Here is a 103,734-nt window from a genome sequence, read left to right as displayed (position 1 = left end):
TTTCTGCGTAATGGTACGGAACGCTTCGTGCGCGAGTCCAACTCGCACTTGGCCGGTTTTTTTTTCATAACGTTACAAAGATTATTCAGCGTCTATCGTTGCGCAGTCTGGTGGCTAAGAGGTTAAATACTGACTCAGCTTATTTCCTGGACAACAAATAACATAAGTATACCTAATTAAAAGAAAATATTACATAATCAAATTTCAGTAGCTTCCTATACCATGGCCCCATTCAAGCACACGGCAGACGTGCACAAGTGTGTAGCATCTTAATCTCATTAAATTATGCAATTCGCTTTTTTAAATGCAAGGCGCATGTTACATAACTTTACACCTGCTCACTCAAAGCCAGCCATGTTATGTTTATCTGCCGTTAAATTTATTGCGAACCTAATTGACTTGAGAATAAAGTCCAAACCGGAATACAATTTGAAATGGGACTTATGACGTTTATAAGTAAGAACAACAACATGATTAAACAAACTTTGTTCAGCCGTCGGCAAAATATTAGCCTCGTAGTGATTGAAGAGTGCTATTACATTTCGGGGTTGAGCGAGTTTAGGTATTTTACGCGCTGCGGCAGGCCGTGCGAGCTCAGTATTCCGATCCCTTCTACCACACTCGCACTACAATGATGGATTAAACATTCTTGATCCTTCGCGAAGCATATTGAAATCAACCATAACAACACTAACTGGACTTAACTTATAAAGTCCTAAAACTGTTATTTGGTAAGTACGAAAATACTAAATGCAGTGCAAATGTACATAGGGGCTGTTCATAAATTACGTCATCTATTTTTGACCCCCCATCCCTCAAATCATCCAACAATCATGCTTCGGATGACTCTGTTTCCTCCTACGTCATGCTACCATCATCCGATGTCCAGACCCCCTCCCCCCCTCCTCCCATTTGAAACGACGTAATTTATGAATAGCCCCATACTCGTACTTATGAACGTATATAACTCGAAAGAAATTGTAGGTACTCGCTTATTTACAAGAAACAAGTTACAAGAAACTGAAGATACACAAGGGCTGATGATGGAGCTGGAAGGTGGCCACAAGTACCAGTCTATCATGTAACTAAACCACTTCGTGTTTGGGCTCGTTTGATTCATCTCAACAAGATCTTTAACATTGAAGATACACAGGGTCTGATGATGGAGCTGGAAGGTGGCCACGGGTACCAGTCTCTCATGTAACTAAACAATTTCGTGTTTGGGCTCGTTTGATTCGTCTCAACAAGATCTTTGACACAAGACAGTACTCAGAGTCTGATGATGGAGCTGGAAGTTGGCTACCGGTACCAATCAACCATGCAACTAAACCACTTCATGTTTAGGCTCGTTTGACTAGTCTCAACAAGATCTTTGACACTAGGTGATACTCAGAGTCTGATGATGGAGCTGGAAGGTGGTCACCGGTACCAATCAACCATGCAACTAAACCACTTCATGTTTAGGCTCGTTTGACTAGTCTCAACAAGATCTTTGACACTAGGTGATACTCAGAGTCTGATGATGGAGCCGGAAGGTGGTCACCGGTACCAATCAACCATGCAACTAAACCACTTCATGTTTAGGCTCGTTTGATTAGTCTCAACAAGATCTTTGACACTAGGTGATACTCAGAGTCTGATGATGGAGCTGGAAGGTGGTCACCGGTACCAATCAACCATGCAAATAAACGACTTCGTGTTTAGGCTCGTTTGATTCGTCTCAACAAGATCTTTGACACTAGGTGATAAACCAAACACGAAGCCCAAACACGAAGTGGTTCAGTTATGTGATAGACTGGTACCCGTCGCCACCTTCGAGCTCCATCATCAGACCCTGAGTAGTATCTTGTGTCAAAGATCTTGTTGCGACGAATCAAACGAGCCCAAACACGAAGTGGTTCAGTTACATAGTAGACTGGGACCCGTGGCCACAGTCCAGCTCCATCATCAGACCCTAAGTACTAACTTGTGTCCAAGGTCTTGTTGAGACGAATCAAACGAGCCCAAACATGAAGTGGTTCAGTTACATGATAGCAGTGTTGGCAAAAAATCAATTCGAATTGACGATTGACGATTGAGAATTGACCGATCAATTCGAATTGACGATTGACGAAACTAATTCTAAATCTACTGATTGAAGATTGACGATTAATAATCGTTAATTCGAATTGATCGGTCAATCCTCAATCGTCTTCTGTCCTCATGATACTGTTACATGATAGACTGGTACCCGTGGCCACCTTTCAGCTCCATAATCAAACCTTGTGTATCTTCAGTGTCAAAGATCTTGTTGAGACTAATCAAACGAGCCCAAACACGAAGTGGTTTAGTTGCATGGTTGATTGGTACCGGTGACCACCTTCCGGCTCCATCATCAGACCCTGAGTACTATCTTGTGTCAAAGATCTTGTTGAGACGAATCAAACGAGCCCAAACACGAAGTGGTTTAGTTGCATGGTTGATTAGTACCGGTGACCACCTTCCGGCTCCATCATCAGACCCTGAGTACTATCTTGAGTCAAATAAATACATATAGAATGTCAGGTCGTTTCAAATATTTTTAATCTTGTCCGGTAGTTTATTAAACTGTACCATTATAAATTATAATACTATAAAAACAGTGCTAGGATCAAAGTCTCTCGTTGCGGTTTACACGCACACAGTATAGCGTTTTACACGGCGCCCGCCGCACACAATGATAAAAAACCTCGTCGTCGCTGTTGAAAATGTGCGGAGCCGACCGACACACGTCCTGCCTGTACAAGCTCTGCCGCGGCACTGAGCTGGCGAGCGCGCGTCATCGGTAATATAGAGTAGTTTTCAAAAAATTGCCAAAAAATTATAGTAGAATTTCATAAACACTAATGTAACCAACAGTATAAGCAAACGTTGCAGATTGCTTGAGTATGAAAATGACTTCGATATTAAGTAGATTTTCGTAGAAATTGACACTTGTTTCGGAGAGAAAATTGAGTTCGTTTTACTTTGATTTTCTCTTTCTCAAAGGTATGTAGAAAAAATATCGTTTGATATGCCGAAAGTACAGGGTATTAGTAATACAAAATAGCCAGGTTTAGCAGAGTAAACTTCTCAACATTTCTAAATAAGAGCTTGCCGTTCAGTGCTTCACGGGGTTTTTCGGAAACGACCATCAGAAAAAAATTCATTACTAATTTAATAAGTCCTTTTTCTAATATTTACAACGATATTTAAAAAGATAAGAAGACGCTTTTACTGGAACAAGTACTCATTGTTTCTAATAATGAGCACAAAGTCCTGAATTTCGTCGACTAGTATCATCAATTTTGCATTATTTCGACTTTTCTTGTAAGAGCGCTCTAAGTTACATGTTTTTTTAACGGCATGGATAAATTGGTTCAAATGCACGCTTAATTTTTTAATGGCTATCTGAACAGTCCATAAGTTAAAGTTTTACTTCTGTCTGGCCTAGTGGACAGTCAGACCAAGAATAGTCTGCAGCGGATTTGATAGTCCACGCAGTGCAAGTGATATTTTAAACGTCAAACTTCTATGAAATTATGACGTATAAATAACTCTTGCACTGCGTGGGCTAATAAATCCGTTGGTGGCTTTTTTTGGACCGACGCTTAGTGACCCTGCCTATGAAATGAAGCCGATGGTCCTGGCTATAGGTAAGGGCATTTATTTGTCTGATGAGCAGTTCAGTTGAGCACGGATATTTGTTCCAGAGTCATGGGTGTTTTCTATATATTATCAGTATAAATCGGTATTATACTGGATGATTTTGGGGTCGTTCATTTAAATCGGTTAAGTAGAAGTGATCGAAAAATCGATTGCAAGATTTGAATCACATATATACAAAGAAGATACGGGTCGTCAAGCTAATAAAACCGTTTAAAAACGAACTATAGGTTCTAGGTGTTACTGTGACGCCTAGAACTTTTTTATTAGCCTCACCTTATTTGTATTCGCTAACAACATTGCACCTAACGCGGTTTCACCTGCCGTGTACGAAACGGAATACAGAATACAAGATACACTGAATAATTATACAATGTATGTATTATTTGGTAGAGCGTTGCCCTCAATTGAAAATCGAAAAAAGTTTTTGGAAATTCATTCGCTAAGTGCCACTTGCACTATTCACTAACCCGGTTTATCCGGTTAAACCTGGAGTTACCATGGTTACCATGCAGTACAATTTGACACTGGGTTAACGGTTTAACCGGTTAACCCCGGGTTAGTGAACGTGCAAGTGAGTTAAGGGGTTAAATAAAAAAGGGTTAATATTTGTATCGGCAACGGACATTTGAATTGAAACTTCGTTAATACAAAATAGTAGAAAAGTTATTGTAGTTTTTTTTTAATGCATCCCACAAGGGGGTTAAAGTATGTATCGGTAAATTATTTATTGAGGTAGCAAAAATAAAAGAATTAACAAAATAATTAAACTAAAAATTAAAATTAAAACTAAAACTAAACTCTAACAACTATATACACATATTTACAGATAAAAAATGGGAGCTAGCTCGGCGCCGGATGGTAGGGTGCCCAGAAGGCTGGTGGCATTGCCGCGCTGAATGGCAATGCCAATTCGTTGGGCAAGGAAGTACCCAGCCCTCTGGTCACCCGTAGCATCATTAAGACGCTTCGCCAGCTCCCTAAATATTTGGTGTGCCCCGGGTCCCCAAGGCCCGAGGGTTTCCACCCCAAACGGCTCAAACATGCAACCAGAATCAATGGCTGCATATTTGCGCCGTTTGAGGTGCTCGGCCGTTGCGGCGGCCGTCCCAGCCTTGGTCGAGGTTCCCGGGAGGTGGGACTGCGCCATTGTGTCGACGCACGTGGCGTCCCACACTAGGGGCCGGCCCAGCCTCCAGGGAACCAAAGTCATCCCGTCGGGCCTTTTGCCGTCGTCCCTGGTCAGGCCTGTGGGTTCCAGGACGGCTGGTGCTCCGGCACTGGTAAAGGCCCGGCGCAGAATGTCATTGATGCTGGCGTGGCGTGTGATGCGGCCCGCGCTCCTGCTGCAAGACAGACCGTGCAGGCCCCTACCAGTGACGGTGGAACCACAGTGGCATGTATCGGTTATATACAAAAACTGCTTAAAGGTATAAGATATATCGGGGATCTCGGAAACGGGCCTAACGATTTCGATGAAATTTGCTATATGGGGATTTTCGGGGGCGATAAGTCGATCTAGCTAGGTTTTATCTCTGTGGAAACGCGCAAATTTGAGTTTTTATTATAGGTACTTATTTTAGAGTAGGTACCTACTGTATGATTCCAAGTATTATAGCTTTGGTAGGGTTAGCTTGGTAGGTATGTAATTTTTGAATAGGTAGGTATAAAATCGGTAAAAAGGACTTGAGTAAAATTAGTAAGTACGTGAATGAAACTCATGAAAATATGAAGGCACCTAGCTATGAAGACTTAAGTATATTTTACATCACATTACCTAATTACCTATAAATGAATACGTCAAACTTGATTTTAAACAATAAATTGCTCTAATTTGATTGACAAACTATGCCAGTCATTTTGCGCTCCCAAATCCTAAAGTCCAATAGCAAAATGGACATTATTACACTAGTAATAGGGTCTATATATTATTTATCCAATTGTAAAATGTGTTTGGTGTGAGTGGGCGTATTTGGAGCCGTTGTATGATCCCAAATTACCGTAATTTTGTCTCGCTCGACTTACGGCCCGATTCGAATAAAGCTTATAAGATGTAACACCGATACGATTCCGACCTGTCAGTGGCAAGATAGACATTACTTCAACCATATAAGTACGTCACATTCGACAATGACAACGGTATCGTATCGGTGTGACATCTTATAAGTATTGTCCGAATTGGGCCGTTACTAGTTTATCAACTTGTATGCCGTAATATGCCAAGTATGCCATTAAAACGACATCAAGCCTAACGTAACTTGTTGTGACTTATGCCCTTATTTGAGATATTAGTATAATATGTAATGTAATATGTTTTGTGTATTAAGCATTTTGAAATTATATCGAGTTTACAGAATCCGCGGACCGTACTGAGATTAAATTTCACTTTAATGTTGAAATGAAGACTTATGAATGAATGAAACGTGGATCGTGTATCGTTATCTTAGATTTAGATCGTTAAGTAAGTACCTTCGCATTTTCGGTTGTAGATTTCATATTGAATAGGGTATTTGACATTTTTTTATGAATGGCGTCATCAGTCGATGGTTTGTTTTGAGGATCAAATGACTGTATACAGGATGATTCATGAGACGTGAGCAGGACTAATCCTGCACACTCAGTAACTGATAATTGATCGATCACCGTCGTATTTAGGTGAAACAACCACACTTTTTCCTATTTTTTTATTTTTTGGGGAGGGCAAATTTAATTATCTACATACGTCTACAATCATAGTCACCCTACAAGACCTAATTAATGAACATAAAACCTCTTTAACCGTAATGACAGCATTTTGATTCTTATGAAGAAAATAAACTGTCAAATTTGAGTGAGATACGACTTTTCAAAAGTAACCAAACCGTAATGACATTTAATTTGACACAGAATATCGGTAGTTTAGTATTCTAATTTTAGGGTGACCATGCATGTCGTAAATAAATTAATAACATTTTTATTCAACGTGACTAGAAAATTCACGATAACCTTACTAATACTGAAACGAAGCAGTTGCTTATAATTTACGAAATGCGCAGTGTTAATCCTGTTCATGTCTCCTGAATCACCCTGTATTGAAGTGGGTTCAATAGTCGAATAAAAGCTAGAAATAAAAAACATCTCTTCATAATATCAGAAATTTGCACTGCGAAAGATCGAACTTACAACAACTTTGTTTTCCAATCTTAAGTTTCCAAAAAGTTGCTTATAAAATGAGTGAATCAGAGTTTGAAATTGATTTAACACCGCCAGAAATTTGTGAGAAGGCTGCAGTTGCAAATGAAAGTGATTTGTCTGAAAAATCGAAAAATAAGTAAGTTTAGAATTCCTTACTTGTTTTTCTATTATTTTACTTTACTTGTTATTTTTTCGCAACGGAAATGTCATTCTTCATTCGTCCCGAGCCTCGGTACCCGTGAAGTAATGACATACTTTCCGCACTAGCATCGAAATGTACTTACATTTGTACATACATTTAATTTTATACCAAACAATAATATGGAATATGGATACAACGTATGTTGAACAATGCAACCAATTTCGTAAAATTCCGGCCGCTGTTACCAGTGGGTATTTCAATACTGTTGTAGATATGAGTATTGCAAACAATTTTGAAATCTACCTACGTAAAACAATACATCTACAGTCTGACAAAAAAACAATAGAAGAAATTAAAAAGTGGCAATACAGTAGTGTCATCCCGTTTTCTTAATATATCAATTATATCATCATTCTCTTGGAACCTTGTTCCATTCACTTGGGGTCGGCGCAGCATGTCTTTCTCTTCCACACCTCTCTGTCGCCCGTCATTTCATCATTCACTTCCGTTTTCTTAATATATATTGATTTGAAAAGAACGACACTATAGTATTGCCACTTTTTAATTTCTACCCTTTTTTGTCACATCACTATCCTATAGTTGTTTATCCTGGCGACCTTTGCACAAAAATTCAGCCTCCCTGTGCAGAGGGGGAACGCGGCCAGCGTCCTGGGAACAATGCCTCAGGCTAATTTAGGGCTAGATTTATGATTTATTTATTTTGTTATTTAATATCTGTTCTAATAAATCAAAAGTTGTTTATAGCTATTTTGTCCTATAGTTAGGTATATGCAGTTAAGTAATAATAATAAGATAGGCTACGTCAGCCACTTGCGAGCATACCAGAGACAGCAACGGAGTTGATAGAGCCAGACCAAGAACAGTCTGCAGCGGATTTGATAGCCCACGCAGTGAAAGTGTTAATTTAAACGTCAAACTTCTATGAAATTATGACGTATAAATGACACTGGGCACTGAAATTATGACAATGACACACACGTGGGCTATCAAATCTACTGCAGACTTTTTTTGGTCCGACTCTAGCAGTCGCGCGTACGCTGCGTACGATTAAAGGCCTGTGCACTCCGGCTGCGCGTGCGTGACGTGCACGTGCGCGTGCGGCGTTGTAGTATACAGATCCTTATGAGAGACGGCACACCGCTGCATGACGTGTGCGTGTGCGGCTCCAACATTTTAGCGCACGCACACGCGCACGTCAGGCACACGCAAGCCGGTGTGGCTCGGCCTTAAGTGTGGGGTCTCTCAATCAAACGCATCGAAACAACTCCACCATAACATTAGCGCGCGCAGTCGGTGAAGTTGCATAATGTGTTGCAAGCCCGGTTAACAAAATGATAGTAAATCTCTCAATATACAATAATTAACCTACTTTGGGAAAGGCCACTTGCTTTCAAATCATCTGGATACTTAGATATTAGCTATTAATAGTACCACAGAATAAATAATAGTACTTATACTAGGTACAGAAGACTCACTCTTTAACAAAACGCGTCTGTTACGATCTGGACAGACATGGCCGCTAGGTAGCGACGGCGCCACGCGCGGCTTATATACGGCTAGCCACCAAAGTTGGTGTGGAACGGATGTATTTTTAGCTACCTGTAGCAAAGCGACGAAATCGCGGAGTGAGCCACGCCTTATGATATTACGAAGATATTTCACATTATTGTCCGAGCGTTAGTGCTCCGTTTCAGTGGGTCTACTGAGAACCACGTTCGACGTGTTGCCTCTCTGTCGCACTTGTAAATTTGTACGTAAGTGTGACAGGGAGGCAACACGTCGTAACGTGGTTCGCGGTAGGCCTTCAGCTTTCAAACGAATGCTCACGGAAAGCAGCCCTACAGAAGGAATGGCCACGTGTCGTTAAGAGGAAAAGAGACGGCCGCTTCTCCATACAGACGTAGTTCCCATTTTCCTCTCGGATATTGACATTATTGATTTCTTTAACATAATTTGATGTAAGTATACTAATCATAGGCAGTAATTTTTAATTGTTATATGAATTAGAAGCATCTAAAAATTTATATGAAATATGTTTTCGGTACTAATTTCTACAAACAGCAACACTCTGACTTTACTGTTCAGTCGCCATCAGATATATCGGAGCGGCCAAGGTGTTCACAATATCTGAACATGCACTCTAACGCCTTGACAATAGAGGCGTGCTCAGATATTGTGAGCACCTTGGCCGCTCCTATATATATGACGGCGACTGTACAAGTGTACATCGGTGGACCTTATTACAAAAAGCATAAGGTCCACGGATATACAGTAAACACTTATCAGTGTGGGCGATGGTACCATCGATTTCGGAACCCGTTTATTTTAAAACATAAATTTACTCGAGCAAAAGCTAACAAAAACTTACGAGACTCATTATGAACCAGTTACCTTTCCCCGTTTCGGATAAACCACTTCTGATGCGCTTTGCAAACTGGGTCGCTTCCTGTCACACTTCACTTATTGCGTCGCCTCTAGGGTTGTCGCAGCCCCAGAATAAATAATAGTACTAGGTACAGAAGATTCACTCTCTAAAGTGGCCAGTATGGAAAGCTCTCAACAGACTTAGGACTAGGGTTGCCAACTTTTCTTTGGTGGAATATAGTATTTTCCAGAATAAGGCATCAAAAATATAGTACAGTTCACAAAAATATGGTACTTTTAGATAAAATACTAAACATGAGTGTAATATACGTTTCTCCAATGGAGAGAGTTGGAAGAGGCCTATGCCGACAGGCACATCACATTAAGAGACATTCTATAATATAAACAATGTACATCCGCAAACTAAAAATCCAATCTGTATTTACAAGTGTCTCTCATATATTGATTAAAGGCTTATTTAATTTAATTTAATAAACGTTTAATCGGAAATTTAGTATTTTTGCGTACTATATATTTTTCCAAAAGTATATAGTACAGAGAGCCAAAATATAGTACAATACTATATAATATAGTACGGTTGGCAACCCTACTTAGGACGGGAGTTGGTCGGTCAAAAGATAATCTTCTGAGATGGGGAATTGGGCGACAAGGTGATACATCCTGCGAGTGTGGAGTCCCTCAAACAACATTACACATGAGACAGTGCTCTCTGTGCTCAACGACGTGCACTGAGGAAGATCTCCTGAGGGCTACACCCCGAGGGCTCGAAGTGGCAAAGCATTGGCAGACAAAAATTTTGTTTCAAGAAGTTTGATCCCTTTACACGAAAAAGAAGAAGAAGTCTTCTCTTTCCGCACAGACTCTAGTCTTTTTTGCAGGGGTTTTACATTTTTTTATTTTTATACTTACGTGTCGGAGGTTAAAAAAAAGCAACTATCCTCAGACTTACACATTGACACAGAATAAATAATAGTACTAGGTACAGAAGACTCACTCTCTAACAAAACGCGTTTGTCAGGATCAGCGCAGATATGGCCGCTAGATGGCGACAGCGCCACGCGCGGCTTATGGAAAACCCCAAAATTGGGGTCGAACGGATGGACTTTTAGCTACCTGTAGCAAAGCGACGAAATCGCGGAGTGAGACACGCCTGACATTGACTAAAGAAGGATAACTTGAGGAGTGTCTTCAAAACAGCGAAATGATATACATGGAAGTATTCTGTCCGCTCAATTATGACCCAACGCAAACTACCCCGCGATAGGCGGTACTTACAAACTGCTCGATTGGCAATCTCAGTACGCGACCGAGATGACAGTCAGTGACAAATGGCTAAATTGATTTATAAAAACAACGTTTTTGTAATAAAAATATATTCATGTGTCGTGAAGTGGTGCAGAAGTTATTTTAGTTCATACCAAGGACAATGGAATCACTTTTCACTTGTAGTAAACAGATAACTTCAGTAAAATTTGGAAAAAACATGACGATTTGTTTTCAATACTACCGTGCTAAGCTAAAACGTAACAACTGCATACGACTTTCATAACAACATACGACTTTTTAAATTGCGAGGATAATAGGGATGGTGTTATGCCAAATGAAGTAGACTATTTTATTAACTTGTGTTTGGTTTAGGTATTTTCTATATAATTATAAATAAATTCCTTCTTACAGATTTGTATTTTCCTTTTTTATTTCATGAGATGGAGCTATAAAAAAACTACCTAGTTATTTCAAATTAATAATCAAATTTGGTATTGCCATTTTACATTACTTTCCATTCAGATTCCCACAAGATGCTATTCGCAGAGAACTATGGAAAAAAGCGTCCAATTAGAGAGACATGAAATTGAGTGGATGCCTGGCAAGATATCTAGAATGGTGTACTTTCGTTTGGGCCAAATACATTTCGCCAAATTTCACTTCCCAACAAACTTATCGCAATAGTTTCATTTCCCAAAGAAACCTTTAGCAAAGTTACACTTCGCATATAATTTATTTGGTCAAATTATCATTTGGCATGATTTTACTTTGTCAAATGTTATTAGGACAAAAACTTATTTAGCAAACGTTTTTTATTGTCTAATATTATATTCCAAAAAGACATGCTGCGCCGACCCCAAGTGAATGGAACAAGGGCAAGAGAATGATGATTATATTACAATGAAGTATTTGAACAAATTAAATTATAATTATAATTATTTATTATTTTTCAGTTGATGATTATATTCCAAAAAGATGTTTGGTCAAAATTGTCACTTCGCAAATTTGACAAATAAGCATATCTATTTAAAGTAATTTTTGTTATGTTAATATAGGTACGTTAAATTCTACGTAATTTGGGTAGGTTGGGTTAGGTTTGAACTGCGATCCTCACAAAACGGAACCACTATCAGAAAAGTGGGTTAAGTTAGGTTAGAACTGTGACCCTCACAGAATCGAAATGCTATTAGAAAGTGGGTTAGGTTAGAACTGCCGTCCATACAGAAACGAAATACTGTGTACTAGAAAAAGGTCATCGAAGTGGATTAATTAATTTAATAGAATAACGAGATGTAAAAAAAATTGCATGTCATTTTAGACTAAAATGTTGTTTAAAAATTGGTAGTTATTTACAATTTTTGGGTTACAATTATTACTTTGGTGTTATTTGCTTTAATAGAATAGCAAGATGTAACAAATTTGGTTATCATTTTATATTAAAATGGAGTTTTAATTTTAGTGATCATTTACTACATATTTTTGAGGAATGTTTTTTTTTTGACGTTACATTTTACTATGTACATATATACTTGGTCAAGCAGATCTTGTCAGTAAAAAAAGGCGGCAAATTTGAAAAATGTAGGCGTGAAGGGATAGCGTCTCATAGAAAATTTGAATTTCGCGCCTTTTTCTACTGACAAGATTTGCTTGACCGTCTATATGTAATGATCAGCTAAGTACCAGACAAATAAATTCCGCAGCCTCCTCTCTATTGGTACCTACGTAAATTGTATGCCATGCAATATTGTGGGACATGTAAGTTATGCTTAATGATACATTTGACTAAATAATATTTGGTAAAATGAAACTTGTCCAAGTAGTTATTTGCTAAACAATAACTTGCCAAAAAAGACTATTGCTAACTGAAAATATGCGATAAGTTGTTTTGCCGAACATTTTTTTGGGAAATGATAATTTGGGAAACATAGTTTGGGATGTGATACTTTGGGAAACGTTTTTGGGCCATTCGTTAGTAAACCATCTAGAATATGTTCTATTCATGAGATATAACCCGTGAGATAATCATACCCGGTCTCCTATATGTAGATACATTTTTCCTATCATGCTTTCACTGAATTCATTTAACAAATGCACACAGAAAAGAGCGGCAAATTTAGAAAATGTAAGCGCGCGAACGGCTGTGGTCCCATACAAAATTTTCATTTTGCACCTTTTTCTACTGACAAACTTGCTTGACCGGCTATATACATATAAAATATTCTGAACTGAAAGTGGGGATTTATTGTGACTCCGCCTGTTCAAATATTTTTGACCCGATTCTTGTACCCATGTAAATTTTGCAGACTGTATAGCCAGTCCGATTTCTAAGATCAAGTTCGCCATACATTTACTGTGGCGTACTTGATCTTAGAAAAACGGACAGACTATACCTGAACGTGACTTCGCACTGCCATACAGATAGATAATAAAATATACAAAATACTTATTATAGCGGAATACATTTATACAACAATGATATATATTTACTTATGTTGAGTTAGTCTGTCATGTCATAACAACATTTTAACTAGTTATCTTTTAATCTGCATTAAATTATTATACGTGAATTATTTGACTGGTTCTTCACTGTATGGCATAAACCTATCCCTGTCCAAGTCATATTCTAATCAAATATGAACCGCGAACTCTCAGCGGCCAGTACGTACAGCAAGAAGGTTATTAGCGGATTAATGTCGCTGATTGGTAGTTATTGACATTATATGCATTTCATCTACACTTAGCTATGTACCATTAGAGTAATAAAGATGACTCTTATTTTGTTTACCAGCTTTGATTACAGGCTCTGTAAACGCGTCGTCCTATTTGAATGTAGGCGTAATTGTGTGTGTGTGCTAATTTGGCCCGAGAATTTGAACGGTAATGTTCCTAAAGGCGGTTTCCATACTAAGTATATGCGTTCACTGCTTCAAAAGGGCTTATTTCTCTATGAGAAACATACAAACGTAAGCCCTTTTGAAAATACTCTTCAATTCTCTGACAACTTACCTCTTCTCTGGACTAACAGCCTCTCAGTACCGACCACTCGCCCGACCGGTCGTCAAACTAGTCCAGCGAACTTTGTATTCCAGTCCAGTGGCCCCCGCATTACGAGAGCGTCCTTCATTTCTCTAAATTACGTGTAAGTAAAATGGCCGTTACGTCATCGGCACACGCAGCTTGACCCAGTCGTCGAGATTGTTCCAGATCAGTGGGAAAATGCGAGCATCTTTCTGTGTCAAGGCAGGCGTGGCTCACGGCGATTTTGACGCTTTGCTACAGGTAGCTAAAAGTACCATTCCACCTTCCACCCCAATTTTGGGGAAAGCCATAAGCCGCGCGTGGCGCTGCTGTCGCCACCTAGCGGCCATATCTGTGCTGATAACAACAGACGCGTTTTGTTAGAGTGAGTCTGCTGTACCTAGTGCTATTATTTATTCTGTGGTCAAGGTACTGAAATTATTCCTTGACCGTACTAGTGTTTCATAGTGCAGTCTTTCGAATATCACGTGAAGCGCCCTAATAAAGAGGCAGATAGCACAAAATATCGCCTTCCTTGATGCATAAATGTATATTATTGTCACTAATAATAAATACCATTTGCCTCCAAATTCAACGATAACCTGGCACCAGATGGACCTGCTCATGACTATAGTTCGTTTTTTTTAGCATTAGAAAGAACTTGCGAGAAGGTAAGTGATCTTGACATGTCTTTTAATTGAAAAACCCTTTTTAAAAATCAAAAACTATTACTTATGAAAGCAGAAGAATATAAATGATCGTATTGGATTCATAATTGTTACATATTTGCCGTAATTTATTTTTAAAACGTATTTTTCAATTAAAAGACATATCAAGATTGTTTACCTTATTTCTAATGCTAAAAAAACGAAGTATAGGTACTCGAGGAAAAAAAGAAATATACAAATATCTTAATTTAGAATAATTAGAATATTATGGAATTACAGAAAAAAAAATGAAAATTGTCACCCCTAGTGGTATTTTTAACGACCATGTCTACAATTTTTCAATTTTTTTTTATTATTATTTTTCCTCGAGTAGTCATGAGGGGTCATCCATTAATTACGTCACACGTTTAGGGGGAGGGAGGGGGTCAAGAAAAAGTGACATATTGTGACATGGGTGAGGGGGGAGACACAAACTTTGTGACGTCACTTTAACTTCATCAGTAACTGAAAATTTATTTAAATTATTTAGTTCGCTGTACATTTAAATAACAAGTTTTTAAAACGAAAATAGTTTTTAATCGTTTAATTTTCTTTCCTAAGCAGTTTTGGGTTATAAAATTACTAATATTTATATCGTCAAAAATATTTTGATAAAATATTAATAATACTTAGGTACTTACTTAATTCGATTTGGCGATTTCGTAGAAAAAATGTGACGTCACACTAGGGGGGGAGGGGTTTGCCAAATGTGACCAAGTGTGACAAGGGGGGGGAGGGGTCAAAAAACCTAGAAATTGGTGTGACGTAATTAATGGATGACCCCTAAGCAACCATCTTCGTGCGAGCTTATCGTTGAATTATGGGACACGTTGTATAAGATTGTGCTGCATACGTTGGAGCTTTACTGGCTATACTAGTATCTTACACTACCTATAATGTAAAAAATATCTAAAAGCTAGACAACGCGGGAATAAAATATCGTCTGACAAGTGACAGGTGATTGGCTTAAATCACGCGCATCCAGGCCATAATTGTTTAAAAAAAACCGGGCAAGTGCGAGTCGGACTCGCGCACGATGGGTTCCGTACCATAATGCAAAAAAAAAACAAAAAAAAGCAAAACAAAAACGGTCACCCATCCAAGTACTGACCACTCCCGACGTTGCTTAACTTTGGTCAAAAATCACGTTTGTTGTATGGGAGCCCCATTTAAATCTTTATTTTATTCTGTTTTTAGTGTTTGTTGTTATAGCGGCAACAGAAATACATCTGTGAAAATTTCAACTGTCTAGCTATCACGGTTCGTGAGATACAGCCTGGTGACAGACAGACGGACGGACGGACGGACGGACAGCGAAGTCTTAGTAATAGGGTCCCGTTTTACCCTTTGGGTACGGAACCCTAAAAATGGTAGTCTGTGAAGTCGGTTTACGGACGATAATTTTGCGTGATAACGTCATAAACATTACCATTAGAGTCGCACCAAGAAAAGTCTGCAGCGGATTTGATAGCCCACTTAGCATAGTCGCGCTACCCCCTCTGCCACGCATACGGTAATTCTACTCCATGTTCGAGTCGAAAGTGTCTTTGTGTGACGTCCGTGTCTTTGAACGGACCAATCACGGCAAGGGATTTCGCTCACCTCGTCCCGCGCACCCCTGCATTTTTGGCATCATCGGTTGCATGAAATAATTGCTCTAAACTCGTTCTAGAGGATTCCTAGTCTATGCTTAGGTCAAACCATCATTATAGTAAATTACACGAAAAAGTCAAGCAGGAACCAATGACTGACAACATAATGGTAATAATTCGCTTTGCGGTACCAACGCCCACTCTTATTGTCCATCGGAGGACCTTATGCCTTTAGTAATAAGGTCCACCGATGGGCAGTTAAGTGTTGCTGTTTTTACGCAATGATTTCATACATTTCATATGATTGTTGAACTGTCACTTGACAAGTACTTATGATTTAGAGATAATTTCACTTTACGTCAAGTAAGGTAAAGTTTGGTATGTACGATTGTCCTCTTTATTTAGTATATTGGCTAGACAAAAAGAAAATATCTATCTAATACCTTTAAACGAGCTTTTAACTAGTCTCTGATAAGTGATAATTAGGGTGGTTCAATAAACATTTTTTTTCCGACGTGGCACCCCCTTATTTTGTTACACTTATTATGCTGATAAAATACACCAAGTTTCGTAATTTTATCTCAACTACAAGGGGGTGCTCAACCACTTTGAAAATTTTGTATGTTCTATGTAAACCAAAAAAAACAAGTAAGTATTTACTATTCAGAATTTTATTAAAGTATCTGTTTTCACATTATTTGCACATGTGATTTATACGTTTTTAAGTAGAAAAACATTTTTATTTCTATTTTTTATAATTTTTCTAAAGTAAGATTTTTAGAAAATCACCTAAAAAAATCATTAAAAATAGAAATAAAAATGTTTTTTCACCAAATAACTTTTAAATCATACTTTCAAATAATGTGTATCCTACTACATACATAAAACTCAAAAAAATATAAACTTGATTTTTTTGAATTTCATACAACTTTGAAAAATTTCAAAGTGTTTGAGCACCCCCTTGTAGTTGAGATAAGATTACAAAACTTGGCATATTTAGTCAACAGAACAAGTGTAACAAAATGAGAGGGTGCCGCTTCTTCTAGCTAGAGTTTGAATTTTTCCCATACAAACGTGAACCACCCTAGTGATAATATTAGTCATGTCACAGAATAAATAATAGTACTAGGTAGAGAAGACTCTCTAACAAAACGCGTCTGTTACGATTAGCACAGATATGGCGACATGGCGACAGCGCCACGCGCGGCTTATGGCTTTCTCCAAAATTGGTGTGGAACGGATGTACTTATAGCTACCTGTAGCAAAGGGACGAAATCGCGGAGTGAGCCACGCCTGGTCATGTGGAAATATGTGGTATATCCTATAAAGGCTATAAATACCTATTAAGGTCTATATTGCATCGAACTCTGACCTCACATCGTTGCCAACGCTTTAATCTTAGGTACCAGATCATTTAACTAATAGATGACGTGTACAGTCGAAATTTTAATTTAATTAATTTTAATTTATGACTCATTTTGTACCTTGTCACCACTTGTCACTACTTAGCACAGAATAAATAATATAACTAGGTACAGAAGACTCCCTCTCTAACAAAACGCGTCTGTTACGATGGACAGATATGGCCGCTAAATAGGTGGCGACAGCGCCACGCGCGGCTTATGGTTAGCCACCAAAATTGGGGTGGAACTAGGGTTACCAGATGACAGGAATTTTCCTGACATGTCAGGAATGGGGATGAAACACGAAAATGTCAGAAATTTTTCGTCATTTTTTTATTTACTTAAATTAATACAAATAATAAATTTAAAAAACTTAAATCGCGACTATCTTCTCAATCGGGGTGGCCATAGTTAACGGGTAGACCCCCCCCCCCCCTACTGTCGTCGTCGTCGTCAAAAATTGAAATTTACACTATGGGTTCTGTACCTACACCCATTGACGCATAGGTATAGACTAGGACCAAAATAACTATGCATGGTATTTTTTGCAATGACAAAGTGTGGCCATGTCATCGTTAATGTCAAATTTCAATGAAATTGTCATGTTTTTAATGGTTAGATTGCCACTGGAATTTGAACCTATAGTGTAGGAAAAGAGTTGATTTTCCGTTGTTTAGAAATTGAACGAGTCAAAGCAAAGGCGACTCTGTTCCAATTGAATATGATTTAAATTTCATCGAACTGAAGAAGTACTATAGGTAGGACCGTGGGCCTTAGGAGGCTAGGGGTTCATAGCCACGTTAGCTAAAGATCGCATTATTGCATATAGTCCGATCAAAGTTCAATTGCATACAAGTTGCATTGGCTTGATTGCAAAATATGATGCTTCGCTGCGGCTCTCTGTAACAATTTATAATATGCTTTCGCTAAGGGGGCGACCAATAATTACGTGAGGACTTTGGGGGGAGGGGAGGGGGGGTGGGGGTAAATCACACGTACGGCGATTTTTTCAAAGAATTTGTCAAAAGCACTGCCAATGATTAATACAGTAAGTATGAAGTATGAAGTATTATTTGACATTGTTCATAATTTAGTTAATTAATCGATTGCTTATAATGGTTTTTAAATTGTGTATTGCTTGACATTTGTATAATTATAATCAATTGTTATTTTCCTACTTGACGATCATAATATGAATTCTTATAGATTAGTGTAAAATAATTTATATTGTAATTTCATATTATGAAATAAATAAATCTAAATATAAATCTATGTTTATTTTTGCTGTCGATTATTGTAAATAACTTTTGTTTGATAATTATTTTTTTTCTCTTATCATTTCTGAGTAGTAACCCTACGTGGGATTTCAGGGTTTGCCCAATGGCTAAGGTCACCCTATATTAAAATCCATGAAATGGATGTAAAATTACTTAGTATTGATTATATGTATTAAACATTCGGTCCCCGTCGTCTTTACTACTCTTAATAAAAATAATAAAACAAATTTGTGCATTATTTAATAAATCAAACGCATTAGTAAACAAAATACAAAATTTTAAAGATCTTACGTGAGATTAGAGGGCCAGGGAGGGGACCGTGACAAATCTCACGACATCTCATCAGGGGCCCGTTTCTCAAAAGCTTGTAACTTGTAATACAAGTTGAAGTCCTTTTTAATGGCTCCTCTACATGATGGGCCAACGCCGACCACTCCAAGGGACGCAGCCATGCGGTAGAATGAGATAGCAATATGACTTGCTCCCTCTAACGCATAAATGCGTCCCTTGGATTGGCCGGCGTTGGTCCATCGTGTAGAGGAGCCATAACAAAAGCTCAAGTCAAGTCAGAAAGTGTCATCCGCTTGTATTACAAGTTACAAGCTTTTGAGAAACGGGCCCCAGGGGGGGGGGGTCAAAAAACCTCAACAAAAACCCCTCACGTAATCAGTGGACGCCCCCTAACCTACAAACGTTGACTCTAGATACTGCTAAAATTGACTTGAAATTTAACCTTTTGTATGTTGAAACTTAATTGCCAGCCAAATTAATTCGTGGCGATCGTCGTCTAAGCTAAGTTTGCAGCGTCTAAGCTAACTTTGCACCGTCCAAGATAACTTTTGCACCGAGTTGGATAGAACTAAGTGTGGGAGTGTCATTATGACGCCATATTTTCATAAAATATCTGAGAGACGCAGCTTTGCTCGGATAACATGTATAATAACTCAAAATTGCGCGTTTTCACAGATATAAGAACTTAGATCGATTTTCGATCGAAAACCGCCGTAAATCATAAATCGTTGCAAAAAGTAATGATGTTGACTGAAATAGCATGACAAATACGAAGAAAATCACAAAAATCCGAGAAAATACCATGGAGTTGAAAAAAAAATGCACTACATATCAAACGGCTGTCTCATTTCAATCATAGAGAGAATCATACTATCTTTGTCTTAGACTAGTACCTACTAGCACCCAAAAGAAAAGGATGATGAGTACGTATAGTTTTCCTGGTTCTTACTGACTGACAAATGAGTTCGACCAACTATATATGTAAGTCTGTAGTTGGGTTCAGTTTGGTTGATATACCTAGTTTTTTTTTTTTCATAGTTCACACACACACACACACACAGAAAAATGAAAGTTGTCTCTTAACCATATCCTAATGTGAATATGTATTGTCATATTAGCTAGGCTAATTTATGCTTGCTATTATACCGGGTGTGGCCTGTAACACGAGCAAATAATTAAAACATAGATTGTACTCCTCAAATGGTGACCCTTTTGTTCTACAACTTTTAAAAATTATGAATTATTTAGACTCCCTATTTTTTATACAAAATAAATATAATCTTCAATGGACGCCATCGCCACGCCATATCATCATACGTTGCTTGTCACGCCTTAAACATAACAAAATCGCTATACATTGCGTCTTAGAATAAACTTTAAAGTGTATTAAAAATCAAACCACAAGTTATTTTTAAAAGTTGCTGAACAAATGTTGGTCAGTATGAGGAGTACAGCCTACAGTTTAATTTTTTGCTCATGTTACAGGCCACACCCGGTATACATCGGCAAACTTAGGCAAAAATATCCGTATCACTTTTATTCGTAAAAATGTTTAATTTCTTTACTTTCGTAAACAGGAAATACCTCAATCTGTATAACTATGTTATAATAATAAGCGACTAGGATCACTACATACTAGTATTATAAAACAAAGTCCCCCGCTGCGTCTGTCTGTCTGTATGTTCGCGATATACTCAAAAACTACTGACCGGATTTATATGTGGTTTTCGCTTATCAGTGGAGTGATTCTTGAGGAAGGTTCATATTTTGTTAAGATTTTGTGTAGCCCGTGCGACATTGGGGCGGGTCACTAGTATCGGTAAAAAAATCCTAAACCTTTAAACTATTTACAAGACAAAAAAGAGATTTAATTAATTATATCGAATTTAAGGTTATAAGTCTTATAAGTAGGTAAACTTAAACACAAAAAACTGGAACTTAGAACTTTGTGCATGCCCCTTAGAGCATTTTCACACTGTCCGATATCGGATGTCGTATCTCTGGAGACTTTTTTATTAAATGCTCTCTTTTAAATGCTCTCTTTTAAACAACAAACAATGAATGTATGTACCTATGTACAACGCTATTTAAATCCTGAAAACTACGCTTACTAAAAATATAGCGTGTTTTTTTTTATTTCCGTTAATTGCAAGAGGGTGCATTTCTGAGCTTTAATCAAGTAACTTTCTCAAAGACACCGATATTCTAATTACTCGTAATTCCATTTCAAAGATAATCAATTTTTTTTTCCTATAAGGCCTCTACAAGCGTGTACACGTGCTTTAGGGCCGGTTTACATATTGATTAGTGTTTAGAATGAGTTCATACATTTGCTACTAAACTTAAGGAGCATTCCATGAAATTATCTACCGATGTTCCGTACAAACGCGAGTTTTCTGGAGATTTGCAGCTATTAGGAGTTTCTTTTCTGTAACAAATGGTCAGAAATATGGCCAGATATATATAATCGTTGGCTTAAACCGCCGAAAAAGAGTTGTAATATACGAAAAAAAAATGCGTTTAAGTACGGAACAGCCCGTGGAATGTTCCTTAAGTACAATCTCGGTCGATCGATTTGTCAATTGTCACAGATTTCAATTGTTTGGTTGAGTTAAATGTAATGCACGTGTTATACCAACGCTATATGCTACATTTAATTACTTTGTGAACTAATTTTTATTAAAAAAAATTCTCTTAAACGTACTTAACCATACCCCGAAGTTAACGGAATTTAATAAAAACACAGTGTATATGTGAATCTTATGGAAGACCAAAAACACCCGTATATGCCGCGTTCGCCACCAGAACGCAAAGAAACGACCACTCTCCCCGCTCGCAAAGAAGGGATGTCTTACGTAAACTAATGTATATATTCTCTGCCCGTCTGTCTGTGAGGCATACCTACTTCTAAGTTTTCAGTGAACACACACAATCATTCCAGCAACTAGTAAGATGTACGCGAAACTCGCTGTAAGTGTTTTTTGCTTTTTGTGTGTTATTAAGACGCGCGGAAAGTGATCCAAGGATATACAGTTTTTTTTTTAATTTTAACAGATGTGTTTTTGTAATCTCTGTGGCAAAAGTTTAAGGACTATTAATTAGTGATCAATAATATTATTGCTGCGCAAAAAAGAAACTAAGTGATTTTAATAATAATTTAATAAGTGAAGTGTTTTGATATTAAGTCCAGGTTATACTAAATAAAAGTAAATATACGCAGTGTTTAAGTGGTATAAAAGACGGTATTTTATAGCATTGTCATAAATTTCAAGTTAATATGACCATAAAAAAATCTAAAATAAAACTTTTACTTTGTTACTTACGCTTGTACAGTCGCCATCAGATATATCGGAGCGGCCAAGGTGTTCACAATATCTGAACACGCACTCTAACGCCTTGACAATAGAGGCGTGCTCAGATATTTGTGAGCACCTTGGCCGCTCCGATATATCTGATGGCGACTGTAACTTAAAGGCTTAAAAAAGGCAATGGCATTTAAATAGTTATGTATGTATGTATATTTTATTGTCCTTTGCGATTGTTTATAATCATTTATATCAGTATATTATTTATAAGATATGTATGTATAATTTATATTTATGTTATAAATCGACTTATTTGCACTAGCTGTTCTGAGGGCATACCTTTTATAACGAAAATCTAAAGCCGACCATTGACTAACAGGCCGCCGGGCGATATCGGCCTGTCAGTTAGAACAAAAATTTGACAGTTCCGAACAACTGACCGGCCGATATCGTCCGGCGGACTGTTAGTCAGGGGTCGGCTTAATTTTCGTTATTTGCCTATCGCTCTTGCATATTCGAGCGATGGGTTAAGGCAAGAGGTTAAATACCTGAAATACTTTTGATCCGTCGCATTGAGCCTTATTGAGCTTGCTGTGGGACTAGCAGGCGCAGCACGGTTCCATTTTTATCGACTATCACTATGCGCGTCCCTTTCGCACTAACATACTTGTTAGAACGTGACAGGAATGGTGATAAGGGATAAAAACGCGACCGTGCTACGCCGCTAGGTCGATCTGTGTAAAATTGCCCTATAATATTTATTTATGTCCTAATTGTTTAGAGTCGGACCAAGATAACTTTGCATGCCATTTGCAATAACAAACTGATGAATCATTAATATCAAAATCGATAAAAATATGACTTTTCTAATGAATTAATGACACGCACTGCCGTATTCGAACTTCAAGATATTCATAAGAGACGACACGTACTAGATCCATTCTAGATACGTTATAGTTTAGATATCAACTAGTTCTCTTTTGCAGCGCAATTCGGGGAACCAATGTCACTTTTACGTTAAATAAAGTAAGATATGTATTAGATGTGAATTGGATCTCTATGTCATATCTTGTGGAAATCGCAAATGTCAAATTTGACAGGTTAGATCTTAAACATATCCATATCGTATCTTGGTTTGGTGATGTCTAAAAGATATCTAATAGATGTCTATTTCAAAATCCGAATCGGGCCCTCACTTTGTTCAAAGTTATCTTCTTAGGGCGTAGAAGTGTCCTACGTAAGCGATCTCGTTGCGAACGCGGTGCGGCGCGATTTGCACGCGAATGTCAGGCGGCGCGGCGCGGCGCGGCGCGGCGGCGGCCGCTTTCGCCGCGCCGCGCCGCGCCGCGTTCGCGCGTTGTTCGCCTACGTAAGACGTAGCGTTAGTGGGATGGTGCAAGTGGCGCTTAGAGTTCTTAAGGGGCCCACTGATTAACAGTCTGCCGGACGGTATCGGCCTGTCAGTTACAACAAAATTTTGACAGTTCCGAACAACTGAAAGGCCGATACCGTCCGGCGGACTGTTAATCAGCCCCTTTAGACGGACAGTAAACACACCTTTTTGTTTCAGCTCGTATCCCTTGTCCTCGCCGCCGTGGTGGCGACCCCTGTGCCCGGTGGTCATGGTCACCAGTGAGTACCTTATTAACATATAATGGCTCTGCTAGACGATGGGCCAACGCAGGCCACTCCAAGGGACGCATTTATGCGTTAGAGGGCGCAAGTGATATTGCTATCTCATTCTACCGCCTGGCGTCTCTTGGAGTGGCCGGCGATGGCCCATCGTGTGGAGGAGCCATAAACAATGCGTGTTTTCTATAATTGTATATGCAGATGTCAATCACAATTAAAACAATAAACGATGATCAACTCCGGATTGCCGGTTGGATTACCAATTCCGATGTTGATCTCAACAAAAAATTACTAACCTACATTTTTCACGGGGCAAGTTGTGATTTCGTATTTATGCCAAAATAAAGCTAAATAAAGCTCTTCAAAGCCAAATATTATAAATCTAACAAAAAATACTTATTACAAATGGAAAACCGGCCCATATACACTAAATAGGCATTCAGTGCATGCAACCACATGTACATGTACTTACTTTACCTAATGCCCGCTCATTATATCGTGAACGCGGTTGCAAAAGTCTTGGACACTATATAACCACATAGTTGCAGTAAGTGGCAAGTTATCTATATCGTCATTTAAATCGGCAAATATGTGGTTGAATAGATATAGGTATCGGCAGATTTGAGGTTAATGATTACACACACAGCTAGATAGAGTTAGACCAAGAAAAGTCTGCAGCGATTTAGATAGCCCACGCAGTGCTAGTGTTATTTAACCTGTCGGATCCCAAGACTCAAATCTGAGCCACAAAGGTTAGTGACCTTTCATACAAACAACATTTTTTTTGTATGAAAAGTCACTAACCTTTTGTGGCTCAGATTTCAGCCGTGGGATCCGACAGGTTAAGCGTCATAATTTCATAGAAGTTTGACGTTAAAAATAACACTTGCACTGCACGCAGTGCAGCCCACCAGTCCAGTTTGATAGCCCACGGGCTATCAAAATCGATGCAGACTTTTGGTCTAACTCTAGAATACCGTAAAATGTGCATACCTACTTTTGCTCCAAAATTCTAAATTTTACTTAAATGTAAGTATGTGCAGATTTAGGGCCGATACAGACGGACTGCAACTCGACTGCAATTTTTATGGGAACCGCACGTCGACTGCAACGTCGAAAACTATATTGCCCCCGTACAGTCAGCAGCAAAAGTTGCTAAGCGGGCGAGGTGTTCAAAAATGACCTTGACGCGCTCTTATACTCTTATCAATAAAGTCGCGTCAAGATCATTTTGGACACCTCGCCCGCTTAGCAACTATTGCTGCTGACTGTACCTACTCGGACATTACGAAAAACAGTCAAGGCCAACGAAAACCGACATAATCATGTCGTGTGTTTCAAAATGATGTGTATATTAATAACACATTTCATATTAATAACCGTGTTGAATTTCATTAGTGCAACTATAGCGGAAGTAGCTAATAATACCAGGGAGACTAATTCGAATGTATATTTTACATAAAAATTATAGTAATTTTAAGTCAGTTATCGAAGCGCTGGTGGCTTAGCGGTAAGAGCGTGCGACTTTCAATCCGGAGGTCGCGGGTTCAAACCCCGGCTCGTACCAATGAGTTTTTCGGAACTTATGTATACGAAATATCAGTTGATATTTACCAGTTGCATTTCGGTGAAGGAAAACTTCGTGAGGAAACCCGACTAATCCCAACAAGGCCTAGTTTCCCCTCTGGGTTGAAAGGTCAGATGGCAGTCGCTTTCGTAAAAACTAGTGCCTACGTCAAATCATGGGATTAGTTGTCGAGCGGACCCCAGGCTCCCATGAGCCGTGGCAAAATTCCGGGATAACGCGAGGAAGAAGAAGAAAGTCGTTTAGTTATCATTCGCGCGTGCATTTATCTCGTACTTTTTCGTACATGTATAGGCGCGAGCGAGATGCACAGGCGATTGATAACAAAAAGACATAATTTTGATGTAAAAATGTAAGTTTGACTGTACTTTAGTATTAGTAGTGGGTTATCTAAGAGCCCCTTGACCCCCAAAGACGTCAACTGACGTCCACTCCGACAGTGGGGAGACACTCCTGACTTCGGTCGAACTCGGCTCCGTTCGGCTCAGCATTGCTCCGAGCTATTATTAGGGTTGGCACCACTTGACTTCCTTGCTTGCACGACCACAGATAAGATTTTCACTTGAATTTTGACAACCCTAAATTGCCGAGAGGGATAGTGCCATATTCACATATAGCATGATTCGACCCTGAACCGCTGTCAAACCTCGAGTTTGTAGGAAGTGTCCTTTCTGTACGGTATTGCTATTACTTCGTCTGTGACTCCGACAAGGTTCATGATGCCACAGAAAACCGCCTAGGGGTTCCGTTGGTCTGTGCCCGCCGCACACCGATATGCGTGGCGTGCCTTGGCACGCTGTCTAAAGACTGTAGAGGGAGCAAGTGATATTAGTATCTCATTCTATTCTACCGCATGGCTGCGTCCCTTGGAGTGGCCGGCGCTGGCCCATCGTGTAGAGGAGCCATTATTCCCGCACCCATCGGCAATCAAGTTGGCACCTGTTCCACCATACCACTATTTGCACGTGAAAACGGCAAATAGTCTAATGGGTTTTCTACTGTCACTTACCGTTGTTATGCGTGAGCAAGTTACGCAAGCTGTTATACACCGTATCAATCCGGCTAATGAGAGCGAATTGAGTAATTACAAATTACTAATTACTTGTTTACTGTTCGCGATATCTGTGCAATTGAGACTCGTAAGAAAGACATAACTGGTCTTTGCGGAATCAGCTTTTATCTTCAGTCGAATGATGGTTTCTATGATAGATAGATAAATAATCTGTTTATTTTTGCCACAATCATCATTCTAGCCTTCAGTCGCCCACTGCTGAGCATAGGCCTCTCTTCGTACATAAAAGTACATTTAAATAAGCATACAAATAAACAGTCCTTTTTAATGGATTACCTGTTATGTAAAATATTTGTAGAATTTGTAGACATTTTTTGGAAGTTTAGCACATTAATTTACATATTTAGAAAATGTATGTCAGACGGTTCGCAAATTGATGATTTAAAACCTCCGTGTCTCTCCGTATTATTAGGTCCGTCTAAAACTCTTCTTTCATCCTTAGCTTCGTTCTAGACACTTACATCCAAAAATTGCAACCAAATTACATTGTCATGCATGGGACGGGCGTAGACATTTAACTACATTCAAATATAATCGGAATCACATAAAATGAAAGGTTTCACCTGATTACGGAGAAAGTATCGTTCAATATTAACTGATAGTGAATCTTAATGCAACGATTTAAGCTCCCTCTCTCGTCAGTTGTTGCTCGCCAAATCGACGACGCATAAAAGACAAAGCACTAAGTTCCTTGCAGAAGTTAAAAGGACGTAAGTGCATACTAGTTTGATAGGTACATACTACCTTTGTTTCTTGTAGTTTTATAGGGCATTACTTGTTGGTTGTGCGTGTGTCCGTTTCTAAGTGAGTCAGTGTACTTAATGATTTTGAGACGTAATCACTAATGACTCATTGCGATGACGTAAAAGTTCCTGTAATTTACTTAATACTTAAGTAAATTACTTTCCAATCTTTCCATATTAGAATTCTTGATTAAAAGGATCTGAAGTCTAGCAAGCTTTTGCGTTCTATAAGAACTTAACCAAGCCAAACAGGATTTTGTTAATTAAAAATACTCGTGGCTGCCATATTACTAGGGCAAAGGGAACATGGACAGTTTTCAATTGACTAAATTTAACCATGCTATTTTGAACTATACCTCAAACACATAACGCTCAAATTACAATGACGTGCCTACTTGAGTTTCCAAATAAGAGGAAAGTGAATTATTATAAAGATCACGTTTTCCTTGAGACCGGTTAAGTTTCGAAACAGCGTATGTGTGTATGGCTTTCGTAAGAAGTTACTGCTTTTAAGATGTTACGTTACGATATGCGGTAGAGCGCTGAGAGTGGACTATATGTTTCGTTACGACACGCTTTGACATACTGTCATATAAGTGAACTGGAAACATACATTGTACTTAAAACTTACTCGTATATATGGCATAATCAGACATGCAAAATTAAATGACAGGGAATTTTAAGTCCTATTCTACTTTCGTCACTCATTCTACATTGAAAGCCACCGACGATTGTGACGAATGTAGAATGGGTGACGAAAACAGAATAGGACTAATTTAAGAACTTGACGAAAAACGAATAGGACGACCCAAGACGATACCTTTTGTGTAACCCGTGCGAATCCGGGGCGGGTCGCTACAGTATATGGTGTATCCACTAATAATATACATTTTGTCCCCAGCAAACACGTGACCATCCACGTCCCCTACAAGGTCCACACCATCCACCACCACCACGTCTCCAAAGTCCACGTGCCCGTCGTCAAAGAGGTCCCCGTGATCAAGGAGGTCCCCGTCTACAACTACAAGGAGGTGCACGTGCCAGTTATCAAGCACGTGCCTTATCCGGTGGAGAAGAAGGTGGTGGTGGAGAAGATTGTGCACGTGCCAGTGCACCATCATGAGGAGCACAAGTGGGAGGCGCCCAAGGGGTGGGAGAGCGAGGCGCTGTCGCACGGCTGGAACTGATTGAGTTGCCAGTGTATTAGTAGAAATAGGTGAGTTTGAGTTTCGTAGGCCACCTGAGTCAGGCGTGGCTCACTCCGCGATTTAGCCGCTTTGCTACAGGTAGCTAAAAGTACGTCCGTTTCACCCCGATTTTGGGGAAAGCCATAAGCCGTGCGTGGCGCTGTCGCCACCTAGCGGCCATATCTGTGCTGCTCGTTACAGACGCGTTTTGTTAGAGAGTGAGTCTTCTGTACCTAGTACTATTATTTATTCTGTGCCTGAGTTATTGAAAGCCACCGACGGTTGTGACAAATGTAGAATGGGTGACGAAAGCAGAATAGGACTAATTTAAGAACTTGACGAATAACGAACGGGACGACCCAAGACGATACCCTTTAGAGTCCTTCCTCAAGCCCCGTTTAAGCTGGACTTCCGAGAAGAGCGGCTCTGTCGCGACGACTCGGGTGCAGCGACAGTGTCGCAGCGGTAACTGTCGCAGATTCGCTTCCGAGCGGCGTGACTCCGGCGACAGTCGCAGTTGTTATGCGACTTAAATGCAATAAGTATTCGATACGTTGTAAACTGGTTTTCGTTGCTAATAATATACAAAGAAAACAGAGCCAGTAGAAGATTTGTATGTAGTATGTATGTATGTAAAACTTATATTACTCTCGAACCGTTTACTCGTAGCCAGACTTAGTTTTCATTCCTAGGAAATTTCAAGCACCCGATTAAATAGAACGCCTGTTATATTTTCCGAGCAAATTCAACGTATATCACATTATTGCAACGAGAAATTAAATTGCGTTTTTATTGTTCACAGGGATAAATAAGAATGCGAAAAGAGACTGCAAACTTGGTGAAATAAATATCAACATACAGAAAATTCTGTGGTGCAAGTAAATACAGGGTGATTCAGGAGACGTGAGCAGGACTAACACTGCGCATTTCGTAAATTATAAGCAACTGTTTCCTATCAATATTAGTGAGGTTAACGTTAATTTTCTAGTCGTGTTGAAAAAAAAGTTATTAATTTATTTACGACATGGATGGTCACCCTAACATTAGAATACTAAACTATCGATATTCTGCGTCAAATTGAACGTCATCACTGTCACCACGGTCTGGTTACTTTTGAAAACTCGTAATTCACTCAGGTTTGACATTTTATTTTCTTCGTAAAAGAGGTTTTATGTTTATTAATTAGGTCTTGTAGGGTGACAATGATTGTAGAGAATTAAAATTGTCCTCACCAAAAAGTTAAAAAATAGGAAAAAGTGTGGTTGTTTCACCTAAATACGACGGTGATCGATCAATTATCAGTTACTGAGTGTGCAGGATCAGTCATGCTCACGTCTCATGAATCATCCTGTATAAACCTGGAAAGAGTGAAAGTACGGTACAGATGTAATGCATAATTGTTTTTCCACCGTATTTTCTCTGAAACGTTCGTATTTGTCATGCTACTTCAGTCATCCTTAGTATTTTTGTACCGAGACTGACTGAAATAGCAAGACACGCTAGTACTTTTCCGTGAAAACCGATGGAAAATAATTATGCACTTCTGTAAGGAAATTAATTTCAGTACCATTTTCATATCGGTTGCCAGTGTGATGGCTCCTCTACACGATGGGCCAACGCCGGCCACTCCAAGGGACGCATTTATGCGTTAGAGGGAGCAAGTGATATTGCTATCTCATTCTACCGGATGGCTGTTGGCGTTGGCCCATCGTGTAGAGGAGCCATGACAAGATACGAAATGGTACGGAAATGGTACTGTACTTATACTGCGTTCACTCTGCGTTTTTGGCGTTATGATCACAACTCAAGAATCTTACGCCTTTAATGGTTTTTTGTATGCAAAAGGTTCATTTGAATATGTATTGCATAATTTGGACCTACATTACGACATACCTGCAGTTCAACTGCAACTTGTCTGCAAACTGTGCCGGTTGCAGTTCAAATGCAGTTCGTCTCTAAAATTTTTCAGTAGTGCCGTACATTGTACGGTCAGCCTCCATAACACCGTTTAGAACTATGTCAAGTTTGTTAGCGGCAACGCTGTTCACTGCTGAAGTAGATGGCGCTATTCAGTGGCATATTTTGTGGTAACTGTCAAACGTGAGCGCTTGTCAACCTAGTTACGGCATATGTGTGGGGCCGTACGGCGACATCTACTGGGGCATTCCACGAGACTGTCGCTTACATAACGCAATTCTTCTAATACTTCTGGAAATGCTGAGTAAGCGATATTGGCTCAGGTAATATTTCATGACTTGGCTAACAAATTGGCAGTATATTCTCGAGATTCACGTATTTTATTGAGGTAGCTGCCATACAAGGCAAAAGCGTTATGTAAGCGACAGTCTCCTGCAGCCGCTTTCAAATAGGTGTCGCAATATCTTTGGTTATTTGTAATACCATATTGTGTGTCTAATATTCTTTGTCTAAATTTAGCAGTTAATGGATAACTTAGTTTAACATTATTTACACACTTTTTACCTCAAACCATATGGATTACCTAGGTGTAAATGTGTACACATGTTTATGAATGAGAGTGACATATATAAAACCGAAAAATGGAGGCTTTTTTCAGATTATTCAAATATGGTATCGTTTTGAGATTAGTCTGCATATTTCTCACATAAAATGCGAGCGAGATGCATTGAGAATATCAAACTAATATCATATTTATTAATCTTATTGCGCCTCCTACTAACTGATAGAAAATTGATATTTTTTTATTACGCCAAGTATGTATGTAACAGTTACCATTACTAAGTACCTACAGTTATGTAATATTGTTATAATTTGTTTAGTTTTAAGAGCCAAAGAAATAAAAGGAGTTTTTATACAAGACAATTGTATTTTATTTCACAAGAACTTACACATAAGTATGTTCAGGTTTATTGTCATAATTATTATAGATTCGCATATTTCCAATTTTTAGATCAAGCTCAACTTAGACTTCAACGAAAAACCATTATATAAAATAATTTACTGCCATCTATCGGCACATGATTAAAACTTTTAGAACGCCATTTGACCACGATCCTTGTTCTTTTCAAATTGTGTAGTTAAATATCTTTAAGTAGGCGTCGCCATCTACTCGAGTATACGCCAAAGGCATCACGCCATCTTTTTGGGCACGTTAAGCCATAGTGTGTACATAGTGAAAAACATAGTGTGTACGTACGCAAACCTGCGAACCACGTACACACTATGTTTTTTGGTTACAGTACATGCAACGGTTACGGTTACTGCTCGCTAATGAGTATCCGGCTTTAAAAGTCTTATGATTAGCGTAGGGGGCGTTTGAAATTTCAATTTAATATACCTACTTACTGACAATATAAGTTACTCGTACCAACTGCTTAAAAATGACACATTTCTTGACATAATATCGAAATTGCTATTTTTATTGTATATCTGAGGGCAAGGAGGTGTCGCTGCCGTCCTTTTTTTCAACTTTTGGCTTAGCTTCACGGCGGGCCTGAAAAATCAAACATTTTTTACCTTTTGACCATTTGTCGTATCCAATTGGGTACTTTCCTACTAGTCAAATAAGCTTATTTTTATTAGAGCTGTCAATATGGTTTTGCTACTATGGAATTCATAAGAAACACTAGCATGTGACGTCACGATCAAATTACCTACTCATTATAGTTTTATACGGGTTTTAAAATTGAAATTGTGTCTAAAACACTAAAAATAACGGCTGTCTACATGTCTCTATAATCTTCTGGAGCTTTATATAAAATAATTTATTTTAAATACCGTCCAATATTAGGTATCATGGGACTTGACCAGTGTAATGGCTCCTCTACACGATGGGCCACCGCCGGCCAATCCAAGGGACGCAGCCATGCGGTAGAATGAGATAGCAATATCACTTGCTCCCTCTAACGCATAAATGCGGCCTTTGGAGTGGCCGGCGCTGGCCCATCATGTAGAGGAGCCATAAGAATTATTTAGATACAGCTTTTGCCAGCTAGCCACAATTTTCGGTCGGGTAAAGGAAAGATAAGGTTATGCTGTTAGCTACAACCTACAGCATGGTAGGGAATTAAGGGAATATAACAGTAGCATTATACCATCAATCCAATGGGTCAGTATGTAGAAGTCAGAAACTATGAGAGATACGAAATCTGTTCTTAGTTTCTTAGGAACCATGGCGGTAATAATGACATTTAAACTTTATTTTTAACTCTCATACTTAAACGGGAATCGAACCTGGTCAATATTCTTTATGTAATCGCTTGTAGCATTTGTTTGTATAATTGATCCTGAAAGTAAAAGGACCAAGTTTTGCTATGAAATATTGGTGTAATGTATTAGAGTAAAATTTAAACATTTAGCAAAATGTTGTCATTAATATGAATCGGTCATCAATGAATCATTTATCTGGATAGACCACGTATGCATATATTATTTGCTTCGATATTATACATTACAAATTGCGTTTATAAGAACGCATTATAGCGGGCGGGCCAATTTATTTAAAATTTGAAAATGGAACACTTAATAACCTAAACGTTGCAATTTATACCTAACATTGTTTACAAAGACTACGACCAGGTTCGATTCCCGGTTATGTATGAGAGTTTAAAAAAGTTTGAATTTCAAACAGATTTCGCTATCTCTCCATACTAACCCATTTAGATTGAACACCCTGTATAGTGGCTTACGAAAGGTTTTGGAATGAGCGGTTTTTAGGGTTCCGTACCTCAAAACATTACGCTGAGTGGGGGTCCTATTTAACGTCTATGTCTCTATATTAAATTTGTAATTTAAGTTGTTGGTTTGACGTAAATAAATGTATTTTCTTTCTTTCTTTCTTCCTTTCAAAAGGAAAAAACGGAACCCTTATAGGATCATTTTGTTGTACATCCGTCCGTCCGCCCATCTATCTGTCAAGACCTTTTATCTCGTTTATGCCGCAAAAAACGTATATTTCGATACTTTCAAGGGAATCAAAATTATAGAGTACTTCCGGTTGATATAACTAGAACTATGAAATTTGTCAAGTAATATCGTCTTACACTACAAATAAAGGGAATAAAACTGAAAACTATAAATTGGTAAAATATTAAATATACTTAATAAAAAAATGTACGGAACTCTCCTATATTATGGCTCCTCTACACGATGGTCCAGCGCCGGCCACTCCATCAAGGGACGCATCTATGCGTTAGAGGGAGCAAGTGATATTGCTATCTCATTCTACCGCATGGCCGTGTTTTTTTGAGTGGCCGGCGCTGGGCCATCGTGTAGAGGAGCCATTATGTGTTGGACTATACTATACCCTTAAAGGTAGAGGGTCCATCGTGTCGCAGTACAGCTCCCAAAATAGAGTGAGCACCGGTTTTGGGACCTGGCGCAGCCGTTCCAGATTCGTGGTGAGACGAAACAGTCCCCGCTCGTCCACGCAAACCAAACCTGGAACATAGCCGAGAAATACTGCTAGGTACAGTCGCCATCAGACATATCGGAGCGGCCACGGTGTTCACAATATCTGAACACGCACTCTAACGCCCTGACAATAGAGGCGTGTTCAGATATTTGTGAGCACCTTGGCCGCTCCGATATATCTGATGGCGACTGTACAGGATTCACATGGTATAGTCGCGGACGGTCTAGAACGCAAAATGACTAGTGTAATATTTTGCCTATAGGGGCACTTCACGAGACTGTCGCTTACATAACGCAATTCTTCTAATACTTCTGGAAATGCTGAGTAAGCGATATTTGGTCAGGTAATATTTCATGACTTGGCTAACAAATTGGCAGTATATTCTCGAGATTTTATTGAGGTAGCTGCCATACAAGGAAAAAGCGTTATGTAAGCGACAGTCTCGTGGAATGCCCCTATATCGCTTTTAGTCTACATCGCGAACAGTCTAGAACGCAAAATGACTAGTGTAATATTTTGCCTATATCGCTTTTAGTCTACATCGCGAACGGGGGGTATCATCTTGGGTCGTACCATTCGTTTTTCGTCAAGTTCTTAAATTAGTCCTTTTCTGCTTTCGACACTCATTCTACATTGAAAGCCACCGAGGATTGTAACGAATGTAGAATGGATGACGAAAGCCGAATAGGACAACTTTAAGAATTTGACGAAAAACAAATGGGACGACCCAAGACGATACCGGATATAGAATAACAACATTTACACGGTGTAACATGAGGAAACCGAATAATTTTAACAGCGTATTCCTGATCATATTTAGAGACAAAAATGTCCTACAGACTTTTTTGAAATTCGCCTAGTTTCAGAGGTAATATTAATTTAAAAATAAACAAGTTTTTGTTGTTACATAGTGTAAAAGGCCTTTTTGATGGTATGATGGTAGTGTTGCTGCTATGGGACGTAGTCTAAATATCCTTATATTCCTTATTGATAGATATCAAAAAGTGACAACTAACACTTTGCAAAAAGAAGGTGATACGAAAAAAAATGTAAAAATCAATTTTAAGTAATAAGACAACATTCAAAAAATTGTAAAAACTAAACAAAAAAAAATTTTTTTGGCATAATTGACCTAAACTCATATTACATTTTTTCCTTCTTTTGACCTCAGAAATGCATGGTTAAAATTATTCGGTTTCCTCATGTTACACTGTGTATTACCTGCTTTGTGCGCTATGACCAGTTTTTGATACAGTTCACGCTTTAACTCCGACATGTTCGGAGTAACCGGGTAATTGTCCTGGAACATAATAACTACTTAAATAAATTAATGTGCTTAACTTTAAAATAATGTCTACAAATATTCCTATCAATATCAGGACAGATATGGCCGCTAGGCGGCGACAGCGCTTGCGCCACCTTGGCACCACCTAGCGGTCTTATCTGTTCTAATCGTAACAGACGTGTTTTGTTAAGCCGGACACTCATTAGCGAGCCGTAACCGTAACCGTTGTTACAGTACATGCAACGGTTACGGTTACGGCTCGCTAATGAGTATCCGGCTTTACAGAGTATATCTTCTGTACCTAGTAGGTACTATTATGTATTCTGTCCTTGCGTGACGTGCGCGTGCCCGGTTCCAACATTTTAGCGCACGCGCACGCACCCGGTGTGCTCTAGCCTTTAATGTATATATACATATATGTGAATATTCCTTTCTTAGGTACCTACCTTTATATAATCCAAGATCTCCTTGAAGGAAACTGCCTCCCGCCATTCTGTAAGCCTTTGGAGACTTTCGTATAATATTTCTGGTGTCACCTGTAATTATGAGATCTGATCGTGATCTTGATCGACACTGAGGGTGGTTTCAGACTAGAGTTAGACCAAGAAAAGTCTGCAGAGATTATTATAGCCGGTTACCGGATAGTAACCGATACTCAAATAAAAGAAAAACAGCATTTTCTTAATATTCGGCGGCCATCTTTAATTTCTTAAATGTCATATTTTTTATTCGATTACAGGCGTCAATACAAATTGATTGATATATTAATCACTAAAATCGGTGCAGCCATTTTGTGTGTATGATTTCATTAAATATTGCAGCCGCCATTTTGGAAAAGGTCCGCCATCTTGAATTCTAGTGGATAACATTTGTGTTTCTTCGGATGAAATCATTCAGATTGGTCCCTAGTATCACTGCGCAAAGCGGCTTGTTTTCTGCCGAAAATGCAGTTTTTTTCGCTAAGCTCTATCACTATTATTGGTAATATTAGTGATAGAGCTTAAGCTCTATAGAATATCATAGATATTTAGTTTTTTGTTATAAAAAGTAGGTCTAGATATTAGGAAAAATTTACGATACCTTTTTGTAGCGTTGAGAGTTTTTCTGTTGCGAGTTGCCTGCACTCTCGCACAAAGGTGTCAAAGTACCCACTACAAACATATTATAATTTAAAAAACACACTAGATGGCATTTAAATAAAAAAATAACTGATTTGCAAGACCGAAGTGATCCCATAAGTGTTCCGTAAACAAAGTTTTGTACGGAACACTAAAAATGTAAAAATCAATTTTAAGTGACAAGTTTACCGATAACATATATTTTTTATGTACAAATACATTCAAAAAATTTTAAAAACAAAACAAAAAATTGTAATTATAGCACCGCTCACAATCTCTCTGCTTAGCCTTAACCCTTATCTTGGCAAGGCTCAAAATATCTTAAATATAAACATTTTTTTAGTTTTTTGTCACCTATTGAGTATACTAGACTATTAAAAAATAAGAAAAAAAAACCAGGATTTTCCAGTTTCGGAAAATCATATGTATCATATTTGATACAGTGCCAATAACTCGACAAAATAGTTACCTACTTTTTAGAAGAAAAATGAAGATTTTAATAAAAATAAAACATGTAATGCAACAGAAATAAGCATTTACTGCTAATTAAACGCAATCTAAAGCATCAGATGAGTATTAAACCTGTAAAAATAAATTATATCTACAAAAACCTGATTACATGGGCGGAAAATTAGATCCCGTAAAGTTTCAAAAAAATCGTCAGCAAAAAGTTGAGTAAAATATGAAAAGTAAACAAATAATTAAAAGTAAAAAAAAATATTTTTTTTTTACTTTGGGGCCATTTTTTGCCCTACACATATTTTTCCGTGCTACGGGCTACGGCGTAGCAATAATGCTACAGCGTACAAATATATAGTTAAATAACATCTAGTACTTAAAAAAAATCAAAGTTTAATAACTAAATAATACGACAACTAATATTAAATAATTGGAGCATGTTTTGTAACCCCACAAAAATAAAAAAATTAAAAAATCATGTAAAAATATTTTGATGCTAACTTGGCAATGTATTAAATGTAATACAATTCTTTCGATATGTACATTTCTGAGTTCTTGGCAGTGTATCAAATATAATACATAACAGTTTCATGTAAGGTTCTGTGTATTAAATGTTTTTAAATTCGAAGGCATTGTAAATATGTATGCACTAAGAGACAGTAAAGATATCAAAATATAGATTATGGAAAAAGATATACTAACATAAGAAATAAATGCAAAACTTCCAGTACGAACCGAAATCTATTGTTTCCGCGGCGCCATGTTGATTATTACTAATTAATTTACAATGACCCTCGTGTCAATTATTTTTTTCTATAAGTAAGGAGGGTAGCTCGACATATTGATGGCAGAATTATTGTGTTAGGTAATAAAGTGAACCTGCTAGATTTTTAGGGTTCCGTACCTCAAAAGGAAAAAACGGAACCCTTATAGGATCACTAGTGCGTCTGTCTGTCCGTCTGTCCGTCTGTCACAGCCAATTTGCTCCGAAACTACCGGACCAATTAAGTTGAAATTTGGTACACATATGGAAGTCTGTGACCCAAAGACGGATATGTAACGTAAACAAATGAATTTTAAACATAGGGGCTACTTTTGGGGGGTAAACGATAAAATTAAAAAACAAAGTTTTGAAAACAATATCGTGTTACATATCAAACGAAAGAGCTCATTGTGAGAATCTCAAATATATTTTTCTTATAAATTTACAATAAAAAGTTTAGAAGTTATTCAAGAAAATAGACAAAAAATGACCATTCCCCCCCCTCTATCTCCGAAACTACTGGGTCTAAAATTCTGAACAAAATACACAAAATAGTCCTTTACCTAAAGATGACAGGAAAACCTATTAGAAGTCTAGAGTCAAGCGTGAGTCGGATTTAAGAACAAAAAAGCAGTTACGTTTTTTTAGGGACACAGCCGCAATGGTTTAAGTGAAACGTGATGTAGACAGCTATTGCGAAGGCCCTAGGCCGATATCTGCATAAGGCCGAAGGCCCGTAGCGTCCCGAAGAGGCGTGCCTTTAGCTTCATACGTGAGTCGGACTGAAGATAAAAAATGCGACTAGGCTGTATCTGGCACACAGCCGCAATGGTACTTGTTAGAGATGCAACGGATAGTAGTTAGGTTAGGTAGGATAGTAGCGGAACTATACCTACATTTCGGTTTTACAGGTGCGCATTCTGCAGGTTTGACCTGTATCCTAGTGAACGTTTCTAGGTGCGAAATGAATGCGCGTGCAAGTCAGTGGAATGTTTAAACTGTTTTAAAATAATAAACAAGTACGATTATGACCAAGACTGTTTCTTAAATCCAATTAGTTTACTCTGAAATCAAGCGATGTTACTATCCGGTATCCGGCCGGATATTAAAATCATGGCCGGATAGGCCGTATACCGGATAGTAACCGAATATCCGGTGCATCTCTAGCTACTTGTAGTACTGATTGATTAGGTTACTATTGCTACGTGTTTTAAAAAGCACTATACAGGATGGCCAAAAAAAAAGTGTATTCCCGTTGCCAACGTGCAACCCCGAAATCTCGAAGAAAAATTTGGCTGTTTCATACATTTTTGCTCGTCCGTTTTCTATGGGAGCATACATTTTTTTTCGCGATTTCGGGGTTGGTCTCATACTAAAAGTTGCTTAAGTATAATCTCAAAACCACCTTGGCTACGGGAATGCACTTATTTTTTGGCCAACCTGTAGGTATTATCTCTATTCGACCTTCGCTTTTATAACACTTTCGGAAGTTGTAGGAAGCAGGAGAGCACGACCCGACGGACGCTCCGAGTTTTCAGCTCTATGCAGAGCTCGGTCTTCGCATTTGGACACTTGCAGCGCAATTCGGAAAATGAATTAGAGATGCACTAGATATGAAATAGTAAAGATATGTGACGTTCCACGGCAAAAGGTACCTTATGGCAGCAGGCGCTTACGCTATTATTAACGCCGCTCCAATATTCAGCCGGGGGAACCTTTTACTGTGGAACGTCACATATCTTTACTATTTCATATCTAGTGGATCTCTAATTCATTTCCCGAATCGCGCCGTTGTACTATTGTTCGGCATTTAGTCTTCAGAGTTGTAGAGATATAAGCCACCACGCCAGAAAACATCATGTTACATTTGGTTTTTGATTGACCCATTTTCAAGACGTTTCACTCACGTCACGTTTCACGTACAAAAAAATTGTTGAAAATTGTGTGATGTACGGAACCCTTGAAACGCGAGTCCGACTCGCACTTGACCAGTTTTTCATTTATAGACTGTGACTGCATGCTGTGCAAAATTACTATAAAATTATCAAAATCATCTAATAAAAATTCACTTACACTATAATATTATATTATTATGCTTTGTCACCTAAAAATGTAAATAACCGACCCCGATGTATATTCGCAAAAAAAATTGGCGATACACTTTTATTCCTGACTGTAGCCACGTAGGTACTGTCATGTCCGTACGTCTCATATGCATTCTCGAGACCTTTATAATGAGCCTGATGGGTTTGTGTTCTTCGAGGATTCCTTTGGCTATCTTCCGACTGCATCATCAGATCAGCTCCATGTTAGCACATTATTGCAATTGGAGTGGTAGATAGGTACCCCAAAATTCTACTGGTCACCAATAGATAGATAGGATAGGTTCGTTAGGTTTCTTAGGGCAACTTGCACCACCCCACTAACCCGGAGTTAAGCGGTTATACCGTTAACCCAGTGTCAAATTGTACTGGTAACCATGGTAACTCCAACTTTAACCGGTTAGCCCGGGGATAGTGAAATGGTGCAAGTGGCACTTAATGCTTATTCAGGTGTGGGTCATATTTAGCTACCAAGAATTGACCCACGCTAACAAAATAACTTACCTACATAGGGGCTGTCCATAAATTACGTCATCGATATTATGTTTGACGATTTTTGCCCCCTCCCCCTAAAATCATCCAAACATTACCTACTTATGCTTCAAATGACCCCGTTTCCTCCTACGTCATGCTACCATCATCCGATGTCCAAACCCCTTAGTGACTAACAGGGCAATAAAGGCTTGTAAAAAATCGCGTTATTTGACCATGTTAGACACGAGTTTATAAGTGGAAGTGACGGACATAAAGCCTTAAGGCATTTTCTCTCAGTGAACCAATAAGCTAAGCATTTAACACAAACAGTTGGGTGTTTACAGGTTTTTCAACAGATGGCGCTGTTTCAGTCTTATCGGCTGATGAAACTAGATGGCGCTGTCTACTACAGAACAGATTTATTTTTGGTCAAACGTAAACCTTGGATGATGTCATAGTAAATTAGTTTTAGAGCGATCGATTAAGAAAGTAGTATGAGCGATTATGATAAAAATTTACCTTAGGAGGAAAAGCTAAAATTATAGATCGCCTAAAGGGGCCCACTGATTAACAGTCCGCCGGACGGTATCGGCCTGTCAGTTGTTAGGAACTGTCAAAATTTTGTTCTAACCATAGACCTGTTATTTCAGTGGTTCTAACTGACAGGCCAATACCGTCCGGTGGACTGTTCATCAGTGGGCCCCTTAAAAACACAATCAGTATCCACCTTCTGAAAATAAAGGCACACTGGAATGGTCCGACTTCAATGATTTAGACTTGATTTAGAGGAAGAAATCCTGATATCACAAGGGAATTATCATTCATCATCATTTTAACCCTACCCTAGGGTTAATTTTAGCCATACATAGGTATAGGTACTTAAAATGATCCCTTTACAAGACTTTCAGAAAACATAACATAACTAATAAACTACATGCACATATGAGGGCTCCTCTACACGATGGGCCAACGCCGATCACTCCAAGGGACACAGCCATGCGGTAGAATGAGATAGCAATATCACTTGCTACCTCTAACGCATAAATGCGTCCCTTGGAGAGGCCGGCGTTGGCCCATCGTGTAGAGTAGCCATGAGAAATGAGCATGCAGTTGCTTAGATAATTAAATGGACTAGGTATATTCATAAACATATATATCTTCAGTTAGGTTTTTCCCTTAAGGGGTTCATTTTACACACATCTCCCCTATAGCCGGCCAAACAACTTACAATAAGTCAGTAGAGAAAGGCGCAAAATTCAAATTTTCTATGGGACGATAAGGTGCATTTTTAAAATTTGCCGCTCTTTAGGGTTCCGTACCCAAAGGGTAAAACGGGACCCTATTACTAAGACTCCGCTGTCCGTCCGTCCGTCTGTCACCAGGCTGTATCTCAGGAACCGTGATAGCTAATAGACAGTTGAAATTTTCACAGATGATGTATTTCTGTTGCCGCTATAACAAATACTAAAAGGTACGGCACCCTCGGTGGGCGAGTCCGACTCGCACTTGACCGGTTTTTTTTAAGTTCCATGTATCACGGGTGTTACGATGCCAAGATAAGGGTTAAGGTTGACTGGTAGAGAATGCCTTATGGCATTAAGTCCGCCTTTTGTACTATAAGATTTTTCTTTTGTGCAATAAAGATTAAATAAATAAATAAATAAAAAAAAAATTTTTTTGGCGAAATTGACCTAAACTCATATTACATTATTTACTTCTTTTGACCTCAGAAATGCGTGGTTAAAATTATTCGCGCGGTTTCCTCATGTTACACCATGTATACCTAAGTACATCAATTCATAGGGAAATGAGTTTAGTTTATTTATTTAATTTGATTTTTAGGGCTCCGTACCCCAAAGGGTAAAAACGGGACCGTATTACTAAAACTCCGCTGTCCGTCTGTCTGTCTCTCATGAACCGTGGTAGTTGAAATTTTCACAGATGACGTATTTCTAATGCCGCTAAAAACAAAATATAACAAATATTTATAAGTGGGGCTCAAATACAACAAACGTGATTTTTTTGCCGTTTTTTGCGTAATGGTACATAGAAGCCTTCGTGAGCGAGTCCGACTCGCACTTGGCCGGTTTTTGATTTATTCTCGAATACATACCTCCCGTTTCTTCGATCCTTAGTTTGTGCAGTAAACGCCGATTGGGTACCCTTTTCCTCTTTTGCACTTTCCGTCTACACGATACACGTCCTCGTTTGTATTTGATGAATCTGTTGTTATGTAATAAAAAAAAACATGCTTCTAAAATTAAAAATATCAATGGCCAGATTTTGTATGGTCGTTTTTTTTTATTTTGGTCAGATTTTAATTCAATTTTGTGTATACACATAAAATGTAGATAGATTTCCTTTGTACCTACCTATATTATAAGTAGAGGCCCGATTCGGATTATGAAATAGACATCTATTAGACATCTTTTAGACATATGTTTAAGATCTAACCTGTCAAATTTGACATTTGCGTGATTCTGGAGTTACTCTTGAACGATTTCCACAGGATATGACTTAGAGATCTAATTCACATCTAAGTCATCTAATAGATATCTTACTCTATCTAACGTAAAAGTGACATTAGTTGCCCGAATTGCGTTGCAAAAGAGAACTAGTTGATATCTAAACTATAACGTATCTGGAATGGATCTAGAACGTGTCGTCTCTTGTGAATATCTTGAAGTTCGAATACGGCAGTAGATTGTTAACCAAGCGATGAAGATGAAAGGCACTCATAGGGTTTGCAATCCGGATCCGAAATGTATGAAATTATCCGGATCCGGATCCGTATCCACGGATCTTCCCATACATTTCGGATCCGTCGTGCAAACCCTAGGCACTCATTTCTGCCGAGGTATATAGTTTGGCGATCGAACGCAGTGAGACACTAAGCTAAACACTCTACTTTTCATTTCGCATGCGAGTTTCATACCATTGCGGGTTTTGATCGATCGGTTGAATCGGACTTAGCGATCAGTCCGCAATGTAACCAAAATCGCATGCGAGTTCGCGCGCCGTCTAAATCAGCCCTAGGGCGTAAATCTGGCTATACAAAGGGGCAACGCCTCATCGACTCCATTCCAGGTACATATTTTAATTTTTATACATAAGTGTTGTTTTAAAAATTTACTTGTTGTATATATAACTTATTTACAAAAAAATTGACACAAATCTGACAAAAAAAAAAACTACAAAAATATTTAAATCGGACTAAATATAAGATTAAAAAGAACCTTTTCCTGTGGCATTGTATGATTCGTCCGCAGTACAAGCAATACCTGAAACCATCAATGGAAACGGTAATAGTTTTTATGGCTCCTCTACACGATGGGCCAACGCCGGCCACTCCAAGGGACGCAGCTATGCGGTAGAGGGAGCAAGTGATATTGCTATCTCATTCTACCGCATGGCTGCGTCCCTTGGAGTGGCCGGCGTTGGCCCATCGTGTAGAGGAGCCATCACACCGAATGTACAGTCGCCAACAGATATATCTGAGCGGCCGAGGTGCTCAAAAATAACACGCACAAAATAGTAAGATGGCGAATGTACAAAGTACGTATAACTCGTTGCCATGGTTACGGTCTCCTGGGTCACTCTTTAAATCCTGGATTAACCAAATTTGCCTCACTTGAGTTAGACCAAGACAAGTCTGCAACGATTTTGATAGCACACGCAGTGCAAGTGTTACCTATTTTAAACGTCAAACTTCTATGAAAATATAAGTCCCTCGGTCCTTATCACTATACTATAAAGCTAAGTAAAAGCTAGTATACATTATAATATTTATATAAATATTATACCCCTTATTCATAACCGCGTTACACGCCTCTATTAGCTAACAATCGTTTGTCTTTATCTGCCATTTTGACTTATCTATTTGTAAGAAAGGGATAAAACATAATTTAACTAAATCAGGCCTGTAAAGTTTTATGAATAAGGGGGTTAAATTATACTACTACGCTATACCTAATTAAAAATAAATGGAAATTAGATATGTTTTCGTGAGCTTCTTCGCATTTAATCAATCACCTAGCTAGATAGTGAGGTAAGCAGTGTCACCCAATGTATGGGACGTGCAAATTTTGGTATCGGATGAATTCACTTGGCACAGATGTAGTATACGTAAAGCTAAGCCAATCCAGCCCGGTAGCCAAACTCCACCCCCTGGTGGGTAAGCAGGGGGGCATCCAAAGTACACGCTGCATATCGGCTTCTATTTACCTACCACCTCGAGTTTGGTATCATTTCCAGATAAATCGGGCATAAGGAATTCATTTTTGAGACATTTAATGTACAGTTTAATAGAAAAAAACAAAAATATTGACGAACAAATCAAAATCGGTTTGCAATTTTTTATTCAATTATTAATATTACCAGCCGAAACTACAATTGCTAGAAAGTTGAAATTTGCACACCAGGTTACATTTATAATGTGTACAAGAGATAAGAAGGGATTTTGAAAAATTTAACCCCTAGGGGGGTTAAAAAGGGGACGAAAGTTTATATGGAGTTCATGTTTTATTTAAGCTAGGAATTTCAAACTTCGTTAAAAGATATATTATTAAAATACAAGAAAACTAATTTCAGCGTTTTTGAAAATGTATCCCTAAGGTGGTGAAATAGGGGTTGAAAATTTGTATGGAGATCAACATTTTTTTCGAGTGTGGGGCTTGAAACTTTTCATATGCGCATATTATTAGAATACAAGAAAAGTAATTTCAGCGTTTTAAAAAATTCATCCTCTAAGGGGGTTAAAAAGGAGTTCAAAGCTTGAATCCATTACAAATTACTTTGACTGCCCCCCCTGCCTACCTGCCAGGGGGTGGCGGATGTCTACCGGGCTCAATTAGCTTAGCTTTATGTATATTACATCTGTGCTAAGTGAATTCATCCGATACCAAAATTTGCACCTTATGACACTACTTCCCGGGCTAAGAGGTTCTACCGGGGGAACAAAATCTCACCTATACAGATGTAGTGCATAATTGTTTTCCATCGTATTTTCTCGGAGACGTTCGTATTAGTCATGCTACTTCAGTCAACCTCATTACTTTTTATACCGAGATTGACTGAAATAGCAAGACACGTTCGTACGTTTCCGTGAAACGATGGAAAATAATTACGCACTACATCTGTAGTGATAATTCATATCTACTATAGGTACTTACTTCTGGTATTACGTTCTACTTAAATAAAATTAAATATATTCTATTTATATAATATATTCAATTTACATTCGTAGGATCACCTGGCCATTTATCAGCAAATGTTTCCTGTTTCGATGACTTATTACTTATTTAAATGGGAATGTAATTTCACTAAAATTTTGTTTTGCATATTAATTGGGTGGTAAGTATTACATCTTTTTTTGGTTTGGAAATTTGACTGCCAAAAATGACTAAAAGTCAATTTTGACAAGATTTCATCGACTATAGCTAGGTATAGATTTTTTCTTAACAATAAAAAGTTTTTCATCACACTTGCTCGAATAAGATCTTATTTCATGCAGGTGTACTGAAGGGAAAACGGCTTTGTTGCCGCGGATGTTATGGATTTGCGTATATGTGACGTTATCTATGAAAAGGGACCTTATTGTCGATGGCGCTTACGCTATTACTAACGATGCTCCGATATAAATACAATGCCGCGCGACGCTGTGCGGCGTAAGCGACATCGACAATAAGGTCCCTTTTCATAGATAATGCCCCATATTATAAATAAGGTTTTGTAAAGATATAATCGCCCACGGTTTCACCTGAATGCAGCTTTTCGCATTTTCCAGTCCACTAACCTTACCTTTTGGTTCTGTCACTGGATTATAGCCTGATCCTTGTAAGGGTTGAAACTTAAAGGGTCACAACATATTCCGAATAATTAGGAGTCTCCAACAAGCTCGGTTTTCCATACAGATGTAGTTACGCTTTCATTTTAAAACGACTAGCTAGTTTTCCCTGAAACTTTGTACAGGGAACAGTTGTTTATACTTACAAGAGGGTTAAGGTACATCTAGTCCTGTAAATAGTTAATGTAGCCACAGAATAAATAATAGTACTAGGTACAGAAGACTCACTCTCTAACAAAACGCGTCTGTCACGATCAGCACAGATATGGCCGCTAGGTGGCGACAGCGCCACGCGCGGCTTATGGCATACCCCAAAATTGGGGTCGAACGGATGTGCTTTTTAGCTACCTGTAGCAAAGCGACGAAATCGCGGAGTGAGCCACGCCTGATGTAGCTTCAGATAGCATAGTAAAAAAAAACAGCGAATTTAAATTTTTCATATAAAATTTATTTTTGCTCTATTTTGCTTGTTTAATAAACTGGAGCTATAAAATATATACCTACAGGACTAGATATAGCTCATGTTATTGTATACTTATGCAAAGTTTCATTACATTCCAACAAGTAGTTTTAAAATGAGAACGATACTCGTTTGTACAGTCAGCAGATAAGTTGCTAAGCGGGTCAGGTGTTCAAAATGATCTTGACGAAACTTTAAAGAGAATGAGAGCGTGTCAAGGTAATTTTGAACACCTCGGCCGCTTAGCAACTTTTGCTGCTGACTGTATGAGTGTATGGGAAGGAGAAGACGGGCGAGCTTGCTGCGGACTTTAAGGGCCACCCCACATTTAGCGTCTTTCGAGCGTCGGCGTCTACAACTCTATGGCCGCTGCTCGACGCAACGTCGACGCAACTGCGCAGCGACGTCATTTTCCATAGCGCTGACCAGACGCCGACGCTCGAAAGACGCTAAATGTGGGGTGGCCTTAAGTTTTGATGTTTAATTTGAAGGGGATTTTACGAAAGCCCAATCAAATTTGAACCTGAACCCTAGTGAACCTGAACACTAGTCACCCTTACAGGCTGACATTTCAAAAATGACAATTGAATGTCAGCCTTACTCATCGAAAATAGAACACATGTTTAAAGTGCCGTATGTGGGAAATATATATCCCTTAACCTGGTAAAGGGTAGATTGCCTAGGTTGAAATCCTTATTGATACGTTATATGGTCGGTAAATCGTACTGAAACGTGTTATAATGGGTTAGTGCTGGACTGCGGGTAAAAAAGGGTCACAAGTTTTGTGATGAGACCTGCCGGCGTATTATGGATGGCTTCATCCATCTTTATCCTCGTGATATATAATAACTGTCACTTTTTAACACCGTGGGATAGAAAGTGACGGACACCGTTTTATCTCGCTGTCACGTAGACAAGAACGACCATCATATCCGTACTGGTTCGCCGCACTCGCTGACAGAGGCAAAAACGACGACAAGGTGTCTCAGTACAGTGGGCCAAGGAAGTGGTTTATCAGTTTTGACAAAAATTTCTGCGAGATCTAACGATCGCTAAAAGGTTGACTTCAAACTTGACACATGGCAGGATGTAAATAAAATCGACCTTGTTGTGTCATGACGTTCAAAAGAACCTCAACCGTAGGGTGGTAGACCACATTTTTGGCCGACTGTACCGGTTTCCGCAAACTTCTCTTGTCAGACCTGTGATAGATCATGTCGGTCTCGCATCGGTCTATTCAGCCACCAAAAACGGTGTTTCTTTCTGTGTTATACCATACATCGTCTGCTATAGACGAAAAGGCCTATGATGATGATGATAGTAAAAATTCCTGACTTTGTAAAAGAGTTAGAGATAAAATTTATTTTAAATACAGCCAAATACTCTTTTTAAACAATAAAAAGCTTTAAAATAGAAAATACAAACTAAAATTAAAAACTAAACTTAGAAATAAACTATTTTGTGAGTTTGATTTATAAAATCTTAAAAACAAAATTCAAGTTGAAATAATTTATTTTACACATTCTACAAATACAGACAGGGTCATAAATATATATACAATAATGCGAGTTTTGTGAAAACTCACATACATCACAATCCCCAGTCGGAACCAAATGGGAAATAAACATTCCATTGGTTCCGCTTTTCCATACAACAAAGTACCTACAGATACAAGTACCTAGTGCAAAATTATTTTCCATCTTATTGTCTTGGAAACGTTCGTATTTGTCATGCTACTTCAGTCAACCTCAGTACTTTTTGTAACGAGACTGACTGAACGTCTCTTGTCGTACGTTTCCGTCAAAATACGAAGGAAAACAATTGTGCACTACATCTGCTGTCCACTGTCAAGGTCGCCAGCTTGGGCTAGGGTTAGGAGGAGGGGCATACATTTAGTTCGAAATTATATTCTCTAGGCACTGGTCCCACCGCGAGCTAGTAAGCTATGAGCTATCGGCTATAAACACGAACAAAAGATAAGCACTCCCGTGTAAATAAAAGAGACACGGCGATATTTATAGTTACTCGCCCAGCGGTGAGCTTTAAATATCGCCGTGTCTTTTTTATTTACACGGGAGTGCTTATATTTTGTTCGTGTTTATAGCCGATAGCTCATAGCTTACTTGCTCGCGGTGGGACCAGTGCCCTAAGGAGGGGGGGAGGGGGGCACATGTCCACTGTCCTCGTTCTGTATTAATCCCGCATCGCGTAGCAAACCATTTCGTAGGTAGTGAATATGAACACACTAGTCACCTGCGCCTTGAAAATCGTAATGCTCCAACCGGTGTACATACCCGTCAAGCCGTCCTGAAAAAAAAATGAAAAAAAAAGTGTTACGTGATCAAAAAACCGGCCAAGTGCGAGTCGGACTCGCGCACGAAGGGTTCCGTACCATTACGCAAAAAACGTACAATCACATTTGTTTTATGAGAGCCGGTTAAATATTTATTTTATTCTGTTTTCATCTTTTTAGTATTTGTTGTTATAGCGGCAACCGAAATACATCATCTGTGAAAATTTCAAGTGTCTAGAACTCGAGATATCACGCTTCATGAAATACAGCCTGGTGAAGACAGATGGACAGGCGGACAGTGGAGTCTTAGAAATAGGGTCCCGTTTTTACTCTTTGGGTACAGGACCCCAAAAACGACGCTATTAGGCCCCCCCCCCCCCATATCTAGTCCCGTCTTTCGAGCGTCGGCATCTGGTCAGCGCTATGGAAAATGACGTCGCCGCGCAGTTGCGTCGACGTTGCGTCGAGCAGCGGCCATAGAGTTGTAGACGCCGACGCTCGAAAGACGCTAGATGTGGGGGGGGGGCCTTATGTCAGGGTAGTGTTGCGTCTTGACCTCTGCCTTTTATAGCTTTTATAGCTCTTCTACACGATGGGCCAACGCCGGCCACTCCAAGGGACGCATTTATGCGTTAGAGGGAGCAATATTGCTGTCTCATTCTACCAAATGGCTACATCCCTTGGAGTGGCCGGCGCTGGCCCATCGTGTAGAGGAGCCATAAGGTGTTTTGCACGGAAACTTTATTTTATGAAAATACAACGCTCCTTTGTTGCAATAATTTTTAATCAATGAAATGGCGGCCCTGGATAGAGTCAAATGAAGAGAGCTACACCGACAAGAGTCTCTCTTAAATTTACGACGACGACGAAATGACTTCAGCTATCTCACTTTCACAGAAGCGCCAAGCCTACAAGTTTAAAAGAATTCAAAGATTGGCTTAGATATTTATTTTAAAGTCACTACAGAAAACTAAAGGTACGGCCTTGGTGTCGGCGTTCAGCGGAGCGTGGAACGAAGCGTCAAGCTGCCGAGAGTTTCGAGCAGCGTGCACCGATTCCGCTCGCCCACGTTTGCATTTGTTTAACATGGCCGTCCATGCAAGGACCCAGAGCTTCCAAACCAATAAAAATACCAATTTGAAGTTTAAAATAACTCAAGCATCGACTTTAATATTGAATTTATACACATTTTAATGAAATAAAATTTAAATTTCACGCAGAAAATTGACAATACTTCCAACGGCAAACTTCAACCAAGACGAAAGCATTTGCAATATATTTTCAGATTAAACGAGATAAAATAAATAGTAAAAACACCCGGGCCATGTTTTCTTTAACCTTCAAATTTTCTGACTTTACGCCTTGGAGTTACTATTCTAGAAACTGAGTCGATTAAAGGCGAGTGCTCCAAAAACATTACCAACCCTATTCGCTATACTGGCCGTTGTATTCGCGCATCACGTGGCACATCATTTCGTACGTAGTGAACGTGACGACGCTGATCCACTGCGCCCTGTAGACAGTGACGCTCCACCCCGTGAACATGCCACGCACGCCGTCCTGAAGCAAACATTTTGGTTGGTTTGGTTGGTGGTTGGTTTACCAGTGAGCGACTGCCGTATTCGAACTTCAGGATATTCACAAGAAACGACACGTACTAGATCCATTCTAGATACGTTATAGTTTAGATATCAACTAGTTCTCTTTTGCAGCGCAATTCGGGCAACCAATGTCACTTTGACGTTAGATAGAGTAAGATATCTATTCGATGTGAATTGGATCTCTAAGTCATATCCTGTGGAAATCGTGCAAGAGTATCTCCAGAATCGCGCAAATGTCAAATTTGACAGGTTAGATCTTAAACATATCGTTATCGTATCTTGGTGATGTCTAATAGATGTCTTCAAAATCCGAATCGGGCCCCGAGACACGTACAGCGTGCTGCCCGCACATCCCGGCGGACCCGCGAGTAATGTGGACACCGCCTTACCTGACGGCTCAGTCGGAAACTACTTGATACTTGGGAGTTCGTTAATCGACTCAGTTTTTTATGAATATGTTCCTGCATACTTGTACAGATGTAGTACAGAGTTATTTCTTTCTTTCTTTCTTTCTTTCTTTCTTTATTTCTTTCTTTCTTTCTTTCTTTCTTTCTTTCTTTCTTTCTTTCTTTCTTTCTTTCTTTCTTTCTTTCTTTCTTTCTTTCTTTCTTTCTTTCTTTCTTTCTTTCTTTCTTTCTTTCTTTCTTTCTTTCTTTCTTTCTTTCTTTCTTTCTTTCTTTTCTTTCTTTTTATCATCCGTCGTATTTTCACGGAAAGGTAGGTACGAACGTGTCTTGCTATGTCAGTGAATCTGTTTACGAAACCTACTGAGGTTGACTGAAGTATCATGACAAACACGAGCGTTTCCAAGGAAATACGAAGTAAAACAATTACTTATGCACTACATCTGTAGATCAGTTTTTATGTGAAAACCTAAGTCCTATCTTAGGATTTGAAAAAGTTGGTCTTCTTAAAATACACTCACAATACTTTAGTCTTCCTATTAAAAGTATTTTAGGCCCCAGTTCCTAAAGAATGTAATCATTAATTTTAAAGCATCATCTAAAAAAAATTTAAGTACCTAATATTTTATCCAACACATTAATAATATGTGACGACTTGCATATATTTTGGGTTTTATATTATAAATGTAATGATACACATTCTTTCTTTCGCACGCACGCCCGCACGCACGCACGCACGCACGCACGCACGCACGCACGCACGCACGCACGCACGCACGCAAGCAAGCACGCACGCACGCACGCAAGCACGCACGCACGCACGCACGCACGCACGCACGCACGCACCGCTTGATTTTCTACATAAGATTTATGTTTCAAACAAGTAATACATAGTAGTAGGTACTTAAACACTTTATTGTAGAAAATAACATCGACAGAGATATAGGTACCTACTATACAGGTACTATACAATATACATACTTACATAATACAAAACATTTATACAAAAGCGAACCCGTGCCTTTAAAAAGAAACAGAGTGTCGATATAAGGACAGTGTAAGGACGCTAACCACAAAGAATTTAGTTCATTGACCCGCCATTTCCTATCTGTATCGCACGCGTATAATTATATTTGATTATGGCTGGGCCAGCGACGGCTACTCCAAGGGTCGCAGCCATGCAGTAGAACGAGGTAGCAGTATCACTTGCTCCATCTAACGCATAAATGCGACCCTTGGAGTGGCGCTGGCCCATCGTGTAGAGGTGCCAAGAGACGGCACACCACTTGCGTGATGTGTGCGTGCACGGCTCCATTTTAGCGCACGCGCGACGTTTACACACACACACGCGACAATATGCGCGGTTAAAATTCGAACCGAGCCTCGCTTACTCGAGTCCTCCAAAGACTATAGATCACCAACACTAGATAGCGCGATTGTACTCGCGCTGCGCGTAGCACGCCATCTCGTAAGTCGTGAACGCGGCCACGGTGTGCACCTGCGCCTTGTAGTTGGACACGTCCCAACCGGCGTAAAGGCCCGAGACGCCCTCCTGAAATGTAAAGCCACTCTTGTATGTAGTATTCAAGTGTTCTGATAGACGTTACGTATTTAAAAATTTGGTAGAAAGTAGCTTCAGACGAAAGGCGACGGAGACACGTGACCGCTTCTCTATACAAAACGTGCTCCCCATTTTCCTCTTCATTTTTACGCAATTTGATTTATATTAAGAACAGCTATGTCCCTTTGTTGGATGGAAAAGTTACCTTTAAAAAATTCTATCAAACTTGTTTTTCGTTACAACTTTTATAATAAAGAAATCGAAAATAGTCAAACGAAGGGACCTATTGTCGAGGACTAATTTGAGGTTTTATATGTTATTTATACTTTTTATACATTTTGTCTATGTTTTTATGCTATTTTGTTTTTAGATCTATACTTCGTTTTTTTTAGCATTAGAAATTAGGTAAACAATCTTGATGTGTCTTTTAATTGAAAAACACTTTTTAAAAATAACTTACGGCAAATATGTAACAATTATGAATCTAATACGATCTTTTATATTCTTCTGCTTTCATAAGTAATAGTTTTTGATTTTTAAAAAGCGTTTTTCAATTAAAAGACATGTCAAGATCGCTTACCTTCTTGCAAGTTCTTTCTAATGCTAAAAAAACGAACTATAGTTGTCATTAAATGCTATGTTTGAAAGCCCAGCTTCTTCGTTTGCTCCCGAATTTTAGCTACCGAAGTGTAAATTGTCCTGGATTCCGGGACACCTATGGTTAATATACAATGTATTGTGTAAAAATATTTTCCATAATGTCAATATCAACAGAGAGGAAAATGAGGTCTACGTATGTATGAGAAAGCGATCATCCACAGTCGTCTTAAAGTTTGCCACACTAATGATTGATCCTAGGCCACTTCAAATTTTAATTGTCATGAAGGAATAGGTTATAAATAGGTGTCAATGTCAAAAAAAAATCTACACTACAATTACATGGAAGAGGGGCTTTACTTTGGTTTTGTACTTATAATACCTAGTTTCTGAGTATATGGTGACTTCAGAATAAACTAAAATATTGTGGCACATTGTTCTAATGGCTCCTCTACACGATGGGCCAGCGCTGGCCACTCCAAGGGACGCATTTATGCGTTAGAGGGAGCAAGTGATATTGCTATCTCACTCTACCGCATGGCTCTGTCCCTTGGAGTGGCAGGCGCTGGCCCATCTTGTAGAGGAGCCATTAAACGTAGTAAACGTACGCTCGGAGCGGTTGGGTCTCGGGTCTCGATCGAGCGTATAAGCGGCGCGTGCAGCGTACGGCTTCTGCGTTGAGTCGCGCGTTTTCAATTAGCGTTGCTCATGGCACTCTAAAGTTTCCCATTAAATTTTAACTCAGAATGTATTGTTTGTTCGCATTTCGTTAGTCATAATTTGATTTTTCTTAGAAATGTGTAACTTTTCAGGATTGCCATAAAACAAACCGAACCTTACGAAAATCCTGAAAAGTTAACAGTTTCAGAATTATGACTAATGATAATCTAACAATCATACAATATGACTTTCAATTTGTGTCAAACAAAAAGGATCTGGTTGCTCATACTATTTTGCGTTAACCCGCTCAGCACCCGGGTGCCCCAGCCAGCGGACTCCCTTACGGTACCTACTCAACATAGCCCTTGTGTGACGCCAAGGATCCATCTTAAACGATCGGTAGCGAAGAGCTGGCCTTCACTAGCAGCACCGTCCTGGTGGGGAGCGACCCGCCACTGCCGTCGCAGCCGAAAGGCGGGCACGGCCTCTCATACCTCTCTAAAAGAGAGGTATCGAAAGGGGTCATCCATTAATTACGTCACACGAATTTCTAGGTTTTTTGACCCCTCCCCCCCTCCTTGTCACACTTGGTCACATTTGGCAAACCCCTCCCCCCTAGTGTGACGTCACATTTTTTCTACGAAATCGCCAAATCCAATAAAGTAAGTACCTAAGTATTATTAATATTTTATCAAAATATTTTTGACGATATAAATATTAGTAATTTTATAACCCAAAACTGCTTAGGAAAGAAAATTAAACGAATAAAAACGATTATCGTATTAAAAACTTGTTATTTAAATGTACAGCGAATAAAATAATTTAAATACATTTTTGGTTACTGATGAAGTTAAAGTGACGTCACAAAGTTTGTGTCTCCCCCCTCTCCCATGTCACAATATGTCACATTTTCTTGACCCCCTCCCTCCCCCTAAGCGTGTGATGTAATTAATGGATGACCCCAAAGAAATACAGCAGCACCATCTTACCTTGCGGATCATGTCCAATAGACAGCTCATCAGCGTCTTGCACCTGACGAGGTTTTGTGTCATCGCCGGTGTCTTCACATTGGGGTCTGGTTTGTGGCTCTGTAACGGGCAACCCAATTTGATTAAATCCATCCAAATTGACCCAAAATTAAATGTGTTCAACCCTAATTGATCAGTGATGGCACATTCTGAACTTAGTTTCAGGAATTTTGAAGGCGTTCGCTAGATGGAGCGGGTGCATGGACCAGACGCGCGCGGGTGCCATTGTAGGTAATGGCTCCTCTACACGATAGGCCAACGCCGGCCACTCCAAGGGACGCATTTATGCGTTAGAGGGAGCAAGTGATATTGCTATCTCATTCTACCGCATGGCTGCGTCCCTCGGAGTGGCCGGCGTTGGCCCATCGTGTTGAGGAGCCATAAAATCCGTCGCACGCCTCCGCGTCAGTTAGCAACGCTCATACTATTTGTCGGTAACTCGCTCACCCGCTCCGCTAGCGGAAGCCCTTTACGGCCTGGCCACGACAAACATAGGTTGGAACGAGTCAAGCGATCGGACCTTTCGTTCCCACCTATGCTTGTCGCCTTAGCCGAAGCCAGTCGCGCAATGTCATGGCCAAGCCTTGAGGCCTGATTAGGCGCCAGAAAGCGCGGATGCGGGAGGGGCGAGGGGAAGGGGATGTTTTAGTTGGAGGGCTGCAAACACAGCGAAGGTCGACGCAATCAATAAACATACATAGTCTTGGTTTATCTGTTTTCCTTTTTTTAGTAAAATCTTGAAGTCTGAAATCTGCCGCTGGCTGGACACCCTATATAGAAACCCATAAAGCCCCGGAATATACAGGGTGATTTCTGGGTCGTGATCCAGAACTACTTTCTCTGACTCTGTAAATGATCCACATTATCATATGGTAGTATTCGATTAAAAGGTAATTACTTTAATTATTCTTATTTTTTAAAGTAAAATTAATGTTATACTAAGTAATTATGGTCACCCTATGACTTTTGACATACGTTGTATGGAAAGCGACAAGACGTCACATTGAGTAGGGTCACCAAATTGTATGCAAAAATGTTTTTTCCTACTTGTCATCTGGAAAATAATCATCATTATTGGTGATAAACAATAATTAACAACATCATTATGCTCATCTTTGGATTCTGTATGATGTCTGGCTCTCTTGCTCCACGACCCCGAAATCACCCTGTATAGTTAATATCCCATTATAAATACAATTACCAAGAGATACGCGGAACATAACTCCACTTTACGTAACCTGTTACGCGGCCGGAACCACGGCATGAAGTTGAGTGTGAAATTATTGTCATTTTGTCATTGGCCGAGAGAGCATGTTACCGGTACGTAATATACTAATATATAATGATGTAACCTGATTTGATACAACCATCTTTGATACATATAAAAGATCTATTGAGATATAGTCCAAGAAAATATTTCGTTTGCAAAAATTTCATTTTTAGTACAAGCTTTTATCGCTTATACAGAGAATTCTAAAAACCCCAAACTCACAGAATTCCCATGGCCACCTCCTGTCTCCATCACCAGATCAGCTCCATGTCATTATAATATTGCTCTGTCATCCGATTTACATAAAATGTACCTATGCAAAATTTCAGTTCAATGGGAAATCGGGAAGTGGGTCAAACTTCCAAGATTTGACCCACACCAGCTAACATAAATACTAACAGGACAAATTAAATAAAAGCTTGTAAAACTAAAAATACGGTAAAAACTCATTTCTTGAATATATTTTTTAAATCAAGCCCAACCAAAAGAGACTTGAAGGAACTGTCATAGGGACCATCATCGGACGCGAGAAGTATATGATGGCTCCTCTACACGATGGGCCAACGCCGGCCACTCCAAGGGACGCATTTATGCGTTAGAGGGAGCAAGTGATATTGCTATCTCATTCTACCGCAGGGCTGCTTCCCTTGGAATGGCCGGCGTTGGCCCATTGTGTAGAGGAGCCACGAGGTTGGAAAACGTTTTGGGCCACTCCACACTAGCGTCTCCTGAGCGTCGGCATCTACTCAACTCTACGGCTGCTGCTCGACGCAGTGTTGGCGCAACCAGGGGTGCGAAACTCTTGAGATCGGCCAAACTCGGCTCCGCTCGGCTCAGCATTGCTCCGAGCAATTATTAGGGTTGGCACCACTTAACTTCCTTTTGCGTGCACGACCACAGATAAGATAATCACTTGAATTTTGACAACCCTAAATAGCCGAAAGGGATAGTGCCATATATTAGAAAGGGATAGCAAGATTCGACCCTGAACCGCTGTCAAACTTCGGTTTTGTAGGAAGCTTCCTTTCTGTACGATAGTACTATTATTTATTCTGTGGCGCAACTGCGCAGCGACTTTATTTTCTGACGCTCAAAAGACTCTAGTGTGGGGTGGCGCTTAAAGTCGTACATGATAAAGATTACCTACTGCTATCTGAAGCCTTCGCTTGGCCAGATCGAACGGGTAGGTCGCCGTTTTAGACACGAAGCCGGCAGTCGAGCCGGCGATACTGGATGAGACCAGAAGCTGCCTGCGAAATTATACATTCATTATTACTAGTTTTGGTATCGTCTTGGGTCGTCCCATTCGTTTCTCGTCAAGTTCTTAAATTAGTCCTATTCTGCTTTCGTCACCCAACATTCGTCATAATCGTCGGCGGCTTTCAATGTAGAATGAGTGACGAAAGCAGAATATAGGACTAATTTAAGAACTTGACGAGAAACGAATGGGACGACCCAAGACGATACCATTATACATTCATTATTATTAGTTTTGACGGCCTCCTAGTCTAAGCCTCTAACATCAGTTGCCAGAGTATTTTTAACTTACTTTCAGTGAATAAAGGTGCTATATGTGACGTGTTACGTTTCTTTACGGTCTCATGTGCCTAAGTTCACTCCACACCAAACAATACTGTCACTTTCTAAGTATACTAAAAAACAGAGCAAAAATTATATCGGAGGATTGTACAGCGCCTCTAGGAGACATCTAAAGAATTAATATCGAAAGTACGAGTAAACGGTAAATTACCTATCAAAATCTGAACTTAAGCAATATGGAGGGTAGAGGACATAAAGGTACTAGTCGGTATATAGTGATCTTGCGTGCGAAGCAGGAGATCCTGGGTACGAATGTATTTATTAGTGCGACATAAGGCTTGCGCCGAGCGAGACATGCCTTCAACTTCCCGATCTCACAAGCTGGAGATTGGCGAGGACAGAGACAAGTCGCGTAAACTGGTGTTTGAGGGACGTAAAATTCAAGACGACGCTTCGTTTAAGATCCTTGTAAGTTGTAAGCGAGCCAAGCGTCATCAGCCCGACAGTGTTCGCCACGGGCACAATACACCTGCCAGGCCTGCGTAGTGTTTGCCGCTCCCGTATTGATCCAAAAGACTCGAGCCCTATTAGCTCTTTTTTAGGGCTCGCCTCATCTCTTGACGCCTAAACGGCTATAGATCGGCCGCTTAACTGAGTCCTCGCCTGCGCGGTACGGGGGCGAGGACTCAGTTAAGCGGTCGGTCTATAAAAGCCTATTATACTAATGAAATAGAAATGGCTTTTAGCCTTTCAGGCGTCAAGAGATGTAGCGAGCCCTAAAAAAGAGCTTTCGAGTCTTTTGGATCACTACGCTCCTGTTTTGGCTTACACAGCCACAAAAAACGTTGTCGCTCTACATGACACTGCTTGTATAGTCTGTAATAGACTCGAAGGCCAATGATTATATATTTTTAGCTTCAACCTATACTATACTATTAAAAGTTACTTTGTCTTTGTCGCCTTCTTCTCAGCATCCGTCTGCTCGGGGTTCTCCCAATAGGCCACGTAGGACATGACAAGGGGCTGCACGAAACGGAACACAGCGAACGTTATGCCCACTTGTGGGCCCATCTGGGGACAACGAAACTGGTTAGGTGGCCCACTGATTATCAGTCCGCCGGACGGTATCGGCCTGACAGTTGTTCGGAACTGTCAAATTTTTGTTCTAACTGACAGGCCGATACCGTCCAGTGGACAGTGTTAATCAGTGGGCCCTGGACTAATGCTAATCAGATTACACAGTCATGGGTGATTTTATTGTTTTGTACAAAACTTTGTCTAAGAAATACCCCGTACTAGAGTCTGTGCGGAAAGAGAAGAGTCGTGGCAGAAACGGGAACTAACATTTAAAATTTTATTTGGCAATCAAACCTTGTGACACCTGTCTTGTAAAAAGTAAACAAACTTCTGTCATTGTATATTTTTATTAAAAAAACCGCAAGTCATATGTATATAATATTTTCAAAACACGATAAAACCGTACATAAAACCACAAGAAAAATTATATTTAACATTGTTCGGTTTTGTCAGCGAGAAGAAAACGGCTATCGACTGACAAAAAGTCGCGGAACGTGTTTCCGCTATTCACGGGTATTGATGTTGTATTTAATATTAAATAATTAACTATTTGATAAACCCCCTAAGTAACTTGTCTCCGGTACATAATCGGTAAGTATATTCATTCAAAATATATTAATTTTCATAAATATGCAGGTCATTCATGATCTTTAAAATAACTGACAAATAGGCTTGATACTTGCCATTTTATGCATATTTATATGTAATTTTTTTTTTCAGGATTGTGTAAAAGTACCTATGGTATCTCGAATAAAAGACCGCTAAGTACCTAGATGCTATGCAAGAATTCGTAATCTACGTGCTGGATTCAAGCACATCCCGTTCAGATGAAGATAGTTCTATGAGTGTCTGGTTATTCTGAAGCTAGCTCAAACATAAGTGACATTGAATATTTTAATTCGGACCTCGATTACAAAGAATAAAACTTTTGCTAATAAAATATTTCTTTATTTGTAAGTTTGTTTACTAGGTTCTGAATAAAAGTTTTGCTAATAAAATATTTCTTTATTTGTAAGTTCGTTTACTAGGTTCTGTTATACAAAATTATATTTTCACCTCAGTAGCTCGAACAAGGGTACTTTGCTTCTTAAAAACAGTGAGACAAAATGTCATTCAAGTGTCATTTCAACATGCGGGGTCTTATACAAGTTCGATACTTGGGTTCTATTATCTCTGTCCCTCTAGGCATGATCTCACTGCTTAGGGTGAAAAATTTTGTGTACTACACGAGATCAAAGTTATTTACATCTCGTGCGCTTTTGAATCCCTTACTACGCTCAAGATTCTAAATTATAGAATCTTTCGCTTGCACGGGACTCAAAATAAGCACTCAAGTAAAATATCGTGAGATGAGAGAACCGGACATACTCGTATCCCAAAAAGGCCTATCTACTTATGCACTATTTTTATACATATTCATATTTTTTATTAATAATGTACACATACATTACAGGTCAAGTTTACGATGGGTGAAATATATCCCAGATAGTAAAATTCCAGTTCTATTGCCCAATTTCTACCCAATCTACCATTTTGTATTAAAATAACTGTTGGACTGCACAGATTAGGCAGTACATAAATGAGACTCTATCTTGTTTGGTATTAGGTATTGGGCAGATTCTTAACTAGTTTTAGCAGTTTTTGTCAATCGCACTGTCACGTTTTAGTATCTGAGACATAAAAACAAGAGTGTGTTTTAAAAAGAAAACTAGTGCCTGCGCTAAATCAGAGGATTGAGTTGACGAGCCGACACCACCACCAGGCTCCGTTTAGTAAGCCGTGGTAAAAAACCGGAACAAAAGGGATTCAAGTATCATGACCTTTAGTGTCGTACTATAATCACGTGACCAGTGTTGTCAGCATAGCAAAAACCATAAAATAGCACTGGCGCGCCCTCAAATCCCACGACTCTTCTCTTTCCGCACAGACTCTAATATGTATTTTCAAATTAAGAGTGTTTTCACATTTTCCGTTCCGATATAGGATGTCGGATGATCTTTAGAGAAAAACTCCGTGGCCTCAGCGTTGAGCATACCTGCATGAGCGAAGCGGTCAGACCCTCGTAGAAGGCCAGTATACCGCCCCTCCGGTACACTTCGCGCGCTCCTTGGAAAACTCCACCATATTGTGCCTGTACACGAAAGGATCGATATGATTAACAATCCAATACAAGCACAGACAACCGCCTCCATACATTTTGGCCTAAAGGTGCTGATAGACTTGAACATTCACTCGAGCATTCGCAGTTTTTAGCAGATTCGGCGAAATGTTCGACGAACGCTAGTACATTCTTATGTTCGTGAGAAAATGCTCATAACTAGTGAACGCTCAAGTCTAATGGCTCCTCTACACGATGGGCCAGCGCCGGCCACTCCAAGGGACGCAGCCATGCGGTAGAATGAGATAGCAATATCACTTGCTCCCTCTAACGCATAAATGCGTCCCTTGGAGTCGGCGTTGGCCCATCGTGTAGGACTCTACTAGAGTCTATCGAGCGTCGGCGTCTGGTCAGCGCTATGGAAAATGGCGTCGTTGCGTGGTTGCGTCAACGTAGCGTCGAGCAGCGGTCATAGAGTTGACTAGACGCCGACGCTAGAGAAACGCTGGTGTGGGGTGGCCCTATAAGTATTAGAATTAGAACCTGATAGTGAATGAAATTTTTAGGAAAAATATCATATGCTAGGAAATTCCACAAAGACAAGAAAATTAAGAGCCTTCCCGAAGATTAGTGTTGACATCAGTTAAGAAAAAAATATAAAAATATTCTCGAAACGATAGGAACCGGAAATCCTATATCTACCTATAGTCCGACCGTTTAAATGAGTCCTCGCCTGCGCGGAACGGGGGCGACGGGGTAGGACGACTTAGGGCGGCGGGGAGGTGCGGGCGACGTACGCCTGCCGCCCGCACCTTCCCCGCCACCCTTTTTCGTCCTACCCCGTCACCCCCGTACCGCGCAGGCGAGGACCCATGTAAGCGCTCGGTCTATAGAGTAGAAATTAGTACAATATCAACCATCAAAAACATGCAAGTCTCGCAACGCAATTCTTCTACTACAAAAAAAGTTTTGAGATGTAATGTGAAACCAAGTCGGTTATTTTAGTCAGTGCTATGGTGTTAAAACCGTATCAATAAGATATCTTTAATTTTTAATACGTATAATGACTTGGACACAGCCGTGCCCCCAGATAATCATAATACCTTGACAACCATCTGCCGGACGCGGATCACTTCAATAGGCGACACCAGCGTGGCGCTCGCGCACCCCGCGAATATGCCGCACATGAACAGCAGGACCTTCCTACACACACACACACACACACACACATTTGTAGCGATGTCGCAGAATAAATAATAGTACTAGGTACAGAAGATTATCTCTCTAACAAAACGCGTCTGTTACGATCTACAGATATGGCCGCTAAGTGGCGACAGCGCCACGGGCGGCTTATGGCTAGCTACCAAAATTGGTGTGAAACAGATGTACTTTTAGCTACCTGTAGCAAAGCGACGAAATCGCGGAGTAAGTCACGCCTGCGGCGATGTGCCGTTCTCGAAATTTTCCCGAGAACAGTAAAATCTATCGGAAATTTCTCGGAAATGTTCTCTGAGAGTTTGACCCTTTCGTCGCAAAAGTGATGAATATTTTTACTTAACAAAAGTAAATATGTCACTCCATTGAAAAAATTAGTTTGTTCATATCTTAGGTATTTATGCTAATATGAGAACGTTCTCGAGAAAGTTGGAAATTTTCTGGTAATTTCTTCGGAAAGGAATTCCCAGAAACGAGAACTTTCTCATCGGCACCATAGAGAAAAAATACATAGATTTGTAGTTTATGTTGTTGAGCATTAGACTCCGGTCGGTGCTGCATCTGTTATCAAGTAACAGTACTGATAATTCCGATACTAGATGCTATATGTCGATGAAAATAATAGTATTTTTTGGTGTATGGAGTGAGCACTCTTGTCTTACTATATTTCTCTATTTCGGACATCACTATTTTTTTTTAGCATTAGAAAGGACTCCACAGAAGCAAGCGTGCAGTTTTTATCAGGCTCTTTATCTGTTAATAATTATTGACTTATCTAATGTAGCATGGTCAGTACATATAATTTACTTCAAATTATTACCGCTAAAAGTGCCGGATTTGGAACCACAAGCATACTTCTGTGAAGTTCTTTCTAATGCTAAAAAACGGACTATACACATTTGTAAGTAGCCGCACTGAAAACGCCTGTCAAAACCGTCTGAGCAAAAAGTCAGTCGAGGGCTTACTTCTTACTACATGTTTTGCTACAGGGTAATAGGCACTGGTCCCACCGCGAGCTAGTAAGCTATGAGCTATCGGCTATAAACACGAACAAAAGATAAGCACTCCCGTGTAAATAAAAGAGACACGGCGATATTTATAGCTCACCGCTGGGCGAGTAACTATAAATATCGCCGTGTCTCTTTTATTTACACGGGAGTGCTTATCTTTTGTTCGTGTTTATAGCCGATAGCTCATAGGTTACTAGCTCGCGGTGGGACCATGCCTAAAAGATAAATGGCAATATCATTATAAAACTACGGATGTAGTCTAGTCTAGCTTAATGGCTCCTGTACACAATGGGCCAGCGCCGGCCACTCCAAGGGACGCATCCCTCAAGGGAGCAAGTGATATTGCTATCTCATTCTATCGCATGGCTGCGTCCCTTGGAGTGGCTGGCGCTGGCCCATTGTGTAGAAGAGCCATAAAATACTTGAACTGGGGACTGGTGTACTGGCTGGCATAGTTCTCGACGAACTTGGTACTTATTTCATAAGCGTGGAATTGCGACGCTACGGACATGATGGAGTGTAGCTGAAACAATAATAATCTTTTACAAGCAAGGTAAAACCAAAAATGTATGAAACACTTCAACCCATTTACGGTTTGAACCGGTTAAAGCAGCGGTCGGCAACCGTTTAGCAGCCAAGGGCCACATAGTAGTTAACGCAGATGACGCGGGCCGCACTTTGGTAATATTTGTGACTTTAGCAGACATTGTCGATCGTCAGTACCACATACAAAATAGCCAGGGAGGCTCGCAGGCCGCAAGCGAGAGGTTGGCGGGCCGCATGCGCGGCCCGCGGGCCGCTGGTTGCCGACCGCTGGTTTAATGTAACAAACTCGTCTTTCCATCCAGTGCTACAGAAGAAAATAATAGTACCTATTAGGTACAGAACATTCACTCTCTAACAAAATGATTAGGACAGATATGACCGCTAGGTGGCGCAAGCGCCACGCGCGGTCTATGGCTAGCCACCAAAGTTGGTATGGGAGTTGTGGGACGGATGTACTTGGATCTACTTGTAGCTACTTGTTGCGACGAGACGAAATCGTCACGCCTGCCAGGGCTAGATCCATATTAGACATTCGAAGACGAAAGTGGACGACCGCCCCGAAACCGCCTTTCTATACAAACGTAGTCCCCATTTTCCCAGGAAAATAACTGGCGCCAATCTCATCTAGCGTCCACACATACGTACACAATTTAATCACCAATTTTATGGCTCCTTTACACGATGGGCCAACGCCGGCCACTCCAAGGGACGCATTTACGCGTTAGAGGGAGCAAATGATATTGCTATCTCATTTTACCGCATGGCTGCGTCCTTTGGAGTGGCCGGCGCCTGGCCCATCGTGTAGAGGAGCCATTAGAACCTTAAACAAACTCACGTACAGATCCTAGCTTCGAAAATTGGTATTTTTGTGTCCGCACCTCCTGATTTGATCGGGCAATCAAATCAGCGAGCCAAATTGCCGTTTGCGTCCGCACCTCCTGATTCGATCGGGCAATTTAATCAGATTGGCGAAAAATTGACTAATCTGGATACGCCTACTGATATGATTCAAATATTTGATGTCAGGTGCACGTTCCAATCGGTGTGTAAAATGAGGATTGGACATGTCTGTACCTGTCCGAGACTGTGTCCGTGCCAGAAGGTGGTGATGCCCTCCTCCTTGAGGATCCGCCACGAGAGCCCTATCCATGTCGCCGACTTGTCTTTAGCTTGCAGCTGCGTACGCACCTTCACTATGTCCAGGGGTTGGGTTATGAACCTGAATCAGAACATGTTTATAATGATATCCAGTAAAAAACAAGTGCGAGTCGGACTCGCGTTCCAAGGGTTCCGTACATTACTCAATTTTTAACAATTTATTTTTATATGTGAAACGCGAGTGAATTGCCTTTAAAAAACCCGTAGGGGTCGGATCAAAAACTAAGTAATTAGTCCGACTCACGCTTAACTGCATATTTCTAATAGGTTTTCCTGTCATTTATGGGTAAAGACCTAATTTATGTATTTTTTTCAAAATTTTAGACCCAGTAGTTTCGGAGATAAAGGGGAGAATGGTCATTTTTTGCCTATTTTCTTGAATTACTTCTAAACTGTTTATTTTAAAATATTAAAAAAAAATCTTTGAGATTCTTATAATGAGTCTTATATCTGAGCACGCCTCTATTGTCAAGGCGTTAGAGTGTGTGTTCAGATATTGTGAACACCTTGGCCGCTCCGATATATCTGATGGCGACTGTACCTAGCTATAAAATCTCCTTTTAAAGACTTTCCCTGATCAAGAATAGGTATAATAAGACAAAATCGAGCATGACAGTTAATTACTTAGGCGATGGGATAACCGTAACCCACATTTTCATTTTTGGTTTAAAGGAACATCTCCGACTTTCGTAAATACATTTTTTTACAAGGCGTTCAATACGGTTGTAACAGGATATACAGTACGTACGTACACGCTTAGGGTTGCCATATGGAAGAATGAAATGTCCTGATAAAAATCCTGACGTCACCCTAAAAATCCGGACATTTCTAGTAGCAGAGATTTGGCGTAGCTTGAACGACGCCCCGGCGGCGCGCTGCTCTCTGCGGTGTACTGTAACTTGGATGTACTTTTCCCTTCCCTTCGCCCGATCCCGTAGCCCCCTCCCCGGGCGCGCATTTTATTTTTATAAGGTAATTCCTAAAAATCTGGACACAATTACTTTACTAGGTGTATAATAATGATGCTACCTGGTGGTGATTCCAGACACTACGCCTGCAATAAGCTTCTGGTTAGGTGTGAGTGTTTCCTCCTTCTTGTAACCGACAACCATGTCAACCCGTCGGCATGGTTGCTCCGTACGCGCATTTTGCTTTCTACTATTACATACTGATAATTTTGCCAATGACAGATGTTTTGTTTTTAGTAGTCAGAGAGTGACAGTAAAGAGATTGGAATGTCTAATTTTAATTGTTGTCTATTGCCGGCTACATACGTAACGATAAAATTGTGCAGTCCGACGAGAGTCCGACTGTGCAGATAAATCGAACCGTGTGTATGACAAATCGTTGTCGATTATCGTAACGATTTGTCATACACACGGTTCGATTTATCTGCACAGTCGGACTGCACAGTTTTATCGCAACGATTTATCGTTACGTATGTAGCCGGCATATGGTTGTCATGTTTTAGGGTCGCCGTACAATAGAAAAGGTCTGCAGCGATTTTGATAGTCCACGCAGTGCAATTGTTATTTTAAACGTCAAACTTCTATGTAATTATGGCCAAAGAGAATAGATAGTATAGAGGGCTATTGACAAAGTAAATTTTGTGGCCGTACAGTTCCCATACAAATTGCAGTCGGGTTGCAATCCGTATCCGGACGATACAGGCCGCGTAGCCAAGACGCCAATCGCTTACGCTCCGTAGCGATCGAAACGCAACTGTCACTGTCGCGCTAATATAGAAGAGTGATAGAGAGACATAATGCTTTTCGTTGTCGAAGCGATAGCGATTGCAACCTTGGCTAGGCCGCCTGGTCCACTGGTCCATAGGTCCATAGGTCCATATATGTATCCATAAGGAGTGTAGTGCAAAGAGTATGTAGTGTCAAAGGTGACATTTCTCAAAGAAATGTTGAATTCAGATCAAATTCATAACCTGTCGGTACAATCAGAATACGCCACCGGTAAGTGGTCAGCTATCACTGATACTATATTATATTATTGCATGCTATATTATTATTGTTATCTCCATACACCATTCAATAAAAGTAGTTTCTCCTGAATTACTATTAAGAGGTATTAGTTGTAAGCTAAGAGCGTTTTATGGCTCCTCTACACGATGGGCCAACGCCGACCACTCCAAGGGACGCAGCCATGCGGTAGAATGAGATAGCAATATCACTTGCTCCCTCTAACGCATAATTGCGTCCCTTGGATTGGCCGGCGTTGGTCCATCGTGTAGAGCCATAATTATACGAGTCCTTAGCCCTTCTTGTTGATTCATTTCGTAAATTTTTACCCCACTAAGGGCCACTCGCACCATCCCACTAACCCGGAGTAAAGCGGTTAAACCGTTAACTCAGTGTGAAATTGTACTAATTGGTAACCACGGTAACTCCAGGATTAACCACGGGTTATTGGAATGGTGCAAGTGACGCTAGAATCCTCTAGTTAGACCAAGATAAGTCTGCAACAATTTTGATAGTATACGCAGTGCAAGTATTATTTATACGTCATAAATTCATAGAAGTTTGACGTTTAAAATAACAATTGCACTGCGTGTACTATAAAAATCGTTGCAAACTTTTCTTGGGAATCGCTTAATCGCCAGAAAGCTGTAACTTACGAGTGGTGAAGTTAGAAAGATACCTATATATCTATATAATATACGTACTGATATTACCGATAGCAGAAATAATGAAATTGATGAATCATTATGCCATTTATAATTCGAACTACACTCGCATAGCTCGGAAGTCGGTAATATTTTGAGATCTTTTATAAAACCTCTTAAACTCTTAGTCACCTGCCTCTTTATCGCTCCAATATGCAAGAGCGATAGAGAGGTTAGATAACGAAATTTCGATATTCTTGTTTCGCGGTAGAGCCTCAAATTGTGATGGATAGTGGGCAGTGGTCCCGGTACGGTAATAGGGAATATTAAGGCCCCTCTACACAATGGGCCAGCGTGGGCCTGTCTGGGGGACGCATTTACATACACATCTGGCGTCTTTCGGGCGTCGGCGTCTACAATTCTATGGCCGCTGCTCGACGCGGCGTCGACGCGGCGTCGACGCAACTGCGCAGCGACGTCATTTTCCATAGCGCTGACCAGACGCCGACAGACGCCGACGCTCGAAAGACGCCAGATGTGGGGGGAGGCCAAAGGGAGCAAGTGATATTACTATCTCATTCTACCGCATGGCTGCGTCCCTTGGACTGGCCGGCGCTGGCCCATCGTGTACGGGGTCCTTAATATTCCCTATTACCTTAAAAAGATAATGACCTTACTTGAGTGATTCCATAATTAAACAAGGCGTGTTGTCAATATTTACCTACAAAGTCTTTTATAATAGTTACTTGATTAATGACGTTTATAGCTTCAATAGACTATAAAATACTATAATAATTAATAGTTAATTGATTATTAAGCAAACAACTCATTGCTGAATATAAAAGGCGATCTTCCAAGTTTTCCCTGTCCATTTGTACGCAAACAACAATAACAGAAGGTCGTTTTGTAACCCGATAGGTACCGTAAAACGGGGTGAGTAGGTCTCGCGGGGAGAGTTGGGTTATGCATGGGGAGAGAAGGTTTGAGAGGGGGGAGAGAAGGGATTTTGAGGCCACTGCTACAAAAATAATGTATTCCAGTTAAAAATGGGGCTATAGTAATACGCATAATAAAAAAAATCGATCCAACAATCTTTCAAAATCATCACCTTTATATGAAAACCCCTCTCACCCCAAATACGAGGCACTACGGGGTGAGGTGGGTTTTCCTCTTTATCGTCAAAGTTATGAAATGGAACTACCCAAAAATACAAACGTCCGAACCACTTATTATATACACCATTCAGTTTTCACATGTAAAAATACAAATTTTATCGAGGTTTGAATTTCAGTTTTGACCCTACTCACCCCATTTTACGGTAGGTATGTTGGTAGGTGGACGCTGATCTGCGCGAGCTCCGGGTTGAGAACTGGCGAGACGCGGCACAGGACCGGGATCTATAGCCACCTCCGGTGTCCATCGTCGGATCAGTGTCAACCAACACACACTTTGGGTCGCTGCGCCAGAGGAGTAAGTAAGGTATGTTTTTTACAAGCTTTTATTTAGAGTTAGACTTACCATAGTCGCGCTACCCCCTCTGCGAAAGTGTCTTTGTGTGACGTCCGTGTCTTTGAACGGACCAATCCCGGCACGGGACTTCGCTCACCTCGTCCCGCGCACCCCCGCATTTTTGGCATCATCGGGTGCATGAAATAATTGCTCTAATCTAAACTCGGTCTAGAGGATTCCTTAGTCTATGAGTTAGACCAACAAAAGTATGCGCTGCGAGTGGTATCAAAATCCTTGGAGACTTCTTGGTCTAACTCTACCTAAGGTACAGTCGGACTGCAACCCGACTGCAATTTGTATGGGAACTGCACGACGACGTTGCGGTTGGCGTGCAGTCGGCGTGCAGTTTCCATACAAATTGCAGTCCGACGGTATCGGCCCCTTAGACATTCAGTGAGTGTGGGCAAAGAGAACTTGTCCAAATTCTCTTTGGTGTTGGTCATATCTTGGAAACTAAAGACCCACTTCCCGATTTCCGATTGAGCTGATATTTTGCAAATCGGATGACAATGCAATATTATGGATCTGATGATCGGAACGTGAGGAGAGCATACCTGGACCGCCCAGCAGGAAGACATCCTATCGAACGCCCTAGGTATCGCTGGTGCGACATGGTGGAGGCGGACCTGCGCGAACTTCGTGTCAACAATTGGCGAGAGGTCACACAGAACCAAGAAAAGTGGCACTGTCTTTTGTCGGAGGTCAAGTCTCATTTTGGGACGCTGATCTAACGGAGTAAGTGAGTATAAGTAAGTAATTGATCTGATGATGGAGACAGGAGGTGGCTATGGGAACTCTGTGTTTCGGTTTGTTAGAATTGTCTAGAATCTAGATGAGCATTAGTTGCCTATGGAAAGAGAAGTACGGTCAGCGAGAAAAGCTCGTAGGTACATACCAAAACCGATTTTTTTTGCCAAATGACTCTAAGGTCGATATTTGCTTGCAGCTTTCTACTGCCATGGCTGGACTGTCCCCGTCTCCTCGCGCCCTACGTACAAAGGAAACAAGCCCTATTCCGTCCCCCCTGCTGACCCAGAGATTGACGCCACGGCTGCCACCTATAGTTACCGAACGGGTAGGTTAGTATCTCTCTACTGCTATTGCTGAACTGTCCCCTCTCCTGGCGCGCTTTGCTCAAAGGAGACATCTATTCCGTTCCCCATGCTGACTCTGAGGTTGACGCCACGGCTGCCGCCGGTTGACCGAAAGTGTAGGTTAGTATCTACTTTCAATACCGGTCATAGAGACCAATTCGAAGGTACGCTATCATCAAAATGACATCATGTGATTCTCATCCACATGACTCTTGCATATTAAAGCGATGGAGGCAGAACCCTTAAGGTGGTGTAAATTTCATTCGATAGCGTGACGAGCGTTTGCGGTTCGTTACGTCTATTTTTGTACGAGATTTCAAACAGCTCACCATCAAGCGTGTTATTTTGGAAACTCAATCCAAATGATGACAATTAACGCAAACGCGTACGTCACGTCACGAATTTGAATGAAATTTACACTACCTTAGAGGTTCTGCCTCCATCGCTCTAACTAATATGCAAGAGTCATGTGGATGAAGATCATATATTCGCGGTTACGCCTGTGTGCGTCTGCCTCCATCTCTCTAATATGCAAGAGTCATGTGGATGAAGATCATATATTCGCGATTACGCCTGTGTGCGTCTGCCTCCATCTCTCTAATATGCAAGAGTCATGTGGATGAAGATCATATATTCGCGGTTACGCCTGTGTGCGTCTGTGCGTAAGTCACTTTATCACGATTATTAAAAGTTGGCATCTTTTCAAAATCTGTGTGGAATTAGTTTTCCGCTCTTAACTCTCAAAATAAGTTATAAAAAAAATAGTCTAACAAAGGGGCATAGCTAAGGTATACAATAAACTGTGCAAATATACGTATATTTTCCATAATATCACTATCCAGCGAGGATAATAGGAACTACGTTTGTATGGAGGTACGGTCGTACACCCTCCTCTTTATTCTGGATATCAGTACCTATACCTATAGCCCTTTACTGTATTTTAGCGAAGGCCCCGTGCCCTCCGCCACCGCCGCCGGCACCCTGGTCGTGGTACCACCGCAACTGCCAGAGCCCTAGACCCCAGGAGCTCCCATGTAAGTTTCCAGCGTAGGCCCCCTTCCAGGGACCTGGTAAATTTTGATAAGCACAAGCTTTTATCGCTGTGATTTTCTTTCAACAGGCAAGTAATATGTACTCATCAAAACAATTGTAGCGAACTCAAACACAATTAGATTGCGTGGTTTTAGTTATCACTGTTATCAGTCACTAGAGTTTCTATAGCCACCTCCGGTGTCCATCGTCGGATCAGATCGATAGTACTATAATATACAATTTTTCCCTGTCTTATAGGTAGGTGTTAGGGCGCCCAGAAGGGTGGTCGCATTGCCCAGAAGGGTGGCCGCATTGCCCCGCTGGATAGCAATGCTGTTGTAAAGTCATTTTCTTAACGGCTGGATGGTGCTTTCCATAGAAAACGAAACTCCGGAAGTTCCGGCCCGATCGAGCGTGTGTCATCCTTAATAGGGAGACACAAAAGCGTTTCGTTGTCGTAGCGATAGCGATTGTCACCTTTAATAGGCCGGGGTTAGATTATGAGATGCGGAACATTATATGCAGATGCCAAACTTACTATTCCTTTCATATTTTCAGCTTCACATCGCCGCCAAGACCCGCACAAAAGTGCAAGAACACAAAATGGTAAGTATACCGATTTTTTTTGTAGAATTTTGATTTGCGTTACTCTTGGCTAAAATTTGGCTGGTTTGAAGGTTTCATTTTGGGCGGAATGAATACGAAATCAAAGCAAAGAATAAATAGGTATGTAAAAACTCGATAATTTAAAAATGTAGTGTTTTAATTTTTTTAAGGTAGGTATATAAGTTATAAATTATAAATGTCATAACAGTTTACCTACTTTAATGTTAAGAATTACCATCTAACTGTCAAAACAATTCCGCGGTATCTCGTCGCGTAGGGTCCCACTCCCCTTACACCTATCCTAGTATCCAGTAGCCCCCTCACACCCCACCCTAATGCACCCCATGCCACCCACCCGCTGCAAGCCGATGCATTTACTACCCGGCTTCAGATGCATTTGCGGCCCTGAAGGCGAAGCACGCATTCCGAACGCGAAAAACTTATATATAAATGCATCGCGCGCAACAGCGCGCCAAGCGGGATGTTTGGAAACTCAAAATGACACGGTCAAACTCGTCACGCTGTCGAATGAAAATTACACTAGGGTTTTCGTTAAAATCCGTCTAAGATTTCAAAGGTTTATTTACCAATACTAACAAAATGATAATAAAAACAACATTAAAATAAAACTAAAATTTAACATATCTTAAATTAACTATAGGTACTCGTATAAAATGCTCCCCAGGTCACCTTCGTTTGTTATGGTGCCCAGGAGGCTGGCAGCGTTTCCTTTTTGGATGGCCAGGCTTATTCCCTGGCTGAGGTAGCTGCCAGCCCTCTGGTCACCTGTGGTGTCGATGAGACGCTGGGACATTTCCTTAAATAAGGCTTTTGCGCTAGGCCCCCACGGTTCCAGAGTCTCTACGCCAAATGGCGCAAATATGTATCCCTCACCGAGGACAGCATATTTGAGCCGCTTGTTCTGTTCTGCGGTTGTAGCCGCAGCTCCCGCCCTGACCGAGGTCGCCTGTAGGTGGGACGGCGCGAGCGTATCAACGCAGGTGGCGTCCCACACAAGCGTCCTCCTCAGCCTCCACGGAATAAGTGTCATTCCATCGGGCCGCTTGCCGTCGTCACTTGCGATACCGTTAAGATTAGAAATAATGAAATATAATCTCGTTAGACCCGTTATTGCCGTTAATGACCTGTTGTAAATTAGAATGAAATCTCTGTAACTATATGTTGATTTGGTTGCAGACCACGACGAGCAGTCCATTCGAATGTACCTCGACGCGAATCCCGACTTTCTGGCTGACTACATAGCGGAGGAGGTGCCGGCACAGGACTTGGAGAACTTGCTCCACATGAAACGTCAGGTCGATGGGACCAGTCCTGCTAGCGCGCACTCATATGTCGTTACATCATGTGCTAGTAGCACTAATAAGGTAATGCTAGGACTGAGAATGGCCCTGTGTGATGGCTCCTCTACACGATGGCTCGGCGATGGACAAGCAAGATGGCTATGCGATGGCTGAGAACACTCACTACGGATGCCACGTGTAGATGCGTACGCACCATCGCTGGCCCACTTTTAATGTGCGGACGAATAACCTACACTGTGCCGCCGTGCCATAAGCCATTGTTTTTACTTGGTTTTTTTAAATTCGACTTTCTTTTATAAAATGCAACATACTATACTATATTGGCTGATTATTTAGTAACTGTAGAATATATCTCTCGTATCGAATGATTGTCCCTATGCATTGATAAAGAATAAGAACTATATTAAGTCAGTGTTCCTATGGCAATTCCTTCAAATCTAAAGAATATAATATAAATTAAATGACAATACTTGTTATATACAGGGTGGGAAGGAGACACCGGAGAGAAGACGTGCCTGTGTCGCATCTTTACGTTGCTTTATGTCAAGGCAGCTGTACTTGATAAAACCGGTAAGTGGTATAGTAAAGATATTATCTAGTGAATCTCTAATTAATTTCCCGAATAATATCACAATAAACAATAATTAATCGTACTTATAAAAAATATAATAAGGCAGTTTTTTAATTTTTACTCCTTTATAGTCGGGTCCGACATTTGATACTGAACCGGACAATGTGAATACGCTTTATGCTCTTAATCCATTTCTTTTGAACCGCTCAAATCCCAGGAATATACTGCAAAATATTCATCCAAAAATTACCTTCTAGCTTTTGTTACAGGCTAGTCTCGACGACAAGGAGAAGACTATAATATCCATTATAGAAGATTTAACATTAAAAGTCTTTCCTGATGCCGTCACAGAGTTGTATGTAGACCTCCAAAATTATGTGTACATTGCTACACAAACTGGCCTCGTAAGTTATACTTAACTTTCCAAATACCGGGTGTGGCCTGTAACATGAGCAAAAAATTAAACTGTAGGCTGTACTCCTCATACTGACCAACATTTGTTCAGCCACTTTTAAAAATAACTTGTGGTTTAATTTTTAATACACTTTAGATTTTATTCTAAGACGCAATGTACTGCAAATTGTGTTATGTTTAAGGCGTGACAAGCGACGTCAATCACAATGATATGGCGTGGCGAATGGCGTCCATTGAAGATAATATTTAAGTATTTCGTATGAAAAATAAGGAGTCTAAATACTTCATAATTTTTAAAAGTTGTTGAATTAAAGTGTCACCGTTTGAGGAGTACAATCTATGTTTAAATTATTTGCTCGGTTTACAGGCCACACCCGGTATGAATAGATCGAGCATTCAAAATAATTTTCTCAAACATGCAATGAAATATACACGAGAAACTGAAACTACCCAGACTATTATCGACCACGTTTTTACAAACCTTCTAGAAAATCAGTTTCACATGGCAATAGTAGTTTCGGCAATGTCAGACCACAAACAGGTTTACCTTGAACTTAAGAAATATGAGCCTAAAATGATGAAAAAAGCCAGCTACGATGCAATCGATTATGGCAAACTTTTTAATACCGTTCAAAATGCAGATATTGGTAATATTACTGAATATCATCAACTCGAGGAGAAATTAATATTCTGTATTAAAAACAGCAAAATCAGTAAAACAAAGATCTTAAATCCTCCAAAACAAGATTGGATCAATAAAGAACTCATTGATGGTATAATGAGGCGGAACATCCTATGGAAAGTTCACAAGAAAGACCCCTCCAACGAAAGTAAGAGAAATGATTTTGTTAAGGAACGAAATAAAGTGGCAGAAAGCATACAAAAAACTAAGAGCACTTACTACCTCAAAATGTTCTCAAACTGTAAATCAAACTCTGCAAAAATGTGGCGAACAATAAATAACCTGGCAAGAAATAAGGTGGAGGAAACCTGTGTCCCCAGCAAACTGCAGTCAGAGACAAGAACGATTACCGACCCGAATGAAATCTGCGAACATTTCAACAGTTACTTTTCAACAATAGGTTCTACGTTAGCCAGCCAAATTCCACCTGTATCAAGAAAAGATCTCATTAATAAGCAACCCTCGAAACCACAAAAACAGCTTTTAGAATTCACCCCAGCAACAGTAAAAGAGGTGACTACAATCATCAACAATCTAGATGTGAACACCAGCTCAGGCTTGGACGGCATAACGCTAAAATCTATAAAGTGTGTAAAAAATTTCATAATTGAAAAGCTGACAGAGTGCCTTAACAGATGCTTAGAATCCGGTTTTTTTCCTGATAGCTTAAAAGTAGCAAAAGTAAGCCCCATATACAAATCTTCAAAAAAGTCAGATCCTGGAAATTACCGACCCATTTCAGTCCTTCCTGCTCTTTCAAAAGTACTCGAAAGCTTACTGCGAAATCGTCTTGAAAGCCACCTTAACTCGATGAACTTCCTGTATGATAAACAGTATGGGTTTAGACCCTTGTCAAATACTCTGACCGCTACAGTAGACCTTGTAACCAAAATAAAAGTCAGTATAGATCAGAAACAAGTGGTTCTTGGCGTGTTCATCGACTTGAGAAAAGCTTTTGACACTATTAGTCATCATATACTTTTGGAAAAGCTGGAGAACATAGTCGGTATGGGCGAAACTGCACTAAAAATGTTCAAATCCTACCTCGCGAACCGCAGGCAAATAGTGAAAATAGGTCAATTTACAAGTAGCCAACAAGACGTCTCGTGTGGCGTGCCTCAAGGATCTATCCTTGGGCCACTTCTCTTCTTGATTTACATTAACGACATAAGTCAAATTGGCCTGAGAGGCAACGTAACACTATATGCCGACGACACAAGCCTTTTTTACTACGGTCATTCCCTACATGAAATTTTAGTCGACGCTCAACGTGACTTGGACCTTCTCAACAGCTGGTTCCAAAGCAATTTGTTAACCATAAACATAACTAAAACTAACTACATCATATTCGCTCCCAAAAACAAAAAACTGCCAAATGTCGAACCTCTAACACTCAATAACCAACCCATTAAAAGAGTCGATCAGGAAAAGTATCTCGGCCTCATACTTGACAAAAAATTAACTTGGCGTCCGCATATAGATAAAATAAAAAATAAAATAACTTCCCTTACCGGATCTCTGCGTAGTATTGTGCGATGTCTTCCTAAAAAAGTGCGTTACACAATTTATAACAGTCTTGTCAAGCCGCATCTCGAATACCTTATTGAAATATGGGGCACAACTACCGCAAGTAATTTGAAAATGTTACAAACAGCCCAAAATAAGCTAGTCAAAGTTCTATTTGGGTATGATTTCCGTACGCCAACAATTACATTATACAGAGACACAAATATTCTTAATATTAAACAAACTTACCACTATCAGACTTGTATACTTATACGAAAAATACTACAAAAAGACTTGCATACTCAACTGTCCTTCAGGAAAAAGAGAGCTATACAAAAAATGAAATTAAGAAACGCCGATAATCTCATACTTCGCGCTCCCCGAACAAATTATGGTAAAAAATGCATATATTATGATGGTGCAAACCTGTACAATAAACTTCCAGACGATATTAAAAATGCAAAATCAAATTCAACATTTAAAAGATTACTTAAAAAACACATAGTCTAACTTAAATTCATCACAGTCATAAAATTCGAACACTAATATTTATGGTACTATTTATACTATAAAAAAAAAACAACGTTAAATATCAGTCTAACACATATACATAAAAATAAAATCATTTAAATAAACAAATAAAAAGTAAAAAAGTAAAAAAAAAAACAAACAAATTGAAGTCCCTACCCTAACGGTCGGACTACGCATCTGTTCTGCAAGTCGCTTCCGAACGATTTATATCTGTGTTCCTGTTATCTATTGCGCACAGTGCGCTCGCCTGGGCCTGCATGACGCGCCCGCAAGGCAAAAACATTGTAAACGAGTTGCTATGCTATGTTTCCATTCCTACCTGCTCACGTGCAATTTTATTAATGCTAGTTAACTTTAAATTAAATTTGTCACTGCGCTCACTAGTATAAGTGTATACTTAAGTTTATATTTATAAGTGCATGTTTCTCATCTAAGTGAATGACTGTTATTCTTTTTGAGAAATAAATATCTTTAAACCGAAATATTGATGTTATGTTCCTTATAATAGGCTGCGAAGTATGACGTTTCAGGTGCGGCTAGGACAAAAGGTATTTAATGGAATTTCATACAAAACTTGCAGGCCTAGGCCGGCAAAGTCCTCTTTTTTAATTTTCATTTCACAGATATTTATGACACAGCATCGTGGCATTTATCCATAAAAAAAACTAGAGGCAGTATTGGCTTTATGGTTCGTAATGACACTGCCACTACGCCTATAAAAAAAAAAACAAAAAACAATGTTTGCTATAATTTGCAGTTTTATTTGTATAAAATCAACATGAACTTAATAAATAATACATTATTAACCAAATTTTATAATTTTAAATTATATATTTAACTACACAAATAAAAACGTTTAAAATATTTCATCTAAACGTTAGCGGTAAAAAGGTCTACTCAAACACGCGTAGTTATTTTTTTTTAAATTGTTATGGAGGTAAAGTTGAAAAATTTTCATTCTGTTTTATTGGATTTATGGTGCGTTGTTGATTTTTTTACTTTAATATGAGTTCCGACGAAATAATGAAATTAATTGTAATCGTAGGTGTTGGAATTGGCAGCGTAAGCAGAATTGATTTTAAATAACTTGCTGCCTGTGCCGCCAAGTCAAAGACGAAGTATGTATATGGTTGCTTATGGCAATTTTATTATTTGATAAACTAAGAAAAATGGCTTACAGTTTATTAGAAACAGTTTTGTGGCATATTTTAAATGAATGTAACTACAAATTCGTCAACACTGTGGAAATTATACTTATTTACTCCATGCATAAAGCAACGATGTATGTGAAACATGATATCAATATGAAAGACTATGTAAACTTATGTGACGAAAACGACAGTCAGACGGATACAAGCAAAAAAATCAAAGATACATGAAAATATACGGGTAGTAAATATACACGACTCGTCTAAAACATACGCGTGATAATGATATAGGTACGTGTTGGTTATATTTTGGGTGTAGTTTACTTTTAGTTTTTTCTATAAATAAAACTTGGGTTTCGTGGATTTTTTATTTTATTTATTTCATTGCATGTTTGAGAAAAGCACTATACATACCTCGGCGGGAAATGGGGTTGCCCGCGCTCGGCCGTCTATATGTCTTCGGCCGGCAACCCCCTTTGTCCCGGCCTCTGTAGTAATGTACTATTAATTCGACAGTGTGACGAGCGTTTGCGTTATACCTATTTTTATATGGGATTTTGTACAGCGCGCCAAGCGGGACGTTTTGGAAACTCAAATACAAAATGACACTTAACGTAAACGCGGACGTCACGTCACGTCATCAAATGAAATTTACACTAGGGCTACTGTACGGCTACCAACAGTTTTGACATTGACAGATACGCTCGCGTCTACGTAAATAACTTTCTATACATCTCGCACTTTCTATACATGCGAGTACGAGCGAGATGCATAGAAAGTAAGTTGCTTAGACGCGAGCGTATCTGTCAATGTCAAAACTGGTGGTTCTGATATGTCACCGGATTATTCATTAAGAGACCATAAACATCTCTAAGTAATTGTAATACGTTAGTTTGAATTGTACCTATTTGCAGTTTGTTATATTTTATAAAATTGTTCATGTATTGTTATTATTTTTGCTTGTAATGTTTTAATGTTGACGTGTAATTTTATTGTGCTGCGCCTATTTGCTGAATAAAGGCCTGTGCACACAGGCTTGCGTGTGCGCGACGTGCACGTGTGCGTGCGCTAAAATGTTGGAGCCGCACACGCACACGTCACGCAAACGGTGTGCCGGGCCTCATAAGAATCTATGTACTACAACACCGCACGTGCACGTACACGTCACGCACACGCATCCGGTGTGCACAGGCCTTAAATGTTGACGTTTTTTCCAGGAGCGCACATCAGAGCAGCACGTACAAATTGTAAGACGTGTGATATTCGAGGGAGTACCACGGTTTTTTAGTAGATATGACGCGCCGCGACTCTCTAGTTTACCTAAGCATGTTATTCATCACCTTTATGTAAGTGGACGTGTAGGTACAGTGAGTTAAGGATGACTTACGTTAGGCCGGGCCGTGTCCGGGCCGGAGCTTCCGGGGCTTACTTTTCTAGGATGGCTGGAAAACGATACTCCGGAACCTCCGGCCCGGACACGGCCCGGTCTAACGTGACTTGAGCCGGGTTCGAGGATATTGTATTGTTACTGAATTGTCATTTATGGAACAAACATTACGCCTTTTCGGAAGCAAATTTCATGCTTTAGTTGCAAAAATAGTTACTAATTTTATATGCGGTTTATATAATCGCCTTTTTTTTTCTATCGAGCGTCATTTGTTTAATCATGTTGTAAATCGAAGAAGTTAGGTACTCTAGTAACTGCGTTGTACATAGATAGTATGTTCCTAGAACGGTCTCAAACTTGCTACTTATATTTTTTGGGAACCGTAATGATTTAAAAAAGCGCTACGATATAGCAAAAACTGCTGGCTGAATCCACTGCACCTTAAATGATGTGGCATTGAGTGATAGGTTTTATATCATTATAATTAATCGCTAAAGCAATACATACATACATTTTATCAAGTTAACTTTTTGTTTTTATTGAACGGCTGCCATCAGTTTGGCATTGACATAAACGCTATCGTGAACGTAATTTACTTTCTATGCATCTCGCTCGTATTGACATAGTGCCAAAGAGAGATATATTATAGTAGTCGTACTAATTAAGAACAATCGAACTCGTTTTTGTTACAGAGAAACCGCCATGTCGCCTTTGTGCCGTTCAAATACGAATTCGGTGGAATAGTGCTAGAAATTTGGAACGCATCAGCGTACACTGTCCACGAGAAAGTCTTGATTCAGAGTCTGCCTAAACTCGTCAGTTTGACCCTGCCGTATCACAGCCGGTATCATTCTCTATTGCAGGAGTCAAAAATGTCGGAGTTTCTGTTACAGGTGGCACAGTAAGTAGAACCACAGAATAAATAGTACTAGGTATAGAAGACTCACTCTCTAACAAAGCGCGTCTGTTACGATCAGGAGAGATATGGCCACTAGGTGGCAACAGCAACAGCGGCACGCGCGGCTTATTAGCCACCAAAATTGGTGTGGAACGGATGTACTTTTAGCTACCTGTAGCAAAGCGACGAAATCGCGGAGTGAGCCACGCCTGGTAGAACTGAGTCCTGATGAAAATTATACAGATGCAAAGAATTGCTAATATTGTAAGATATTTAGATATGGGCTTACATAGTAACGTACAACTATCTTTCTTTTTTAGGGTTCCGTACCCAAAGGGTAAAACGGGACCCTATTACTAAGACTTCGCTGTCCGTCCGTCCGTCCGTCCGTCCGTCCGTCTGTCACCAGGCTGTATCTCACGAACCGTGATAGCTAGACAGTTGAAATTTTCACAGATGATGTATTTCTGTTGCCGCTATAACAACAAATACTAAAAACAGAATAAAATTAAGATTTAAATGGGGCTCCCATACAACAAACGTGATTTTTGACCAAAGTTAAGCAACGTCGGAAGGGGTCAGTACCTGGATAGGTGACCGTTTTTTTTTGCTTTATGGTACGGAACCCTTCGTGCGCGAGTCAGACTCGCACTTGCCCGGTTTTTTTTATTGGCTTATAAGAGTGTCCCACTTCTGGGCACAGGCCTCCCGTCTTTCCTACCATTGGGTTCTATCCGATGCATGCTGCCGTGCATTCGGCAGCCGCGCCCTGTCCCACTTTAGCTACAACTAGTGAGAAAATATAATCATCACACAATTAAAAGCTTTATTTGCCTGGCTTGTTTATTTTGGATTAACGAAAAACGTAAAGTAAACGTAAGTACTTTTTTAGACTTATTGGCAATTTTATGTAACTTTCTTATACATCACAATCAACTGCATTCACTGCGATTTGTTTGTAGTCGTGCGATTTCTCAGTGAAGTTTGGTGTTAGTCATGTATATACCGGGTGTGGCCTGTAATATGAGCAAAACATTAAACTGTAGGCTGTACTCCTCATACTGACCAACATTTGTTCAGCGACTTTTAGAAAATAATTTGTGGTTTCATTTTTAATACACTTTAAAGTTTATTCTAAGACGCAATGTATTGCGAATTTTGTTATGTTATGTTTATGGCGTGATAAGCAACGTCAATCACAATGATATGGCGTGGCAATGGCGTCCATTGAAGATAATATTTATTTTGTATGAAAAATAGCGACTCTAAATACTTCATAATTTTTAAAAGTTGTTGAACAAAAGTGTCACCGTTTGAGGCGTACAATCTATGTTTTAATTATTTGCTCATATTACAGGCCACACCCGGTATATAATTTTAAGATAGTTTTTATCGATTCCGAATAAAGTTCTAATAATATAAAATAAAATCCTGAACTATTTTATTATGTTTGAAAGCAACCCTTTATATAAATTGATGAGACAGCCGTATACAAGCCTCTTTTTAACCGCGTTACTGAAGCAGTGCATAATTATTTTCCATCGTATTTTCACGGAAACGTACGAACGTGTCTTGCTATTTCAGTCAGTCTCGGTACAAAAAGTACTCGTACTGTGGTCTAATAGCATGACAAAAATATGAACGTTTCCGAGAAAATACGATTGAAAACAATTATGCACTACATCTGTACCTATATTATAATTTATAACTTTTAAAATTTTTAAGTAAGTACTAACATCGAAAATTAGCCCAAGGCCCGATTTACACATTGATTAGTGAGTCTGAATAAATGAGTTTAGTAGCAAATGTATGAACTTTAACTAAACACTAAGCCTTATTAGAACAAACGGGACAAAAAAATAAAACCGGGCAAGTGCGAGTCGGACTCGCGCACGAAGGGTTCCGTACCATAATGCAAAAAATAAAGCAAAAAAAAAGCAAAAAGAAAACGGTCACCCATCCAAGTACTGACCCCTCCCGACGTTGCTTAACTTTGGTCAAAAATCACGTTTGTTGTATGGGAGCCCCATTTAAATCTTTATTTTATTCTGTTTTTAGTATTTGTTGTTATAGCGGCAACAGAAATACATCATCTGTGAAAATTTCAACTGTCTAGCTATCATGGTTCGTGAGATACAGCCTGGTGACAGACGGACGGACGGACGGACGGACAGCGAAGTCTTAGTAATAGGGTCCCGTTTTACCCTTTGGGTACGGAACCCTAAAAAGTAAGCGGAAAGGATCAGAAGTACCTAATTTCCTATGCCTGATATTTCACTCGTATACACAGCACACGTAAAACTTTTTTTCTACTCGGGTACTTTTATCTGTCATTTACATAGTCACGAACGAACATATAAGGGCATACATTATTAATACTCCTTAAAAGTCTATAGTCTATTGCCCAAAAAAGCACTTGTATCGTTTTAGAGACATTACGATACGGTAAGCTAGTGCAGATAGCAGGTGCCACCTCGGAGTAATTAACAATGGAGCCGCCATTAACAGGCGTTCCCCTCTGTCGAAAATAGGCGGCCAATGGTCAACCTCATGTCAACCATATGTATGGACTGACGTTTATCTGACATGACGTACCTATACATTTGATGTGCCCCTCCCCCGCAAAAAACGGCAGACTATTTTGTACCGAAAATTTTAGACATGGCGTCTCCGTTGGTTATATCCTCCAAGGGTGCCACATACCGGTACATTGCTACCAACGTGACAAACGATTGAATGCATACGGTTTTTATTAAAAAAGAAACAAATTTGTACTGAGTTCATTGCTACCAACATAATAAAAAATACTTTTATACCCTACAGCACCACGACCCTGGTGCGGTGCGGTAGTGTGTAACGGCTTTAAAAAAAGCATAACCATAGACATTACTCGTTTGTTTCTCGTTTCCCGCCTTTCCCGGTAATTTCTTGTTCTTTGAGTACTTTGCGTTACTATTTGTTAAATTTGTTTTGCGTTCATAAAAAGTGTTGAAAATGGACAAAGAAGACTACATTGTTTCTACACCTGAAGAAATATCCGCTGCAGCACAAGCAGCGACCGAAAATTTGTTGCCTAAGTACTAAATCTCAGCACCTATACGACAAATCTTATGAGAAGTGCATGGCGTGGAGATTGGAGCACAAAACTTCGTCATTCTCTGAAAACGTCTTTGGTGTATTTTCAAAGACTAATTGGAAGCACCGGATCAGATCTATCTTTTAAGCAAGGTTGGTATATGTTATAAAAATTTTTGATACACATTTTTAGGGTACACAGTACAACGAGCTATATTTATGTACATTTTATATTTTTGCATTGAAACTGAATATTATTTAATTCTCCTTTTTCTTGTTACAGGTTGCAGTAATATTTGGTATTATGGGTGCTTGTCGCAGACAAGAGCTACATACATATATTAATACCTACTATCCAAAATTTACATTGACATTTTCATAAATAAAATTTTGTTTATATTTTTTTGTATTTTATTTAATATTGCCTACTCATAGAAAAAGCATTGTATGCAACGTTGTATAAGTAGTCAAAAAATGGTCATGGCGTATTTATTAACAATGTTCGCCTTCGGCTCACATTGTTACCCACGCCACTCACATTTTTGACCCCTCTTATAAAACTGTTGCATAAAATACTATTACACATTTCTTTTGTTTGGGTTTTCCTCGTTATGTGTTATTATCAGAAAATATACTTACGGATCCATCTAATTCCCACCATAATTTTTAGCAGGCATATATCATGACATTTATTTTTGGCAATGGGAGAGGCATCACAAGCACTGATATCATCACTGGCATATTATTATATAGTTTTTGGATTATCATTATGCACACCAGCTTTATCCACGTATTAATAAAATAGCCGTAACCTTTTAACACCGCGGGATAGAAAGTGACGGACACCGTTTCATCACGCTGTCACGTAGACAAGCATCGCATGGCATCGGCCTCCACAGTCACCAAACCCGTTGTCTAAACAGCAATGCATAAATCGTCTGCAAATTCTGCAATAGTCGGAAAGGCCTGTGATGTGATGACGTAGACAAGAACGACCATCATCAATTTAAGTTTACATCTGGTAAAAGTCAGTGTGAAAGGTATCGCAGTGGAAGCAACCAATGAATTTAACCGGGAGCAATTTATTAACCAATCCGCATTGGGCTAGCGTGGGGACTATAGCCCAAGCCCTCTCGCGCATGAGAGGAGGCCTGTGCTCAGCAGTGGGACGTATATAGGCTGAAATGATGATGATGATGAATTTATTAACGTATCCTTGTATCCCAGGGCAGTATTCGAAGAGATGCTATCCCTGGACCAATTAATCAAGAAGATACTAGAAGTGGCCCAGCATCTGGTTAGCGCCGACAGGGCATCTCTCTTCCTCGTCGACCACAGGAACATGGAACTGGTTTCCACGGTCTTCGATCTCCGATACGAAACAGAGCAGGACAGCGACTTCTCAAAGAAAGAGATAAGAATGCCAATCAATAAAGGGATCGCTGGACATGTGGCGACATCTGGTGAAACAATGAACATTCCCGATGCATATTCGGACCAAAGATTTAATAAGTAAGTCAACCATTTGGTGCACAAATAGTATAATAAGTAATAAAATAAATTCGCGGTAGATCCTAAAAAGTATACAAAATTAGGCTTGAAAAATGTTAAAGTCATTCTCAAATAATATTTAAGGCCTGTACACACCGGCTGCGTGTGCGTGACGTGCACGTGCGCGTGCGGCGTTGTAGTATACAGATCCTTATGAGAGATGGCACACCGCTTGCGTGACGTGTGCGGCTCCAACATTTTAGCGCACGTCACGCACACGCAAGCCGGTGTGGCTCGGCCTTTATTCAAACTAATCACTCAATTTAAATAACCACTAAGTAGAGGAGTTAATTAGAGGCTACCGCATAAATATTTCCAGAGAATGGCAGTTTATTTGAACGGAATTTTGATTAATTAAAAATCCTCGTTTAAATTTATAGGGCAGTAGACGAAGCTACCGGATATCGTACTGTCAGCATACTGTGTATGCCAATTAAAGTGAGGGGCAAGATTCTAGCGGTCGTACAGATGGTCAACAAAAGAGACAAAGAGGCTTTTGGGGCCGACGACGAATCAGCATTCCAAGTGTTCTCCACATTCTTTGGACTAGCTCTACACCACGCAAAGCTATACGATAAAATAAAGAGGAAAGAACAGAAGTACAAAGTAGCACTAGAAGTACTTGGTTATCATAATGCCTGCTCTGAAGAAGATGTTAAAACTGTACTTAAAGAAAGAAGGAAAGGAGCGACTATCAATTACAATGATTTTGCTTTAAATCCTTTTGATGTTAGCGATATTGAGAAATGTAAAGGGATTTTAAGTATGTTCGATGATTTGTTCGATATAACGAAGTTTGACGTAACAGTTTTAACAAGATTCGTTTTGACTGTGAAGAAGAACTATAGAAAAGTGCCTTATCACAATTTTGATCACGGCTGGGCGGTTGCCAACTCCATGTATGTCATGTTGAAAAGTGATACTGAAAACAGATTTAATTATAACAATGTAAGTAATGAAAAACGTTTCTAAAGCTTAAAAATAACTATTCTATTTAGCCCTGTAAAGAATGACTTACGTTATGGCTCCTCTACACGATGGGCCAAGGCCGGCCACTCCAAGGGACGCAGCCATGCGGTAGAATGAGATGGCAATATCACTTGCTTCCTCTAACGCATAAATGCGTCCCTTGAAGTGGCTGGCGTTGGCCCATCGTGTAGAGGAGCCATTAGACCGGGCCGTGTCCGGGACGGAGCTTCCGGCGCATTGTTTTCTATGGAAAACATCACGTGATCGCCTGTCATGTCATAGAAAAGTAAGCTCCGGAAGCTCCGGCCCGGACAAGGCTCGGTCTAACGTGAGTCATCCTTTATAGTGTCGCTACAATTATTATAGTCCGACAAGAAATTGAAGGATGTTTACAAAAACAACATAACTGACTACACTGGTTGACACCTGAAACGATTAACAATGTTCTTAAAAAAGTGTCAACCGCTCTAAGCAGTTATGTTGTTTTTGTAAACATTATTGAGGGCGCCACTTCCTGCGTAACTGTCACATTTTTGACGTAAAATGTGTTTTATAAGGAATGTTTCGGCTACTAATTTCCAATCTTTCATCCATATGTACAGGGTGTCCCAGAAATCGACGTCAAGCCGTAAACGGATGATAGACCAAGTCATAACAGTTATCATAAAAATACAAAAAAAAAATCAAACTCATGTTCTTTAAAAATTATGGTCACTTTAAAAATTCACTAAAAAATCCACACCCTGTAATGGTTCTTTAACTCTTGTTACTACAAATTCCATAATTTATTCTAATTTTTTTATTATTGTGTAATCTTGAATAATTACAGGGTGTGGATTTTTTAGTGAATTTTTAAAGCGACCATAATTTTTAAAGAACATGAGTTGGATTTGTTTTTGTATTTTTATGATAACTGTTATGACTTGGTCTATCATCCGTTTACGGCTTGACGTCGAATTCTGGGACACCCTGTATATTGATGTGATTGTTATATTGTATTCAAAACATTTTTTTTTGTATCTTAGACAATCTTTTTTTATCATTTTGTTTTAAATTCATCATTACGAAATCTTTTATTCTTGTTTTCTTGATTTTTGAAAGTCCATGATTTTTAACGTCTGTTGTCAATATCTCCTTTACGGGCCGGAGCTTCCGGAGCTTACTTTTCTATGACATGACAAGTGATGACGTGATGCTTTCCATAGAAAACAATGAGCCGGAAGCTTCGGCCCGGACACGGCCCGGTCTAACGTGAGTTATCAGTTAGTCATCATCATCAAGTGACCAATCAGAGCAATGTATGATTTGAAGGGATTTTATTTTTATATTCGTCGCAATTTTTTTTCAGAGGTTAGCATTATTCGTGGCTAGTTTGTGCCATGACTTAGACCACAGGGGATATACTAACAAGTTCATGAGCGAAACAGCGTCACCTTTAGCCGCCATATATACAACATCTACATTAGAACACCATCACTTTAATATGACAGTTACCATACTCCAACAGGTTTGTTATGTTTTAACTTGAGTTTATTATCACAAATTAAAGGCCTGTGCACACCGGCTGCGTGTGCGTGAAGTGCGCGTGCAGCGTTGTAGTATACAGATCCTTATGAGAGACGGCACACCGCTTGCGTGACATGTGCGTGTGCGGCTCCAACATTTTAGCGCACGCGCACGTGCACGTCACGCACACGCAAGCTAGTGTGCACAGGCCTTAAACGTCACAAATCACAATAGTAGTAGTAGTAACTACTTTATTGTACACAACACAGGTTTACATTAAATTTACAGAAACACAGGTACAAGCGAAATTATCCTTATAAGGGATCTCTTTCAGCTAACCTTCAACATAACATTGTCATTAGGTTTATTATAAATGTTAATGTTTGCCAGTAATTCTTGACGACCAATAATAAAAATATCCACTTTTAATATATTTTATATCATGTCATAGTAATTAAACCATAAACGGTCATACTCAAAAATATTTCTGGGGTTTAATTGGCGCGACCCATACAAATGTATGAAAATAGTCGTGGCAATTAAATGCAACCTCAGACATTCTCGGAGAATGACCATAACACATTTTCAATTAATGGCCTTAAAAATCTTGTTCGTATAAAACACATTTTCTTATGTCTCCTCTACACGATGGGCCAGCGCCGGCCACTCCAAGTGACGCATTTATGCGTTAGAGGCTACTGCCTCTAACGCATAAATGCGTCACTATAAATGCGTCTTACTAGTGATATTGCTATCTCATTTTACTGCATGTCTGCGTCCCTTGGACTGGCCGGCGCTGACCCATCGTGTAGAGGAGCCATAAAAGATAATATACCTTGCTAGTATAAATCGTATTCCTTTTTATAATCGCTTTCTTCATCAACCATAAATCAGTGTATTACCTAATATAAAATATTCCTAGTCTATCAGTTTCAGCCGCTTCTAACGGCTCCTCTACACTATGGGCCAGCGCCGGCCACTCCAAGGGACGCAGCAATGCTATAGAATGACATAACAATATCACTTGCTCCCTCTAACGCATAAATGCGTCCCTTGGAGTGGCCGCCGCTGGCCCATCGTGTAGAGGAGCCATAAAATATCCTTAATATTTTCCCAGGATGGTCACAATATTTTCCATCAGATGTCGAGCGGCGAATACAAAGTTGTTCTGGACTCCATTCGCCAATGTATTCTGGCCACAGATCTTGCTGCGTTTTTTCCTAATTTGAAGAGGATTAACAAACTCGTCTTGGAGACGTTTCAGTTTGATTGGAACGATGAAAGTCATAGGTACAGTGAAATGTATAGTCAGATCGTAAAAAGTCTGCAGCGATTTTGATAGCCCACGCAGTACAAGCGTCATTTTAAACGTCAAACTTCTATGAAATTATGAAGTATACATAACACTTACACTGCGTGGGCTATCAAATCCGCTGCAGACTTTGTTTGGTGCAACTATGTGTGCCTTTATCCACACACATATCATAAACACTACATTATGCGTTAAAAAACCGCGTATTACGGCCTGTATAAATATATAAAAAATGTTTTATCTGTGAAAATATTATTATTGCGTAATAATCAATGATCGTACATTTTCCAACATTTTTGGTGCAGCAGAGTGGTGGTAACGGAATCGGTATCGATAATTTCAACTGAAATGGTAAATTAAGGTTAATATACCTAATATTAACGTAACGTTAAATTATTTGAATGCCTATCATTATATAACCGTCACATAAACTACTGTTATTCTGCCGCCAACGCCATGCGAATTGGGAGCTATGTTTATGGCTCCTCTACACGATGGGCCAGCGCCAGACACTCCAAGGGACGCATTTATGCGTTAGAGGGAGAAACTGATATTGCTATCTCATTCTACCGCATGGCTGCGTTCCTTCGAGTGGCCGGCGCTGGCCCATCGTGTAGAGGAGCCATTATCCTTATCCTTCTTGCTACATTTTATCCTACAGTATTTATGTATATAATGTGTATTATTTTGATTTCTAACACGGAGCACACATAAATATTTGGCAGTTCGAACCGAACTATTCGGCCGAATAAGAACATTGAAAAATATGCCGATTACCGAATATTTAGCCCTTTTCTAGTCTACTCCATGCTTTGACTATTAAAAATTACTTACTTATAGAAAAAGCGGCATTGCTTTATGATACTTTATTAGACTCTGACCACACTAACTTTGCAGAAACTTGGCATTAAGAACGCATACTTATCCCTATAACTTATTGTTGCACTTGGCATGAAAACTTAGCGTGTTCCGAGTATACTTTCCATATACATTGAATGTATGAATAACAAAATGAACATCGATAATTTGGAGTATTTCGACACATTCAGTAATTTAATAAATAAGGGGTCATCCATTAATTACGTCACACGAATTTCTAGGTTTTTTGACCCCCCCCCCCCCCTCCTTGTCACACTTGGTCAGATTTGGCAAACCCCTCCGCCCCTAGTGTGACGTCACATTTTTTCTACGAAATCGCCAAATCGAATTAAGTAAGTACCTAAGTATTATTAATATATTATCATAATATTTTTGACGATATAAATATTAGTAATTTTATAACCCTAAACTGCTAAGGAAATAAAATTAAAAGAATAAAAACGATTATCGTTTTAAAAACTTGTTATTTAAATGTACAGCGAATAAAATAATTTAAACAAATTTTCGGTTACTGATGAAGTTAAAGTGACGTCACAAAGTTTGTGTCTCCCCCCTCTACCATGTCACATTACGTCACATTTTCTTGACCCCCTCCCACCCCCTAAACGTGTGATGTAATTAATGGAAGACCCCTAAAAGCGAGCAATCAAGCTAATCGCGCTACGCTACAAATGTAGTGCATAATTATTTTCCGTCGTATTTTCACGGCAACGTACGAACGTGTCTTGCTATTTCAGTCAGTATCGGTACAAAAAGTACTGAGGTTGAGAAACAGTACAAACGTTTTCGAGAAAATAAGAAGGAAATCATTATGCACTAATTTGCTGAACATTACCACACGGTGGCAATTTTTAGGGTTCCGTATCCAAAGGGTAAAACGGGACCCTATTACTAAGACTTCGCTGTCCGTCCGTCCGTCCGTCCGTCCGTCCGTCCGTCCGTCCGTCTGTCACCAGGCTGTATCTCACGAACCGTGATAGCTAGACAGTTGAAATTTTCACAGATGATGTATTTCTGTTGCCGCTATAACAACAAATACTGAAAACAGAATAAAATAAAGATTTAAATGGGGCTCCCATACAACAAACGTGATTTTTGGCCAAAGTTAAGCAACGTCGGGAGGGGTCAGTACTTGGATGGGTGACCGTTTTTTTTGCTTTTTTTTTTGTTTTTATTTTTTTTGCATTATGGTACGGAACCCTTCGTGCGCGAGTCCGACTCGCACTTGCCCGGTTTTTTTAAAATAGTGTTTGCCGTGGATTACCATACGGGGACAATTGAAGGGATGTTTACAAAAACAACATAACTGACTACACTGGTTGACACCTGCCCCAATTTCACATCGGTGACAGGTGCGACGAATTGTAAAATCACTGTTGCTGACGTCATTGGCATCCATGGGCTACGATTACCACTTACCATCGGGCGGGCCGTATTCCTGTTTGCCACCATCATTGTATTATTTAGAAAAACTTTATTATATCGGAAAAAAACAGATATTTCTCCTGCGAAGTTTTTGACAATTGTCAAAGATTTAGAAGAATTGTAGGTACCTAATTCTTGACAGGTAATGAGTTATATGTATGTCGGAATTTCGTGACAATTGTAGTGTTTCTTGTGAAAATTGTCATAAACTTAGCAAGAGAAATATCTGTTTTTTTCCGATATTATAAATTTTTTTTTAATAATACAATGATGGTGGCAAACAGGAATACGGCCCGCCCGATGGTAAGCGGTAACCGTAGCCCATGGATGCCTGTGACGTCAGCAACAGTGATTTTACAATTCGTCGTACCTGTCACGTTGGTGAAACAGGGGCGTTCAATGCCAAAATAGAGTCAATAATTAGATATGTGGAAAGGTAGAATTAAAGACGGTCTTTTCCACATTGACCCTCGTTGTATTTGTCAGGGTCCTTGGCCAGAGTTTCTGCATGACGGGCGCGGACCTCAGCGCTTCAGCGAAGCCGTTCGAATCCCAGCTCCAAACGGTGGAAATCATTTTCGACGAGTTCTATCAACAGGTAGTTATTTGTACTAATATTTCTTGCTTAGGGTTATTCTCAATAAATATGTCTGCGGGCTAATTAGGATTGTTCATTTTTTTTAGACCCCCATTTTTATTTTATTTTCTGAAAATATAGGTTAATTTAAGATACCAATTTGAATGATTTAGTAATTCGTGGCTCGGTTGAATATTTATAATTTATTGAAAATATGAGATACGACTTCTCGTAAATTACATGTCGTCGGCTGATTAGGATAATGCACAAGCAACAACAAGCATTAAAAAAATAGTTGTCATTGTCAATTGATTGTAATGTCACCTGTCGACAATGTCAGTGTCACGAGTTTCTATAAATAACAATCGCCTGGAATGGAAAACTCGTTTATTTTGAATCATTAATTTCAAAATACCTACGCTATAAATTTGAGAAAGCTGATTCCAGAAATCTGCCTAAGTTATGTAATATAACTTAGTTTTGTTGGAGTATGTATCCATATAGCATCCAACTCCAACCATAACTTGGCTGAAATCAAGGGAGCAAAAATACAGATGTAAGTTACCTACACCATATATATTTTAACTGATTCGATTTGTAAGAAGATTGGATTCATAAAATCGTTACAAGCGTCCATTGCTAAAGGTAGCTTAGCACCCAGTGGGTGCTTTCTGCCGGCTTGTCACCATTGTTTGGATATTGTACTACATACTTATACTACTATATTAGGAACATGCCAATTTTGCTAATTATATCCTATTATTTCAGGTCATCGTGATTCCTATTTAGATACAGCTGTGAGATATGTAACTGCACTTGGGCCCAGAACAAAGTTGAGCATTTTGTATTGAAACGAACGTCGTATTAATTATTAATCGTCGTAATACTTTACGACCGTAAATAATGCCTGGGAACAGAGTAAATAACAAACCATACACTTCTCTTCTGGATGGTCAACAAGAAGCCATCATTGTCAGATGCTCGTGCAGAACATGATAAACATACCTTTAATGTAAAGTTACTATTTTTTTTGGAAACATATACCTATAACATATTTCCCAAATTAATAAAAAAGTAGGTAAACAAAAACATGTTTTATTATTCACAACTCTTTATTAAGTCTTGTCCACCATGATATCAGCAGCTTGAACTGCAACATGTACCTGGAAATTAGAAATTATATCTTTTTAAAGCAGTTTCAGGCTGAATTTTGAGTATGGCTATGTATTCTTGTATATTCCTTCTTTCTAGTAGGCACCATCTCTGTTTAACGGTTTGCCTTTAGATACTCTGGCTACATTACCACAGAAAATAAATAGATACCACGACCCTACCAATAAAGTGAGCTTTTAAATACTTAATTGTAGTAAATTAATATTAATTTTATACTTACATCAACGTGATTCTCACAGCAATACTGTGTGTAACACGTGAAGTAGGTAGGTATTCCAAGTTTAATTCACGGCACCATCTTTCACGTCGTAGTCTTCGTGGATTCGAACTATTATTTTTGTGAATCATTCCCACACATAGGAACAACGTTTTAAGCAATGAAATCTACTGTTTAGGTATTAATTATAAATCAAATTGTAACAAACAAGCGCAGCGGTTTAACTGAAAAATTTTGTTATGACAATCGATGACAATGATAACTTTGACAATACGTGAGTGACGGATTTATTTACTATGGTTCGATAACTTTTATTATGCAATGACTTTACATTCAGCCCAGGAGAAGGTCAAACTAAGGTCATAAGGATATTTGTTGAAATATCTTCAATCCTCAATTATTATATCGCAGCAAATGTCGGAAACTGTTTAAAAACCTTATATCTCGAAATGGTTTTCGAAATAGAACATTTGAAAAAAAATGAACAATCCTAATTGCCGTGACCCATACAAAATGTATGAAAAACTCTACTGGCAATCAATTTGTGTCTTCTCATAATTTTCTATTAACTATTTGCATTATTAAAATATGAGCGACTACCGTTTTTAAGTATGTTACCTAGTTTCTTGAAATTAAACTATTACATCTGCCAGGGTGACCTGGAGAGGCAAGCAGGCCGCTCCCCTATCGCGATGATGGACCGCCGACGCCAAGACCAGCTCCCATCATGCCAGGTATTGGCTCCTCTACACTCCATGGGACGCATTTATGCGTTAGAGGGAGCAAGTGATATTGCTGTCTCGTTCTACCGCATGGCTGCGTCCTTTGGAGTGGCCGGCGTTGGCTCATCATCTAGAGGAGCCATAAGAATCCTTCTCTTACCTTGTTTGTAACAGTATCCTTTCCTTTCAGTATCCTTATTCGTAATAGGGGCATTTTCACATAACTGTCTCTACCCCTAGTGTACATTTCATTCGATAACGGGACCACTGAATAAATAATAGTACTAGGTACAGAAGACTCACTCTCTAACAAAACACGTCTGTTACGATCAGGACAAATATGGCCGCTAGGTGGCGACAGCGCCAGGCGCGGTTTATGGCTAGCCACCAAAATTGGTGTGGAACGGATGAATTTCTAGCTATCTGTAGCAAAGCGACGAAATCGCGGAGTGAGCCACGCCTGACGGGACGTGACGAACGCGTTTGCGTGGAGTGTCATTTTATATGGAATTTTGAGTTTCCAAAACGTCCCGCTTGACTGTTCAAAATCCCATATAAAAATAGACATAACGCAAACGCGAACGCTCGTCACGCTATCGAATGAATAACTAGGGGTTCAGTGTACCGTGTTTAATATAAATTTTATTCGATAGCGAGCGTTCGCGTTTGCTTTATAATATCTATTTTTGTGAGATATTGAACAGCGCGTCTAGCGGGACGTCTTGAATTTTTGAAAAACTCAATATTCCATACAAAATGACACATGACGCCACGTCACACTATCGAAAGAAATTTACACGCGGCACTGTTATGCGTTTCAATTTAGAGTATATATAGTCAAACCGCAAAAAGTTTGCAGCGATTTTGATAGCCCACGCAGTGCAAGTGTAATTTTAAACGTCAAAATTCTATGAAATTGTGACGTTTACATAACACACTGCGTGGGCTGGCTATCAAATCCGCTGCAGACTTTGTTTGGTGCGACTTTATGAAACTTCCCATACAACCATTTCCAGTCGCCGTTACGACGCGGTGTAGACACATCTTGTGTCGACACCGTCTGTTTCGGTCACAATTCCAGTCGCAGAGTCGTCGCCGTGTCGACACAGTTACCAGAAATGGGGAAGGGTCGACACATGACACAAAGTGACATAAAGTGTGGTCGCCGTGTGCACACATTGTTACTAGTTTGCGACTACTTTATGCCAAAATCATTCGTTCATTCGTTCATTTTGTTCCTGTCAAATGGAAACTGTCAGATGGAAAAATAGTTAAATAAAAATAAGTGACATTAATACGCCATCTCTAAAACGGATTACAAGACGTAATTATATATTGTTTGCATTTATATTACAATGGGACTTAAATTATTATGGGGAATTAAACTGCTCGAGTGATTTGATAAACTAAGTGTAATATAATCAACGCGCCACCAAATTGTTTTAGTTTAGCCGGAAATGAAATTGTTTACTTCTCAGTGCCTGTGTTCATAAATATATTATTTGATGCATTTTTAGTACTTCGATGCGTATACTATACTTAAATAACAGAAATAACGCTTTACATACTACGAAACTTGTTAATTATGATGTATAAATATGGTTTAAGGCTGAGAAATATTGCAGTCACAAAGTAGTCGCAAATGTTTCGACTTTGTGTCGACTCTGTGTAGACACATGACACGCGCTGTCAAAAGTAATAACCAAGTTATTGGATTTGCAAAATGGCTCCTTGTGTTCATTTGTTTTCAGATATTCTCAAAGTGTAAAAATGCCGTGGTCAGAGATGGGACTTAATAGATTAACTGTTTATTCGACTAATTAATAGAATAAAAAAAGTTAATCCTCAAATTTTAATCACGATTAGTTTAGTCGACCTAACATAGATTGAAATTGAATTAATCTGAACATTAATCGAATAAATTATCGATTAAATCTCGGTTGGAAGTTGACAGGGGGCCATTTATGTACGTAAAAATAATAGAAATGTCTTGCATGCAGATGGTAGCCAAACACTTTGTCATAAAAGTCGAGATGGGTGTCGATTTATAGCTTTTAGGGAGTGCCGATTTCGAAAATGATGACCATTTTGGAATCCAAAATGGCCGCCATGCACTGTGTCATAAAAGTCGTCATGGATGTCGTTTTATACGTTTTAGGGGGCCCCAATTTTGAAAATGACGACCATTTTGGAGTCCAAAATGGCGGCCATGCACTATGCCATAAAAGTCGTCATGGGTGTCGTTTTATAGGTTTTAGGAGGCGCAGATTTCTAAAATGATGACCATTTTGGATTCCAAGATGGCGGCCATACACTATGTCATAAAAGTCGTCATGGATGGCCCCGATTTAGAAAATGATGACCATTTTGAAATCCAAAATGGCGGCAATGCACTATGTCATAAAAGTCGTCATGGGTGTCGTTTTATAGGTTTTGGGGGGCGCAGATTTAGAAAATGATGACCATTTTGGATTCCGAAATGGTGGCCATGCACTATGTCATAAAAGTCGTCATGGGTATCGTTTTATAGGTTTTGGGGGGCGCAGATTTCGAAAACGATGACCATTTTGGATTCCAAGATGGCGGCCATGCACTATGTCATAAAAGTCGTCATGGATGTCGTTTTATAGGTTTTAGGGGGCCCCGCTTTCGAAAATGATGACCATTTTGGAATCCAGAATGGCGGCCATGCACTATGTCATAAAAGTCGTCATGGATGTCGTTTTATAGGTTTTGGGGGGCGCAGATTTCGAAAATGATAACCATTTTGGAATCCAAAATGGCCGCCATGCACTGTGTCATAAAAGTCGTCATGGATGTCGTTTTATACGTTTTAGGGGGCCCCAATTTTGAAAATGATGACCATTTTGGAGTCCAAAATGGCGGCCATGCACTATGCCATAAAAGTCGTCATGGGTGTCGTTTTATAGGTTTTAGGAGGCGCAGATTTCAAAAATGATGACCATTTTGGATTCCAAGATGGCGGCCATGCACTATGTCATAAAAGTCGTCATGGATGTCGTTTTATAGGTTTTAGGGGGCCCCGATTTAGAAAATGATGACCATTTTGAAATCCAAAATGGCGGCCATGCACTATGTCATAAAAGTCGTCATGGGTGTCGTTTTATAGGTTTTGGGGGGCGCAGATTTAGAAAATGATGACCATTTTGGATTCCGAAATGGTGGCCATGCACTATGTCATAAAAGTCGTCATGGGTGTCGTTTTATAGGTTTTGGGGGGCGCAGATTTCGAAAACGATGACCATTTTGGATTCCAAGATGGCGGCCATGCACTATGTCATAAAAGTCGTCATGGATGTCGTTTTATAGGTTTTAGGGGGCCCCGCTTTCGAAAATGATGACCATTTTGGAATCCAGAATGGCGGCCATGCACTATGTCATAAAAGTCGTCATGGGTGTCGTTTTATAGGTTTTGGGGGGCGCAGATTTCGAAAATGATAACCATTTTGGAATCCAAAATGGCCGCCATGCACTGTGTCATAAAAGTCGTCATGGATGTCGTTTTATAGGTTTTAGGGGGCCCCGATTTAGAAAATGATGACCATTTTGAAATCCAAAATGGCGGCCATGCACTATGTCATAAAAGTCGTCATGGGTGTCGTTTTATAGGTTTTGGGGGGCGCAGATTTAGAAAATGATGACCATTTTGGATTCCGAAATGGTGGCCATGCACTATGTCATAAAAGTCGTCATGGGTGTCGTTTTATAGGTTTTGGGGGGCGCAGATTTCGAAAACGATGACCATTTTGGATTCCAAGATGGCGGCCATGCACTATGTCATAAAAGTCGTCATGGATGTCGTTTTATAGGTTTTAGGGGGCCCCGCTTTCGAAAATGATGACCATTTTGGAATCCAGAATGGCGGCCATGCACTATGTCATAAAAGTCGTCATGGGTGTCGTTTTATAGGTTTTGGGGGGCGCAGATTTCGAAAATGATAACCATTTTGGAATCCAAAATGGCCGCCATGCACTATGTCATAAAAGTTGTCATGGGTGTCGTTTTATAGGTTTTAGGGGGCCCTGATTTCGAAAATGATGACCATTTTGGAATCCAAAATGGCGGCCATGCACTATGTCATAAAAGTTGTCATGGGTGTCGTTTTATAGGTTTTAGGGGGCCCTGATTTCGAAAATGATGACCATTTTGGAATCCAAAATGGCGGCCATGCAGTATGTCATAAAAGTCGTCATGGCTGTCGTTTTATAGGTTTTAGGGAGCGCAGATTTCGAAAATAATAACTATTTTGGAATCCAAGATGGCGGCCATGCACTATGTTAAAAGTCGATATGGATGTCGTTTTGTTGGTCATGGTCATCATTTTCGAAATCTGCTCTTCCTAACACCTATAAATCAACATCTATGACGGCTTATATGACAAAGTGCACGGCAGACATCTTGGAATCCAAAATGGTCATCATTTTCGAATTCTGCACTCCCTAAAACCTATAAAACGATATCCATGACGACTTTTATGACAAAATACGTAGCCGCCATCTTGGAATATAAAATGATCATAGTTTTCGAATTCTGCACTCCCTAAAACCTATAAATCGACATCCGTGACGACGCAAGTTATCTTTATTTTCAGATCTAACAAATTGCTACAGAATACAAAGGACAAAAAAAGAAGCGAGGAGGTAATGAAACAAGCAAAAATACAGATGATTCCTCGACGCAATTGGATGCTTCTTAAATTGTGTCCAGATTTTTTTGTCATAAAAGTTTTTATTTTTCACATATTACTCTCACAAGTTCCGTGACATTTCGACCTTGTAATTTTTTAAGTAAATGTTTTTGTTTATCTATGAGGATCTCACTAGAATAATATAATCAAGGTATGTTTATATTTGATGATTGGAATAGTAACGCAAAAAAAAAAAATATATTTGTGTTTATATTCCTGCCGAAGACTTTTATTTTTCCTTTTCCTTCTACACAAGTTTGGTCAAGTAATAAGAATTTAGGGCTCTCAATTTTATTTTGACTTCTACAACAGTAAAGCTACGAGGCCATGTTTGGTATCGTTTTCGTATAAATGCGCAGTACCAAATTTAGTTATGGTATCACATTGACACCATTCCAAAGTAAAAACATATAAACTTACTTTCTTTTAAACTCCTCTTCACGCTTAAACTGCTGAACAGTTTTAATTTAAATTTAGTACACATATATTTTGAGTCCCGAGACAGGACATAATAAGTTATCTCAAAAATCATCCTTTAAAGGTGTGAAATGAGGTGTAGGGGGGAATTCAGAATTGACTTCTTGAAGTTAATACTGTTTAAGTTTAGGTTTGAAGTCATGTTTTTTTTATCATTTTTAACTAATACTGGAGTCAGTTACGGATCGCTGCCATATATGACCCAAAAATTTTTTATTAAGCTATGAGCTTCATCACATATGATTTCTGAGTAATTCTAAGCATTTCTAGCCTCGGAGGCGATAAGAAGCGTGCGTCTAGTCGAGGAGGGCGGAGTACAAAGATGGCCGCCACCCGTCATCATTCAAAAAAATCTGTTCTGGTCTTGGTGGCTACTAGGGCAAGTTTGGTATCATTTTCGTATAAACCGAAGACGTAGAATTCATTGCTGATATTTGTTTTTTTCAGTTTCATAGTAATTTTGCAAGAAAAACGTAAAAAGATAAAAATTTGGGATGGAGGTTTTTGCTTTGAGAGCTAATAACTTTTGTATAGTGGCCAAAAGTATCATACAAAAAATACTATAATAAAGCGCAATTTATGCAGCTTCTAAACATTTACATGTTTAGTAATATCCTACTGCAAAAAGATGGTGAAAAAATTATTAAATGACCGCAGCGCGGGTAGTTGGACTCTCGCTAGGCGGCGTTTATCTTACAAAATGGTCGAGTACGAGTATCTACGTAGGTAACTATGCTTACTTTGCTAGATTTTATGATAGTCCGCAGTTTCCAGTACACAGACATAATTCTGGTATAGGTTAAAAAAATACACACAGGTATCCTCATGTCTAAAGAGGAGGGCGGCTCGCTTAACAAATAAGATCATGTACAACCGCAATTTCAGGTTGGGTTAGGTTAGGTTCGTTAGTTACCTTTTATCCCTCAGAGCAGAAAATAGAAGCCCCGTGAGGCGGGGCTTCGTTGGTTTGTCACCAAGTCATACTTGCATAACCTATATTAGTATGACAAATATACATAGCTGTTATGATTTCTAAATGTAAGCTCTCCGCATAATAGTTATTTGTTTTACAAGGGGGCAAAGTTGTTGTTTAACCGCTCGTGCTAATATTGATACCCGATCAAGCGAAAGATTTCAAAATTGAACCACGAGCGTAGTGAGTGGTTCGAAAAATGGAATCTTGAGCGTTGTAAGGGTTTCAAAGAACGAGGGTTAAACAAAATTTGCCGCCGAGTGAAACACAGAATTTTTCACCACACCAACCTGAAGCAAATATTAAATGTAAAATATTAAACAAAATCAAACCAAATCAAATCCAAATGAATGTTATGTGCAGGTTGAAGTTATTTATTAAAATCAACAAGTAAGTACCTATAAAATTACTTAAAGTGAGTTATAGCATGAAAATTATCTCTTCCTAAGTAGTACAATTTCTCTCATTAATAGTGTTTTAATATTATCAGCAAAAATAAGAGCGCTATTTTATTAGAATAATTTTATTTATAATACATAGTTATTTCTCGGACCCAATTTTGGACCCGGGTATATCCTTAAACTACGTTCAAAAGAGAGGTATGGGCATTGTCATCTCGCTTTGTGTGGTAGGGCACAGCACAGCGGATGTCATTCCAGATCTATCCGAGCAGAGCCCAACTGGGGAAGTACGTACTTACCTTCACCTTACAGAAAACACCGGTCAAATAACACTAGGCCCCACTCAAATCGTTGCAAGTGCATTGCAATTAAAGTGCATAAAATTATGTCTGTATGATGAATTATGTCTGGATGAAAGTATTTTATTCGTCATCATAAAATCTAGCAAAGTAAGCATACCTACGTAGATACTCGTACTCGATCATTTTGTAAGATAAACGACGGTCCGCAAGATAAACGAAAGTCCAACTACCCGCGCTGCGGTCATTTAATAATTTTTTCACCATCTTTTTGCAGTAGGATATTACTCAACGTGTATATGTTTAGAATCTGCATGAATTACGCTATATTATAGTATTTATTATATGATATTTTGGCCACTATACAAAAGTTATTAGCTCTCAAAGCAAAAACCTCCATCCTAAATTTTCATCTTTTTACGTTTTTCTTGTAAAATTACTATGAAGCTGAAAAAAACAAATATCAGCAATGAATTCTACGTCTCCGGTTTATACGAAAATGATACCAAACTTGCCCTAGTAGCCACCAGGACCAGAACAGATTTTTTTGAATGATGACGGGTGGCGGCCATCTTTGTACCCCCCCTCCCAGTCCCTCTTATTGCCTCCCAGGCTTGAAATGCTTAGAATTACTCAAAGATCATATGTGATGAAGCTCATAGCTTAATAAAAATTTTTTGGGTCAACTTCATAACTGACTCCGCTATAAATCAAAGATGTAGACCATCCCAAATTTAATATAAATCGGTTCAGCGGTTATTGATTTTCCGTACAAATTTCCACGCCACTTTTCACACCTTCAAAAGGTTGCTTGGTTATAAGATCTATCCTATGTCCTGTTCCGGGACGCAAACTATTTCTATACCAAATTTCAACGAAATCGGTTCAGCGGTTAAGCGTCAAGAGGAGTTTAAAAAAAACCGGCCAAGTGCGAGTCGGACTCGCGTATTAAGGATTCCGTACATTAAGTCCGACGCGCGCTTGACTGCACATTTCTAATAGGTTTTCCTGTCATCTATAGGTAAAGAACTATTTTGTGTATTCAGACGGACAGACATACAGACGCACGAGTGATCCTATAAGGATTCCGTTTTTTGCTTTTGAGGTACGGAACCCTAAAAAGATTTTTTTTAATTTTGTGGAATGGTGTCAATGTGATACCTTAAATGGATTCAGCAACCCAGATTTATACGAAAACGATACCATACACGGCCTAGCACCTTCACTGATGTAGATATATCAAGATAATATTGATAGCCCTAAATAAACTTTCAAGAGCGGATATCTCAAAAACTATTCAACATATCGAAAAAATTGACTGAATAAACTTGTAACAAATTAAATTAACTTTCATTTTGTATAAGTGGCCATGTCGCTAAGATGCATAGTTTCCGAGATATAATCGAAAAACCGGAAAATGGGACCTTCAAAGCCCCCTCTCTTCCCCCCGCTCAAGGGCTACGGCCGGGGACTTTTGATATGTTCACCTCCTAACTTGTCCAAACCAAGTTACAGAGTCAAAAATTGTGTTCCGAGCATTTCCCTCTACAACGTTTTGGAGCATTCGTTGGCTGACCTAAGTAGCTTATTGCATTTCTTTAAAAACTTTTCTGTAAAAGGTTGACGGGTGTTGGGTGTTTATATGGTTTTCATTTGCATCGCCCATGATGACTTACTAGAATTACTTACGAGCACACGAGACACTAATAGTAGTTTGACAAACCTTGGTTTTCAAGAGGTATTTTATATTGACATTTGCTGTCACAAATTTTCTGTCAGATTTAGTCGCAAACCGCACGCAAAGTGCACACAAATGTGTCGACACCTTGTTACGGAAAAGTGTACACACGGCGACGACACTTTGTTTCGAAACAATTCTAGACACATTGTGTGGACTCTGTTACGACACATCTGACATTTAGTTACCACTTTGAAGATTCTGCGACTGGAATGGTTATATGGGTTCATCTTATCAAGGCGGTTTGACGTTGATACATTTTGACCACTTTTCATTTACATTTAACTTTCAGGTCGGATTCCTAAGCCAAATATGCCTGCCATGTTACACCATCCTAGCAGCACTATTCCCAAACACTAAACCAATGGTGGATATGGTCACCGCTAACCTGGAGTGTTGGAAGGCGAGGGCAAAAGAGGTTGAAAAGAGTAAAGAGGAATAAATTACCTACAGTCAGCAGCAATAGTTGCTAAGCGGGCGAAGTGTTCAAAATGATCTTGACGTGACTTTATTGTTAAGAGAATAAGAGCGCGTCAAGGTAATTTTGAACACCTCGACCGCTTAGCAACTTCTGCTGCTGAATGTAACACGAACTAAAGTTGTTATCTTAACAAGTTGTATTAAGAGCCCTTCAACGTGCACACTAGCGCCACTGTTAAAGAATCGTGATTATTTAAATTTAACGAAAGATATTTAAAAAAACCCGGCAAGTGCGAGTCGGACTCGCGCACGAAGGGTTCCGTACCATAATGCAAAAAAATAAATTAAAAAAAAGCAAAAAAAAAACGGTCACCCATCCAAGTACTGACCACTCCCGACGTTGCTTATATTTGGTCAAAAATCACGTTTGTTGTATGGGAGCCCCATTTAAATCTTTATTTTATTCTGTTTTTAGTATTTGTTGTTATAGCGGCAACAGAAATACATCATCTGTGAAAATTTCAACTGTCTAGCTGTCACGGTTCGTGAGATACGGCCTGGTGACAGACGGACGGACGGACGGACGGACGGATGGACGGACGGACGGACGGACGGACGGACGGACAGCGAAGTCTTAGTAATAGGGTCCCGTTTTACCCTTTGGGTACGGAACCCTAAAAAGGGGGCCGCTTCATCAAACTCTTTTTTTATGTTGCTATCAATAATCTATGCGTCCAAAGTTAAAACGGCCGTTTTTGTTTTGAGTTCATAGATCGACGAATCCAGCAACATAAACACTGGTTCGATGTATTCAAAAGGTACTTAAATACAAAATACCCTTTTTTAAATATCTTTCGTTAAATTTAAATAATCACGATTATTTAGAAGTGGCGCTAGTGTGCACGTAGATGGGTTCTTAATTCAAGATTTTATATTCACGTCGAATTTTGGTAGTTCAATAAGTTAATAATATAAATGTATGCATGTATTCTGCGTTGTGAGTAATTGTAATATTAAAATATTTGAATGTTAAATATAAAATAATTATATAATATTTATATAAATATTATATAATAAAGTGAATTTACTTGTTATTTTAGACTCTATTAAATAGTAGTAATAGTGTTAAGTGTGCCCAATTACAATGGAGTAGTCAATAACTAAAAAACCGGGCAAGTGCGAGTCGGACTCGCGCACGAAGGGTTCCGTACCATAAGGCAAAAAAAAACAAAAAAAAGCAAAAAAAACGGTCACCCATCCAAGTACTGACCACTCCCGACGTTGCTTAACTTTGGTCAAAAATCACGTTTGTTGTATGGGAGTCCCATTTAAATCTTTATTTTATTCTGTTTTTAGTATTTGTTGTTATAGCGGCAACAGAAATACATCATCTGTGAAAATTTCAACTGTCTAGCTATCACAGTTCGTGAGATACAGCCTGGTGACAGACAGACGGACAGACGGACGGACAGACGGACGGACAGCGAAGTCTTAGTAATAGGCTCCCGTTTTACCCTTTGGGTACGGAACCCTAAAAAGCAGTCATCCTACTTTTAATTTGACGCCTGACAATATCA

General features: G+C 39.5%; 3 protein-coding genes across 10 annotated transcripts; 2 read left to right on the top strand and 1 right to left on the bottom strand.

Annotated features, from left to right (window-relative positions):
• The first annotated feature begins 21,775 nt into the window (after window positions 1-21,775).
• On the top strand, window positions 21,776-28,494 carry LOC134678611 (uncharacterized). The gene is made up of 3 exons (XM_063537240.1): window positions 21,776-21,909; window positions 23,815-23,876; window positions 28,178-28,494. Exons 1-3 carry the CDS (start codon window positions 21,892-21,894, stop codon window positions 28,461-28,463), a joined length of 366 nt encoding a protein of 121 aa, XP_063393310.1. The 5' UTR covers window positions 21,776-21,891; the 3' UTR covers window positions 28,464-28,494.
• A 5,347-nt stretch (window positions 28,495-33,841) lies between these two features.
• Window positions 33,842-65,613, bottom strand: LOC134678744 (mitochondrial thiamine pyrophosphate carrier-like). 8 transcript variants are annotated; one of them, XM_063537431.1, is made up of 14 exons: window positions 65,448-65,613; window positions 64,335-64,479; window positions 63,137-63,237; window positions 61,593-61,692; window positions 60,427-60,522; window positions 58,261-58,385; window positions 56,919-57,025; window positions 54,467-54,565; window positions 52,051-52,211; window positions 43,293-43,337; window positions 42,170-42,279; window positions 35,587-35,676; window positions 35,077-35,169; window positions 33,842-33,881 (listed from the first exon to the last, which is right to left on the bottom strand). In XM_063537431.1, the coding sequence occupies exons 1-11, from the start codon at window positions 65,528-65,530 to the stop codon at window positions 42,244-42,246; spliced, it is 1,098 nt and encodes a 365-aa protein (XP_063393501.1). In that variant the 5' UTR covers window positions 65,531-65,613; the 3' UTR covers window positions 33,842-33,881; window positions 35,077-35,169; window positions 35,587-35,676; window positions 42,170-42,243. The 8 variants fall into 8 exon arrangements, with proteins under 8 accessions (XP_063393501.1, XP_063393502.1, XP_063393503.1 ...); XM_063537432.1 differs by lacking the exon at window positions 52,051-52,211 and adding an exon at window positions 36,221-36,291; XM_063537433.1 differs by lacking the exon at window positions 52,051-52,211.
• Window positions 65,614-66,330: 717 nt separating this feature from the next.
• Window positions 66,331-102,179, top strand: LOC134679276 (probable 3',5'-cyclic phosphodiesterase pde-5). The gene is made up of 14 exons (XM_063538171.1): window positions 66,331-66,385; window positions 70,583-70,672; window positions 72,474-72,661; window positions 73,082-73,168; window positions 73,439-73,573; window positions 78,668-78,796; window positions 79,530-79,738; window positions 84,038-84,322; window positions 84,742-85,309; window positions 86,679-86,837; window positions 87,954-88,126; window positions 90,939-91,050; window positions 93,073-93,153; window positions 102,030-102,179. The coding sequence occupies exons 1-14, from the start codon at window positions 66,331-66,333 to the stop codon at window positions 102,177-102,179; spliced, it is 2,421 nt and encodes an 806-aa protein (XP_063394241.1).
• Window positions 102,180-103,734: the final 1,555 nt, after the last annotated feature.

This window comes from Cydia fagiglandana, chromosome Z (assembly GCF_963556715.1).
Source record: "Cydia fagiglandana chromosome Z, ilCydFagi1.1, whole genome shotgun sequence".
NCBI classification, from domain to species: Eukaryota; Metazoa; Arthropoda; class Insecta; order Lepidoptera; family Tortricidae; genus Cydia; species Cydia fagiglandana.
The sequence above is the reverse complement of the archived record's forward strand: the minus strand, read 5'-3'. Positions and strand labels throughout refer to the sequence as shown.

What these genes read in the sequence shown, in the direction of transcription:
- LOC134678611 (XM_063537240.1), top strand. An exon ending in CCCGGTGGTCATGGTCACCA is followed by an intron (nt 23,877 to 28,177) that starts GTGAGTACCTTA and finishes TTTTGTCCCCAG; the next exon opens with CAAACACGTGACCATCCACG.
- LOC134678744 (XM_063537431.1), bottom strand. Translation starts at nt 65,530, where the DNA reads ATGGTTGTCGGTTACAAGAAGGAGGAAACACTCACACCTAACCAGAAG. An exon ending in GTGTCTGGAATCACCACCAG is followed by an intron (nt 64,480 to 65,447) that starts GTAGCATCATTA and finishes GTTCTGATTCAG; the next exon opens with GTTCATAACCCAACCCCTGG. An exon ending in ATAGTCTTTGGAGGACTCGA is followed by an intron (nt 43,338 to 52,050) that starts GTAAGCGAGGCT and finishes TGATGGTTTCAG; the next exon opens with GTATTGCTTGTACTGCGGAC.
- LOC134679276 (XM_063538171.1), top strand. Translation starts at nt 66,331, where the DNA reads ATGTTGAATTCAGATCAAATTCATAACCTGTCGGTACAATCAGAATAC. An exon ending in TAGACCCCAGGAGCTCCCAT is followed by an intron (nt 70,673 to 72,473) that starts GTAAGTTTCCAG and finishes ATTTGGTTGCAG; the next exon opens with ACCACGACGAGCAGTCCATT. An exon ending in TCGACGAGTTCTATCAACAG is followed by an intron (nt 91,051 to 93,072) that starts GTAGTTATTTGT and finishes TACATCTGCCAG; the next exon opens with GGTGACCTGGAGAGGCAAGC.